General features: G+C 39.9%; 1 protein-coding gene across 1 annotated transcript; it reads right to left on the bottom strand.

The window, feature by feature from the left end:
* Positions 1-45,514: 45,514 nt before the first annotated feature.
* vstm2a (V-set and transmembrane domain containing 2A) lies at positions 45,515-135,918 on the bottom strand. Its single transcript, XM_074621923.1, has 5 exons — positions 135,566-135,918; positions 134,267-134,433; positions 69,820-69,870; positions 66,217-66,547; positions 45,515-48,571 (listed from the first exon to the last, which is right to left on the bottom strand). Exons 1-5 carry the CDS (start codon positions 135,642-135,644, stop codon positions 48,495-48,497), a joined length of 705 nt encoding a protein of 234 aa, XP_074478024.1. The 5' UTR covers positions 135,645-135,918; the 3' UTR covers positions 45,515-48,494.
* Positions 135,919-144,179: the final 8,261 nt, after the last annotated feature.

The raw sequence follows: 144,179 nt of genomic DNA, 5'->3' as shown, positions 1-144,179 counted from the left end.
CTTTGAAAATTGCCATGCCAGTTTTTCCTCGCAAAAAGTTAGCGTTATTTAGCGATCTTCCCGACAAGCTAGCATGACATGGTTGGTACCAATGGATTCTAGTTTCATATGAAACCAGTATCTTCACTCTAGCTTGAAAACCCCGCAACAACCTCTGAAAGACAAAACTCTGTTGGCCCACCGTTGGGCCCGACTGCAATTGTAAGGGGTTAACAGTGTCATGGCATCAAACAGGCTGCTGTTATTGGGTATGTAAGGAGATTTGATGTCCTTCCACATATTCTTCCTATCACTCAGTTTCCACTCACAGTGCACCTCTCACCATGAAAACCACCCGAAACACTTCATCTCTCCCTGTGTGTCTTTTACTGTACTCGCCACGGTTCACCACTGATTCATGAAAACCGAGCCCTGACGGTTTGACCCCAAAACTTGCCGTGCAGCCGACTGTTGATGCTTTAGCTCACTGAACTGGAAATAGGCACTATGTCATCGCCATTCACTTCAGAGAGGCTTTTCAGTGTGAGGTACGGCATTGTGTTTACTGTCATGACTGATCTGTGTAGACCTTCTACACTAATTCCATTTGCTTTAGTTGTGAGATGATGTTACCGGCTCACTATGTGATTCAGTAAGGCTTTCAGTGTCACTGTTGTCTCTGTTTTGTTTATGCTTGGGGCATAGGCCCACATGGGTTTTCTAGTTATTGATCGCTACAATGATTTATGGTTCGGTGGACAGCCAGACTCTTCTTCTGGTGATTTTTTTCATACTGAGTTTCACTGCATATTTTCTTGTGTTTTGGGGGGGTTTCATATGTTTATTGTTCCCACTGTTTGAGGTCCACAAAGGCTGCAGGGCTGAAACAGCATGTTAGTATGAAAAGTATGAAAGCAACAAATAAAAATACATCTAGTTGGTGAAATTGCTCATTGCTGCTGATCCCTCAGGGGAAAAACATTATTACAGTATTAAACATATTTCCTCTATGAGTCAGACTTCCTATTCATGCAGTGGATAAGGACTTTGTTATGTTCCTTGTCTTTAAACATTGTTGAAAATGCGTCACATACTGAAAAACCCAGGTACATTTAACTGGCAATAAGATGAATGTGAGGTTTTTCAGTAGAAGCACAGATAGAGTATTGGGTTCAGATGAGGACTGCATCTTAAAGGGGACATATCATGCACATTTCCATGTTTATACTTTTTTTGTGTTTCTACTAGAACATGTTTACATGCTTTAATGTAAAAAAAAAACATTATTTTTTCATACTGTCTGTCTGAATATACCTGTATTCACCCTGTCTGAAATGCTCTGTTTTAGCTCCTGTCTCTTTAAGAACCCCTCCTGAATAAAGCCCAGTCTGCTCTGATTGTCTTGCAAGAAAAATATGGTTCACCTTTGCAAAGGTAGTTCTCAAGCTGTGGGCGGTATATTCTAATGACTCTGCATGTGACATAGGAAGGGGAGCCAAAAGTGAGTTTTTCATGATATGTCCCCTTTAAAGAGGACCTATTGTGCTCATTTTCAGATAAATACATGTATTTTGGGTTTCTACTAGAACACGTTTAGATGATTTAATGTTCAAAATATGCTTTATTTTTCTCATCCTGTCTGTGCTGCAGTACCTTTTTTTCATCCAGTCTGAAACGCTCTGTTTGAGCTCCTGCACTCCCGTAGTCGTTATGCAGGCATTATGCAAATGTGTTACTTGGTGATGTCACCACGTTCTGGAAGAAAAGGCGGTTCAGGCAGTTCAGGAGCAGTGTTTTTGTGGGGGAGAGGAACTCCCTTTGGCCTGGACTTTGGGCTTTGTAACTTTGCTGATCTTTTACATTCACAAACAAAACAATATAACTCACTAAAGGAAAGGGAAAAAGCAAAAAAGCATAAAATATTCTCTTTAAATAAGTTGGTCGAGATTGGTAAACAGTTGCTCATTTACATATCAAGTAGTTACAGAGCAGCATTATCATTGATTTGATTTCATGTTTCTGGAAACCTGATGAATGTAAGTCCAATATTCACTCTCCTTTTAGTTTTGTTTTTGGTCTCCACCAACTCCTGAGGGAAATATCTGTCTCTTCAGCTGCTAAATGCTCCACCATGTTCACCAGCTAGTGTCTGTGTGCTGTTAGATGCTAAGCAGGTAGTGTACAGTGGGGTCTTTTACAGCTTTTTCACTGATGCCAACGCTCTCAGAACAAGGAGAGTGAACCAGAACAGTACAGTTGTGGGTCGGACAGCTAAACAATGAGCTGAACCTCACTATAAAGCTCTGTGAAGCCGAAGGGAGCTGCAGATTCAGGTGATCATTCTGTGTGGGTTCATCACTACGTATTTGTTAATGATTACCGAATCATTTGTAAATCTTTAAGAAATTGTTTGTAAAACATCTCTAAACATTACATAGATAGGTATTTGTAACACTTTGTCAGTGGTTAATAATTGGTTTGTAAACCATCTGTAAATTGATGTCTTATAAAACCTTGTTAAATGGTTAATAAATATTTTTAGAGCATCTACTGTATAAACATTATTTAGATAGATAGTTAATACTTTGTCAATGGTTTAAATTGTTTTTTGGTCCATCTATCTATTTAATGTTTATAGATGTTTTACAAACAATTTCTTAAACGTTTTTAATCATTTGAATCATTAACAAATACTTAAAGATAGGGTCAGCTATGTTGGAAAGCTAACATAATTTGAAAGTAGTATCGCCTCAGGAGCTCCGTCTAAACCCCCCCGTCCCCTCGGGGCTCCTTTCAAGGCAACCCCCCCCACACACGTGCACGAGCACGTAACTACTTAAGAAACAGAGTGGAGAGAGGACCTCAACTCAACAACCCTACCTCATGCCAAGTAACCGCTCAGTCTTACTTTTGGCTGAGTTTTCTCTTCCATTCTCCAGTAAACTTGCGGTGGCGATGCGCTTTGAGTTCAGGCTGGTGCACGGCAAGGGTAGAGTACGACCAGGGAGGCATCTGATTGGTTCTTTCCAAGCGGACCGCGAGGCAGTGATTGGTAGACGTTTTTACAGGATTACAGCAGCTACAGATGACAGCTCTTTTCCGCTCCTTTTTCAGAGCTCATCAGTAATGGATCACTGTCGGGGTGTGAAGACCATTTCAACCAATATAACAAATAGTGTATACTGGATAACATCGTCAACCCTGCCTTTAATATAGTATATAAAATGTGTACAACAACAAACTGTTAATAAATTATGAATTATCATTTCATTGTTAACAGTAAAATAACCATTGACTAAGTTTAATTAACTAATAACTTACCATTTAGAAATGATGGTTATTATAAAGTGTTACCCTCCATTTTTTGTAACAAGATGCAGACAGAACTTTTTCTTTGACAAAATAGTCGTACGAGCCTTTTTCCAGTGTTTTTCATGGGTTTGTTTTCAACAGAGATCCTTTAGTCAAATGACTATTTCCAAGATGAAGAATGAACTTTCATGCTTAAAGACTGCTGTGTCTTTGCCAACCTCAAAAAATTGTTCGGTCAAAGTTGAACAAAGGCCAAATTTAACCTGAGCCGGCCAGAGCTGAAACAGGAGATTCAGTTGTACACGCTTCAATATAGACGGAAGAAAGATGGAGCGAATATTAATGTAGACAAGTACAGAATAATTCTTAGATGTACACGCCAAGCAAGTCTCATAACTTCTGGTTACCAGAAATAATTCCAAAAATGTAAAAAAAAAATAGTTTCAATAATAAAAAAAAAACACGTAAGGCGTAAAAGCTGTGGAGTGGTTTCTTGAAAGCTGAAATATTTGTCCTTCAAAAATAGCAGTTGCAAGTCGGTCACTGAGTTGTACCATTGATTATTTCTTGGGGGAAAAAAAATCACAAACATTCACATTCCTTTTTTGATGCAGTAAAATGCCAGAGATGTTTTTCAAGAAACATCTATTGCTAGTTGCAGTTTTACAGAAATTGTATTTGGCTCCATTTTGACCTTTGCACACACTAATACTTGTTACTGATCACTGTCAGGGCAAAAGCTGAATACAATTAACTCCAGAGTCTGTTAAAACACCACAATGAGTTAAAAACCCTACAAAGAGGTGCAAACACCCACGTTTGTGAAGTCTTGCATAGAATCGCGAATTTTTCTAAAATAAGATGCATAAATATGAGCAAAAAGCAACTGAGTTTCTTGAGTGCGGCATTGTGTACACAGTAAAACAGAAGGTATTAAAAGTGTCTGAGATAAAGGGCGAAGTTTTGTCAGGAGGCTTAAATATCAGGAGTTGACTTTGGAGATTATCTGACAGGGTCATTTGCATACAGACACTTCTGACAGAATCGATGAAGCACGCGGCTCTCACTCTCTGCCTCGCTCTATCAAGCGCTGGTGAAATTTTCATGAAGGAGGAGACGCTCGTCTTCCACATGAGAGGGAAGTGCCACTTCGCTCCGGAGTGATACCATGTATGTGCAATGATTGCAGGCGCTGCTTCGACATCAGTAATAGTTGCATGATCAGACCAGCTCGCCACTCTTACTGCTGATGGCCTTTGATGAATAAAATAGTACGCCGACGTTTCTTAATTAACGAAACATCTTTTTAACGTAACTTTTGATCTGGTGTTTTTTTTTTTATTTCAAACTGCTCAGGGCAGCTGTTTTTGGAAGTTTAAAACCACTCCTGATCAGAGGGGTTACCCCTCAGATCATCTCTATAAACACATATCTGCAGATTAATGCAGAATCTGTAGGCGACGGGACAAGATTTTGGTATTAGAAAGTTCTATTTTTCGTTTGTAGTCCGTGTAGTATTGACCAATCGCGTTTGACTTTTTTTGAATGCAGGTAAACAGTCCATGTGGAGAGTAAAAGAGGTGGAACACATTGGATGAAATGCAGTCTCAGAACCTTACCGGTTATTATCTTACTACGATTTAGCTTTTTATTGGCTTGGCTAACTGGCTACTTGTTTAACAATCCGGTCGTAGACATAGTCGCTCACCTCCAACTCCATTCTCGCTTCTCATGTTGCTAATAGGACTATATCAGATGTAGGGATGGGTACATAAAACCCAGTACTAAATGGCGCCCCAGGGCAAATTTTTGCAAAACCGTAGTATCGATAAGCTCCGATGTTGGTATTGGAGAAATAAGAAAAATGTATTTCCTATTTATTTAGGCTACATAAGCGTCATCTTGCAACTCTATTCTCTCAAACTCCATTTCAAATTTGTAATAAGATTAAAATATGCGTCTATGATGCATTTTCCAATCCGGAGGAGAGCTCTTCTCTCAGCCTGTGGTCTGTGTGCGTCTCCGCCGGCGGAGAGAACAAAAACAAAAGGGCAACGAGTGTTTTGCTTGTAAAGGCAGAGACATGAGCAATCTGTCAAGACATCTAGCAAAAGTGCATTGGACACAGGTGTGGCGAGGTTTGGGCGAGGGGGGAGGAAACGCGCCGTGAGCGGTCCAACGGGGGCAAATTGTGCGCCCGCCGACCCCTGTGTAAAATTATTGTCGGTTCATTATGAAACTGTGGGGCGTAATTAATACGAAACACTGGAGCCTGATCCATGTCCCTCCAGCTGATTGATGAGAGACGACGTTAGGCTACCTCCAGAGGGTCGGACTCATACACGGATTCAGATGCCCCCAAATTATAAAAAAATAAAATATGATGTGTATGATAAAGTATGATTACAGTGAAGTCCTTGGAGAAATGCAACGTTTTCTTCAAAACATGACCGTTCCTTATACTATAAATAATTGTTTATTTATTTTACATTTTAATTATCATGTTATAAGAACTCATGCAGTTGCTACTTGAATGTCAATTTATATACAGTATATATATACAGTATACAGACAATAAAAACAACCTGTACTTTTAAAGAAGGACTTCCGCAGAAAATTGATACACACATGTAAAATGAACTCCATGTGACCTGTCCATTCTGCAGTAAAATATGATGAAAATAAATATGTTAAAAAAGGGCAGATGTTCAGGGTTGTCATGACTGATTGGTCATTGCCCCTGCTGAAGGACGTACTGTAATTGTTAACATTTTCATCCTTGTTCTGCTTTTCAGCTGTACTGTTTAATGAATCATGAAGTGAAACCAATTAGCATGTTAAGGTCATGTAAACTGTCATCTGTGAATGAATGTTGCAGGTATATTTTATTGTGCTTTGAATTCAGTTATATGTTGAGTTTTACCACTAGTAGCACTAAGGAGCAATGTTTTTTATGAATGGGTCCCCATTTTGTGTGTATCATGCCAACCCTGTCTCCTACAAAATTACTTTCCCGTACAACTAAACTACATTCTCAGTTACGTTTAGAGGGAAATGTACTTCCTCCTGGATTATGGACACACTTTTAAGCAACTTTAAACTTTATGTGGTTAACGTTGCAAATTGAAACAAAATAACAAAAATGCAACAAAACTCCTTGGTTAGGTTTAGTAAAAAAAAAAAGTCATGATTAGAATAAGTGAATGTTGATTTTTGGTTTCACACGGGACACGAACAACAGCACTCTCCTGGGCGAAAGTCGGGTGATTGTTTGCCACATCAATCAGCCCAACTTCCTCCCTACGCAGCTGACAATCATACAAATATATTTGTGTTACATCAAAAACAAACGTAAACCAGGAGAAAATCTGTTTCCCTTCAAAACGTAATTCACAATGCAGTTTTGTCGTATGGGATCAACAGGGCTGATGGTGCACACGCATGATTGTGCACATGCATGTAGTAAAGTAACATACTTGAATTATCTCATGTACATAGCGCAAAGTTTTGAAGTATTTCAGAATACAATGCACGTTAAAAAAGTATGCTCAATGTGTACCCAGTTGGTTAAAAAGTGACGCCTGACCAAGCGTCTGAATGTGACAAGTTGGGAGTGAGAACATGACAACGTATACTGTAACTTTTTTGTTGAAATATATACATTATGTATTGTTTATTACTACACACTAAAACTGTCTTCAGTTTCAAGAGTTCGTCAATGGAACTTCCATAATTAAGACAATATGAATAATTTTGATGTACATATATAATTTTTGTGCACTTTTTTAGTGTTTGTTTTGCGCCTGTCATTCCCTCAGATTGGACTTGTGTTGATCATCATGAAGCTCTGCTAGTTCTGAGTAACTGGAGCTACTTCCACCTGAGAAAAGAGAGTCTTCAGCTCTTTATTTTCAACCTCCATGCATGCACGTATCCTGCTTCCCTACACAGTATGATTAAACGGTAACTTTGGTATTTTTTCAACCTGGAACCTATTGTTTTCATGTTTATTTCCTGGTGACTAGAGTCTCGCTCAAGGAGAAGTCTCATTCTGACACTATTCACAACGGTGGAATAGTGGATTACATCTTCGAGCGGCAGCCAGGCAGAGTTTGTTGTGTTGGAGTATAGAAAGCGTGGCTTATTGTTATCTAAAATACTTTCAATGTCATGGCTGAATATTTAAATGATTTCCACAATGTGAATGAGGTCTTTGTATTTGATGGCCATTCATATTTGTTTGAGCCAGAGAATACGGATATTCAGATTTCCCAATAATAATTCTCCTTGAGCGGGACTTGGACACGATAACAAACAGACCGGATTAAGACAAAGGTAAGAAAAAGGTTTTATTTCTCTGTATGGTTCTTTTCATAATATTGTCAGACACTTAGAATAACAATCTGAGCCCGTCAGTGGCAAAAACAAGCACTTTTCGTGAACATAATGCTGCACAATTGCCCCTCGCTGCTCGTTTCATGGCTGCCGGTTACTTTCTCAATACTGGACCGATTTCAAAAATTGTTGTCCCCCATTAGTCACTTAGACACAAAAACATGGGGAATTAGGGTCCAGGTTGAAAAATGCCAACTTTTAAGTATTGATGCCATTTATTATTTTTTTAAACATAGAATGAACTCAGGAAGGTCATGTTGTGATATGATGATGTGCCGAGGGCGGCCCTGTTGGCGTATCCTTTGCTGCACTTTCCTGCAGGGCTTTTTCTCCTTTTAATGTTCTCCCTTTGAGCTCCACCTTTTCTCTGACTCTCGTTCTCGCTTTTATCTGCTGTCCAGTTTCTCTCCACACTGCTCGGCCACACGCGCTCCACTCGCTGATGTGTACGTTGCATGCAACCGATCCCATGTGATGGCAGGCAGACATCATATCGTCAGGTTTAAAGCAGGCGGGGTAGCAATACATTTTTACCACTGGGCCTGACACTCTGGGCCAATCAGCTGGCCAGGCCACTGGAAAATCTTTCGGTGCTCCCGATTGGTTTACATTATAGTTAATGGAACATCTGGTGCGTTTGATACTGACGCTAAAGGGTGTCGTGTGATGCGGAAAACAGACGCCGTGACAAAAGCCTCAGTATTTAATGCCCTGGGAATGAGACGAGCTGGACAAAATTGTAAACTCTTCACATTGAAATGGGCGGATTCAAACGTCTGGACGCCACTTTTAAAACCAGTAAGTTGGCATGGCTAGCATCAGTGCCGATTTAAAATATCGTTACTGATTGGTTAGGAAAAATTGTATCCCCCTAACACCAAAGAAATCAACACACTTCCAACTCGTCAAAATAAGCAGCTTGGCCCTCAGCGTCTGATACCGACTCCTGGAGATACCCTTTAATGTCTGTATGCTACGCCACGGGCTTTCAACTAACTCCAATGCAAATCCATCCACGTCATTATTAGATGTCAGAGCAACTGACGTAGTATAAAGAGCAACAAAAAAAAAGTCAGCTTAAGGCGGGTGGGAGATGGAGGTTGGATGGGTCAAACAAACATAGGACTTTCAACTGCTATTCATCAACATTGACTTATTTTGTCATGTGAGTTGCTAGTCAGTGAAGTTAACATCAACCACGATCTTTTCCTAACCCTACCTATGTGGTTTTGTCACCTAAACCTAACTTCCTGTAAAAACTTAATTTTATTTTGAAAAGACACTATGCATGTAACAAGTGTGTAATGTTCTATTCCAGCACCATATTGGTCCAGATTTGAAAAAACTTTGGTTAAACGTTGCTTGTAAAATTATAATCAGGAGGGATACGTGTCACACTTGCCTCCTCACAGTTATTTCCCCCACTGCTTCTGTGTGTTTGAATTTGACACTTCTCATATTGAAATCCCAGTCATGTATATATTTTCGGTGTTGATGTTTACCTACTGATCTCAGTGAAACGTTCATCCAAAGGAGAGAGGAAAATAAACTACTGATACACTGAAGAAAGATAACCCCCCAGGACCTTAAATCCATCAGCTGAACCCTCACAACCAACTCATTTTACCTCAGAACTGTCTGCATATGTTCTGATGATATTCACCGCACATTTTGACAGAAATAAATACATAAGCTGACATCAGTGGCAAAGTTTATACCAAAGCTACCAATTATATAAGCATGTTCTCTCTCTCTCTCTCTCTCTCTCTCTCTCTCTCTCTCTCTCTCTCTCTTCTCTCTCTCTCTCTCTCTCTCTCCCTATATATATATAGGGAGAAATACTTTTCGTCAGTTGTATCTTGTTTCTGTTTTCATCTTTCTTTTCATCTCACCATGTTTTATGTCTGTCTGGTAATTATTTGAAATTGATTAATTTGTTTATTTTTCTTCCTCTTATCCTCATGAGGAATTTCCCCGGTCATCATTAAAAATAACAAGTAATTAAGTGTTCTGCCCGGGTAAATAAAGACAGTACATAAAAATAAACTTAGATCACCTGTGAAATCAAACTGTTATCTTTCACTGCACATACAGACTAACAGCAACACTTTTGATTATTTCATTGTTATTTTATTCATGATTTTATTATTTCTTATTTGCAATACGATGTCAAAGACAGCGTGACATTTATGCAGATATTCAATTTTCCCACTCTATGGCATTTCACACTGCACAAATTAGCCTCGCAGCTAGCAGCCTTTTCCATAGCTTTTCTACTCTTACTTGGTTTAAGTCAATGCATCTACTGACAGAACACCACGGTTGATTTCAGCCTGCATACACATTGTTTTGCAGCCTGACGGCGTTTACACATCGGGGTGCGTGACAAATAAACAACACTAAAATGCAAAATTGGGCTTTTATTGTGCAAGGTAAAAACAGAAGGAGTGGATCTGGTCTGCGCTGTTTGTCCTGTTCCACACACATGATGGGTTGGAAAAGTTTAAAAACAGGATGGAAATGTAAAACTAAATCCAGTAATTTCACAACATACAGGGTAGGATAAAATTTGCTTTAGGAGGAAAAGACTTAAGTCTTTTGTTGTTAATTCAACAGACTGTTAATACACAATATGCAACGTGGCCAACCCTAGAGAAACGGGGTTTCACTATTCACAATGCGAAAGCTCAGAAAAATCCACCCCGTTCCCAAAAAGCAAAGGCCTTTACATTAATAAAACGGAGTCTGATATAATATTTCTATGAACAAAAGCCTGAATTGTATCAATGTTTTATCTGAAAACTTCCACTTCAAACAAGTCAAGCAATATTAGTCATCGTCACCCACTCCCACTGACTGCGGCATGCGATGTGACTTTTACCTATCTTTACTTCTATCACATGCATTGTGTATCAACAATGTTGTTTCAGAACCACGGACAGCGCTGTTTGTTGTGTGTAGAGGGTGTGTGTGTAGGTGCAGCCCTGTCTGTAGGACTGAGTGGACGATCAATAGACAGAACACGGTTTCTTAGTTTGGTTTCTCAGCCTTCTTGCTTTTTGTGGTTGTAAAAGAGAGAAGCTCTGTTTTTACCCTCCTTCCCCTGCTAATTTGACAGAAAATCTTTCATAAATTCAAAATATAGCGCTCTGATAGTGCTACGTTCTTATGTAAGTGCCAATAAATGTATTTGATTTTGAAACGGTAGCCTAATGGCTACTGGCCTGGGTGTCAGACTAAAAAAGTGTTCTGTAACTTCTCGATACTCATACATCAGTAACTTACTAACTTAGTTCCGTAACAAACATACTTGTTTTGGGTATGTTGTGCAACAAAAATATGTAATATGGAACCTGTGACCGTCGTCGTTACTCTTTCCAACAATCACCAAGTGTGCTTTGGTCAAACTCAACTGTAATTTCACAGAGTTTAATGTGAAAAAACACCAATTCTACAGTTGTCTCCCACCCCCATCCCCCGCTCTCTCTCTCTGTCTCTCTCTCTCTGAAGGAAAGAGGCAGGGTCATGCGTCATCAATGCTTCATCAGTTACACTGCACATGTGGTATACCCAGAGGTCTTAATGTTCTGGCTGATCATGATCCGGATCGCCACCAAAATCGAATGGCTTGTTCATTGTGCCACACCCCACCCCTTTAAAAAAATGGATTCAAATTCATCGCAGACTTTTGTAGTAATCCTGCTAACAGACAGACAAACAAACAAACAAACCAACAAACCAATGCCGGTGAAAACAAAGGCCTTGGAAGGAGGATATAAGCTGCAAAAGCAATTCTAAGATGCTGCTTGAGGAAAGACACAAGTGTCATTTTGTGGTTTAAACACAATATTACACTGGTACTCTAAAGTCTTCTTGTCCGTAGCTGGCTCTCAACCTTTGCAAGCTGTAGCACTGGATCAATGAATCATCAAGATCCTGCTAATACTGCAACAGGATGCCAAGGAAGTTATGGATCATTTCCCACAGCCTCTGTGTGTTTTGTGCCTTCAGACAGGACAGTGAAATGTAGTGAAATCACCAGTGCCCCAGATGACAAGAGGAAGAGTTAAATCAGCATTATCAGGCACCTCTGTCTAAACCTATAAATGACATCTTTAATTTACAAATGGCAGATTTATGCAGGATTACAATCACCAATGTTCTTTGTAAGTTATTAAAACTCACCAGCTGTCTGAAGGTAATATCGCTCTGTGCGAACAAGCCTTTCACTTCTCGTAATAGCACTCATTTGGAACCCGTATCTCTCCCGAGAAGCACCACACACAAACAACCGTGACACGTGCTGCAGTTCTTTTGATAAACTTTTGCCCGCTGGAATGCCGAGGCCCGGTTCCCGCTCTCTTTCGGGATTTTTTTTTTTATAAAAGAATGATGAAAAGCCCACTTCACAGCTTATCCCGGCTACAAAAAAAAGAAGACTTATCTTTTCAGCGAGATTCCAAATTGTGAAAGGCAGAACCTCGCTGGCAGATGTGCTTTGCTTTCATTAAGCTGACTCCTATTTGCTTGGGTTTATCTGCCAGCAGATATCCATGATGTGACAGAAATACATTTTACAACTGTAATGACAAGCAGACCAAATCCTGTGGCGGAGTAACATTCAGCAGTCCTTTGTAGATGGTGTGCAGACTGCAAAGTTGCATATTAGTCAGAGTGAGATAACACTGAGCCCCACTTTATTATGAAGTCAGAACAAACACCGTGCTGCTGTTAATGCTTACAGAAGGCATCGGGAATTTCAAAATCACGCTCTCCTCGGGGCGGCTGACCCATCAAGCTTTCAGTTGATCTGTTTGTACCTTTCTCTTGATGAGTATTCAAGATGAGAACGTGGCTCATCTTGCATCGGAGACCAGATGACACCCAAACTGTAACTAATGTCTCTAAGCTCACTGTGCTAGAAACTCATTCTGCTTGCCAAGCCGTACAAAATCAATGTCGGTGCAATCAGACAACCATGGATACGGCTGCGCTATACCGCTTTCTATTGCATGTTTGACTCATGCATGTTAATGGAAAATATATTTGTCTAGACCTTAAAGACCCAAGGGTGTACATTGTGATCAGCCAGTCAATCCACACATTCTATATGCTGGGATTTTGCTTTCATGGGAGACGTAAGGACTTTGGTTTAGCATTATGGATTGTTATTTTTTCTGTAAGTGTGTATGTGTGTCCTTCGTATATCTCGAGAACCGTTCATCCGAGCTACTTCACACTTGGCAGGTGTATTGCCGGGTACCCATGGATGTGCAGTTTCAAAGTTGGTGCAATTTGGACACGCAACACGTTCAGTATTAATAAACTTTGAATAACCAAGCAATAGCGGTCTGTGCAGCAGCGGGGGCGGGGCTTCAGGGCACTGCTGCAGACCGAGCCTATACAGATATAGCAGGAAAGGATCCGTCTTGTGTAAATATGATATCACGTTCTTGTTGTAATCGGAAAACAACTTGGAAGGGATCGGATGCTCTTCACGGGGGAGAGATGACTGTTTTATTAACGTTGTAAACAGACATAATCATGCAGATTCACTAAAAAGTCTTTCAGCTTGCGACAAGCCCATCGCAGACAGACCCAGATCCGGCTTCCCAGCAGTCATACTCTCGGTGGGAGGTGGAGAGCTCGGCACCAGAGCTTTACCTCGCTGCCATAACCCCATTCAGCCCAGTCGCACAGCAGTTTGTGAAATAGTCACAACATTTTATGTATTTATTCTTGTACATAGACATGAATTTCACCTTTTTTTTTTCGCGATAGTCAGCACAAAATCAATTTGTTGATTCATTTGTCACGGAACTTCTGTACATAAGTTACAGCACTTCCAGTGTTATTTTAACCCAAACCACACTCTTTTGCTAAACCTAACAAAGTATCTTGATGCTTAAGCATAACCAAGTTTATATTTTCCTAAGCCTTACTAAGTAGTTTTATTTAGAAAAGACTGCAGCGGAAATTGACACGCGCTTCACGTGTTGCAAAAACATACATTGGTTAAAGTTGTGCTGAGCGTCACAAAAAACAAAACGGAAATTTGTATCTATATATCAAATCGATCAAATCGATTAAATTTAGTGACTTCACAAACTGCCCTGAGACTGTGTTGCCCCATTACAGGCTGCAGCTCATTGACTGCAGTTCACTTTTGATGCTGGATATACCAACATTAAATTAGAAACGGATACAAAAATAAATAAAAACAGACACAATTTCTGTGTAACAGATGTTTGTATTCTTTCTTATCCTTGTACTCGACCCCCTGTGTGGTGCACATAACCCAGATAATAAGCATGGATGCAGTGCATTTTGGACCCTTTCATGGGTCAACACTAGTTACTTTATATTTTGATATTTCTTCATGAACAAGACTTCTATGATTTATACTTTTCTATGTGGAGCACTGTCACCATTTATTCCACCCCCTAGTTTCTTTTCAGCAAGTAACAACCTTAGCTTCTCTGGTCACTAAAGATCCAAGCTTACCTCTCTTGACATCATGTCCAATTCCAACCCCTCTTGCTGTCAGTATTGTGGACATGTTAAACCACACCTGCAGTGGCCTCCTCTTCCTCAGAGCAGCTTTGTGGTTGTGTAACAATTCACAGCACTGCCATGGCTGGAATGTAAAGTGGCAGGAATTACTTTAATGTGTGACAGTGTGATGGTGGATTGTTTATACATTACACCGCTTGGTCCACTGGCACTTGCATATCATCACCTTATGAAGCTGTCATAAGGAACAAGGAACAATGACATTGTTCCATAATAGTAACATTTGGGGCTGTAAAAGCAAAACAATGAATTGAAAGACACTAAAATGTTCAACAGAGCTGAGGGGAATAGTAGAGTGAATAATTTGCTGTGGGTCCATCGCTAATGCCAGGATCAGACTACATGATATTTTTGACGGTTACGATGGTCACTATTTCAGATTAGACAATTGAGAGTCATAAATCCTTGTCATGACTTGGCCGCGACACATGACAGACTACACGTCAATCCCCTGTTCCCCATTCTTCCTGGCTTACTGGCTCAAGCCCCCGGTCCCGACCATGTAAAGGGGCCCACGAGGCTCCAGGGGAAAACAATGAAAATATAATTCACAGGGAGAAGCTTAAGCGGACACACAAAGGGATGCTCCATGCGCAAAGACTCAACGGCGTTGGTGTTTTTTACTCCGACACAACCTAGATTGAATATCCTACTCTGAGGTCCGGCAGCAATTGCACTGGGAAGGTCCGATGACATCATTCTGCGTAATAAGTAGCCATGTGTTTCTGTTTACAGCTGTGTGCATCTGTGCTCAGCCGGTCAAATTCACGGCCATGACAGAACACGTCGTGGAAAGCAAAAAAAAATCAAATACGCTAGACTTTCTGTCGGGACGTCGTGAGGTGTCCCAGACGCGGCGTCGGTTGTCGTGTACTATGACACACTACACAAGATAAAACGATCGATTGTCGCACACGACGCTCATTTATCATTCCCGATCTGAGTCGACACCCTACGACGGCCGTGTCGGGCCGATATCGGTCTGTTATCGTGTAGTCTGAACCGGGCATAAGAGTGACACCTTTCACATTACACATAGTCATTTGAATATTGATTAGTGCAAGCTGCACTGAATTCCTGTAAATTGATTTTTCATTGTTTCATTTTGAAAAGGACGGTTCTCTATACGATATCCAGAGCATTAATATAGCAACAAATAACTATTGTCTATACAGGAGTAATGTCTTTTGTATTCTCTCCTCGCCTTGTCCTGACCGAAGCGTAGCACCCACCATCCGGATCCTCCCCCCCCCTCCAGGTTAACACTGTTAGATCTGCCAGCAGTGTTGCTGTTGTTTTCACTGTTAGCATCGTTAGCTGAGAGCCGCTGGCTCAGCTGTCGCCATGTTGAGAGCCACGCAGAGGCAATATATATGCTCCCAATCTCACATTTAGCACCTTTAAATATTTCAAGAATTACATGCAGATCAAATTTACAGAATAGATAAATATAAAATAATACATTTAACATACATTTATTTTTGCCATTGGAGACCCCTTGCATTTTGCACTGTATTAATGCCATCAAGTTAGATCAGTGAGAAAACTACGCCTAGATATACATACACCCACCTAGGCATAACAGCAGATTATTTATTTATTTATTTTTTTATCCCATTGTGCTTTTCTTCCTTATGGTTGACATATGAATACTGTATGTGTGTGCACATACACATGCAAATCCATATGCACACACTGACACACACAATATTACTGAGGCACTTTACATATTAAAGGTGCAGTGTGTAGGATGTATTTATTATTATTTGTTCTAGCGGTGAGGTTGCGCTTTGTATGAGGATATAAACGGCTCATTCTAAGGTAACAAAAACACAATGCTTGCTATTTTCAGATGATGATACACTAAAGAAAACATACTTATTCATATTTTATTCTGTTAATAAATCCCCCTTTCATGCTACACACTGGCCCTTTAAGAGAATATCAGGCCATCAGAACTATTCGCTCTGCCTCTTCTCTCTCTGATCTTCTCTTCAGACCTCCTGTCTCTTGATGGTTCACAAGTTCTCTCATGCCTGTCTGCTCTCCTTGTGACCTTTTCAAAGTTATACATACAAAATGAGATTCTTTCCCCTTCAGGAATGTACCATTTGAGAGCGATCCCATGACTTAGAAGACACTCTCCAGCGCTGCGAGGATTTTTCGAAATGCCCACTGAGACGTACTGTGAATGATTTCTTACCTTTTTTTCTTTTTCCCCCCTCGCCATTCTTCTGCCTCGCTGTTTTCTCATAGTCATTCCACACTTCGGCTCTAACTCTACATCTAATATTGGGCCAAGATTTCAATTTGTTGTTTGACCTTTTCTCAGCTACATTCTTTGGCAAAGTGCAAATAGCATTGTGCTCCCAGGACTTTAATTCTGGGCGCTGAAGGGAAAAGTCCATCTCAATTCTTCAGTCTAATATATCCTATCAATAGTGTCATATGTTTTGATGCCTTGGAAATATCGCTATTATTTACAGGTATTAGATACTCGCCTGCACGTCATTGCATTTTGAGCGATACAATGCATCTCCGCCGCCGCCTCGCCCCGGACCTGTTAATGGCATTCTGACTGTTTTACATGACCAATGGCATTTTCATTGTGCAAATGCAACTCGGATCATAAATAAGCTTGTTAATTTTTGCCCTGCTGTTTGTGATGACAAATCACCCGCCGTGTAAACATTGTCAACAGATGGCAAAATTACTCAAGCGAGGGGTGTGCCTGATACTTCTGGGAGGTTGTAATGGCGGGGCTGTGTCTGGCAATGCGATGCTAAGTGATGCAGGGCTCCATTCTTCTTAGCTCAGCCTCGGCAAACAGCGACATTCATCACGTCGACGCACCTCCCTCAGACAGATGTGCGCGGAGGAAAAGACGGAACACATGCTACTATTACCTCAGACGGATCTCACCAAAACAAAGCGCACAATGGATGTGCCACAGTCCCAGAGTTTGACAGGCCTCTGCAATAACAGTGCCCCCCCCCATGAGTACAATGTGAGTGAGAGGGAGTGTGCGCCTCCCGACTTTGCCTTATGTGCTCAGATTTATCAAATTCCATTCATTTCCTGTGAATAAACCGTTAGATACATAAAGTCATCATTTGCAATTACCCACTTTTGTTATGAAATGGCAGTTACACAACACAGTCCAAATTGTCGACAGGGTCATGGTTGTTTGCACCAATTTCTTCCCATCCACTCTGCACTCCCCTTCCTCCTCAGCCTGGTTGAAAGAAAGAGATAAAAAGAGACAAACGAGCTGATACTCAGACCTTGTGAATATGGCTTTCAACGTGAATGGGCTCATTGTTAGTCGCCGAGAAGCAATTACACTGCCTTTCTCTCGCGCTCATGCCTCACCTTGTTTCCCCACCAGCTGAGCAGGGATGTTGTGGTAGCTGGAGGTTAAAGGTGTGAAGGGGAAGGCTGGGGTGGCTGAATGGCAACAGTGGAATGAGTAACACTGTTGCGTCGACGATGATGAAATTTGGACATCCTCATGTGCGAATGCAGTGACAAAATCCCCAAGAGGAGCACGGCTTTGGTCATTTCTAAAGCAGTGCTCGAAGTGGGCCGGTACTCACTAGTACACAGTAACGGCAGTACTTGGCGTACCGTGACTTTTTCTTGCCCACCGGCACTTCTATCAAGCTGCTGGTACTCTTTTCTGCCTTCTCCATATCAGGTTCTCTGGGAGATTCATGACGGCGCAGCGCCATCGTATTTGTGCCGCACCTCAAAGCTGTGTGAAGAGCATCCGGATGAAGCGACGCAGGGGATGGGGGAGTGAGAACGAGGGTGCTGTAATTCATCAACACAATGTTCTCGTCCTTTTTGTAAAAATAATTAGTGAACTGTTCGTCATAACCTTTTTTTTTTATTTGTGAACAAATATGATTACTGAAAACTAAAAGTTTTCTGAATCTGCTCTTTAAGGGCAAACATTTCCAGAAGAATTAAATGTTCGGTCGAAGGCTGTGATATGTGTAAATAATAAAAATAATAATTTAATTGGTGATAATAATGGTCCAAAATGATGTACAACTGCATTGTTTTAAGTCAAAAACCTTCAGCCACAAACCCAATTCCTCCAAGTATCTTTTATTCTTCAAGATACTTGAAGAAAGCACTTCAACTGGTAACGCTAGACACACCACCTTAACCCTAGAATGTTCCAGTTGGACTAATATTATAGGCCTACTATAGAAGAGGCATAGCCCAAGTATAATAATTAGGGCTGTCAATCGATTAAAATATTTAATCGTGATTAATCGGAAATTATTCAGACATTTTTTATCTGTTCAAAATGTTCCTCAAAGGGAGATTTGTCAAGTATTTAAAGGCACTTTATGTAACGTTCAGAACATCCTTGTTATTAATGACACCAGTGGCTGTTAAGTGAACTTCAGTCAGCAACCTGTTGCTTGTGTACGTGCTCGCACTACGTAGGTGCGAGCGATCATCCTGGGCATTGCCTAAAACAATAACGTGACATTACATTACAATCATATATCACCGTTACGCTCTGTAATGTCCAATCTCCATGATACTAACTAGCTTGCCATTTGCAATGTTACGAAGCAAGTCCTTTACATAGAAATCAGTCCACAGGCTGTTATAGGCAACAGAGAAAGTCGGGGAAGATCTCAGTTTTTAACTTACATTACAATCTGTTCGCACATTGGCAATACAAAGCAATTAATACATGTAAATTGTTACATATAGTACCTTTAATACTCTTAATACCCATGGAACCCATTTTCATTCACATATCTTGAGGTCAGCGGTCAAGGGACCACTTTGAAAATGGTCATGCCAGTTTTTCCCCCTCAAAATTTAGCGTAAGTTTGGTCCCTTATTTAACCTCCTTTGCAACAAGCTATTATGACATGGTTGGTACCAATGGATTCTTTAGGTTTTATTGTTTAATTTGCCAGCATATGTACTCTAGTTTTAAAACTGAGCCCATTACAACCCCCAAAAGATTGATTGTGTTAATGTGTTAAACAAATTAGTGGCGTTAAAACAAATTTGCGTTATTATCACGGGAATTTTGACAGCCCTAATATTAATATTGCAATACAATCACAGCTGAGTATGACTGACACAGTATAACATGCTTAAAGAAATAATAAAGAAATAGGAATAAGTCGCAAGAGGTTGCTGATACCGGGCGACACACACGGTAACATGTGAATAAGAGTACTGGCACTGATTTCTTTCAAATTCAAGCATTTGTTGCATGTATCCACTATTTATACTGTGTCAAAATTACATAATTTCAGTAACCAAATGTAAATTTTTTTATTTTTTTTTACCTCAACCCCTTGCCATCTTTTCACCAGCAAATCCCCAAACTATGTTCACATTTCTTCACCCCATTTCATTGGCATTTCATTTATTTTAACATGCTAAAATTCATTTAAATATTCTGACTTCTGGTTCAGTGGAAATGAGAAACACCCCACTGCACAGCAAGTCATCCAAATTAAATGACAAATACATGTGTCCATGCCTGCCTGAGCGACACATATAAGCAATTTCTGATGTGGGCGCCACAATGAGGGGGGAGATACTTCATTCTCTGCTCAGGTAGACATTACTCCCCTATATCTTTACATAGGCAATAGTTGTTTAATGGTATATTAATGTTCAAAATATCGTATATAGAACCTTTATGGTTAGGGAAGCATTGTAGTTTTCCTTAAAATGACTACTTCGTTAAGTTCAGGGGACCTTCGTTGTCATGGTTACAATGATAAACATGTGGTAATTGTTATGGAATGATCGTGGTTATACTTCAGAGTGTCGGTTGGAAACAGGAAACAAACCTCCCGTGTTAAAGTCTGATGTTTTGTTGACCCATTAATCCATCCCGACCTCGTCCCGATGTGGACTCTGTTGCTCTATAACAACGTCACCTGACTTCCTCCTTTGCTCCAGTCATAATTAATTACTACAGCTGCTAGAGGGCTTAGCCACTTGAGAGTAAACATATGTTGTTTTACTTCTTGGGGGGAAGTGCACTAGTGTAGCTCCTCAGCTCTAGACTGTGGTTAAAATCTCATTTTCATGGCTCGTTACATTATTGACTGTCTTAATACAAACGTACAAATTACATTTATAAATTTATACTGCAGCATATTTCATTTGTGTTCTTGCTCTTGCAATACCACATTGGCTTCTAGCAACTAAAGTATTATTATAGTTTTTTTTTTTCATAGTTATGTTTAGGTACTCACGGCCAATGGCGTGAATATTAACAGCGCAACCGGTGCAGCTGCACATTGGCCCAGAAGCAGTCAGAGGCCCATGTAGAAAGATGTTTTATATTTTTGGAGTTCTATTATTGTAGCTGGGCCCTCTTGTGCATGAGCCATCTCAGAGTCGTCTGGCTTATTGACACACTGTGTACCTGTGTATCTGTCTACCTTTGTGTTGGTTTGTTAGTGTGGTCTGGCTAAAGCTATTTTGGATTTTTGATGGATGGATAAAACAGGCTGTGGTTTGAGTCCAGGGCAGTCTGTTAGATTAGATATATTTGGCACTTCGGCTGCTGTCCGTGGTGATGTTGCCTAAACCTAAACGCAGCCATTACCAAAGTCTTGTTGCCGAAACATAAAAGCAAAAGTTTCATGGCAACGATGTGGCATTAAATGACATGCAAAAAACTTGTTTCACTTGTGCCATGAGATGACACACAAAAATGTGTCATCATGACACACGGAATGTCCTAAAAATGGCGTGCTATTTATATGTCTTCCCATGAGATCAGGTTGGTTTACCATTATTACATTAACATATACCCTACTGTAGCCTATGGGAATATATGATTATGGTAGGCTGCATTGGTTCAGACTGTCCAAAGCTTTCTACCCACATGCAGTGCAGATACTTTTTGCTGTCTATTTCATGTCTACCCATTAGGGCTGTCAATGTTAACATGATAATAACGCGATAACACAAATATTTTTTACCGGCACTAATTGCTTTAATGCATTAATACAACTAAGTTTTGAAGCTAGAGTGACGATACTGGCATCATATGAAACTACAAAAAAAATAATCTATTGGTACCAACCATGTCATACTAGCTTGTCAGGAAGGAGGCTAAATAACACTCCAAACGTACGCTACATTTTGGCAAGGAAAATCTGTCATGGCCATTTTCAAAGGGGTCCCTTGACCTCTGACCTCAAGATATGTGAATGAAAATGGGTTCTATGGGTACCCACGAGTCTCCCCTTTACAGACATGCCCACTTTATGATAATCACATGCAGTTTGGGGCAAGTTATAGTCAAGTCAGCACACTGACACACTGACAGCTGTTGTTGCCGGTTGGGCTGCAGTTTTTATGATCTGGATATTTTTTTTATGCTAAATGCAGTACCTGTGAGGGTTTAAGGACAATATTTGTCATAGTTTTGTGTTGTTAATTGCTTTCCAATAATAATAATATAATAAATATATACATACATTTGCATAAAGCAGCATATTTGTCCGCGCCCATGTTGATAAGAGTATTAAACACTTGACAAATATCCCTTTAAGGCACATTTTGAACATATACAAAAATTTTTTTTATTAATTTCCCACAGAATAATCATGCGATTAATCGCGATTAAATATTTTAATCCATTGACAGCCCTACTACCCTTATAATCCCATCTGGTGATGAAGGTAAAAGCGGCAAACATCCCTCACTACTCTTCATTGAGATCAATAATATTCACCGGGCACATAAAGTCGGTTTCAATGCAGAAGAAGAAGAAGCGTAGGCGATTTTATCATCTCAGCAGAAATGCTAAACAAAGCTTTGATTAGAAATGAAGTGAAGGCAGGAGGTGGAGCACCGACACACACACACAGCCAGTGACTGAGCATCATATTAACAAACTATGCTAATCCTTTCAGCAACGCAGCTGGAGTCCAAGTTAGAAGGAGAGCGAAAGCTTAGTTCTCAGGTTCAGGTTATTTTAAGACATAGTAGACTTCATTTCAAAGGAGCTATAGGATGAGAGGGAAAAGGTCGGGTCCTGAGCAGAAAGATAATTAGGTAACAGTAATTATCCTTGTTGTTGTTGTTGACGGCAGTGGAAGTGAGGTCTCTCGCTTTGCTTCCATCTTCTCGCAGATCTCTTCTCATCTTGTTCATGCGAACATTTGATTTTTCTGTCTCTTTCCGGTAGAGCCTTGCCACATTTCATTATTTCATCATTCTGTGGAAAGTGGTAAACACCACTGCATGAATGATGATCAAATATCTGCAAGAGGAGCTGCTGCGTCCTCTCAGTCATTTGCACATCAGATTATTAGGAATCGTACACTCCGAGAGGAAAACAGTTAAAAAAAAAACCCAAAGGGTAAATAAATCTCTTTAGAATGCTTTTTAGACACCGGGTATACTGAAGATCAGTAACAATCACACAAGTTCCTCCTATAATTTAGCTCATTCGTCTCTCTGATTCGTAATGATAAAAAGGTCTAGATGAAGGATGTCAGAAGCAGAAAGCAATTTTGAAGTTAGCTCTCGAGAGAACTTCAAAATTCTAGTCTGAGCCTGCCAGAGCCACCTATCAAATCTACGAGGATGACTGTGAATTGAAGCCATGACTGAGGTGTCTGGCAGTCCCAGTTTGAATACGTAGCAGTAAATATGGACTGCGCTGACTGATGGAGCGGGTTATTCGCTGAAGAAAACAGTACAGCATATAGGAAAACAGAACATTACACAAGCAGTATATGCGGCACTTTGTGGCCTAACGTTAGCTAAGTGGTGTTCATTTGTGAAGATTATCTTGCTTACATGTTTTACCCTAAATTAGTGTTTTGTTTATAAATGACTAAAAGAGCTGGCTTTAGAATAATCATTTTAATGTGGCAGTAGGCAGTATATTTTTGGCATCATTGGGCAAAAATTCCATAATAACCTTATAGCATATTGTAATTCAAGTGTTCTGAGAGAAAACTAGACTTCTGCACCTCATCATGGCTCTGTTTTCAGGCTTTAGAAAATCTAGCCCGTGACGGGAGACTTTGACCAATCACAGGTCATTTCATTGAGAGTGCATTCCTATTGGCTGTGCTCTGGTCATGTGACCGGAACTTAGCTTTCCTTCACCAGATTTCACCATGGCAGCGGCGTCACAAACTTTCTCATTTTACAGCTAAACACGGATCGATCAATGCCAGGCTATGCTAAAAGTGTGCCGAAATAACTACATAATGATGCTGATTAGTAAAAGGTCTGATTTCATGCTTTGTCGGGTCCGTCTGCAAGATGACAAGCAAACAACTTTTAAAATGCTTGTTTTCTGAATGGAGTCCGGATCGATCAGTGCCAGGCTATGCTAACATTGTAGCTGCCCCATTAACACTCCATCTAGGAATAAACACGGCAGCAACTACGTTGATAAACTTTCGCGAAGTATGTATATATTGTAACACACCACTTATATGATGAATACTTTTGATAGACATGCTTTAATAAAAAACTGAAATACTTTTAACCTTGCACACTGAATGTCATGCTAATACCTTTTCAACTTGTAAAATGTATAATATACTGACTAGTAAATGTTACCATTTATTATTACTGAATGTCATTTGATTTATTATAAGTTGTCTTTCAATCAAACATTAAGATATAAGTGAAAAACTGTTTACAAAACATTATAGACATGACCACTGACTATTTATGTAACAATTTAGTCACAAATTATACCATATACCATATACGGTCCAGACATATACACAGCTGTGACCGGGTCTTGTTATTCAAAATTTGCTTCAATCTCACCTATAGCTTTAAGGATCATTTGTCCTTTTTTATTTGCTTTCTGTGAAATGTTAGACTTGGCTACATGCAGTGTGTGTGCGTGCGTGTGTGTGTGCGTGCGCAGAAATGAACACACACAGTGGGTTGGCAGTAGCAATGTTGATTCTTTGAGGCCTTGATATCTCTGAAATGGGAACAAACACAGCAGCTCTTAGGCAGCCATGCCTTTTTCTGTCGAGATGATATTTTGTGGTCTTGTCTGTTTGAACACCTACTACATATTCTAAGAGGAAATACAAAAAAAAATCCACAGAGTCTCCCCGGCTCTGAGTGCTTTCTTCCTTTTTATAACCGGAGCAGAGTACAGGACGCTTCCCCAGCGGCGTGGCTGCCTCCGCCCCCCTGGGATCCCTGCACAAACGGATGGAGGCCTGGCTGAGGATTTTTTAATGTGGTCCTGAGTTTGTTCATGAACCCTCTTCTTTATTTCCTCCGAGACCTCAGCCATCTTCTTTTATATAACAAAATCTATTTGGTGTAGAGAAATAAAACCAAACCAAACCATGCAGACAGAAAAAAAATTAAATGAATATAAAAAACATAACATGCAGCGCTACCTTTTGTTGATTAGAAATCAGCCCAATCCCTTTTTTGTCTTTTTGTCTATAAACTACAGAAAAGTGCTGAATTCTCCAACAACTGAAGAGAATATGAGCAGTTACAATATGTGTTGAATGTGTACCACATTTTGCACATAATAGTAGCGGCAAAGCGTCCCTGACGTCGGTGCCTCAGGCGAGCGGTATGGGGAAACGACACCGGCTTGTTTTCAGCAGTTCTCATCCCGGTTTAAGTATGTAGGACAAAATGATAGAGAGGCACATGAAGAAGAGACAATAGCCTGTTGTCTCACTCTGCCAGTGTAAACACATCTTTATTGGGCGGATTACATTGTTTTTCCTCGGCGCGGGGAGGTGATCCGTTAGTCAGGAGGCGGCTGGAGTTGGAGCTGGTTTAGGAGCCGTATCATCATCACTTCTCGCTGTGGCCCCTTATATCCGAGTATCTGAATGTGACATTGCAAATAGCTTGTAGAGTGGAGGAAAAACAAATGACAATCTCGCACACAACAGTCTGTTTTTGAAATAATTACCCCACCAGAAGGCTGTTGGTGATTTTAGGACACTTTTCTTTTTTTCCCACACCAAAACTGTGACTTCAAACTGTGCAGTCATTTGCTGCGCGTTGCTTTTCATCTCCGTTAAAGCTCTCTTTTAAAAGACCACAGGGTGAGCATGCAATTCATTTCGTTTTTCAAGTGGCAATGAAAAATGCTTTCTAATAAACTCTGGAAGGCTTTGTGAGAAACACAACTCATGACTGGTCAACACGTTCTCACTCCCAACTCGTCAAATACCGCCTCGTGGTCAGTGCCCCTTGGCATCGGAGAACAACGTTCAGGGTATATCCCCACTTGGGTAAGTTTTGGATGGACCAGAGATGGTGTGTCAATATACGCTTTCAAAATAGACTTCCGCTTTCAAAGGAAGTTAGTTCTCCTGCTCGTAGTGGATTCTCACGCTCTTTCTTACCCGATTTAGCTGAAATCATCTAGTACGGTCGCTAAAGTGTGCCTCTGTGCATCGGTATCCGATGCTGAGGGGCACTGACCAAGAGTTTTTTTTTGACGAATCAAGAATTACACACAAGTACATTTAACAGTCAGATTCAAGTTAAAATTAATTTGGATTTTATTTCATTTCAAATATGTAACTTACGGAGCCCCTAAGGGGACGGGGAAGAAAAAAAAAACTTTTATAAGAAAGAAAAGAGTGAATATGCTCTATAACGGACCTTCAGTTAACAGCTATAGCAACAGCAACATAGTTTGTGATCCCAGACTGCTCCGACTCCCTTCTAGACCAGCAAACTTTCTGTTGCTGCGGGTTAGACCTAGCGCTGCTGCTGGTCACCAGCCCCCTGTGACCCCCAGTGCTGGGGTTAGAACTGGCTGAATTTGAGTCGCTATGGCTGCTGACTGAAGGTCATAAACCTTTGCGAAATCTCGCAAAACTTTTCATTCCCTGGCCACACTGGATGCTTGAGCAGTGCATGACGGCTACCTCACTTAACTACTGCGTCTCTAACAGCTTGGCCAGACCGTCAACGCGAGGAGAGCGTGGCGGCTGCATTCCCTGTTCTTTTTTTTATTTTGGCGTCCATGTTAACAGGTTTGCGCAGCCAAACAGCCCACGTGAGACACCCATCTCTTTTGACAGTATATTGACATCATACCAGCTACATTAATACAGTTTCAATGTCTGTAAAATATGTTACGGACATGAAAAAAAGTAAAGATTTATTTTTAAATCAACACGTCCTGCTTTCATTTAAAAATAAAAGCCCTCAAGTGTTTGTTTTTTTATTTGGACAGAATTCCTTCATTTGTTAACACAAGACTTTTATTCTGAAATATTTGCAGGACAGTGTTGTCGAACATGCAGTGACTTGCAGGGCTCCATGAATGAATAACGTACTGGCTTTTGATGGTGGATTATTACTATTACTTACAAATTACCACACATTTCTTAACCTTTCTCTGTCTAAAATAAATATAAATGTAATTTATAATTAAATTAAATGGCCATTAAAGGCAAACTATGTAGAAAGAAAGGGGTGGCAGCAGCGTTAGAAACAGAAACACAGCTGGTGTGAACACCCCACGCGCTCCTGACAAAGCGTGTGTGGACAAAGCGTTAGGCATGTGGTGTCCACACCAACAGCATTGCTGCTGCAGCGCTGCTGCTGCTGCCAGCCCTTTTTTTAACATAGAGTTTGTCTTTCATAATGATCATTTTATTTCATTATAAATGTCATTTATATATATTTTTGAAGCGTGCGCTCATTTCTAATAATCCACAATTAAAAGGCAGTAGTCTAGTAATGTATGGAGCCGTGCAACTCACAGATTGTCCACAAGACTCCTGCAAATATTTCAGAACACAAAAAAATTATAAGTAATTTTATTATTTATTTTGAAACGGAAACAGGAAGTGTTGAGTTTAAAATATGAAAACATGAAAAAAGTATTTTGTGTCTGACATATTCTACAGATACAGACTAATGTTGCTGGTATAATGTCAATACACCGTTGAAAGATTATTCTGACTTTGCTGTGCCATGCAGAAAATAATTGATGCGACTGGGACAGCGCTGTCAGTGCTGCTGCTCCTGTGGATGCTGAGTCCATTTCTGTTTTTAAATCTAGACTTCAGACCCATCTTTTTAACCAAGCCTTTTTCATTAACTTACATTTGTGCTTTTTATAGGTCCTTGGGTTATGTGAAAGCCGTGTAAGCCACTTAAAATTCATTCTTCTTAATATTATTGTTGTTGAAAACAGGGCTACTTTTCTTAGCTAATGTGTTTAAAAGGATGGCAAAGAAACATAATTAGTAATCCCATTACAGTAGATCAGAAAAACAAGGGTGTTGCTCTGCATGTTCCATGTTGGTCGCTACAGTATTTACCGCTCTGGAACTCCTGCACTGATCTTATTTACTCCCTTGAATTGTTCTCCAGGTCTCTGACTGTATTTCTATTCTTCGCTCCGTGTTATCTACTGGTGCTCTCATTGCCATGAACCTGCTCTCGGCTGTGCAGCCCGGGCGAGATTGACTGACCAGCGTTTGAACCAAAGCCAAGATCAGGAATTATTCATCCTCCAGCCGCCCCCCCCATGCTCCCTCAGACCAGCACTGTGCTGCCTGACTGCCACTGCTGGGACACACGAGGGCTAATCTTTTCGACTCAAGTGTCCGGACTGACCTGGATAAACAGTGCTGGTGATGGCCAGTGACAACGTTTCCAACCGTGGCAGTGACATTTCTACCACATTCTATATTCGCAGAAATTAAATTTTTTCCACCAGTGGTGATGATGTTTCCACACATGACAGGGCTGTATTTACCCATAGGTGACGTTTCTTCCCAGCAGTGATAACATTTCTACTCATCTTTTTATTGTACTTGTTCTGTGTTTGGACACTGGCTGCTTATATTTAGCTTTTGTTCATTTAGGATTTTTTTTTTTTCATGTGATGATATTTCTGAGCAGGTGTTATAAAGTAAAAGCCAAACGTTCTTGATGAGGTTGAGCTTGATAAGTTAAATAAGATAAATTTGGAAATGCGCGACTAAGCACCTCGACAACTTGCGGAGCCTTCGCGCTCGATATATGATGACGTACTATTTAATTTTTTTTCATTTCATTTCAAAATTTATTTCGAACATGTAGAAGACAAAAAAAATAATAATAATAACAACTTGATGTCTTGATTTACATATTCGAAAAGGAGTGAAAAGAAGTATAAACGTATTGCTATCCACTATTGCTGTCCTTGCGCTGCTGCAACAACTGAATTCCCCCTCTGGTCTCCTCTATTCTTATGACCTTCACGTGTCTGTGTGGGTTTCCTCCCTCAGTATAAAGACATGCTGCTCAGGTGTATTGGAAACTGCCCGTAGGCGTATATGTGAGGGTGAATGGTTGTCTGTCTAAATGTGTTAGCCCAGTGGTGGACCGCTGACCTGTCCAGGGTCGGCCACGGGTATAAGAAGGTGTAGATGGATGGATTACCCATCCGTAACGCCGCGATGAATGATTTATAAACCATTAATGATAAAGTCATTAGCGATTATCTGCCTGCCTTTTTCGTAAAACACTACCCTGTTCTTCTAATTTTTACACAAAATGTTCATGTCGTGATTTCAGTGTATCGGGCTGAGCTCATGTCTCAAAGCCTCTGTAATCCACAGCATCGCTGTCTAGAAGGACGGATGGAGAGAAAATTAGTTTTATTGTGTTTATGGGTGAACTGGGCCTTTAATGATAATTACAGCAAATGTTAAGGATTTAAGGATTAAGCACCATATATCAAACAGTGATACATATGCTGCACAGACTCAGCTTCTCTGCTAAACGCCGCATTCCTAAAGCACATTTCTCTGCTGCAATCTGAAAGCAAATACTGAAATCAGTGCTTTTTAATGGAGGATGGAACCTGCCAAAATAAAAAAATATATATTTTTGAATAAATAAATAACCAAATATGTCATTAAATGTAGAAAAATATTATTACAAAATAAATGTAGCTATTTATTTATTCATAAATTGTGACATTAATTGTTTTAATTTGCTTATTTAATTATTTATCTTTGTATTATTTACCCGATGATAACACACGTTGAGTGACAGCCCCCTCATTTGCAAAATGAGGCAGAAATGTATATAGAAAATAATACAGAAATAAATAAGGTTGGGGGGAAAATAAGGGGTGAAATGCAAAGGGAGAATCATGCATAAATAAATAAAGATTTTTGATTTTGGCAGGTTTGGTCCACCATATGCTTCAGCTACTGAATGCATTTTTTTTTCCCTTTCTGAGGACAAAATCATGTTAGCTGTCTTGGGAGCGTGACACCCTCCTGACCTGCTGTCATTTTACGTTAATCTACATGTCAGCACGCACACACGTATACACACACCATACCAACGCATCACTTGGTTCTCTCACCCTATGGCAGAAATGTGTTAACTTGCCTGTACGCACTGTTCTTGTCGTCCTCTTGTTGTTCTGTTAATGTATTGTCTTTTGTCTTGCAATAAAAGAAAAAACAAATCTACATGTCAGCCTGTTAAACATATGAATCATATGAACGCTCGTATTCTGGATGACTGCGCTTGACAGTCCCATGTAGTTTATGTGTTCACTGTACGTGACTTAAATATATATGAATATATATTTTTTAAATAAAAATCCAACCTGTTTGATTATGGAAAAAAAAAAGTCTCTTGACTGTAACTGCCCAATATATTTCAGTTTAAAGCAGCAACAAATTTAATCATCATCACAATCTGTTCGTTCTTCTGGAGGATGACATTTGCGCAGGTAGCACGTCGGAGGGGAGCGGCAGAGAGGCTAACGCCGAATGTAATGAGTCTGTCCCAGACATGGCTCTGAGGATGGCCTCAAGTTTACAATATTTTGTCTTAATTAAAATGTTAATTAGACCATCCCCGTGGCCATAGCGGAGTTTTTTTTCAGGTCACTCCGTCTAACCTCCTTTGGACACTACAAATGTCATGAAGTAGGCAGTTGAACAGAAACAGTAAATGTACCATCCCTCCACATAATATGATGGAGGGGTGGAGCTATGTTTTCATGAAAAGAAATGTACATTTTGTCCGTTGTATTGTAAAACTGCTGCACCCACAGCTTTATTGAACAGCCTGTGGTAGGTCATGGTTGCACCAGAAGAGGGTCTCTGCAATATAACAGAATTACAAATGCATAGAGCAATGTTCTGACCGTGTGTCCTTGGAATCATGTTCATACAGTATGCAACAAATATGAATAAGCATGTAGCATCATTGCGGGAAGTGGAGTGACATTCATAGCACAGGGACATGTCAGGGTGTGCGACATTGAATACACGTCATGAATATAGGCCTTTTCAGACTTGACAACATAAACATTCTAAATGGGCCACTTTGTATTTACCTATTGCAATGGTTGTTAATGCGGTAGCTGACAGGAAGTAAACTTGGACCAAAGCTGTTGCCCCAGCAACAGAAGTTTCCAGAACAGTGCTCGCCATCCAATCGCAGAAAAAAATTAAATTCTTGCAGAAATCTCCAAATGTCAAACGTTTTTGATACCAAATCACAGCACGGCTTTTACTATGGCGTTTCTCAAGGTCTTTGTGTCTTAATGTGGAATTTGTGGAGGGATTATTGATACATTTTATCAATTCTCGAGTGGTAAACAAAATAGTTAAATTTAGCACCAGATCTGTGTAACAAATGGTATCAATCCAAAGATTGCTGCAACAACTTATGAGACATAATAGAGCATCTATCATAATGTTCTAAACCCCTTATACACTCTCACAGTTTATTTTAATTAATTAAAACCTGTTTTATTGTTCAAAAGGGCATCAGACTGTTTTTTTAAGACATAATTGAAAAATTGTGAACCTATCCTTTAAGACCATTTATAGATGCGCTCGTCATTTCTAAAACTAAATGACTGTGAAAAGAGGACACTCTACCATCACAATTTAACATATTTTGTACTGTTTATAGTAGAATTGGTTAGTGAATACATAAGAAGAAAAAAAAAAAACAGCCAAACATGGTGTGTTTAATTATGACACACGCGGGAAACTGAATGGATGTCAAATAATCATAAAAAAAAAACATTCAAAAACTCAAATCACGCTGGCATTATCCTCAATTATGTTTCCATGGTATCAAGCCTTCTGTTTTGCTAAATTGCCAGCCTGCCTCATGTCCCTGGCAATATCAACACGCTACATCAACACAGTAAATCACAGTTAGACACACACCCACTCACACAGATATGAATGCAAATACTCCTTAATCTGCTGGATGTGATGAAACAGTTACTTTTATCATTGAAACCGCTCCGTCGCAGTCATGTGTTCGGAGTGCTAATACGTGTCGCAGAAGATGTTACGTGCAGTATTTCAACGTCAGGGCTAATGGCTTCGTAATACACACTGCGGCTCAGCCCTCTTGCCACAGCTACAGAAACATATTACCGTTCCTTTTCAGCCAGAGCCATTCAGCCCCGTTCTCCATCCTGCCACATGACATCTATTACAATACTAGTCAATGAGATTCACAGAATGGCAATGGAAAGTTCTCCCAATGTCAGCTCTCCTGTCTTTGAAATGAAGTCAACGATTAAAAGGAGTAAAGACGGGGGAGCAATAGGCCGCATTCGAGGTGATAGACAGCCAAAGAGAGAGGAGTTCTTCAAGTGGCCATTTGCTGCGTGGCCACAAAATGACGGCCCCAATTATTTCTTCGCAGCGCGTGCAAATGTGTGTGTGTGTGTGTGTGTGTATGTGTGTGTGTGCAGAGGCAGCTGAGGAGAAAAATGAGCCCTACTCGCACTGTTGTAATGAAGTATTACAAACAAAGTAAGAGATCTTGAATGGCTCTCACATGCATTACCAGATCCATCTGCAACGGCTGCTTCACATCTGTGATCACTTTATAATAATGACACAGCCCTCATTTCCACTTGAAAATCTTCCACTTTTTTTGTCTTTTCGAATCCACTCTATTCACAGCGGAGTCATCTTGTAAATGCTTAAAGAGGCAGGATTGTAGTTTGGAAATGTGAAGTCATCAGTATGCTTCAAATGAAGCGTGTGTTGATGGGTTTTTTTTCCAACCATTTCTTAAAGGGTAATTTTGGTATTTTTCAACCCTATTTCCCATGTTTTTGTGTCTAACTGACTAATGGGGACAACAGTCTCTGAAATGGTCCAGGGTGGGGAGACGAGGGTTCTGTAATTCATCAATACAACGTTCACGTCTTTTTTGTAAAAAAAAGTAGTGAGCTGATCATCATTACTTTTTTTTTGTTGTTGTTGTGAACAAATATCATTCATGAAACATTATTTAAACAGTGTCTGAATCTGCTCTTTTAGGGCAAACATTTTCAGAATAATTAAATGTTCAGATGAAGGCTGTGATGTGTGTAAATAATAAAATAATTATTCAACTATTGTAGGATTTGTCTTTAAACTTTTTGGGAGTTATCTATAGTAATAGCCTAATAATAATGGTCCAAAATGATGTGGAATTGCATAAGTCAAAAACCTTAAAATTCCTTTTAGGACGATCCCCAAACCCAATATCACTTAGTATGTTTTATTCACTATGGAAATTGAATTGTGTCTCTTCATCCTGCTGCATAATATGTAGGAGCATCCTGACTGGGACACTGCTCTAAAACCTGAATGATACCCGACTAAAGGCTACAAATAACACAATCCCTATTAATACTAAACACACCATCGTAACCAGGTAGTGTTCCAGTTGGATTATTATTGGAGTATTATAGGCCTATTATAAAAGAGGCATAGCCCAAGTATAATAATAATGAACTAGAATGGCACTCGGAGAGCGCACACCTCCACCAAGCTGCCCGAGCACGTGGCCCCCCCCCCCCCCCCCCTTTTGTTTATGTTGAGATCAGCTGTACATAGCGGAGCATCGTAAAACACTTCAGTCAAACTGGACAGAAACAAAGTATACTCACCCAAACCATCATCTTTACTCTTTCCAACAATCAAGTGTGCTTTGGTCGAACTCAACTTTAAGTTCATCAAGTTAATGTGAAAAAACGCAGAATCTACAGTTGTCCCCACACCCCGCTCTCTCTCTCTGTCCCTCTCTCTGAAGGAAAGAGGTCATGCGTCATCAATGCGTCATCAGTTAGTATGTGTTAAACCCAGAGGTCTTAATGTTCTGGCTGATCGTAAGCCTTAAAAAAAATTCTGAATCCGTATGGCCACCAAAAACGAATGTATTGTTCATTGTGCCACACCCCACCCCTCCAATAAATTTCAATCAAATACATTGCAGACTTTTGGAGTAATCCTACAAACGGACAAACAAACAAACCAACAAACCAACGCCGGTGAAAACATAACCTCCTTCCTAGGCCTTCGACCTTGGCGGAGGTAATAAATGAATAAATAAGAGCAAGACATTGCTGATACCGCCGATACACATGCCAACATGTGAGTAAGAGAGTACTGGCACTATTTTTTTTCTTCAAGCACTGGCAATCGGGACAAACTGGCACCGTCATCTACGTCCACTAACAGTGCTTGTTTTTGCCATGACAGGCTCTGTTTGATATTATAAGTGTCTGACATAATGTAAAGAGTTTCGCTCAAGGAGAAGTCTCATGAAATCTGGCGAGGTGATGTTTTGCCGGAAGACAACGGTGGAATAGTGGAATACATCCATCCATGGTGGAAATGCAGAGTTTACAGAGTCTATAGATATTCAGATTTCACAACCAGACTTCTCCTTGAGTGGGACTTGGACACAATAACAAACAGAACGGATCAAGTGAAAGGTAAGAAAAAGGTTTTATTTCTCAGTAGGGTCATTTCCATAATGTTGTCAACAACTTAAAAAAACAATCTGAGCCTGTCAGTGGCAAAAACAAACACTTTTAGTGGACGTAGCGTTACACTGACGCTGCTCACTTGCCCTCCTAGCTCGTTACAGCGTTATCCCTCAATAATGGAGCAATTTCCGAGGGTTGAAAAATACCGAAGTTACCCTTAAAGGCAAAAGTGTTTCCACCTGTTCTGACTGGCCGGGGTAAAAAGCCTGCCATCATATTCTCATTCTTTTTGCATCCTTTGTAGCCTTCCCAAGAATCCTGGGTCTGATTTACTATAAGAAATCAGCACTGTGGGAGTACTTAGCTCCTGATTTACCAGGCATCACACAGTCAAGCTCCTGGACTGCAACGTCAGTGAGTGGGCAGGTCCAGCAGCTCAGAAGGAAGCAGGTAGAGGTAGAGATGGAGATGGTACAGCGGATGTTTCACTATAACACTGGTGCACATGCATTCAAATGCATTAAATAGTATAAATGCCTTATGCCTTTTGCAATACAACCGCCAAGTTCAAATTCAAGTGTTATAGCTACAACTCTCCATATCCTGTCTGTTTGGTACAAAAGGAAATATCTTTATTCATGAGTATTGCTCTATTTTTCTTTCTATGTGATACTGATATGGTGCAGGCTTTTCTCACCACAACCTTCCTTGTGGTTCCTGTAAATCCCGTCTGTGCTACAGAATTATCTGACCTTCACAAATTGTTTTATTTACATCCGGCGGAGTATATAATTGACCTATGTTAAAAATGTCCCCATGTATTAGTTGCAATGTCCTCCCTTAAATGCTATATGCAATGATGAGAGAGGTGCACCTTGCAATTGCAGCCTGGAGTGAGAAAAAGATGCCGAAATGCACATTCTGGGCCAGAATGCATCAAACCAGGTGTGTCTTTGAAGTCTTGATGCAATGTATCTTATACAAATGAGGGATTTAGGGTGGAATTTACTAAATGATGAGCTACCTGTGTAATCTACTGTATACTAGCTAGTGATGTTGTGAATTATTTACCTACAGACAGCCAACCCAACTCGTCTAATACCGCCGTTTGGTAGGTACCCCTCGGAAACCGATGCATGGAGGCACCCTTTAGCAACAGTATGTGACGAACCGGGCTTTCAACTAACTCTCATGTAAACCCATCCGCAGTGTTATTCGACAGTCGGAGCAAGTGACGTAGTATTAATAGCGTGAGAGTCCGTTTAGGGTGTGAGGGGTGGTGGATGGGTCAAACAAACACAAGACTTTCGACCAGAAGACTGCTGCTCTTGTTCCCGTGTGAAACTAAAAGTAACGTTGACTTCTTTTGTCACTTTAATCTTTAGTCACGTGACTCGTTGGTATCGCCAGCCCTGTGACACACGTGAGTCACTAGTCAGTGATGTTAACGTCAACCACGACCGTTTCCTAACTGTAACTAAGTGGTTGTGTTACCTAAACCTAACTAACTGTGGAAACGGAAGTTTATTTTGAAAGAATACTATGCATGTAACGAGTGTTCATTGACGCACCGTCCCCGGTCTGTCCAAAAGTAAGGCAGGAGGGGTACGTGCATCGGTCTCTGATGCCGACGGGCCCTGACCAAGCAGCGGTATTTGATGAGTCGGGAGTGAGAATGTGTTGCGACAGAAGGAAAGAGCCCACAACTTCAATTAGGCTCATTCTTTTTAAACTGTCTTATTAGAGATGTCCATTTCAGGTGACCAGAGGTGCCAACATTTCTTTAAGATTATACATTACGTACAAGTGCCCTACATAACCACCCTTAGCAACAACAACTGGTTTGCATATTTATGATAGCAGCAATATTGTTATATGTATATTTGTTTATTTTGTTTTTGTTTGTTATGATATGTTTTGTCTGTCTCATTTTCCTATTTCTGTCTATTCCCATGGATTGTGTCCATTTTGTATATCATACAAAATACATAAGTATGGAAGTTATAACAGATTATTATATAACAGTATTATATATTTGGGTCAACCAACTATTGGTAACCTGTGACCTTAAATAAGTATAACAACACGGTGGTTCAGTCAAATACCTGCCTGGATAGACAGACAACAGCACCAACTCAGGTGTAACCATTCCAATTTTTTTTTTACGATGTTATTTGTTGTATTCTTCAACTAATTAAAATTATTGTATCTGTGCTAAATGCAGCTCTGAGTTATGGAACCATAAAACCTCTTTTCACACTCTTCTAATGTTTCTTCAGTAAAAAGGCTTCTTTTCATTCTCTTATCTCTTATTTCCCCCCTTCATCATGCGTCTTGGCTCACAGTCAGGTGCAGGAGCGGAATCTGTGATAAATTACTTTTAGCCCTGGGCGGAAGTTTAATTTCTATTTTAGGCTATATCTGTTTTGGCTGTTTATCATAATAGAAGCTCACCTGTATAAAAAAAAAATAGCCTGCAGACTATATTTAGAATATTATCTGTTCTCGTTGTTCAGTCATGTCTAGCCCTTTAGCAATAACCACGTTTGATTTTCTCTGTCATTTATATAGTCAGATGTGAACCAATTCATCACAGTGTGTACGGGGCTGTAACAGCTGGGATGTAGTCTATAATTGCCACTTTTTTTGAAAATGGTCATTAAATGTTTTCTGCACATCAGGGCATCATGCTTTTGATTGGAAATTATAGATTTACAAGCTAGAGAAATAAATGTAGACCAAATAACTGCAAGGGAAATTACCTATAACATGTAATTCTTCAAATATACAACCCATATTTTATAGTTCCATATATTTCTAAGAGAGCAATGATTTCTTTTTTTTTTTTTCTTTTTCGACAACAAATCTATTAGGCCCTATCATCTAAAAGGAAAAGTCAATAACAATTTAATGTGCTCAAATTGGAAGTATGGAGGTATGTTGATGAATGGCTGGCGTCTGAACTGACACATCATAGATTAAACGTGCTGAATTTGATATCCAGAGCATTAACAATATAGCAGCAATCAACTATTGTCTATGTAAAGATATAGAGGAGTAATGTCTACCTGAGCAGAGCATGAAGTCTGTATCTCTCTCTCTCTGTGTATTGCAATCAGAGCTTCTCTTTTGTTTTTTATGTATAACGAATATGTTCCTAATGACAGACTGTGGAAATCCACGTTTGGAGAAAATTCAAGTTGTTAGATGGGTCAAACAGACACAAATCAACATTCACTTATTTTAATTTACGTCCGTAGCATAATAACCAGGGCTGTCAATCGATTAAGATATTTAACCTTGATTAATTGCAGGATTTTCCATAGTTAATCATGATGAATCGCAAATTAATCACAGATTTTCTGTTCAAAATGTACCTTAAAGGAGATTTGTCAAGTATTTAATACTCTTATCAACATGGGAGTGGACAAATATGTTGCTTTAGGCAAATATATGTATCTACAGGTATGTATTATTGGAAATCAATGAACAACACAAAACAATGACAGCCCTAATAATAATATTACAAACATAGTAATTTTGAGCAAAACCATGATGTTTGTTCTACTAAACCCAACCAAGTAGTTTTGTTGTATTTTTTCTTTAATTTTGTTTCAATTTACAACGTTAACTATGTCTTTAAAACTGGTTAAAACTGCTACCGTAATCCGGGAGAAAACACAATCGCCATGTTGAGAGCCGTTTGGAGGCAATCCTGGCAAGTCATGGTTTAATTTTTTTTTAAATTGTCTAATGCTATGTGTGTTCATGTGAACCTCTAGGAAACTGCTCATCAAACAGGAACAATATGCAGAGACTAAACTTTAACGTTCTGTCGCCCTAACCGTCCGGGCTGTATATCACGTTATCTGTGCCGATACAGACTGAGAGGCAATAAGCTGCTTCAGAGCATTAAGGCCCATTGGCAGGTGATCCAGCTGTGCTGTCGTCATTAGTAACTAACGTTGCTTCAGATGACACTTGAGAGGGATTTATGTACCAAGAGACGAGGCTTACTGGCAGACGAAAGGGCAAACGTGGTGCTAATGGCTGAGAAATGTTTAGGTCTTGAGTAATAAATAGGCTGTGTGGTTCTCTTTAGCTTGTTAGATAATCCACTCTCCATCAGCGAGTGAGCTGCAGATTGGGTTGTTGATTGTCAGTGGGATCGGCACTACTGGCAATCCTTTCCCATTTCAGGGAGGTACTTGAACAGCAGTTGTTATTGCTTGATATTGAAACAAAGGAAGTGTAGTATTATGTGGTAACACAGGCAGGGATCAGGTTCTAGACTAGTGAAATGGCCTTTAAACCTGATTCATTCTGTCATTCCCCATACAATATTTGGTATTTAATCCTTACTATTACTATTATAATTACTATTATAACTATTATATATACAGTATTTTAGAGGTTTTAGACCTCTGCTAAGCGCCAAAATAAGGAGGTGTAAAGTGTTTAATCACACGGCAACACACCAACCTCCCTCTCTGCTGTTCCGGTAAGACTGATCTGTTTTTGTGTGGAAAATAAACAGATTGAAAGGATTAAAGGTTGTGACTCTTTGACTCTTTGCTCGGGCGCGTCATACTCTAGCTCTTTTACCAATAAAAAAAATCCTGACTGTTCTAGATGAATCTCTCTGCTTTATGTGATATAGCAGCCCGCAAATACTTTATTTTCCAAAGTGTCAGAGTGTATCTTTAATTGGGACATCTAGAGGGAAGATGTATGTTTGCATTCATCATAAAATCTCAAAGCCCTGGTGGTCGTTTAAGTGTAACTTAAAAGTGTATTAAGGCTCGCTAGGCAACCGCACGGCGCAAAGGTAAGGGACCTGTCTGTCACTGATTTATTGTCACTACCTGAGATGCCCCAAAACAACCTTGAATCGACTTGACAGCAGGGTGTCACTCTCACGTCCTCCTGTGTGTGCAGTTCACTCCCTTCTTTCGTGCCCCCATGGCAACCCGTGATGATTTGAAGGAGAAAGGAGGATTTTGCTGGAGGGTTGTTTCCATATTGGATGGCAGTTAGATTTGGAGCTGCGGCGGCAAGGCATCGCTTTTTTGCACGCTGGATATAAAGACCTAATAATGTACCGTGGACCCTGACGAGCACACGCACATCTTTCAACATCTATAATTAATAGTGATTGGAACTAATTTGTTTGTTTACATGTAAGGAAAGTGCTCAGGAGAACAGTACATGCACTGTCCCCGGCTCTATAGTTTAATGAGGCAGGCTTCACATTCTGTCAACGCACATTCAACACTCAATTCTCTTGGGCTCTCTTTTTTAATCAACACACCCACTCACAGTGCAGCAACATTTCCATAACTGCAGTCATACTCTCATGTTGGGTTAAACTCAGAGCTTTGTATTCACACACTTTAAAGGTGACATGGTCGTTATTCAGTCAGTAACAGACATCCTAAGCCCGCCTAGCGGTATACTTTTAGCTGATATGCCAATATGATTTTGTTCCAAGCCTTCGGTGTTCGTAAATCCTACAGCGGTGAGAGATGCTTAGCATTGATGGGTCCGCGCTAACACATTTCCATTCCTCTGGGTGTTTTGTGGAACAAAACAATCAAGCAGGGTTAGAAAGTCACACGGTACATTACAGTGACGGATTCCTGAAAGCCCAATAAAGACCCTTACATCAATGCCAGTTTCAATTGATTACTTTTAATGAGCGCAAATAAATAATGCAGGACTGTTCGTTCTCTCACACACACACACACACACTGGCAAGCAACAGAAACTTTAGTAAAGTTGAATGCCCTTCGATTGCTTTGCCTTTGTTAAAATGTCTCTGAGCAGAATTGCTTGTTAGCACTTTGCCAGCCACCAGATCCCAATCGCAACAATAAGACGGTGTCAGAGGACCCTTCATCCTGTTAAGTCTGAGGCACCGGTCAGCATTTGTGAAAGCATGTGGGACATTTGTATTCATTTCAAGGCAGCCCCGTCTCCTAAGAAATACGTTCCCATACAACAAAACTGCATTGTTAGTTATCTTTCGTAGGAAACGTATTTTGTCGTTTGTTTTTGACGTTTCACAAATACGTTTGCAATGACAGTCCACGTTAGCAGGAGTTCGGGGTGAAACAAGTTATCAAGCATTGGTTTTTATCTCATCTGGATTATTGCTCAGCAGTTTGGTCCAGTACTTCATTAGGTAATATAAGAAAATTGCAACTTAATAAAGCGGCACATCTTGTGGGTGGAGAACAAATGTTACCAAAATGCATGAATGATGATCTCTCTTGGTTTGAAGTGAAACATAGATTGCTCTATTCATTGATGGTTTTCATTAAGAATGTCACAACAACAAAGACTCCATTGATTTTTTACAAAAAACTATCCTTTAGTTCCACAATTATTCCACAAGGTATGCTGCTGCAGGTTGTTTTACTTTACCAAGATCCAAAACCAAATCAAGTCAATGTACAGCAAAATACAGAGCAATGCAAAAATGGAATTCACTCCCAAATCATATTATACAACAAAATTATAAATATAGTTTAAAAAAAAAACACTAAACGAGCATTACTTAAGAAAAAACTTTAGTAATTATTAAGTATTCTTTGGTGTGTAAAGGTATTATGGGATTATTATTAACATTTCATGTTAAATGATGATATTTATCTGTTAGATCATGATAGATTCAGTTGGATGCTTTCTGTTTTCTCTGTTTGTGTTATTTAAACTGTGTCAATTGTTATTGTTTTATTTACAGTAGACATGCATTATGATGTGTTATGTTAGTGTATTATGAGTAGTGTGGATGTGTATTTTTGTATTGTCACCATGTAAACTGTGTGGACCCCAGGACGAATAGCTGCTCATATGCAAAAGCTAATAGAGATCTAAATAAACAAACAAACAAACAAACAAACATGGGACTTTTACCCAGGAAACAGCTGTTCATGTCCCGTGTGAAACTAAAAGTCAACATTCATTATTTTAATTAATGTCTAAATGACGTAGCAAACATAGTAATTTTAAGCCAAACCTTGCCAAACTGCGACCGTAATCCGAGAGAAAATCCTTTTCCCTCGAAATGTAATTAAGAATATGCCAGGTTTTGTTTTATGGGAATTTTGACAGAGTTGTTCTGGGAAACCCAATTTAGCCGGAGCAGTACAACTTTTTCTGGCATCGCTAAGGGCAGGTCATAGATTTTGTTTAACCCGTTTGTTCCGGGTAGGGTTTGCAGAGTAGGTTTGTTCTTGCTCTTGATTCTTCAGGAAAAAGTGCTACACAGTCATGAAGAAAGACACATTCACATCCAAACTGTTCTCATTCCCAACTCATTGGTTAGGACACCATGGCGCCACCATGGAGGCAAAAATGTGTTCTCATAGCACACAGAATGTCCTTATAATGTCGTGCTATTTATACGCCTTCCCATGAGGGTTGGTTTGAAAGCTTCGTGAATAACAAGTGAGTTGGACCTCTTTTTCTGGATTTCCTGGAGATTTCCTGGTTTGGAAGGCAATGTTTGTCCTTGCGGTTGGTAGACTCTTTGGCCGAATTTTTGTATCCAATAGTCCTTCCACCACTTATCGCTTGCAGTGAGGACATTTTAAATTGTAGCAGAATGATGCCTTGGCATTTTCCGATTACAATTATCGAGAACCCGTATGAATTCAGGAATTCCATTAACTGTTATAAAGTACCTCCCCTGAAAAGCCCAAATGGCATGATAAGCCCCTAGAGACTACTTGTGAGACTTTCAGGCAGATTTCTATTTTTCTTGCCAAGATAATTCATATCCACTTCTCTCACCTTTAGGCCGCTGCGTCCCCACGGTGTTGTTACGATTAGATCTTCGTCATTTTATCTGATGTACAATGTCATCCTCGAGGTGTGGGGGAAGCGGTTGAGAACACATTGCCTGCACCGTGCGGTGCTACCAGTGGGGTGCTTTGCATTAAGGCTCGAATCACAGCGGCTCTCCTGCTCAGCATGGTTTCTGTCTACAATGTACGCATGTATATTTCATGAGCATATGAAAAATGTAAACTTCACTTATCTCACTGTATTGTTTTATTCCTCGACGGAAGAGTATAGAAAGACGGAACAGATCTTCCATCTGTATTTCATGGACATTGCCACAACATGACGTATTTCAATAGGCCAAATTTAGACTCGCAAAGTCGTACAATAATCTCCACCTTTCCTCTTTCTTTGTGCTGCAATCGGACCAGTGGGCTGATTAGAGAGCTAGAGGCAGGCTGGTGGTTTGCCCTCTCTTTGCCTCCACATAAATAACTGTGTCATTGCTTGCTGAATTAACAAACACGGGCAGGGGTTTAATTTCGCATTGTTCCTCGTCTATCTCTCTCGCCTTCGCTCTCTTTTGCTACTTTGCCTGCTTTGCATTCTGAATTCACTGATAAGTAAACCTGATTAGCTGAGCTGCCGCCGCTGCCAACTTCACTCCTCAATTCCAAAGAGGATCTTATTTTTCCCTCCCTCTCTTCATTTTCCATTCCTCTATCTTGTCTTTCAAACAGATGAATGGGTGATGAGATTTGACAGGCCCATTTTTACCAACAGAGGGGTAGTTTCCTTTTTCCAAGGTTTCCACTGATGAAGGCTGACTGCCAAAACCAAGAGACCTGCAGTAAAACCAATTTGCAGTATCACCTGCAAAACGCTACTCTTTTTCCACCTCAAACATCACAGGGATCATTTAAGAGGCTGGTTTGTGCTTTGGAAATTATCTAAGTCAAAATGGTTTGCTCAGAAATGTGCAGTAGTTATTTTGTCTTGCTTACTTCTATAACTGTTTTTATTTATTTTACTTTTTTTTGGTCATATGTTTAGCTCAAAAAATGTTTATTCTACATATATTGCTCACACATTTTTTATATGTTGAAAATGTTCCTCACAGGGAGATTTGTCAAGTATTTAATACTCTTATCAACAGGTGAGTGGGGACATATGCTGCTTTATGCAAATGTATAAACTGTATATATATATATATATATATATCTATATTAGGGGTGTGATGAAATATCCTGCAACGAAATATCGCAATATAAAAACGTGACGATATGCATCGCCGAGACAAAAAACTGTATCGCAATATCAAGGCATAATAGGTACTACGTACCTATGGGCTCCGGAGCTAAAGCAAAGCTGCAGCCTCTTCCTGCTGCTGATCAAAGCCTATGGAAGGAGACTGAGTACAAGTCATATCTTTGGGGTACAACACTTGTGCAGTAAAATCTGGTCTGCCCTTGCCGAAATTGAACCAATCGCAAAACACAGCCGCAGCTTCAGTTACACTGGATGTGTCATACCCCAAGAGCCATGTCCGCCCGTGACCCAGCCTCCTTTCATAGGCCCACACACACACACATATTATTGGAAATCAATTAACAACACAAAACAATGACAAATATTGTCCAGAAACCCTCACAGGTACTGCATTTAGCATAAAAAATATGCTCAGATTATAACATGGCAAACTGCAGCCCAACAGGAACAACAGCTGTCAGTGTGTCAGTGTGCTGACTTGACTATGACTTGCCCCAAACTGCATGTGATTATCATAAAGTGGGCATGTCTGTAAAGAGGAGACTGGTGGGTACCCATAGAAACCATTTTCATTCACATATCTTGAGGTCAGAGGTCAATGGCCATTCAGTCTAATTGTATAACGCAGTTCTATTGCGCTCACATTATTGCACAATCATTACCTGTACATCATTTCATTATGATGACATCTACAGTTTATCAATTATTATGTTACGTATTGTATCAAAGGCTATGGCGGCCCATTCAGCCCCACTGTATTATAACAAGAGATTGCATTCAAATTTTAATTAGTAAATTCTTGCACACTGTCACCATGGATTCCACCAACTCTTAGTTTGTTTTCATCTGGTTTGGCTTCATCGCTGACTCTCCTGTTGTTTCAAATCACACTATGCAATCAACTCATTCCCCTAACCTGATCCTGATCTTCCCTGCCCATTTCATCACCTGCAGCTCGTTCTCTCATTAGTCCCTCAGTATTTATACCCCTCCACTTTCACCTGGTCCCTGCCAGAGTGTCTTGTGTGTTCCTGCTAAATTCTCCAGTATTTCCTTGTCTGTGTTTACCTGACTGATCTGCCTGTTTCTGACCTTGCTGGCCTGTTTTGTTTTTTGGACCTTGGGTATTCTGCCTGCCCGTTTTAACTTTGTTAGCCTGAGTTATCGATTTCCCGGTTTTGACCTTGCCTGAATATTTGATAAGTGAATTTCCCTTGTAACTCTGACTGTCTCATTGTTGTGCTTTTGAGTTCATGTATGCCAGTACCAGTGGATGTTACAAACACTGACAACTGTCAGTAATAACCGAGTTTTCTTTCTTCAGGAAATGCTTTTCTAGTTTTATAAAGAGTCCTACAAGAATGAGTCCTAAAACCCCGAAATGAGTTAGCATTTTAGCACTTCGGTTCCCTCGTCTGGAAGTCAATGGGTTTTTAGTTAGATGCCTGACATAAGGTCTGTGGTTAACACAAGCTGAGGAGATTTTAACGTTTTGTTCTACGAAACAAAATACATCAGTTAATATCTCACTCATGAATCTTTAAGCCTTTTTGTGTCTTAAAAAATGTGGTTGCTAACAAGCAGCTAAATTATACTACTAAACGTCATCATGCCGACTCGTCTGCCTTTACAGCCTCGCTGTGTCTGGTGGTGTAGTTTGTTTATAAACCTAATGTTATTATCTTGTTGAACAAAATGTGTAAGTATCATAAACGTTTGTTTGCCACAGAGATTATGTTCTGCAATAATCCAAAACCCAATGGAACACTCCCATTGGTTTGTCATCCCTGGAGCACTCTACTAGGCCTACTGTCATCCCATTCTGTTTTTATGCCTCCCCGCAGTGACAGTCGTGGCCTGAGGCATTATGTTTTCGGATTGTCCGTCCATCGATGCATCCGTCCATTCATCCGTCCATGCGTCTGTCCGTCCGTCCCATTCTTGGGAATGTGATATCTCAGGAACGCCCAGAGGGAATTTCTTCAAATTTGGCAAAAATCTTCCACTGAACCGATTAGATTTTGGTAGTCAAGGTCACTGTGACCTCACAAAACACATTTTTGGCCATAACTCAGGAATGAATATGCTAATTATGCAAATTTTACACAAATGTCTAATAAGATAAAATGAAGTGATGACATTTTGGACAGACATGGATGTAAACTGGAACTTGACTGGTCGGCAGAGGCGTACAACCGCAAGGCGGTAATTCTCATATTTTGTCCATTTCTCTATCAGCTGCGTAAATGAAGGGCGGACTGATTGTGAGTAGCATTTAGCCGTACTATCAAATGAAAAAATTATTAAGCTCACACAAAAGAGAAAACTCTCCTCCGAGTTGGAAACTGGGCCAATTTTTGCCGTAGTCAGCACTCTCCCCCGTTCGCTCGCTATATGAAGCTCAGTGTGTTACCAACCAGACAGATGGAATCCCTCAGTGTTTGAATTTCATCTGTGAAAATGGTTTATTTAAATATTATTCTGATATCGTCATTATAATACAAACTGTTGCAATGTTCCAGTACAGAAGCCTCACACAATACCAAAGAAAAGAGAACTATAATTCATCAGAATTTTTGACAGCTCAACAAACAGACAGGACCGCATTGAAATGAAATACATTAGAAGAAACAAATACATCTAGAGTGGATGAGTGGCGTGGCATATAAAACAGAACAGAAGGATGGCTGTGGTTCTGAAATAGCGTCCCGGATGAAGGAACTGCTGCTCTTGCCGTCATTGTGAACTGTTCTCCTCTTTGGTAATAGAGACCCTGTTTTGCTTGTAAGCAATTCAGCCTCCATCACGACCCAAACTCATGGTAATTTTTTCATCAATCCAATCACAATATCAAATCAATCTTTGTTCCAATCTCTTCTTCTTTGTTATTCAGTATGTTGCAAGGACCCCACAGTGGAGCGAGTCCCCTAGATTAGGATGAAAGCTTTATAAAGGAGATGCTTCTAATATATAGATATATATTTTTTTTTACATATACATTTTATCCAAGTTCATTTTGAAGAGATGAAAACCCACGTTGGACTTGTTAACACTTGAATATGAGTACATGACACCATTGTCACAAGTACAGAACATCACTGGCCTCTGCCTTTTTAAATGGATTAAAAAAACAACAAAAAAAAACATGTTAACATGCTGATTATTTCATTTACAAGTTGTACAGATCTGTAACTTTTTACATGGGGGTTGGACAAACTGTCCACTCAAACTGTGCACACTTTCCGAAGTGCTCCAAAGAACACATTTCCAATAGAATCAGCATCCAAATCCCATTCTACCATTTAAAATAAACTGTATTTTTTTCCTGCAAACTAAACGTTCTGAATCATATTACATAACGTTTAAAAAAATCGATTTCCAGTCACAGCAGAGTGGCATATACTATATGACAGTGATGCTAGATTAACTGTCCAAATGCACCCTGGAGCTATTTGGAACTTGAGGGATTGGACAGGGTTGCCCTCTATCGCCCACACATCTCGTGCCCAGGCTGGAAGCTGCTGATCAGTAGATGTCTCGGGTCTGATCCCGAAGCATGACAAAGCACCGCCAGCCTTTCAGCCTCGGTGCTGAATCAACAAGTTTCCCTCCACAGTTCTTTGGGAATGCAGTACTATAACTATACAGGGAAGGGGAGGATTTTTTGCTTTGTCTGCAAAGCGGAATAAAAGCGTGAAGGGGAGGTGAGTTTTGCTTTTTGGAAACACATAGCACAGTAAACGTTGGCAATTACATGTGTATGTTGTGTATGAATGTTAGCTTATACCATACACCACATGAGAAACTACATAATCATGCGTCATGTTAGTGTAAAAAATAGCATGTGCTTTGGGATCAGTGTCTACCAAAACAAAATCTCATTGCAGGGATACTCATGGTGGATAACATTCACTTACAGTATGATCCTTGAGACACAAATCACTATTATTCATAAATATTTCAGATTGAATTGGAACATGTGCATTTCTGATGGACAGTGCTCAAGTTCCTTTTCAGCTCAAAAGTTAACAACAAAAGAATCCCATTTATTTTACTGTATCTGTTGTTGCACTATGAAACCAAAATACACCTTTGTTCGTGTCAGATTGTCAAAGCGTTTTGCTTATAAATGCTCCGCGTGGATAAAAATCTTTATGATATATCGTCTGAAAATAAAGCTAAAAATATATTACTGTAAGATATAAGAGAGAAGATTCCAACAAAACTATTTCTTCCGAACATGGGTCATATACAATGCTGATGATGCGCTACTCTCTGTGTTGCACCATCTCATCTCATCCAGCCACTCAAATGTCTATCTGAAAATGTGTGTGTTTGTTTGCCGCCATCAAAATAATAAAAAGAAGCAATACTCGTGATCCAAAGTGGCAAAATGCTCATCCGTCCTCTGTAATAATGAGACATACCAGGGGGGTGCACAGCGACTGAAGCATGCCATTTTGAAAATGGTGCAGGTCAATTAAAATTAATCATCCAATGGTCACATATCAGGATTTTCAATGACGCATAAATTGTGACATCCTTTTTTATTCCTACTGAGGATGCAATACAAATTAAAATGACAAGGGACAATTATTATTTTTTTTCAACACCAAAGCTAGCACATTAAAATAAAGCTAAATTCAACATACTGTAACACTGAACTCCAATTGTTGAATTATGTAGCTCAAATAACTTATGTTCCCCTCTTTTAAGCCGTCAGACCGATAAGCATGCACACCTGTATATGTACCACTAACAAGATGTAAAATTATGCACATTAGATCATTTAGATGGCCAATACAGCTGAAGAAAAATGAGAAATTGAACCCATTTAACCCTATGGTTCATGTTAACAGTCTAAATTAGCATGTACTTGAATTCCTTTTATTTCTTTGAGAGGGCCTATTCACAATGAAGTTCCATGGCCAATATGGTGAGTTTCAGCTATCTATACAGCACATACAGTAAGTCTAGGTGTTTCAAATAAAACAGATATATATCAAGAATCATATATATATATTACACAAATATAGATTCTCCTTTTTTCTTGTTCACTTTTGAGCAATAAACACATGAACTGGAACAGCGAAACCATAGGAAAGTCATTCCTCCATGAGAGTTATCCAACAAGATACAGAGTCCGTTTTTTCACAGCGGAGCGTTGCACCTCGGATGGTGTCGAGTTGACGTCTGTACAAAAGGTAATCCAACCGCTTTTAAAGGTGACTGGTGTTTACAGTGGCTAATAACAATGTGCTGGGTGCAAGAGCAGTAGTGGCGGGGAAATGAGGGCCAACTGTGCTGTCCGCATGGTGTGGGAAGGGGGTTGGGGGTGGGGGGTGGGGGGGATTTTCTCGTTCACTTTGAGAGCAAACGAAGATAGAGAGCGAGATCAGGGCGCAAACCATGTCAGTTCTTCAAATTATAACAAGGCATCCCTCACCAAACCACACGCCAGGAGGAGGACCGCCAGTCCACAGTTGGATGATATTCTTGTACCTGAGAAGAGAAGAGAAGAGAAGAGAAGAAACAAAGGATTAAAGTATGTACAATTAACATTGCATTTTATGACATCTATTTGGTGAATAAATACACCAATGCAACTCTGTAAGAGAGAAATATATTTTTTAAATGAAATTATATATAGGGGGGTAGGCGATGTGTCCATGTAGTCAGATGTTAGCACACACCATTAATTATTAACCTTTTTCAAGAGATACCTGAGAATGGCAGGCAGCCCCACAACTAACACGCTGGAAACAATGCATACAGTATAAAACCAATGTAAACCCATTCAGGTCATTATTTGATGTCAGAGCAACTGACGTAGAATAAAGAGCAAGAAGGTCCGTTGGGGTAGATGGATGGATTAAACAAACACTTTCACCCAGGAGTGAAACCATGTCAACATTTAATAATTTCACATTATTTTTGTTACGTAACTTACATACTTAAGTAACGCCAGTTATGTGACAAATGTAACATACGTACATATTTTAACCCACAATCTTTTCCTAAACCTAACCAAGTAGTTTTGTTGCGTAAGAAAACCTAAAAAACTAAACACACTGTCCCTGACACGTCCAAAATTTAGCGTAGGGCCTTTCACATGCTGTACGTATCCCCCACCTTAACCCTCTGCACAAACGAGGGCATCAGTTCTTTAAGCAAAACATCAAACTTTTAATCATGACCACGGAAGACCAAGTCATTTTTCTGATTAAACTTAACCAATCTGATTTGTAACAGTTTTGAGAAAATGACAAAGACAAATGACACTTAAAGATACCGATACCCAGCCCTAGCCATGCAATCATTCACATGCTGCAAACCCATCCACTACCCAACCTTTTGTCTGACTGTCCTCTCAAGATAAATGAGGACATCAGTTCTTTCACAACAAAACTACTCGGGTTAGGTTTAGTAAAAGATCAGGGTTTGGGTTAAAATAAGTATATTACTTTTGGCCTCATACGGGACACGAACACCAGTATCCTGTTTGACCCATCCACCCACCCCAGCTTCCTCCCTACGCAGACTTTGACTTTATTTATGATGTACGTCAAAAACAAACGTAACCTGGAAGAAAATTGACAATGCAGTTTTGTTCAATGGGAACATAATTCGTAGGAGACCAGGCTGTTCCACCTCACATTATAAAATCCTCATTATATCAGGCATTAGTACAAAATGTGTCCCACGTTTTTTTTTTTGTGTTATCTAACATGTGGTTGCCTGCTTGAGTTTCACCCTCTTCTGCATTCCAAATGTTCCACCATATGGTTTCATTAAGTTCGGTCCACGAGGCTGCAGTCACCTGTAAAAGCCTGAGAACACTGCTCGGCTGTAGAGCGAGGATTCACACACGTTCGTAGCAAAAATACATCTTAATTCTTGGTGTGAGTCACCACATTGTTTTTCTGCCAACATTATTGGACCATTACATTTTCATCCCGATGACTTCTTTTTTTACTGTCACAACATGAGTTTTTCTTTTATTTGTAACAAAAGTGGTGCAAGAGCTTGAATCTCACTGTGGAGATGGTCATGCCTTGATTTACATATCCGTCTTCTCAAACACGTACCGATGCTACTCAATGTAATAGAGTGCTCCAGGGATGACGTATTTTTGTAGGCCAACCAGGGAGTTAGCATCACCTTGGGTTCCTTTGACAGAAAGCCAATGGGATTGTTCCATTGGGTTTTGGATTATTGCAGAAAATAAGCTCTCTGGCAAACAAACGTTTATGATACTTACACGTTTCGTTCAGCAAGATAATCTCCACAAATGAACAACACTATATTTTAAACTTGAATACAATCGCCAGAAGCAAAAAGCTAACGTTAGGCTGTAAGCAAACTACACCATGGTCGCATGAGCGCAGTAACGATGCTGTAAAGGAGGACGAGTTGGCGTAATGATGTTTAGTAGTCTCATTCAGCCACTTGTTAGCAATCGCCTTTTTTAAGACACATAAAAGCTTCAAAATTCACAAGTGGGATATTTACTGACATATTTTGTTTTGTAGAACCAAACGTTAAAATCTCTTCAGCTTGTGTTAACCACAGACCTCATTTCAGGCATCTAATTAAAAACCTGTTCAAATAACCCACTGATTCCCAGACAAGGGAACAGGAGGTAAAACTAATTTCAGGGTTTTAGGACTCATTCCTATAGCACTCTATTGCAGAAATGGAATTAAAAGAACCTGTCACATCAACCATACAAACCTGTCAAGGTTTGAAACCGGCTTGTGATGTGTGGACTTCAACTTAGTGCTCTTACATAAATTCCACTACCTTTACCAAACAATCACAGACAACTACAAATGTAACACCACCCCCGCCCTCACTGTAAACAGCCTTTGAAGTGTTTTCTGAAAAGGATTTCCATGGGCAGCTACTGTTGCCTTGGCCCTGACAAACTGCTATCACCACTGCAGGCAGCTCTGACTGTTTACCGAGCATCTGACATGACTAACAACTGCAAACTAGAACACAGCCTCCTCAGCCTCCTCTTTGATCCGCCTGCATCTCGGGGACATCGAACCTGAACTGATGAGAGCAAAGTAAACCCGATGACAAGTATACAATGCTGCAGAATTCTGTGGACAAAAAAAAAAAAAGTTCATTTCCATCTGCATAAAAACAGAGAAAGAAAGAGAAGCTTGACAGGAGGTGGAAACAAGAGATGTGTGAGGTTGTAATCCTGTGAAACAAGGCAGGGCTTGGGAAAATAGGAAATGAAATATTCACTAAATCATATTGACATTGACTAGACTCCTGTGTCAGACCGGGCGATGGTTCTAAGAAGGAAATCGTCCAGGGGGACACTTTGTACCTTGCGGCCCAGCTCTGGATTGTCTGGGCTGCTGGGGATTGGGGGATGAAGGGAGGATTGGCAGGGGGGGGCAGAGATGGAGGGCTTTGACCCTTTCTTCCAACCCCCCCACATCTCATTTGGCTTGAGGTGATCTAGAGAACAGGCGCGCCACAGAGGAGCAGCAATCACTCTGGGCCAAAACATCCTTCACACAGAGAATAATTAATCAGCCTCAAGCTACGAGACAGAGCAAGACACAGACGCAGAGAGGCTGTACATGGAAAAACATGCACCGATTCACTAATACACACGCATTTTACAATCATCTACTCAGTAACCATGTTAAGGATGTATAATTCACTTTAAAAAAACTGAATCTCTTAATTATCTCGGGATGGATGTGTCCAATTCCTTCTTTTTTTGGATACACCAGGCAGGTTTTTTTCATGGGGGCCATTAGGGAAGTGTGAGACCGGGGTTGGAAATTAGCACCAGCCACCAGCCAAACGCTGGTAAAATACGCCGCTACATTTGCTTCACTCACCAGCCAAAAAAGAAATCTATCGAGTGGCTGGTAGATTCTAGAACCCATCAGCCACAGTGGCAGCTGGACAAAAACGTTAATGTCCAACCCCATGTGAGACCCTAAGCAGTTGCCAAGCTGACCTGAACATCTTGTACCATTTTGAGGCACACACATGAGGTCACAAATCTCCATGTAGTCGGGTAGAAATGCAAAAATAAACTAGGGATGTGAAAAGAAATGCACTTATGTATTGCAATTTTTATTTTTTTTTATTTTTAAATAGATTTTTTAATGCCAGAATCAATATATTTGCTTCATTTGAGTCTATGTGGAGGTAGAAGGAAGTTACCGCTTTTATTGTTGTACTCTGAGTAACGTGACGTCATATCCGTTCCATATCCGTCAACCAAAACAAACCGCAGCCGGCCTCAGCGGGCAAAAATGAAAAAGTAGAAGACGGCGGAGGGTCGGCGTGGATATGACCTGCACCCTCACATTTTAAATCCAAAGTGGTAAACACTACAAATAGAGTAAAGTATGGAAACACAGCAGAGTTAGACAAAATGGCTAAAGCTGCATGCTAACTCTGTCATAGACAGGGAACGTTGCCGTACTGCGGTAACGTGCGGTGAAGCCTCTAGAGCAGCCATATACTGACATTTGTTAAATGAATTGAAACGGCCCCGATGGAGCTGACCATGAATGTATAAAGAGAACGGAGCTGATGGGAGAGATAGAGACGGACTTAGCGAAGTTAGCTGAAGTAAACATGTGTGACTACGTCCATTTTTCAAAATAAGGTGTTATCAAAGACAACTGTACAAAATAAATATATGGAAATAAGATAGATTGGGTTATATACACCAGACGTATAAAATATTATATATCCCTTATGAAGTAAAAAAGTAAATACCACTAATTTGTGAGGGAAATGTCTTTATTCTTTGATTTTTGGGTTGCTGGTAAAATAAGCTGTTAGATTTGCTTCACTCACCAGCCAAAAATACAAGGGAAATCTATTGAGTGGCTGGTAGATTTTAGAATCCATTAGCCACAGTGGCAGGTGGACAACATTTTTTAATTTCCAACCCTGTTTGAGACCCGAAGCGGTTGCCAAGCTAACCTGAACATCTTGTACTATTTCAAGGCACAAGCACGAGGTCACATATCTCCATGTAGCAGGGTAGAAATGCTGTCTTTCATAGGAAATATCTACCAATTATACATCAGAATTTATAGGAAATCATCCAGACATGTTTATGTTGTTTTCCACTGCCATTACTACTCCTGTATATGTATAGGTTTATCTCGCAGTCATGTACAGTACCTGAATCACATAATAACGATGAACTGACAAGACCCACAAGCTTTTCAAAGCGCCAGGCTTCAATATCGGATTATGAGGTAAAAATAACACCTGTGCAACATCAGTCAAGCTTTACCCCGCACTGCATGACTAATCTGCTGAAGATGATGAAAAGTTTCTGAGGATGAACCTTGCTGAATGTCTGAGTCTTGAACTTACAAGTGTCTACACCTCCATGCTTTGAGCCTATTTCTTCATATTTTATCAAATCTTGGCAAACATGATGAAAAGTCCCGCTGCTTTGGTTACTCACAGCTCCTGTTGGCACTGTAGAGACAATAATCACCTGGCATACTTACTGAAAAAGATATCTGAAGATAAAAGGATTTTTTTTTTTTATATATATTTCTTAAAGAGTGTGATGCCTGTTGATGTCTGAATATGAACAAATAATGAACAGAAATTTGCATCTAGTTCCAAACTGTACAATAATTCAACTGTGCAATACTGCATTTATACTGCACATTTCAAGAAATGCTCTTATTAAATTATTATTTATACTATTCTTGCATTTATATTAGGGCTGTCAAAGTTAATGCAACAATAACATGTTGACACAAATTGGTTTTAACTTCACTATTAATGCAACTTGTGATTTTTAGGTCGTAGTGGGCTCAGTTTTAAAGCTAGAGTGGCGATACTGGTATCCTTTGAAACTAGAAAAAACCTAATGAATCCATTGGTACCAATTTAACACTACATTTTGGTGGGGAAAAACTGTCATGGCCATTTTCAAAGGTTTCTCTTGACCTCTGACCTCAAGATATGTGAATGTAAATGGGTTCTATGGGTACCTACGAGTCTCCCCTTTACAGACATGCCCACTTTATGATAATCGCATGCAGTTTGGGGCAAGACATAGTCAAGTCAGCACACTGACACACTGACAGCTGTTGTTGCCTGTTGGGCTGCAGTTTGCCATGTTATGATTTGAGCATATATTTTATGCTAAATGCAGTACCTGTGAGGGTTTCTGGACAATATTTGTCATTGTTTTGTGTTGTTAATTCATTTCCATTAATCAATATATACATACATTTGAATAAAACAGCATATTTCCCCACTCCCATTTTGATAAGAGTATTAAATACCTGACAAATCTCCCTTTAAGGTACATTTTGAACAGCTAAAAAAAATCTGTGATTAACTATTGATAATCGTGCGAATAATCGTGATTAAATATTTTGGGAGTTCGACGGGAATCACGGTGTCCGCTATTATGATCTCTCCTCCCTTCCTGTCCCCTGAAGCTCTGGCTGGTTAAACACATTACTTCTGGTGCGCCAACGCGGGAAAGTCGCCATACACGCCATAACTCCGATATACTGTGAAATACAGCGAGCTTTCACTGGCAGGCTGAATCAGCATTGTGTGAACTTGTTTGGCAAGGGCTTGAATGTATTTATAAATAAAAGTCCATTGTTAAAATTGATTTAGAATTCATATCTTTTTTTTTTCCATGCAGCCAGGAGGACCAGCTGGACTGACACCTGCTGAAGCAGCGGAGCTTTGAATAGTGTGGGCTGCATGGACCTGGATATAAAGTCATAATTTCCTGAAACAAAAACAAATCTATTTCTTCTCAAGAAACAACTACATACAGTAGCGATCCGGTGCCGGGTCATAATTACATCCTTCTGGGTATAACATGACGGGTCGCCCCACGCTGCACAGCTGTGCTGGGTCATTTCTTTGGTGTCAGTCCTGACATCCTCCAGATGTATTTTTAACTCCAAACAGCGCTACACCCACACTTGAATCTGGTGATGAAGCCACACTTGTACAGAACAGTCGGGGGGATTGTTATTCATACATTATTGATTTGCTGTTGTAGTGGTTTCTATTGCTTTAGTTGCTATTTGCAACGTATTTTTTTTCAGTTTGGTTGTCTGAGAAAACACAAAGAGTAAAAGAAGGTGCATGTAGATATGATTTAATCAGGCAAGGATAAACTGGAGGAAGTGTGGCTGCAGCTGAGGCATCAAGTCAAAATGAGCATCAACACACTGCCTTCATTAATATGCAAATTAATATGGTGAGATGCTTCAAAATCCAGTCAGACACCCCACATCTATTCAGGGTGTCTCTGGCGTTCTTATCTTCATCATGCTCCTCAGTTTCAGAAGAATGTGTCAACATGCAGACAGCATGATGACAGCATTAATGTCATGTGACTTATAATAATTGCAGGTTGTTGGAGGAGAATTAAGGTCTTATTCCATAGTCTGATCATCATTCCTATCAGTTATGATAGCATTGTAATAGTTAATTTTGGGCCACATTTTCCCAATTATTTCACAAAGCTTGAAGAAGCCATAATACCAGAGCCAGTACAGCAAAGTGTACTCTTTTCTGTGTGCTGGTGCAATGGAATGCAATAACCTGCCTTATTTAACTTAATCTTCAAAGCAAAGGTTAAATGCTACTAGTTTTCAATATTTTCGATCTTTCGAGCATGCTGCTGTAAAAACACCAGTAATAATGATGAAAAAGTATATTAGGTATTATCATCAGTAATGGTTTTCTTAAACACTATATAAGGGCAGGTATTAGCATGAGTAACTCCCCTAAATACTATATAAGGACATGAGTTAGCATAGGTAACGCCCTTCAAACAATATATAAGGGCATGTATTAGAAAGGGTAACGCCCCCTAAACACTTTATAAAGACAGGTGTTTAGCATAGATAACACCCCTCAAACACTATATAAGGGGAGGTGTTGTGCTGTGTGCAAATACTTGGGTACATACCCACGAATTGGAGAGATGCCACCAAAAAATGCTGTAAGAAGAAGAACTTAACTCAAGTTAAATAAACTTAAACTTGTCCAGAGCGCCAGTACTGGCGTTACAGGAAAATCAAAAAGCAGCAAAGAGCAGTATGTAAGATATTCACACGCAATATCATCCAAGGGGTTTTATTATAGTGATCAATGGACCAATAGTATTCCTTTAATAATCCATTCAATCTAAATTTGATAATATGATACTCATGCGTTGTTCCTCAAACTTAAAACTTTTGTTGGACAATTGGTGGACTGTGAAAACAATATGTTTTTTTCCTATCTTGGTAAGAGTGCTCTTGGCCACTCGTGAGATGTTCTCTTACCAAAGAGAAGAGCAAAAAAACATTGGTGAAACCCAGAAATGAATGGGTACCAACAAAATAAAAACTGTGGAAATTAGTTTGTATATTGCTTCATGCCTGAGGCCCATATTGTATTGTAATTCTAATAGATGTAATACATTATAATCATATTATAATGTCACATAATTATGTATACAGTATAGTTATATAATGCATTATATGCATGCATTATTGCAAAAAAAATGTTTGTACTATCCTCTGAACTGAAAATGCACGTAAGCCATCCACAAACTGAAAAAGCAGCACTATGTCTAAAGCCATTATTCTCATCTAAATCACACATTATGCTGTTTTCCACTTCAAAACTAACCTTGCCAGTGAGCATACTAAAGGTAAAACATACCTTCTGTGTTCCTGTGCTATTATTAGAAAACAACAAAGGAGGAACATTTGTGAATTCTTGTTGTTTTTTTGTACACTATCATGCATTTTAATAGCTGAGTAAAGAAAAATAAATAAAAGAAAGAGTCTAGCAATACAGCTGAATATACAAAAAAAAACAACTACCTTTTAATGTGGGCACTAGTTGTATTGTTTCACTTATCCGTCGCTGCGGCTAAAAGCCTCTGCACCCACTTCCTGTCATAGTTTGGTTGACAAGGTCACCGTGTCTTTACAAGTCATTTCGGATTAATTTACAGCTGAATTCTTACATGGTTATTCAGCAGAAGAAGGGAAAAAGTGAATGCTGAAGGGGGAAAAAGGTTTTGATAGACGTGTGACTTTTTCCACGATGTCTGAGGGTTCTTTGTGCTTTCCTCCACATTCTGAGGGCCTGTGAACTGACTTTCCTGTAGGCGTAATGAGTGAGAGTATATGTCTGAGCTGGTGTAGAAACCCCTGTCAGGCTTTCTCGGTGCATGCTGGGATAGAATAGACCCGCACCAAACACTCTTCATTTTGTCCTACTTAACCTAACACAACACTCTACATTTTGCCAAAATGTTTTTGGCTCGGTGAGATGGTGATGTGGAATATCAATTCCGGGCCAGCGAGGCAGTCAGGTTCAGCGAGGCAGGGAGGTGAATCACCACGGCACCTCCACAGGGAGCTCAAACTGGCTTAGTGCCAGTCCCATCTATTCCTGCTGATCCCTGGACCGGCTGGCTGGCTGGCTAGCTGACTGTCTCTTTGACTCGCTTCCTTACTTGCCCGGTGGCTCTGTTATAAAAGCCTCCGTCTGATTGGCTTGTTGACTGATACACTCTCTCTCTCTCTCTCTCTCTATATATATATATATATCTGACTGTCTGAAGCCCTGACTGGATTTTTGGCTGACTGGCTGGTTAAATACAACTTGATGTCATTACCTTGCAGCTTGACTGTTCAACTGTGGGTGAGGGTAAATGTGATAACACAGTCTGGTGGGTAATGCAAAAAGCTCCAAAATGGCCATCCGCTATGTTATGAAAGGATCACAGCGGCAGTTCTGTGTGTTTTAGCTGACATTACTGCAGCCATTTTCCAAACCATCTAACCATAACTGATATGAGGAACAAGCAGCTGATTAGAGTTTAATGTGGAGCTCCACCAAGGGCCAGTTTCACTATCCGTCACTCCGTTTCAGCATCACCGTCTCTTTCCTAAAACCAAAACACGGATTCTATGAATGATTGAGCTTTTGTCAACATCCGGTTTGTACCTGTTGCTATATATACTTAGTTACATTACTATGGTCAAATAAGTACATTTACTCAAGTACTGTACAGGTGCATTGAGTCAGATCTGACCACATGCTCCAAACAAAAACAAGCAACTAAAACACAGCTCATGACTTATTTTTATGATCATGCTTTTAATTATTTTGTTTTACCTTTTCTAACATCATTGTCTTTATGTATTTTAATGTTTTATAAATCTTATTTATTGGTACATTTTGCTCCTGATGACCTCTGTTTTTAACACCTGTGTTATTGTTTCTATTCATGTATCTTATTTTTATTGTAAGGCAGTTTGAGCTGCATTTTATGTATGAAAGGTGCTGTATAAATAAAGTTTTTTATAGTATTATTGCAAATAGGGGTCAGCATTTACAGTCATCAGTTATTAAAAAGCCAACTACTAACTAACAGCAGGGCAAGAATACGCAACATTCAACCAAACTGCTGAAACTCTGAGAGACAGTCAAAATAGCACTGTTTTCAGCCTGTAGTTTACCATTTTCACTATTTTGTGCCACTAACCTGGGCTGTACGGTCCGTGTACATTTGTTTATTGGATTAAATCCAAAGTGGCAGAAATGAGAAACAACTCATATTCACATTTCGTCCTTCAGTTAATGGTTATCTGTAGCAACTTGCATTCAGCCAGCACCAACCCCAGCACCGGGGGTCACCACAGCAGCTGGTGGAGCGCTGGGTCTGACCTGTGTAACGGCTGCAACAGGAAGTTCGCTGATCCGGCGAGGTGTTGGGGGTTTGTGCTGGCTGAATGCGGCAAGTTGCTAATTTTTAACTGAAGGTCTGTCTCCCGGAGCCACTGCCCGCCAGCCCTCCTCCCGGCAAAGTAGTCTCCTGGCGGCGCGGAGGACGAAACGAAAATACGAGTCGTTTTCTTGTTTCTGCCACTTTGGATTTAATCCAATAAACAAACCATCGAAGCGTACACGGATCATGGATGTATCATTGACGAGCCCCTCGGGGCATCTCTACTTCTTGGTCCTCTCATGTTGGACTGAGGGCAGACTGGACATTACAGTGACTCACTATCGCCTCTCGAGATACAAGTGGTAATACGAGACCGGGGCTAAAAGGTTAGCATGCTCATTTCACTAGACATCTCTGCAACATAATACACAGACATAACGTCAGCACTGTGACCTCTTCACACTCTGTTGATAACAAATTTGTCATCCATCAGAAACAGCTCTGCATTTACACGGATAAATATGCATTTACATCTCACGCCTGTCCTTCCCCCCTATATGCAAAGATAACACAAACAAAGTATGTTGTAAAACAGAACAATCTGTCTAACGTAAATGACTCCGCTGCAGTGGCTGCTTTTTAATACAAGTTATTTCAGGTCCTCATGGTAAATCGTCCAACAAGGGAGGCCACATCCTAGTGAAGGACCTCTCAATTCCTTTACGAATGGCACTAATTCACTCATGACGGAGAACCGTGAAGGCTTATAGGTGTGTCTGTTGGACACAAACTGCCACCGTTGCAGACATTTAGCCACATCTATTGTGAGGCTTCAGTGGATCTCAAAACCCGACTTTTTCCCCCACATCGTTTCTCCCCAAAAGACAAATGTGTGAGTTGAAGGAAGGACTCATAAAAGCACCCACGTGTACACATGACACATTGACGTTGCGTGCGACTGCTTGAGTGATATGAATGCAGCCATGAGCAGCAGTCCGGCGGTTCCTAACCACCTACTGGAGGGATGACTCATTGGTGTTCTTTCCTTAGACATATGCAGTCGAGGCAGCATGAAGAAAAAAATATGGTGCTTCTTAAAAACAAGGTCAGTGATTTCTTTTTTTTTGTTTGGATGAATGCTTATGCAATAAGCTGAGTCCATATTAGTTTTTCTTTCATGCAGGAACCAGGCTGGCCTCAGGGTTGGGGGGGGGGACAAGTCTGGCTTAGGGGACATTTTTCCCTCCTTTTTTTTCCTTCTCCGCATTCAGCTGTGGTCACCTCTGAGCTTTGAAAGAACAACACTGCCAGGACCGATGGAGGCCTGAGCTGTGATCTAACAACATGTGACACACTGGTGGGGAGTAGCTGTGAACAAACCACTCCGCTGCTGCTGCTCCTCCTGATGCTGCTGCAGCCGCTCCACCAGCCACAGCCACAGTCCCTCCATCTGGAAAGTGCCTCATTGTTTACAGATGCAGCAATGCGGAAAAGGAAAAATATCTGCACTCTCCCAGGTTTAATTTCATCTCAGCCCCATTTACCTATTGTTGCTCATCTGCCTCAAAACCTGAGCGCGGGCAGCAATAGAACTCCGTCGCCCTCGGTAACACCTCAGAGAAGGTGGCTGAGGCTGCCTGAGCAGCCACGGAGAGGCATTTATCAGTGTCAGACACGCCGCGCACAGGACTCACCGCAACACAGTTGTCAGCATAATTTGGCTGCCTTCATAATCTCTGACTCTGCAGCCCCGGGGATTATTCAACTTTTTTTACCTCTATTCAGTGGCAAGTAATATCTTTCTATGTTTTGCTTCAGGGTGCGGAGGGCTATCTGAGCCCAGAGCGGGGCCCACTTTGTGTCTGAACCGGTAGGTAGGAAATGATTAGCATATACAGATGAGGAGGAGCGGTGACGTAGTTTGATAGTCAGAAATTAAATAATGCAACGAGTTTATGAGAGAAAATTCACACTGAGCCACCTAATGGGGAAGAGTAGGCTGCTAGATAGGGACCTGATACTGTTAAAAGTTGAACACCATGAACATACAAGACTGGTTTTCCTCTCTCAACTGGAGGATGCTGATGCTGACCATGCAAGACGTCCTTACAGCTATTAATTCAACTCCATGCATATACAAAAACACAACATCACATACATGTAAATTATGTATTATAAGTGATGGGTAAATTATGGCTCATTGCTACAACACATCTCAGTTCAGTTATTTTGTCTCAGGTTAGTCCAAACTATTTTGGTTGAGATTAAGGTTTTTACTGATGGTTTGAGAACGTCCTCCTCAGAAAAAAATACTCACTCCCTACTCGTAAAATACCGCCACTTGGTCAGTGCATCTGATATCGACACACCGAGGCTTTCAACTAACTCCAATGTAAACCCATCCACATCATTATTAGATGCTCAGAGCAACTGACATAGTATTATATAGCAAGAAAGTCTGTGTAGGGTGGATGTGGAGTCAGGCTGGGTGATATGGAGAGAATCCAATATCACAATATTTTTCACCAGATACCTTAATATCGATATTGCAACGATATTGTAGGGTTGACTATTGGTGCTTTCTTAAAATATTTACACGAGTAATGTGGATATAATGACTAAGTTGGTAAAATCAAATAATAGAATAGCTAGAACAGTCTGGTAAATTCAGAAAATTACATCTCTTTACTTTAATGCAGCCTGGAAATGGCGTATTATTATTATTTCTGAATAACAGTTGGCTGTTCACCATCAATTAGTGTTCTAATCATTTACTCTAGCAACAACTTGTACCAAAACAAACTCCATTTTTGGTTGCTGCTGTTTTAATTAAAAAAATAGACATATTTAAGATTGCTTTCATATTATCTTATCCTTAGATAGTATAGCTAATCAGCAGTCTCATTTCATTCGCACACGTTTCTTTTCTTACAGACGTGTTAATTACTTCAGCTTACAAAAATAATTTGACGTTAAATTGTTGATGAGCGATAGCTTTGCCGGATAAATATTACAGTGTTTTACAAACTGGTTGCTGCGTATTATTATTATCCCTGATTTGAAAAGGAAGGGATTCTTTGAATCGTTGAAATGTGTTCATGCTTGTCAAAGAAATCCACCGGGAACACGGCTGACCTCCACAATAATGAAAGGGTTAAACTATCCTCCACTAACTCGTTGTGCACGTTTTCCATTTCTTGCAAAGGCTGATGATGTTTGCACTCCCCAAGACGACTCAATAGGTATTCCACCGCACACATCTTTGAAAGGTTTTCAGCCTCACTGGGCTCGATGAAAGACAAAGGTAACATTGGCATTCTTTGCAATTCCGCTGAATGTAATTACAGACTTGGTATTAGATTCCCATGATGGAGATGTACTGTGGTTAATCTCATGAATTCCATTTGTTCAAGTTCAATGAAAACAATGATAACTTAAAGTCAGCAGCTTTTTTACGAGATTTCAATTGTTCTAAATTGACAAATTGTGTTGCTTTCAAACCCTTATTTTCAGTATACCATGTTCAAATTCTACCCACATCAAAGCAAAGGAGGATGATAATTAAGGTACAGTGAAACTCAAACCACATAAATGCGGGGAAATAACACAGAAATATGCTACTGATGTGGGCCAGCCGGCTCAGGCGGGGAGTCCCAGAGCTGAGGAGCCTGCAGCAAGAATCCCCTCAGTAATAAGGTGAGTATTAAGAAGCACCGGAGGAGGACTGCCTGAGGGATGTCACACGCTGCTCACGGGGGGGATGAACGGTTCTGAAATATAGCTGGGAGCCTGGCCATGTAGTGCCTTAACATTAACAGTAAAGTCTGAAAATCAATTTCAAAACTTTGCGGCCTGCAAAGAGGCGCATGAAAGGGTGGAATGTGTTCTCATCTTCTAGAATTAGTTAAGAGCCGAAATAACTGCAACACTCCAAACAAGACCTCTTCAATATCTCTGGTGACTGTAAAAAGACTTTCTTCTATAATCCTCATCTGAGGGAAACAAGACTGCATCACTCTCACTTGGTTATCAATGGCTATTATTATTATTATTATGGAGGATATTCCTCTAAACAGAGTGTACATGTAAGTTAGTGAGAGGAACAAGCAGAGCTTAATAACAGGGTCTCCGATTTTGATTCATTGTTGGTGACACAGTGACGAGGCCTGCATGCATGCTTCTCAGACTGGGCTCCGCAAACATGCATGGCCATTATAACCTCTGCAATTACGTAATTGCAGCTATGAGACGGGACTCGAGACCTCGATTGTTTCCATGGAGATGAACTGGGACTCAGAGAAAAAAAGTTGCGATTACGAATCCGTCTACTGCTTCAGCACCACCGCAGAGAGGGCCATGGATTTAGCAATGCAACAGCATAGTGAGAGAGCCGCGATCGGCTTCAGCGGCCACGTTACAGCCGGAAACCCGCTTGAGGCTACTAATATTTCAGAGCAATGGTCGGGGGCCACAGATTACAGACCGCAGGCAGATAAAGGATCAATGAGTCAGGCAGACTAGACTAACATATCAGGCTGTTGTCATGCACTGTTCAAATCTATACCTATGAAAAATAATGCACTATGTATTGCATATATCCCATGTAATCAATTCATATAAGATATAATTAAATAAGAACTAGGACAGGCGACATAGTATATAGAGTGATAAAGTTCCTACGCAGACTTTATCGCTTCTTTATACTACTGTATGTGGCCTGGAGGTCGGAGTGGATGGGTGGGTCTCAAACTAGCACGACATTACATTGACATTCTGCGTGTCATGAGGACGCATTTTAGGCTTTTCGTTAGGTTCAACAGCAGTTAGGTTCAGGAAACAAAACCACTTAGTTAGGGTTAGGAAAAACGGGATGGTTGGGCTTAAAAATAAGTATATAAACTAAGTAAAATACGTACGTAAACAAAGTAACATTAGTACAGAAAACACGTACAAACATCACTAAAACACACGTGACAAACGTGACGTAACTTAACTAAAATCATGTGAAATCAGAAACTCAACGTTGACTTTTTGTCAAGTAACTTCCGTATTTAAAGCTGAAGTAGGCGAGATTGGAGCAAATATGATTAAAAAAAGTTATTTTTATAAAACGGTCGCTATATCATGAAAGTAGTAAATGAAACAGGTAACCTAAAAAAAATCATGTTCCTCTGTGTCCTCAGGTGCTCCTAACGGCATCTTCAAGTTTTCACAGACCGTAGGATAACAAGCAGTAAGAGCTGACCTGAGGTCTGCTGTTCAGCTGCTGTCTATGAGAGCCGGCTGTCAATCACTCACGAACTCCGACCAATCGGTCAAACTAGGCAGCGCTGATCAAATATGAATCAATATTATGTTACGTTAATGCCTATTTCTCTCCTCAAATGTTTTCAGAATCATCTTGTAGTGCACGGTTTAGCTGTCAAATTAAAAAGTTTGTGACACCGCCACCATTGTGAAATCTGGTGAAGGAACACCAAGTTATGGTCACATAACCGTAGCACAACCAATAGGAACGCTCTCTCAATGAAATGATAGATTTTTTAAAGCCTGAAAACAGAGCCATGATGAGGTGCAGAAGTCTAGTTATCTCTCAGAAGACTTGAATTACAATATGCTGAAAGTTTTTTTGCCCAATGATGATGATGCCAAAAATATACTGCCTACTGCCACTTTAAGTTACGCCACTTCTGTAGTTATTTTAACCCAAACCATGATCTTTCCCTAAACCTAACCAAGTAGTTTTGTTGCCCAAACACTGTGATGTGTTGCTCGTGTTGTTGGACATTCGTAGGAAAAAGCACAAAAAATAACAAACTTTTCTTAAGCTACTATATGAGCCATTTAGGATATATTTAATATACTCTGTGACGGCCCCTGCCTCACTACTGAGATGCCAGTGTGGATTTGGCCATTCATTCTTTCCCTGTGTCCTTGAAGGTATCACGGGAGAGGATGCCTGATGCAGAGCACCTGATGCTGGCGCGTCCTGAGTATAAAAGCCCCAATCAAGTGCTGCTCTGCCCTCTTTTCCTTCACCTGGACTCATCCCTGTCAGAACCTGCCGGGCTGCCTTTGTTTGGCTTTTCTTTAGTTTTCACTCACAACACATCACACTTCATCATGCTCACACATCCACATCTACATTACTGATGTTACTGACTGACACACTCCACATTTGTAGTTTTTTGTATATCCTTAATTTATTTGTAATAAATATCTTTAATTTACTATCATTCACTGCGTCCTTTCCCGTATTTGTCATGGCCTAGGAGCCGGGCTATGACAACTCAACTAAACAATCCCTCTCCCCCTGCACTCTCTCTGCTACTAAGGGATGGAGAGAGGGGATGCAGGTTAACAAGCGGCATGCATTTTGGTAATTTTGCTAACTAGTGGGATGGCATCCTCCCTCCCCCTCATATCGCCTACTGATTATATTCATATTTATCCTGAGGATCCTCACATCATAGATGGACTAGCTTTGGATTAGCTTTGCAGAATATAACAAATCAATATTATTCAGCCTATGAATATTTTGTATGTATAATGTCTTCAAAAAACTTGGCACATACTATTTTTATTATTATTTACATTGTCAAGTGGATGGAATCAAACAGAGAGTCGGCCCGAGGCCCCTTGCAGACTGCAGCTGAACTCAAAGTTGAATCTGATTCAACTTTGACCTTTGATGTTTGTCATGACCTTTTTTAATGTGCAACCAGTCAGATGACAGCTTAATGTGAAGTTGCCCGGAAGCCATGTGTGACAGAGGACAAGCAGACAGCATTCTATGTTGCCGGAACACTATACGCAGTCAGACGGGGCTACCGGCTTTGTGGAAAAAAATGCAAGTTGTGACCAAAAATTTCTGCTAGACTTTGCCCCTCAGGGAGGCTGATAGGGATTTAAATCAATGCAAAATACTCATCAAGTACTTGGCCAGCTAATCTGAATTCTGGCTCTCAAATCACACATCCCTGCTGCTACTCTTGTTCTGCAACACCTGCACTATGTCTTAAAGGGTCAGTGAGACCGGATACTCTCGAAAAAAGTCTGTTTAGCTGTTCAGAGCCACCGGATACTGGAGATTTCCCTCTCACTTCATCCACAGGGTCAATCATAAGTGAATGACGCAGGTCTCTATCAGTCTGCCTTGAAAACACTTGTGAGGGAGGTCTGTTTTCGGAAATGGGCCATTTTGTACTTGACTGCTGTATAAACACATGCTGAAGTGTTGTTCTGTGTCTCAACCAAAATAACCTTTTTAGGTAGGTGACTCACAAATGCATCACGTCAGAAAGGTTGCAGACCAGACTATATATGCTGCTGTTAGTAAAAGCTCTGACTACACGAGTCTTTTTCTGTGTTCCACTGTGACCTGATTACGCAACCCTCTCCCCCGGGGCCTTACCTGAGCCGGGGTTGTGTTTAGCTGTGTTGGAGGATGTGTGAGAGGTGGAGGTGGAATCCACCCTCTGGTCTGAACTCATGCTGTCCTGAGGTGAGGTGGACTTTCTCGGCTTCTTGTCCGTCAGGTGGAGCGGGGAGCTTTTCTTGGGAGGCAGCAGTGGCCGTCGTGGCCTGGCCGTGGCGTTGACCCTCAGCCAGGCTTGGGCTTTGTACTCCACAATCTCTCCGTAGTTGGCTCGTGTCACCCGGCACTCGTAGAGTCCTTCGTCGCTCTTGCCGACTCTGGAGATCTGCAGCTTGTGTGAGATGTCGTTGCCCTGGACCTTCACTGTCTGTTAGAGTGATTAAAAGAGACCGCAGAGTCATAACAGTGATGGAACACCACGAGGTCTCGACACATCACGCCACGTTGTTCTACGACATGTTACATGACTGTTACACTGTGACATTTGGATGCAGAAACATTCAGAAGAAGTGGACTCATGCATATAAGCATATACAGAATGATAATTATAGGTTGAAATATATTGCTAGGTGCACAGGCTTCAAATAATGGTGTGTGCCAAGAGCATATGCAGATTTTCTTTCACAGTCTCACGGCAGTTTTCCTGAAATAGTCATGAGATTTAATTTATTTGACTTGTATAGACACAAATATCCCTTTTTTTTGTGATTCTCAGCATGTCGTTCGTATTTTTTGTGCGTTTTCTTACGAATGTCCAGCAATTGTGTGGCACGTGTCAATTTCCACTCCAGTCTTTTCAAAATAAAACTACTTATTTAGGTTTAGGAATAGGGTTTTCAAAATGTCCATTGCCAGAGGACCCAAAGTAATATTAAGGATATTATATTATTAAGTAATATTGAGTATAACACTCACTAATACCACTGCTGCATGGAACGCTACATGATGCCAACCAAGAAGGATTGTTAGGTTAAATATCCGACTGCGAGGTCCGACAGCGGTTGCACCGGGAAGCTCCGATGACTTCATTCTGCATAGTAAGTAGCCACATGCTTCCAACAGAGGTGAAACTCAGACATTTGTCTTCGACTGTAAAATTGCTTGTTATGCCATTTATTTACCCTGTGATTTTAATTTTATTTTTTTTCGCCCCGGAGCAACGTGGGCCCTTTTACCTGGTCGAGCCCGAGAGCTTGAGCCCTGGTAAACTCGTGTATTAAGACGGCGGTGCAGAGAGAGTGTGTATTTTCGGAACAACAGGACTTTGGGACAATGGGTGTTTGTTTTCGGAATAACGGGCTTTCTGTCTATTGGCTTTTTTTGTCCAGTGGTGCATTTGTTGGACTATTGGGTTGTTGAAATAATGGGCAGTCCCCTCCACCTCGCAGCTATTTATACTTCTTGGTTCGAAAAAATGTGAATTACATTAGAAATGAATTACCTGTTGACCATCATTACAGAAATGTGAAATTTGTGTCAATATACACAAATCAATATATCAAATGTCACTATTTCACAAACTGCTGTGCAACTGGGCTGTTTCTTTCCATCTTGTGGTGAACTTTTGAGGGTTTCGGACCACCTTTTTATACCCGGTGGCCTTTAAGCCAACATCTTTTGTTTACTGTCTTGTGCATAAAATCTAGTGGTATTTTAAGATGAGCTATCTAAATAAAATCCGCTATTGCAGTACATCTACGTAATTGAGTAAACTTTCTGGAAAGTCGGCTGAGAAACTGGTTTCAGATAAAATAGCTAAATGGTAATGTATGTTTTTGGCAGACATTAAGGTATTTAATCAAAGAGATGCAGCAGTCTTGTAAAGCCAGTGTTACCATTAAGCAGTCCTGCTCATTGATTTGCAATGCTGCCTGCAATGGCTTTATACAACCCAAAGTATTTAAAAGGATGTTAAATCTTGGCCTTTTTAGTGGTAAGTTTATATTTGGCTAGTAAATTGGTACAGACCATGAAAACCTGGCTTCACATTTTCAGTATGTCTCCATAATATTACATATTAATGACTAAAGGAATGATGGAAGTTAAAGTTCATGAAGGAAATTCCTTAGGTATTATATTAAATGTGTCAAAAACTCATAAGACCCTAATCGCTAAATTCTGATCTGTGCGTTTATTAATAAGAGGTAAGGAAGTGACCCATGGTGGGGTGTACAGCTCTGAGAGCAGTGCAGAATACTCATTTGCACATGTATGTTAATCAGAACATGCTCAACTGGTCGAGTTGTTTATACACAACTATTTCTTTTGTTTTTTTTAACCATATACATTCGAAGGAAATATAGTATGTATTTATGAATTATGGCTGCTGTTCATGTCCCATGTGAAATCAAAAGTCAACATTGACTTCTTTGAAATTCACGTAAGGTACACGCATGGTTCGGCATAAAATAGGTAAGTTTGTTAAACAAATATACTTTTTTTTAAGCCAGAACCATGATGTTTTACTAAACCTAACCAAGGAGTTTTGTTGCCTAAACACAATTTTGTACAGTTTTTTGAACATTTTATAACGTTAATTACGTTCCTATAACCGCGACCGCAATTGAAAATGCAGTTTTTGTCAGGTTAACAAAGCACAGCACTATGACACTGGAGACTAGGGTTTACATCCCGAGTCCTGCATGTGGTTAGATAAAGACAACAACAAAAATGTAGGTTTACGGAAAGGTAGTGGTTTTGGGTCGATACTGAAATAGTGAACATGTCCTGTTTTGTGCTTTTTTATGTTCCTAGACATATGCCATTACTTTACAATGTTATCATAACTCATGACTAACACAATTTGTAATGAACCATAATTCACCTTTAAAGGCATTGACACACCAAAGTGATGATACGAAAATGCAAAATACTCGAATGCAAATATTAGATGTCTTGGGCTTTTATTGTGAAAGGTAAGAACAGAGGGAGTGGATCTGGTAGGCGCTGCCATTGTCAAGTTTGAAAGGAGGAATACAGTTTGCCGTCTTGGTTCAGACTACGGAGCCTCTGCTGTTGTTTCATAAATATAGGCACAACTCAAACTGTTTAGCACGTGATTGGTTGAGGCCTTTATTCCTGGTGCGGAAGCTCAGAAAAATCGCCCCCGTTCCAAAAAAAACAACAATTAAGTTCCTTTTTTTGCAGCGTTATATTTGCGTTCTGTGTGAAAGTATTCATGACAAAAAACAACTGTTTGAAAAAATGTATTAAAAAATGTCCCTGGGGTGTAAAGGCCTTAAACGTCATCTATAGGTCAGCTTGACGTTAGACCTGGCACTTTACATTGCATGAGCCTTTTTGACTCTCTGAGGACTCCAGTTAGGTCACGGGGAGGAAGTGTAGGGTGTGTTGCACTGGGGCTCAGAATGCACATACAGAGTGACAGAAAAAAAAAAAAAAAAAAAGGGGGCAGAACAGTTGGCGGGGCATGAGCGCAGGAAGGGAACCACTCTGACAGTAATAACACACTGCCACTGATTTCACTGATTAGCTCCTTTCTCCGGTTGAAGGTGTATTATTCGGGGCAAATCAGCTGCTGTTGTGTTTGCTCGGAATGAAACGCTGCCAACTTGCGTCACGGCGGCACACATTAGAGAGGGTCGCAACCGGCGACACAGGACGTGCGACTCAACTTACACTTATTTTCGTCCCCTCGTCATCGGGATCGGGCTCCGGTATCATCTCCATCTGGGGAACACAGAAAGAAAGGGAATCATTAGCAGGGTGTAAGTAGCCTGCTGCTGCAGTGGAGCTCTCCAAGTGAGGACACATTCAAATATGTATGTCATGCAAGTCTAGTGTCAGACTCCCTTAAACCCAGCTACGAGATTACTACGACAACATTAAAAAAAAAAGGGGGCACCATCTATCCGCTGACGGTTATGAATCTTTCATTCCAACATCAACACACAGTTTACAGACTGAGGGGTTGCATTGCTACTGCTCTGCTTTTTAAAAATAAATGCACAAAGATGTTGCCACTGATTTTTTTATTTATTTTTAGATTCTTTTGAGTGGTTGTGTCGAGAAATTAGACTGCAAGGGAATCAAGGGACCAGGATGCTGTGTGAACAAGCTTCTCTGAGACAAATGATGCCTCAAAAACCCTCCATCAGTCTCCGCAGTTAAAGTTATAATATCCATGAAAACTTATGAGGAATAATAAAATGTCAGACGGACTGGAATAGCTTTTTTCAGTGAAAGAAAATCAAAAAAGTAGTGGGGCTCAAGAAATGCCCCCGTTTGAGCCCCGGCGGCATAATTCTAGCACGGTGGCAAGCACTAAGCCCACAGCCTACATCATGGACTGGGCATTGATTTTAGAGGCTATAATTTATTTATCTCACATCGGATGCCAAATGGATGTGTGCCCGGAAAAAAAAGAGCTGAAGAGGAGCAAGAGCAGTGCAGCAGAAAAAGGCTCGAGAGGAGGAGGAGGAAGTTTCTCCAGAGGATGTGGAAGCTCCATGGCTGAGACGGGGGAAAAAAAAAAAAAAAAGGCAGGGTAGGAGAGGGATAAGATGGCTACTTATGAGCATTCGCAGCACAGAGCGTTCCTTCAAGTGCTGTAATTACCTCGGAGGAACCGGGCGCTTTTCTCTGGAGGATGTTCGGCAGACAGGTGATTAATGAGCGGAATTAGGAGCCATAGCTTTCCCTGTCTGCATGTATGCATGACTCTTACATCTTGACTCCACAGATGGACCCAGCATCCTCTATTGTATCAAGGAGAGACGACTCTAACGGGCGAGGCAGGATTAATTGTCCTCAAGTCTTTGGCGTCGGACAGTTTCAAGTCATCAATTTCGGCCTCCTCTTTTTTTACAAACTTCACAGTGGTTATATGGGCTGGGTGTGCAGTCTATATCTGTCACCTGAGGAGGATAAAGTTCCACTCGAGGACAGATGCTCTACACACAGTGGCTGCCGCGTTCAGGAAAACATGGCGACTATTAAAGAAGATGGTGAATGAAACGGTTTAATTGCTTCTCAGACATTTCATTATGGAAAGTCCTATGGGGCTAATAAAATTGCTTTTTCAACACAACACAGCTGAACTCTATTCTTTTTCCAGTGTCCGGCGTTTAATCGATTGTAATATAAAATGAATAATTAAAATCCTTTTCTGGCATTTGTCCCAAGCGGTAATGAGCAACATGTCGTCATTGCTTCATTGATTATTAGAACATTCTGTTCTGACTGATCGAAGAATACATTCTTTAACTATTGGGTAACACTTTATAATAACTATCATTTATAAATGGCCAATCGATAGGTAATTCAACTTAGTTATTTTACTCTAAAGAAATTGTATCATTGTTTGTGTAATATGAAATAATTACTTTATAAATTATAAATTCTGTCATAGCTGATAAGAGACAATAATAATTGCATTTTGATTAATTTAGTACATTTCTTTTGTAGTCTAGTGTATTTAACAGTTTATTGTTGCACACATTACAACATTTGATATACTATATTAATTATTTATTAACAATTACCAAATAAAAGAAAATTGTTTTTCAAAGCATCTACAAACAATACATACTGTAGATATATACAAATTATTAACCATTGACAGTATTAACTATCTATTTAAATATTGTTTATAGATGCTTTATAAAGTATTTATTAACCATTTAACAATGAATGACAATCATCAGTTGCAACTAAATAAAGTATTTATTCAAGGTTTACAAATAATATCTTAATCATAAACAGATACTTATATATATAGTATATCAAATGTTATAATGTATGCAACAATAAGCTGTTATAATAAATGATAGCATTACTAATAATTAGGAAATTGTATTAATAATCATTTAGTTGTTTTTTTTAACAGTAAAATAACTATTACATAGTTTAATTAACTATCAATTTACCATTTATAAATCATGGTGATTATAAAGTGTTACCAACTAACTAACCGATCAAGTACTGGTTACCGATTCCGTCATTATCTTTATCATTGAAAACCATTTTGATGATAACTACGGAAGAGATAAGCTTGAAAGGTTATAATCCAAAGTAGCCTTTTTGTGTTTTCCATGACATTATTTGTGCACATCTTCTCTCACTTACAGCTCCTCTCACTCTTTCTCTGTGTCATTGTAAAGTATGTTTGTATAGGTCCTTCTGTTGACTGCAGAACTGCCTGAAACTCACCCGTTGATATTACTGCTTCATTTGCATGGCCTACGGGCAATTAGCTACACTATCACTGCTCAGGGTGTCGCAAACCGACTCAGTCACACTCTCTGGGCTCTATTCTGGTGTCGGCGCACAACGCAGCGCCGCATCGGTGAGCTTGTATTTTTCCTGCAGCGTACTGAGGTTTTTATCTCTCCGGCTGCACCGGTTTGGTGATTCGCCATGCACCCCAGTAGAAGGAGAGGAGCATGTAGAGGTTGGCGATGAATCCAGCGGTGCTCTGCAGGACGATAGCTCGGCTCACTTTTGTTCAATAATAGTTTGGTCCCTTTATTTAGTGAAGGCACAACCATATAAACCTCCCTTTAATCACACAAACATTATTCATTATTCTCACCAGCTCTGACTGTTAGTAGCCGGTACTGAAGGCCTTTCCTTCACTCTGCTGACTCTTTGCAGACATCAGAAGGCAGCATATATGTTCTATCTGCAGTCTCTAACTGGAGTGATGATGTGCAATGTCAAGGTACAATTACACACTGCATGTTAAGTTTTTGTTGCAAAATACCAACCTTGTCATATTGATGAATTATTCTACAGGTTCTACTCAAGATCAACAGGCGTGTTGAAGACGGATGCGTTCACAGCCTCATTAAAAAATCGTAGATCAATTAAAATGTTTCTCTGCAAATTCTGTGCTAATAACTCCCTCAGGGTTGTCCGTTCCTGCCAGTCCTCTGTGTATCTCCATCCATATGTTGCAGTGAAAAGTTCGGTTTGAGATGGATGATGATGGATGGGTAAAAAAATCTGCTTCAATTCATGTCCTGTCTCTTTATTATTTAATAATAACATAGTTTCCTGAGGATAATTAAGTGGTTTAAGTTGTTAACTTTAACCACACTGTTGTTGCCATGTGCAGCTGTTATAGAAGTGACAAAGGTGAAGAGCTGAAACCTACTGGACAAATCACACAAAAAGATTGTTTCCACCTACTTGCACATATTTTTTTAGTCTTTTTTAGACAGTCAGGAAGGAGCATAAACCTTACGAATAAATACACCAGACAATACACTGAACCACTGGTCAGTAACCACTGGAGTTCTGGAGGTAGACAACCGTGAACATCCCTTGAGAACGCCAACTGTCATGTGTTCTCGTACCAAAACAAACACAACGGTAACTCAGCAGCTTGCACTGTTTATATTCAGTGGCTGAAAAAGGAGGAAAATGGAGGGAGAGGCTATTGGGGAAAGTGGACTTGTACAGATGGAATTGGCAATCTTTTCTCACTTCCCAACTCGTCAAATGCCGTCGCTTAGTCATTGCCCCTCGGTGTCTGATACCGATGTGTGTATGAGACACACCGGGCTTTCAACTAACTCCAAAGTAAACCCATCCGCGTCATTATTAGACGCCCAGAGCAGCTGACGTTGTATAATGTGCAAGAAAGTCCACTTGGGGATGAGGTCGGGGTGGACAGTCGGGTCAAACAAACACATACTTTCACCATGGAGACCACTGTGTCCTGTGTGAAACAAGTCTACATTGACTTATTTTACCTTTCTTCTTTTATGTAATTTAAGTACTTAACTAAAGGTGTGTGCATACATAAATAATAATCTTACTTATTTCAACCCAAACTAAAGTAAACCAACATTGGAAGTTTATTTTGAAAAGACACTATATGCATGAAACAAGCGGTCCAAAACTGACGCAAGAGGGGTGCATAGCATGTCATAGTTCGAAGTGTAGGGCCACTGACCAAGCGTCGGTATTTGAATAGAATAGAATAGAAAGCTTTATTGTCATTGTATTAAATACAACTAGATTCACATTTCACGAGCTGGGAGTGAGAATGTGTTGCAACTGGAGGAATCGCCATTCCTCTTCTTCTATTATTTACCGCTATGTCTCCCGCAGCGACACACAAGTGACGCCAACGGTCGCAGATGTCGGTCACAGATATCAAACATGTTTAAAATAATCTTTTTTATATGCCTACTGCCAACACCAACTGTCCCAGACTGGAACCGACCCCGTCTGGAACAGACCCGGTCCACCTTGGTCCCATCTGTCACAGCGCCCCGAATCATATTCAGAATCGGCTCAACAGTCCTGATATTGCGCCTTCAAGAGGGCATTGCTAAAGGAAGAGTTAGTTATATTATTAGAAACTAGCGTTTCCACCACTGTGGCTGTGAGCATGTAAACAGGAAGTTGATCAAACATTTGATGTTTATTTTTATTTGTTGAGAGCTAAATTACCAATTTTAGAAATATGTAAACTGCAACATGCACCCACTCGCCCAGACCTATTTTTAATGATGTATTTCTTTATCTTTGTCAACAACTCAAAAAAGAACTATGCCTCAAGGTTCATGAGAACATTTTCATGTTAGAGAACCGCATGCATGGTTGACATCATAAACACTGCGTAACATCCAGCAGCATCAAGACACAGACTAATCACACAAAGCAGTATTTTAAGGAACCCACAGCTAGTATGTGTGTGGGAACAGCGGAGGAGGATAAAAGCAATGACTATCAATTATTTTTGTTGTTTCTGGACAATATCTCCCTGCTTGAATTCACATATGGAGAATAAATCCACGTCTGTTTTTTTTTTTTTATATATTTCATCTAAATTGACTATTTGAATTTGCAGGCACTAAAAAAATAAATTCATTAAAAAAATTAGGCAGTATTTTATGAGTGTGAACCCATTAGTCACCCAACACTGTGCAAATGCAATTAAGGTAATTGTGACTTAATGAATGTCCAATATCAATTCAGAATCCTGGCATTTATCATCCACTGTAAAAAGACATTTATCTGCCACTAAGATGTTGTTGCTGTGTGTCATTAAAAAGAACAGATTAAAAACACAACAGCGCTAAATCTTTTACAGAGGACAATCACTCTGTTGCATTTAACCGTTTCGACTCGTCTTTATCCAAATGTGTACCTGACAAATGTTCCCCACAAGTTAAGTTTGGAGCACGCGACAGCAATGCGAAAGTTTTCAATGACACTGTCGGAAGAAACCTCCATTATTTTCCCATTTATATTTCATTTCTATCGCATGAGTGCCTTCTGAGCCAAAGCCGCGGCCGCTCGCAAGTATCTCAATTTCAATCGCTTGTCTCTTTATTGCAAAACCCTTTCCACCATGACACGCTGCCATTCTTCATGCAAATCTCAAATTGACTTCTTGTAAAATGTGCTCCGCAATTATTGGGCATCAAAAAGGCTCCATTGAGTTGCTGCGACTAAATTAACGTCACATGAAGAAAAATTTTTATCATTTAAACTGAAATATAGATGAGACCACCCTGCGTTGCTGTGATTGTATTACGGCTCTTACTGTGACGGGACGGGCCCTGACCCCGGATGATAGACGTGCGCGACCAATGAAAAACACATTAAACGGACCAAATATTTAAATGACTTTATCGCTTTTTTACAAACACAAACACTCAGAGGAGGTTAAAGTCAGGTCATGGACTTCATATGACACATTAAACCCTGTAATCTTAAGCTATGGTGGGAGAGGAAATGTGTCATTATATACTGCAGTGAAAGGCTTATCATCACCAGTTTCCATCATGTGATGCCAGCTTAGTGTGGTATTGAAATACACATTAAAAAAGACCTCTAAATTGTCCTTTAAATATGATAAGAAGCAATAATATTTCACTTAAATGCCTCTGTGATGTGCTACCCTTCAAAATCCATCTCAAGATGTGGATTTAAGGGTGCTTTCACACCTGTGATTGGGTTAATTTGGTCGGGACCAAGGGAACTAAAATGATACAGTGTTGCATTGTAGTTCTGGTCCGGTTTCTGTTCACACTGACTTTTTACAAATGTACCAAGAGGAGTAAACAGGAAGTTATACACACCGACAGGTAACTCATTGATTGTCATCTTGCATCATAAGGACCCTCGTGGGGAAATCAAATTCTGACGACTGGGAAAAAGGAGGCGTCTTGTACAGTAAAGATTCAGAACTTGTTACTGTGGGATCAGCGCGTTCCCACCAACAGGTGTATGAATACCATGATAATGCACAAGGCCTTTAGCGTGCAATAGATACGCCTTTTCTTGATTTCCTTTACCGTGAGACTGGGTTGTCGCTGTCACAGACTTCTTAATGGACTTATGAACTGACAAAGTACAGAGTCAGATACAAGCACAGCAGTTTTAACAGCTTTTGACCTGTTAATCAGGGAAAATCCCCGCGCTGATGTGCATACATGTTGATTTGCATAAAAAGGTTATATACATGGGGCACGGTGGTGCAGTTAGCACTGTTGCCTCACAGCAAGAAGGTTCAAACCCGGTTTGGCGCCCTTCTGTGTGGAAAGGCGCCAAGCCAAATGGTTGTCTGTCTCAATGTGTCAGCCCTGTGATAGGCTGACGACCTGTCCAGGGTGTATCCTGTCTTCGCCCAATGTCAGCTGGTATGGACTCAGCTTCTAAATAGTTTTTAATAATAGTGTTAATAGTCTTGCCATCAGCTCTTAGAAATGCCACAAATTGATGTACATGCTATTATTTAAACTTAATTTGAATCATGAATATGATGACTTCAGATTTGAGAAAATAAAAAAGGACTTCATCCAGTTTGACTTTAAACATTATGCATTATTAGCCTCATTTTTCTGGAATTAGTTTGAATCAATTTGACAGCAGCCGATCACATTGTGCAACCAAGAGGGAAAGGTGCAGAACAAACTTTGTCCCACCTCTTCAAGCATGGCACACAGCGTACAGTAAAGGCTACAGCGGAATCACTCAGCCTGGATCTATGTTTGAGCCAAATGGGCCCCTTCACGACCTGAAATCAAAATCTACAGATCAGTTTCACCATGTTTGTTTCAAGGCTGATAGATATACAATAGGCTGTATCTGAGGGCTGGGATCGGGCTTACAGATTAATGTCATGTACTGCAAAACTCCAACAACAAAGAGAGAGCAGAAGGTGCAAGTCGTGTGGCTCATTGGTCGCCATAGGAATGTAGATTTTTGTTGTTCTTTGTGGCTTTTAAATCGAATGTGTTGATTGTTTTAAGCATATTTTTTATGTTTTTATGTAACGTTTAATGCTCTGCACATGACATCACATGCATTCAATATTTTAATAGGGAAAACAAATCCTGTACCTAAATACTTAAACAGCTCTTGGCTGTGTTCCTTGCACATCTGGATCCATTTTGTTATTAGCTGGCGTCTCTCTTGTCGTATAATTGGCCAAATATGCACCCTGCGACACAATGTCGGGATATCTCCAGTGCAGCATCAACGGGGGTTTAATAGCACAAAATGTCTCAAAGATCTGAAACACCATGTCGTGGTGTCAGTCTCTCAGAATCAAAGAGCGAGGCTTTCTTTGTAGCGCCGCCATTTGCACTGATGCTCAATAATGATAAAAGGAGAAATCCATCATGGAAGAAGAGGTAGAGATAACAGTGTCTCCGCCCACAGCAGCAGAAAATAGACCAGCAAACTGATGTAGCAATATGATGGTGCGTTTTTCATAAGACAAATGTAACCCACGACTGAGTGTTCTCACTTGTGAGCTAATTATATGCCCGTACACCCACTTTGATTGAAAGCAATGAGTTCACGGCCCGTTGATGAGGAATGTAGGACATCACGAGCTGAAGTCGAGGTAGATGAGGCAACCTGTGACACATCGACCATCACAAATTGATGATGTTTAACAATGTAAGAGTATCTGCCCGGATTTTTGTTTTTTTTGAAAGAATATATCTGCAAAAGGCAGCACGGAAGCTAGAGTCAGAATAAAAGAGATAGTTTGAATTGATTTGATGAATATCATAAAAAGACAGCTGGCATGATAAAAACACAGAGCAATCTTCTAAAGAGGTGGTGACTGACAGAAGACGAGCAGACTGACTTACTAAGCCAACAAGAGACACAAGTATTGACATGGATACTTGCATCAAATATACAATCTCCAACTTGAAATACAAGACATGCCATCATCAAGAGACTACCTGTCTGAAAGAACGATTGATCAACAGCATAGTGAATGCACTGTGCAATACATCCGATGCTTACTCAAACAGGTTTCTTTGCCCACTGCCTTGAAGATGAGTTGATGTCCGAGAGGTCCGTGGCACTCTGCCAGGGGGTCAGTGAAACGTTTTCAGATTCATTCATTTAAATTATCATGATCTACTGTATAATAGTTCATAGATTACTTTTTTAAAAGGCTGTCAATCAATTTGAATAATTAATTTTGATTATTCGCATATTTTTTATCTGTTCAAAATGTACCTTAAAGAGAGATTTGTCAAGTATTTAATACTCTTATTAACATGGGAGTGGACAAATATGCTTGCTTTATGCAAATGTATGTATATATTTATTATTTCAAATCAATTAACAACACAAAACAACGACAAATATTGTCCAGAAACCCTCACAGGTACTGCATTTAGCATAAAACATATGCTCAAATCATAACATGGCAAACTGCAGCCCAACAGGCAACAACAGCTGTCAGTGTGTCAGTGTGCTGACTTGACTATGACTTGCCCCAAACTGCATGTGATTATCATAAAGTTGACATGTCTATAAAGGGGAGACTCGTCGGTAACCAAAGAACCCATTTTCATTCATACTGTATATCTTGAGGTTAAAGGTCAAGGGACCCCTTTGAAAAAGGTTTAGGAAAAACCTTATGATTGGGCTTGACATAAGTACGCAAACAAAGTAAAATATGTACATAAACAATGGAAGCGGAAAACAAACGTAACTTCAAAATAACTCAGCTACACTTTGGGACATGAACAGCGGTCTCCTGGTTGAAAGTCCTGTGTTTGTTGGACCCATCCATCGTAAGCAGTGTCTCTCAATTTTATTCTACGTCATTAGCTGTGAACTTAGCATATCCAAGCTCCCATGAGGGAGTTCCAGGGGGTCCCAAGAAAAATGGGTAATAGTGTATCTGCACTATTTAATTCACTATAGAAGTGAGTCCAATGTGAATAAGAATCATAAGAGTGACACTTCTGATCACAGGTTTCACTTCATCCACGGTTATCTCCTAAGCTGTAGTTGACAACTACATAATTCTGGTCTTAATCATATCTAACAATCAATCAGTCTTTTCAGATGGAGGTCCCTAAAGCGTAAAAAATCTTATCAAATGGGGGTCCGTGACCTAATGTGTATTAATTTATGTGTCCATGACACGATAAAGGTTGAGAACCACTGGACTACATGGTGTACACATGACAATAAAGGTGTTGTTATTACATGAAAAATGACTTGCAAAATACTGTGTCATTCATACGCAATTTTGTGAGGCAGGGCTGGAGTTTGACGAGGCTGTCAGCCTTAATACAGTGCGTACTGTTTAATGTAATACTGTATTGGTTACTGTAATCCTGTCCATACTGGCCATGAAACAATTCCTTCCTAACGTGACTCCAATATCAGAATTAAGGAACAAATTCCCACTTGTCTTGTGGTCAATAAACCCCGCCGTCAAGAACATCCATATTGGACAATTATGCCAAACCTTGGATTATGTTCAAGATACCCACTTGATTGCTGAAGCTTCGTATTAACTTCCACTGAAGTTTAGAATACATTTTTGCACAGAATGAGGACTGTGGATTTTGTTCCTCCTTTTCTACAGTGTAGTCAAAGGGATCATTTTACAGGCAGTACAGACAAGAGGAATAATTACAGCCACCAATAACTCTTGCATGAAGATAGCCTTGAGCAATTCCAGACCCGTCCATGCAACAGGCTACTTCTTCCACGTCGTATAGCACCAGTGTACCTAAGAGAACCATACCAGTTCTGCTCCTAAATCTGTAAAGGTTTAGGTGTGCTCCACTTGTTCCGCCATTGTGAGACTGAACTTCTCTTACCTTCTCAAAATAAGTGGTAAATCTTCCATGTAAAATCCTGTGAACTGTATAACGTTGGATTCGGTGTGCTCTTTCCTCAATTCAAACCCAGAGTATAGCTCTCTTTAAAAACTCTGCGATCCAGCACAAGCACAACTCTCACTATAGTTTGTTTACTTGGTTCAATGTGAGAGCATTCATCTTATGAATACATATCAACAAAACCCCAGGGCAATGCGATAGAGGAGTAAAACGCCGCATGTGTAAGGCACCTACAAATTGACAGTGTATTGATACCCGGTGACACATCTCCAATTATGATGGATGTGTTTGGCGCCATCGACATTCATTACAGCCAGGACAACTTAATCACATCCGATAATGAGCTATGAATGCTGCGTGAATTTCAAATTCAATCTGTCGGGCTCTCGGTGGCGGTGTGCCCCCTCTCTTCAAGAACAAAAGGTGAGGCCATAGTGGGTGGAAAGTTAGAGTACATAAAGCACAGTAGTGTGCACTGCAAAGTGCTTCCTAATTACAATGCTCACTGACTCCCGCTTGAAGATGTTTTGGGTCTAAGCTTAGTTGTTAACCCTAATTACATCCCACAGCTGACAGGGGTCCCATTCACATGCAAACACTAATCCCCTTCACAGCCCATTGGTTTATGACAAGAGCTATGTTAATTACATGTAAAGCCTGCAATTGTGCGTGTAGAAAACATGAAAGTGCTTGAATTGTGTACAATTACTCCATTACTTTATTCAGTGAAGGGGAAATGATCCTTTGACAAGCCAATGTTACAGGAATTAAAGACCAAAGGAACGCTTGTATTGAACTGTGAGATGGTCTCAAAGCACAACTGAAACAGGGCGTACAAGACGGCGACACTAAAAATGCCATAACGCCACATGCACCGCATCACATCTCAGCTCTGTTCATGACACCCATGCACGCTTTGGCAGCGTTGGAAGGAGGACATATCAGGCCCAGTGTGCAACGCTCAGGTCAATATCAGAGGTTTGTCCTCTTTTCAGCCACTGCTCTCGCAAGTAGCCGTGCAGACATCTTCAGACATGCACTTGACTCTCTTTGTGTCGCAGCATCAGGATCCTACAGCGCTCGCTTCCACGAATTACAATTAGTCGCCAGGCCCCCCTAAAGAGCCGCTAGAGTGCTTTCAAATCTTCCATCATCTCTTCAAGTTTCATCAAAATTGCTGCACTTGGACACTCTGTGTCTCATACATGTATCATTCCAGCTTATAACATGCAACAATGTCTGTAGACGCTTCTCTAAAAAGGAATCTTTTTTTTAGGTAATTTTGTTAAAATTAATTTGTGCAGTAGAAATTTTGCTACATTTGCTAGATGACTAAAACAAATCTTGTAGTTTCAAATAATATAAAATGGCGGTGCTTTATCAGCCATCTTAATTTGTTAAACTCAAACACAAAAGAAGTTGATCTTACATGCTACAGCATTGCAAGATGCTGATCTCATGGAAACCACATTCGTAGTGCTGGTACGATATGTATTGCAATTTTTAAGTATTGCGATTCGATATTACTTTTTTTGTGATTTTTGTTAACATTTTTTAACACTACACCATGGGAAAAAGTTGAATCATACACTTCTTGGGACTTTTACTTTGGAAAATATATAAATTGATACAGTAAAAATGTTTGATTTTCAGCATGTATGTAGTCAGAGATGTCCTAAAGTCCAATATATCAATAAATGCTTGACAATGAGTCAAGAAAAATAGTTTTTAGGCAACAAAACTAAGGTAATGGCCGTACTTAGATTTAGGCAACAAAAGCAATAACGGTGTTATTATTGCATGCAAAATAACTTCACAAATTGCTGTATAAACCACTTGGTGAGAGCAGTCTGTTCAGATACATACACTCACAAGAAAGCCAACAAAAGATGTACTGTTTAACCTTTAACTCCACACTGTTGTTCTTTAAGAACAAACGTGCTGAGCATGAGAATCCGCTCATTAAAACACCACTTAGTTTCTTTCTTCTGAAATATCTCGACCGGGGCCTGGTCACTCTATTGTTGCCTGCAGCTGTAATTACTCATTACTGTAATTAAGCAGCGAGTTTTGTGCATGTGTCTTTTGTCTTTGGTTTGAAATTTTAATCAGTATGCTGTGATAAGAGTTGCAATTTGCTTGAGCTTAATTTGCATTCTTCCAACATCCTTGAGTGACAGTGGTCAGATTCTGAGGACGTATCACGTGTTTAAACGGTGGTGGAATCAGCCTTCAAGCATGTGTGTGAGATATATCAACTACAATGTGTTCATACTTTAAGTAGTTTTGTATTGCAAAATATTCCTAACTATAACAAATTAATCAGAAGACGACAATGTTGTTTTAGAGAAGGTGCAGGGAAGTTGCATCGTCTTGGTGGTTTACGACACATTACAATATAACCACATGTAATTACAACGTCTAGATCCAGACACAGACCTTTGTTACATGTCATCCACCTCTCTTCTATCCCCCCACATGTTTCCCTTCACTGTCAAATACAAATAAATAATTCAATAATGCAGGGAAGCACAATAGTTTGGATCCAAAAAGAGAGAAGCCAAGTTGACAGCCCATAATAGTGTACAGTCGTAAAAGTGTCACGACTGGAAAAGTAATAAGTCTGACAGGAACACAGAACAATATTCCGAAGTCCTCCAAAACTAAATGACAAAATATGTCACTTGTCATCGCACATCACATCACATTAATGAATATCATTGAGTGTGCCAGCAGAGGGCACACTCTCAGCAATAGTGGATAACGACAGGTCTCTTTAAGTCAGTGATGAAGCTAGTTAAATGTAAAACAGTCCAAACATGAAACTGTGCAAGAGAATGAGGAGCCCGGCTTGTCTGCTAACCCAAATCCCCCAATGCTATATTGCATCTGAGGAAGGATCCAGTTCAGGTTATAACTCTATAAGCAAGCACCTGCTGCTTAATGCGCTGGCCTGAAATAAGGTCATTCCATACACACTGATAAAGGCTATGGGAATGTTTCTGATTCAAATAGAAAGGTACATTTCCATGCAGTAACTTTACAGAAGCCCAGCGCACAATGTGTGGTTACAGGAGAAGAGACCCTGGACTGACTGTTTTTGTGTAGCAAGTGGAAGGAGGAGAATGGTAAATGGACTTGCACTTATATAGCTCCTTTCTAGTCTTCCAACCACTCGGAGTGCTTTACACGACATGTCACCATTCACCCATTCACACAACCATTCATACACTGATGGGCAGAGGCTGACATACAAGGTGCCAACCTGCCCATCAGGATCTAATCTAAATGTTCATTCACACACTGACGGCACAGCCTTCAGGAGACATTCGGGGTTAAGTACACTTTGACATGTGACTGGAGGAGCCGGGGATCAAACCTCTGACCTTCCGATTGGCCGGCAACACGCACAACAGGGCATCTATGCTGACAAGTTGTCAGTTGTCAGCTGCTGACAAGAGGGATACAGAGATATAATACAACAATAACAATGTTAACATATAGATGCTAAGCAGGTGCAATGATCACGATCTTAGTTTAGTGTGTCAGCATGCTAATATTAGCACTAAACACAAAGAAGCCTAGATGTTAGGCTGATGGAAAAGCATGAATAACTGTAGCAAATTTCAATCCATCCAATAGTTCAAGACATTTCACTAAAAAGTGAAAACTGTCAACCTGCTGCTGGCGCTAGTGAAAAACTCAGAGGATTACCAAAGTCAGCAGACTTCATCCTCAGGGGATTTCATGTTGAGATATTTCAGTCGGGATCAAACTGGTGGACCGACCGACAGACAGACCAGCACTGCCATCCCTAGAGCCGTGCCGCTAGCATGCCTACGATTTCTACGGATTGTAACTTTGGTGAAGTTTAGGCACTAAAACTTGGTCTAGATTAGGGAAAGACTGTTGAAAAGGTCAAAAGAAACCAAAGTTAACTGTTGAAATGAGGAAATGAACAGCTATGTGTTTTATGTAAAAGAGGGCGTGGCTTAAGTAAAGGGGGGCAGGGATAACCCACACCAATGAAAAAGGAACTCTCTGCTGAGATCAACGATGCCTCCGAACAATGGTCTACGAGAAATGGTTCATGAGTTATGAAAGGTGCGGGGCTGGGTGTAGGGTGAGGGACTAACAGTCTTTAATGAAAAGGATCTCTGCTGAGTCAGCCCGGTCTCACCAAATGGCATATGAATGACACAGTAATTTATAATTAGTCATTTTGTGTGCAATAACAACGCCGTTGTTGCTCTTGCCGTGTTGTTTCATGCCATGTAGTCTGTACTGATTGGAATGCAAAGGCATATGCGTGAATATGCTACACTCAGAGCTTGTGACATAGAAAAAAAGTGAGAAAGACTCTTTACGGCGGATGGGTCCAACAAACACAGGACTTTCAACCAGGAGACCGGTGTTCATGTGTCAAAGTGTTGTTATTTAGGTTAGTGACGCTTGTGATGTACTTAGTTAAACACACACCTTCACACGCACACACTTGACATCTATGCACATTTCGGCATCCTATAGGATGGAAATTGTGCCGCCAAAGGTTGGGAAAATTTCTTAGGGACAGACTGAACAACAGAGTGAGATACTGTATAGAGCTGCTGGTCGCAGCAACAAAAATATGTGAAACAATTTCTTCTTTTTACTGAATAAAAAAAAGAAAAGAGATTGTAAATTAGCTGCTTTATCTTGTCCTAAATCAAAGTGTACTGCGCCTTGAAAGCTGCTCTTTCTAAACCCTGCATGATCACTCTCTCCTTTTAAATGTCTACCTTTGTAGGTTGGCACCCAGCAAAAAGTGCATCCAATAATCCAAGGATGGGAACAGACAAGCGTAGAAAAGGGCGTGATGAACAAGCGTGAAAATAAATCTGCACCTTCTGAGAAGCCCTAATTGATTTGGCAGTTTAATTTTTGTCCTGGCTGGCTAATCCATTTCCAGGGAGACAAAAAGGTGAAATGGCCTGGCTGGAAATGAGGGGACAGAGGCAAAGGCGGTCTCCGAAGAATACTGAATGGAATGAGAGACACTGAGTGAAATGTCAATTCAAGTTGACGGCGGCTAGCAGAATGACAAAGTACTTACTACTCGCAACGGGAATGCCTAATGAGCGCCGAGAGGTGACATTTGAGGAGAACGCTGAATTGTGACAGCTTTAGTCCAGTTTTTAAAGCTCAACTAGGCTATTTTGTACATTGGCAGCTCAGACTGACGGCTGCATGAAAAAACCTGAACTGATATGCCCAGATATCCTCAAAGGGCGTCATCTGCCGGTCTGTCCAGTTTTATCTGGAACGTGCATTGCTCACTGTTACATAGGAGAAACCTTTACTTAGATTTCTCTCTTCCTTTGGACAGACTTTCCATCAGTGACAACAAAGAGAATACCATTTAATTTGGACAAAGGGGGAAAAACTACAGCAGTTCAATTAACGCAAAGTCCTTTTTCTCTTCCAGCTCTACTTTGTGGTTTCGGTGGGTCACTTACATCAATGTTTTGCCTATTACAGCTTCTCATCGAGCCTTCCAACTTCCAAATGAACTCTCTGCTCTTTATGTGAGGAATCCAATCAGCTATTCTCTCCTCTTCCCCTTAGATACATTAGAATATGTCAGCCATCTTGGTTGGACAAAGAACTAATAATGAGATCACTTATATTTCAGACCCACTTACCAATGATCTTAGCACAGTATGGTCCAAACACACTGAGGTGTACGGGACAGATTCCTAATGAGTTCACGGAAAAACTTTCAAAGATTTGACTCGTACCCCACAGGAGAAGAAAAGTCTCTGTTCAAAGCGCTGGAGATGGCTGTAGTCTGCTTACAGTAATGGTGTGAGACTGTTAAAAAAGAGCCACAGGGGTGGTACAATAATAGGAGCAGCACATGAAAAAAAAGGTCTTTGAATTAACTAGATCACAATTACAAACGCAGCCACACAAGCGAGTCATATCAAGTTGAATGACAATTAGCAGTATATGTGTCAGCAGTGAAGAAGTGTAGAAGAAGTTTGGCAGACACTAAAGAAAACGTTTTTACAGCCACATGAAGAACGTTGTAGTTACCTAGATTGCAAATTGCCCTGACTTGCAAGACAACTGGGCATACAAAGCGCAAATATATTTAACCCTTCAAACCCTTTTGGTTGTTTTTAATATGGATTAATGGATGTTAGGCTTAAATTTGGAGAAATGGCTCACTGTAAAGTTACACTGATTCCACCAAAATGCACATGACATGATGTATGCACATCCTGATTTGACTGATTTCTAAAACTATGTTGTTTGCCTCAATTGGACACTTGAGGTCTATTGTTTGTTGAAGACAAATTCTGGAAAACAATAAGCCAAACAATGACACGGATGAACAGCGATGGCGAACAGAAGTTCAAAACAGATTAACCTGTGACCTCACAAATTACGAGAGAAACACCTTGTGTAACAGTCTCAACCAAAAGCATCTTAATCTAGTGTAAGGAGGCTCATAGGCCATCTTCAGTGAGAAGAAAAGTAATCTACCCATCTATGATTTCAGTTATTTCGCCTTCCAGTCAGTTTAGGAAAACTCAATGAATTCTTCAACCCACAAACAGCTTCCAAACATGGTGGTGGATCTCTGTGTTCAGGCAGTATGAGGCCAGAAGCACAATGTGGTACATATGCTGCTCTTGACAAGTTCTCCATATTTCATCATTATGCTCAACGGCTCAATAATTAAAGACTTGTATCATCAACACTAAGACGAAGCCGATCCTCTTTAATCGCCTCTCAAACCAGCAGATCTAAACAAGGAAGGCCCAACACCCTTGCAGGCTTTTCTCATTCAGAGTTCATACTGAGAGCTATGAAAAGTAATGCTGTACTGTAATTTGTATTTAACCCATGTAATTGGTTAAGTTTCAGGTTACTGAACACCTTGGCTATGTAGCTTGATACAGATACCATTTGCACCGTGTGGTTTGCATGTTCCCCACTGGCACTTCTTTAATGTCTTTTGTTGTCGTGGGTAACATTACGTCCAGCATTGTCCACATGCAGAACCCTTTGAGAGGTATGGCATTCTGAGTGTCTACAGTATGTACAATATTGTTACACATCTTTTATCAGAACACCTACCTACTTCTACCAAGGTCATCACCATGGTGATGTAGAATCTGCCAGATGTGCCCATTGATTTATCTTGTGTAATGCTAAGAGGTGAATATACTGAGTTATTTCAGTAAGAAAACTACAGCATCTAACTATTAACAGAACAACATATTATAATGTTTGGGTCTCAATAAAGGCGGCAAAAGAGATGGAAAAGATGAAATAAATAAGAAAATATAAAGATTTAAAGTTTCTTTGTTGGTTAGGTGTGGTTAATTTCACTATCAGATGTAGATCACAGCTGATTTAGTTCCATATCTAAACTGAAGTTGTTTTTAACTTCTATAAAATCTGCTTTGACACATCACTAATTAGACAATTAAAGTTCAGTGAGGCTTTTCTGTTGTCTTCAAACTTAATATCCTGTTTTCTCTGTTACTTTTGAAAGGTATAACCAAACAATTTTGTTTCAGAAAACCAACGCCTCCAACACCCCCCTTCAAAGCGACAATTCATAAAGCAGTGTGCCTCCAGGGTTCTGTCGCATTACCTATAGCAACAGCCCTCATAAATGCTGTCTGGCGGTCACTGGAGAGGAGGAAGGATGAAACGCTTGGCACATTCGTATCTTAATATTTTTATCTCTTTAAAAAAGCAAACTGAACCAAGCTAACACGCTTTATTACCTTGCAGCTTTACAACTTAAGCTGCAAAATCTCCACACCCGAAAAGGGTAAATATGATTCATATCAAAAATATACCAACGGTAAAACACAAACATTTGGAAATATCTGCCTCTGAGGTAGCTTTGTACGTCCATACATTTTTTTCTGTTCTGCTCGTAAAATGTGTTTGTTCAATACTTCCTGTTCTCTGAGGAGGTTTCCAGGCAGTTGTCATTTCCAACAAGGTGAGTTTGTACGGACAAAATGAGGTATATCTCTGCAGCTCAATACATAGACGTCTAACGTCAACACTGAAACCTCTTCACATTCTGTTAATGTCTGTTTATTTTTTGAATCATTAAAACTAAAATTCTGACCACATCTTACACATTGTCCTTTTAATGATGGAAACCATCCACTCAAGAGCTGATTCAGACAGTTTTGTGTTAGAACAGTCAGTGAACTGTAGTGTGCTGATGCATCCCAATTCTCCTGATTAAGCAACTGCATGACCTATTTCTAGCCTCAAATTCATTTCGACACAGAAGAATTGACATTTTTAGCACAGCTGCTGTGTTTTTCCAATTTCAAAATCAGATGCAAACACCAGTGACGGCTCAGTGAGAGATGCATGCATACAATCAGATACGGGAAGGGCTGGTGCACAATCAACCGTTCATTACAGATAAGCCACGCTGCAGAGCTCTGCAATTCCTTTAAAGTCACTGTTACAAAATAGATCCACAGGCAGCCTTAGATCAAGAGTAAAACCTGGTGGGCTGTGTAGACTCTTGTCGACAGGCGATGTCCATCATTGATAATGTACTGCTGATGCACAATACATGACAAAACTGATAAAAAATAACTAGGTGGCACTACTGCAGCAAAACAAATCCAATTACATTTTGGCATAATTTGTTTCATCATTAGAATTGCAAAGAGGCAAAGGATCATAGTGCACATTAAAATGAGTCAAATTAGGAATTAGAAATGTTCTCCGTCCAATTTTAAACAAATATTCCAACCACTTAATGTGTGAATTGATTTAAGGTTATGACAAACTTGGATCTCCATCTTACATTAACTACTGTACTTCAGTAATGTATGACAGGAACCTGACCTTGGATCTGCCATAAATTATACCATCTCACTAGGGAAACCACTGTCACCACTCATCAATCTCTTTGTGACTGTGTTTCACAACTGTCATTTGGTTTAAGTGTCATGGCACAGAAAAGTGAAACCTATTAACATGCTAGGGTGGACCCTGGTTGTCATCAGAGCATGATTGCTTTCATCTTGGTGGACTGGTCATTTCTGGCTGTGGCACAGTGTGGATTTGAATGACACAGTAGTTTGGACTCAAATATGATAATTCGGGAAACCTGAACCTTTGATTTTTGACATCTGGCAACACTAAAGTCACACCTGTGTGGGCTTTCCAGGTCACGCCAGGGAAGGCGTATAAATACTACAATATTTTAAGGACATTCCGCGTGGCATGATCACTGAGATGATCATTTTACGCTTTTTGCGTGTCATTTCATGCCACGGGGTTAAGATTGTGAAACGGTCGCGGTTATGTTTAGGCAACAAAACCAAAACATCATGGTTAGTCTTAAAATAACTACGTAAATTAAGTTAAATATGTACTGTATGTAAACAATTTAACATGAGTACGGAAAACAAACATCACTAACCTCAATAACGTGACTTCAAAATAACTCAACACTTTGGTACAGGAACACCGGTCTCCAGGTTGAAAGTCCTGTGTTTGTTGGACCCATCCACTCCCCCCCATATATTACTTTTTAATCTAAGAAATCTATATATCTTCAAATATGTTCACATATTTAATATCTTTCTAATACAATTCTCTTGTGTTGTTCTTTCACATAACTAAGGCTACAGAAGTGTAAAAAATAGACTAAATTAAATTATTCCGAGGGACATACTGTACATGAGGCAGTCCCCAGTATATTCTTTATCTTGTAAGGGATCCTTGACTGAAAAACAACTGAGATGATAACGCATTTACGTACATAAACAATGTAGCATAAATACAAAAAACAAATCATAAATGTCACCTAACTTCAAAATAACTCAACAACACTTTGAGACACAAACACCGGTCTCTTGGTTGAAAGTCCTGTGTTTGTTGGACCTATCTTCCACACCATAAACAGTCTTTCTCAGTTTTTATTCTATGTCAATAGCTCTGAGCATAGCATATTCATGTAGGTGCATTTACACTGCAGTCAGTGCAGACTACATGGCGTACACATGACTCCCCAAAAGCAAGAACGCTGTTGTTATTGCATGCACAATGATTTTCCTGTTCCATTCATAGACCGGGCTGAATATATATGAATGCATTTAAACATTTAAAAGGTACTACTTCATTTAGGTGGTCTTCTTCAGTTCTGTAAAACAAATCTATGATGTTTGCATCATTTGGGGGTCTTGTGGCCATTAACACGTTTTGTCACATCCATGTTGAATAATTGCTATAATTATGCGGCAGCTATTACTTATGCAGAGTATAATAACAGTGTAAGATATTATCTTATTCCGATGGAAAGTAATTGGCACATCAATCACACATTCAGGAGTTCCATTTATGTCGTTTTCATGTCAGTGAGTATTAATGGATACTATATTCAATCGCAGGTTTAATCACGATTCAAAACAGAGTGAGTTTTATCACAAGATTAACAGGTGGTGACAGGGGGTGTCACATAGTAACGTCTTGAAAAGCTTGGAGTTATGGAGGTATGGATGTTGTGTCAGTGGTGCGGAAAAACAGAGCTGTTTTTGTCCATCGCAGTGAAAATGAATGCAATAATATGACAGGCGCTTCAAATCAATGTTATTTAACAATTGCTCTGGGGTTTGAAGTAGAACCTTTTCACTTTTCCTGCAGTGAACCATAGCCAGGGAAGGTAGGTGTGCTGCATTATTGAAGGGGTGTGCTCCAGCGGTGCTTTGATTCTATAAGCAATAGACCTCTTTAAGCAGATAAAAAGTTTGCAGGAGAGAGAGAGAGAGTCTCTTCAGAATACTTTGCCATGAATCCATATCAGCTTTGAAGTTCAGATGCCTGACTTCAGAAGGTAATGAAATAGTTATCACAAAATTTCCCGAACTTAAAAGGGAGGAATGAAAGCATAGGAGGTGAGAAATTGCACTTAGAAGTCATATTCCTTTAAAAGAAAATGATGCCGCTAAAACTGAGCATGATTTATCATGGAAGAATTAACTCCCTGGATAAAGTATATCAGGCTTATATTACACCATTAAAACATTATTTGTTAAACATTTTCATAAATCAGAGCATGTTCTCTTATACTGCCTGTATTAAAGCATTCATTCCAGATATTACAAGGGATGAGCCTCTCCGGTCCAGACCCACAAATCCTGTGCCCATCAACCTGACAGCCATCTATCTGTAAGATTTAATTGCATGTTGCTGGTGGGTAATGGATAGCGTTTCAATCTGAGGAGCAGCCTTGGACAACTTCTCCAACTCTCTCACAGGCAGGCATTAGTGTCTTAATCAATTTTATGAGGTAAACGATCGCGGCTGTCAGCGGAGACGTTGGAGGTGTGGGCGTTGGGAAGCAGATGGAGGGGAATAAATTGTGATAAAAATGAACTGTATTTCAGATGTTTGCAACTACAACAAAAAAGGTTTGAGTTGATGGTGGGAATATTGATTAATTGTAGTCACGGAGCAGTGGTGCTGCCAGAATGCTTCTCTTTGAATCTTAAATAAAGAAAGGTTTATATGACAAAACTCAGCTTGCCCAAAACTTTGGTGCAGAGCAACAACCACTGGCCAGATCACCATTAGTTTTTGTAACCAAAGGGTGATTCGTAATGACTTTGGTCATTTCCTTTCCTGGGGTAAATCCTCCTCTTGAAAACTCTTTGGTCAATGACAAGGTAACTAAAAAATCACACCCGATTCGGCTGTTCAGGCCATAAAATAGGCTTTATCAGTCTCTATGAACACCATAGATGCTACATTGTAAAAGTGAAAGTTAAAGTTAAAAGCAACACGTTCTAACACGTTGTTAAACTGAATGAAAAGTTTAGTTTTGAACACAAACAAAAAGGCTTCTTAAGGTTTAAGCAAAAAAAATACAACTTATTTAGGTTTAGGCATAAAAAAAACTAGTTTAAAAATAAGTTTAGGGAAAAACATTGTGTTTTGCGTTAAATTAACTACAATCACAAAGACAACTACACATTGTTGGTTTCACACGGGATGCAAACTCCAGTCTCCTGGGTGAATAAACTACAGCACCTGACTTCGACTTCTGCTCCTGTCATAATTACTACGGTCGCCAGAGGTCGCTGTTCTGTTCTTTTATACCCTCTGTTGGTGATCTGCCATTTCAATAGATGATAAAACCTACTAGTGGGTGTAGTAGGCCCCTACTGACCCACATCTTTGGGGCTTTTCGCGACTGATAACACCTATTGAATAGTCTGACAACAGTCTAATCGGCTGAAAATCGAATGACTGATTTTCCACGTAATTTGCTGTGGATGTTCATGGCCCCCAGGGGATCAATCTTAATGTTTCCTCTATAGTGCCATCACCAGGACAACACCTCCTCCTGTACACAAACAAAAATTAAATGGGAAGAATGCCATAAAAGTTATTGGAACATTTATGCCCCCTTGAGGATGAACCCCACTCCAATATTTTACCTCAAGCAGAACCCTCGGGCCAAAGCATCAACTTTGAACACATGCTATAAACATTCAGGCCCTCAATGGTATAATCGTGTTTAATTGTAATGCCCCCCATGCCTTTCTTAACGCACCACAATCAGCACAAATTAAAAATTTGTAGCCCCACTCAAATGAACATCTTATTCACACATACCGACTCAAACACAGAAGGCATGATATACCACCATCCACTATGACTCAAGACTAAAATTGGCCAGCCACTCAGCCTGTTGAAAAGTTGAGAAAGATTTAACTTAAAGCAAATGTTCTTTAGACATGCCACCTAGGAAAATGAACTACCACGCTGTACTGCACTGTGGTAACAGGAGAATTTAATTGGAGCTGAGTGTGTCAATTATGTGCTCAATGCAGACACACACACACACAAGCTTCCGGCTCATGAGAGGCGAGGACGAGCCTGAGTCCATACAGTATGTGTGAACAGGGAGTGAGGAGCCCATTTTAATGGCCCAGAAACCAGTGCAAAGTGGTCGATCATGGCTACACGGACTGTGTGGCCATCCAAGCACGACTGCTTGGTTAATCCGTGCTGTGTGCAAAAGGTGGATAAGGAATATAAATCATAGGTAGTAGTGACAGCCAGTCGGATGCGTCTCAAAGTGCTAAAACAACAACACATCACGGCAGTATGTGAAATAGTCACGTAATTGAATCTAGTTGATTCGTGTACATACACACAAATTTCCCTTTTCTTTCATGACGCTTAGCGCAACTTTCAACAACACATTTTTTGTGCGTTTTCCTACAGATGTCCAACAACACGTGATGAACATGTCAATTTCCACTCCAGTCTTTTCAAAATAAAACTACTTACTTAGGTTTAGGAAAAGATCACAGTTTGGGTTAAAATAACACCGGAAGTGCTGTAACTTAAAACAAACATTTTTTTCGTTGATTTCCCAGCAACACATGTCAATCTCCGCTCGTTACATGCATACAGTCTTTTCAAAATAAACATCTGTCTTCACAGGAAACAACTTTGTTAGGTTTAGGCAATAAAACCATTTAGTTAGGTTTAGGAAAAGATCGTGGTTTGGCTTAAAAAAACTCCAGAAGTGGCGTATTAAAAAACAGAAGTTATGGGACAAACTTTGACTCTAATTTCACCAAATCCCAACATCTTTCTTTGCTCTGCCTAATTTGAATGAAACTCCGACTGGTTTCAACCTCTCCTCCCATGGGCAAGGCTAGTTTCAATTACAGAAAAATATCAAACTGTCAGAGTGCTGCTTGCAGTGGTTGTAAGAAACTAATTCCCCCTTTGGGGATAATAAAATCCATCTATCTATCTTGTAGTGCCACCATGCCTTTCACTCTTTCCATACTACTAAATTAACTAAGGTTAACATGGCAACAGAAGGGACTGTGTGTTAGAAAAAGGTGTTGCAATTCTGTTGTCGGAGGCAATAACGACAAAGCTCTGTTGAAATGTATTGTGGTTTTTGTTGCTGTTTTTGTCGGGCCTCCCGCACATTGTCCTGGGTGACAGCACAGTGATTTTGTCAGCAGCCATCAGATGCTCTGCTCTTATTTTAACAAAACTGAACCTTAATCTTCCAACTGTCCATCAACAGCAAACAGCCTGATTATCTAACACTCACTTCAATAGAATAAAAAAAAACTTTGCTGCAGTTTTGTATCCTTCAACTCTCCCTGCTTGTTTACTTTTTTTCAGAATACAAGTTTAAAACTTAGAATTTTTTTTATTTGAGTTTACCCTGCTGTACACCTTTCTTGCTGTGTCATATTTTGACGGTCTTCTGTCTTTTGGCTGTTCTTAGAAAATCTTATTCCTGAGTTTGAAAGGTATAAATAGAACTTGTCAATTAAAAATAGTTTTTAGTCTGAAAATAGAACCTTTGATGGGAACTTTTTTTTAATATAGAGCAATGTCTACTTTGTGCTGCAATATTAACATCTGGTTTGTAAAGGATTGCAACCAAATGTTACTGGCTAAGATGTTCTACATTGATTCCTTGGATATCATAAAATCCAACTTTCCATATAAATGGGAAACCATTACCATTTCATTGGACCATTGAAGAGCATGCACACATAATTACACACCTAATTGCAAGATTTTTACCCATACTTAAAGGCAGCGTCTGTTTGTTTATTTCATGATTATTGGTGTGGTGTAGAACAAATGTAGGAAATAATGAGGTACATTTTGGGCTTTTGGAGCCATAGTGCTGGTTGAACTCTATACATGCTAGATTCCTAAATTTAAGCCTTAATAAACAGTTATTCAGTCATGAACAGAGAAATTAGCTATAGAGACCATTTGTTGTACCAGGCTGTAAACATGTTTATTTCGCCTGTAAAGTTGGGCATTTTAACATGGGGGTTTATGGGGACTGACACACTTTTGGAGCCAGCCTCAAGTGACCATTCGCTAAATTGCAGTTTTTGGCACTTCAGCGTTGGCTTTATTTTTCAACATTGGAGTTTGCCGCTTGGCTGAAATCAGTAAAGGCATCAAAACATGAGTCTTGAGGTAAAACATGCAGGCTTTAATGGTGTTGAGCCGTTGCAGGTGTACTAGACTGTAGTGTTATTGGGTAGAGGCAATAAATAACAGAATATTTTTTCATATTTCTAGGTAAAGTGTTTTGATGAGAATGCATGTTGAATATTTTGAAGGCTGAAAAATGATAGATACTAAGAAGCAGGGAACCACCTAACTAAATCAAATAAAGAGGCTGACTGCAGGTGGACTGATTCTCAATTCCAGCGTGAACGGAGAGTGATTCCCAGTAACCAGTCCTCAGTTTGGGTCTAATGTCACTGCTTTACCAGTATAAACCCCGCTGCACTCTGGGTGATTGATACCTCCATCTTCGAGTAGATGTCAGCGATTCTCTTTGATTGACAGCTTGAAATGGCTTTCTTTACTCACCTAAAGTGCTTTCTGTCTGCTCCCCCACCTGAGGATATTGAATCAGTCATTCCTGTTGCTGCCCCCCCTCCCTCCACACACACACACACACACACACACACACACACACACACACACAAGCACAATCTTAGTGATGTAAATACCTTATTCCTTTCTTCATTCAACATTTATGCTGGCCTTCACGCAGTCATTGACCTGAGCCTGACAGAACCCTGTCAATAGAATGTCTGCTGTGTGTCAGTATTCAATTTCTATAAGCCAGTCTCGACTCATTCTCTGCAATTGTGGAATTTGAATAAACAATGTCTGGAGGACATGGCTGTATTATCTTATCTTTTTGTATTGAATTATTCCTCCAATTTTCTCTCCGCAGACACAGAAAGCTAAGGCATGTGGTTTGTGTAATTCGCAGCCACATTTTCCGCCGCAGTATACAGCACAAATGTCAGTGTTGTCTCATCTGGAGTTATGCGAGTGGAGACCACAGATGATACTTAAATAAAGCATCGCTGGGAGTGTAATTTCAGGAACCTGTATGCGAAAGCGCTGCGGCTTCATCATCTCAAGCATGCTGTGGGAAATTGCCTAAATGTTAATCCAACTGTTGTACAAGCTTGTGACGACTCCTCTACCCCCCCACACCAAACAGCAATCCTCTTATTTTTGTCCTTTCCCTCTGTTTTCCTAGACAGTAACTCCGTTTGCCATGGTAACGTTCACGGTTCGTGGTTCCAGACAAAGAGGTTAGAAAGAAAGAAAGACGCTGAAAGTAATTCAAACAAAAAACCCATAGGATGAGTCAAGATGGCCATTTAAATTAGGTGTGAGGAGTTGGAGTGGAGACTCCAGGTGATGAGGCGGTGTCACAGGATGAGGTCGGTTTTAAATGAGCTCATCCCGGCTCTCCGGAATGGAAAAGCAAACATAATGACTAAAAAAACACAGAGAGCTCAGGCTGTGTTTGAGGTGACCTTGACCCATTGACTCGAGGTTCATTCCGTTTATATTAAAACTCCATTAAGGGCCATTTTTGATATTAACATTAAATCAAATGACTCCATAATATAAAAGGGGGGGCTGCTACTACTGCTGCTAACCCACTGGGAAATAACAGCCATCAGTGCAGCTCTATGCAGCTTTCAGCCAATTTAGGCTTATTGTTTTGGGTTTCTTGCCCACACACAGTGTTTGAAGGCTCAGGCAGAGACGTTTTGAGGGGAAGTGAGTCAGTTCTGGAAACAAAGAATTGCAAAAATACGTCAGGCAAATAATGGCTAAAGTTTGTTTCAAATGAAGGCCAAGGTCTCATTTAAGTTGGTGCTCATCCCTCACAAACACTATGTGCTTTAGTATACAATCACTTAAAGGCATAGTTTGGGTCTTTTGAAGTGAGGTCCTTCTCCATAGTCAGTGTATTACCTACAGTAGATGGAGGTTTGGAGAAACATCCCAGCACGGGAGCAGAGCAATGTACTTCTATGAACGGGGGAAGCAGCAAAAAGGCGTATAAATGCCACGATAATGTGCAAGGTGTTTAGCGTGCAATAAGTATGTCTTTCAGGATTTCCGCATGTCATTTGTACGCCATGTATTCTGTCCTGAATGCAATGTAAATGTATCTGCGTATAAATGCTATGGTAAGAATTAGTGACGTAGTCTAAAAGCGAGAAAGACCACTTATGGTGGGCGGGTCCAACAAACATAGGGACTTTTAACTAGGAGACTTAATAATAATAATAATAGCTTGGATTTATATAGCGCCTTTCATGAAACCCAAGGACGCTTAACAAAGACATAAATAAACACAACAACTGTAACAGAAGCTAGGGGCCATAGGCCTTGGTGAAGAGGTGGGTTTTGAGGAGTCTTTTGAAGGTGTCCAGAGATGGTGCGTTGCGGAGCTCTATGGGGAGAGAGTTCCAGAGGGTGGGGGCTGTCACACTGAAGGCTCTGTCCCCAAAAGTTCGCATTCTTGTGTGAGGGATGGAGAGCTGACCCGTGCCTGAGGATCTAAGGTTCCGGGGCTGTGTGTATGGGTGGAGGAGGACTTGTGTTCCAGACCGTCGTTTAGTAAGTTACGTTAGTGACATTTGTGATGTGTTTTCTGTTCTTGTGTTACGTTGTTTCCGTACATGTTTTAATCAATTTACGTACTTATTCTAAGTCCAATCATGACGTTTTCCCTTACCCTAACTAAGTGGTTTTCTTTCCTAAACCTAACTGAGGACATTTGCGTTGCTAAAACACGTACTCATGACACGCGGAATGTCCATGTAATGTCGTGGTATTAATACGCCTTCCTGTAAGACCAGGTTGTTTAGCCACCTAAAATAACGGCCCACCTAAAAAAATCTATATGTGTTCAAATGTATGCTATATTTAGAATATGTTCACTGCTTTATCTTGCCGTCAGACTGTCCTTTCCTTCTCCTTTCCGACAGGGAACTGAACTGAAAGTGAAACGTATCTATGCTCTCTTCAAAGCCACGAGACTCCGTTGACAAAAACAGTATAGATAAGTTTCACTTTCAGTTCAGTTCCCCATCGAAAAGTATTCTAAATATAGCGTACACTTAAACTGATATTGATTTTTTTAAGTGAGCCTTTCTTTTCTTTTGATTGTCTAAAATATGTTTTGCTGCTGCCCCCGTCCACAGCAGTACATCGCTTTGCTCCCATGCTGGGATGTTTCTCTAAACTGTGATCGTGCCGACCCTCATCTACTGTAGGTAATACACTGACTTTGGACAAGTACCTCATACAACCCCACTTTAAAACATCGAACCATCCCTTTGACAACAATGTCAATATGCAGCCCGTCAACAAGCTGATTGGTTAATCTGATTTCCTGTCTGGCGTCTGGCCTGTCTGTATCTGTCTGGGTTTTACCCACAGTTGGATACCAAGGAAACACCTTCAAATGACGCAATCTCTTACTTACTAAAAGTATGTTCCACTCTCCAAGCTCATCCACAACTTGGTTTAATTTCTTACAGCTGTTTGTAGCTTCCTGATTTCTGTTGTGCATGGATGTCACGAGAACCGATACATCGCTACCAAGTCAATGCCAAAATTCTGAAAACATAACAGTACGTGAACATAACAGTACGTGTTTCTTTCTACAATACTGCAGGAACTGTTGGTACCTGGGGACTCGACGCTAACTGCGTCTAAAATCTGAGAGGACGCAATACACTCACTATCGACACGTCCAGGAGACGCACACTATTTTCACCCTGATAATGCTACATTGTGAACAACAAAAATTGGCAGGATTAAAGCTAGTTAACATTAGCTGCTAGCAGCCAGTGGGCAGCACAGTCCTGCTCGGCTAAATAATGCAGCTAACGGCTAACGTTAACCGAGGTTGCATTGACTTTCGTTATGGTGCGTTTCTCTATCCAGTAAAAATGGGTTTTAGGCGAAGGTAAATTATAACGTTATCATGACGTGTTCAAATCTAATCTTTGTCGAGAAACCTGAATGAATACAGGTTTTGATGGAGATATATTTTCACAGCAATATAAAATGGATTATATGAAGTTGAACAGGTCATAATTCCCTCTCTAGCACAAGCTCAAAATGTTTCGTTTTGTTTTGGTTTCAAATTGGGTATCGAGAATCACTGAATTTCGCTAGTATTGGTATCGACTACTAAATGTCTTGTATGGCGACAGCCCTAGTTGTGCATTATGTATCAACACCAGCCTCAAAAATCAAGTATTTCTTAGTTTACTCAATCGTGTCTGTTTTCCAGTGTAAATACATACAACCAGGTCACAATTAGAGTATTGTGAAATGTTTAATAGGCACAACTCAGTTTTGCAGTCAGTCTGTCTTCCCTGCCTCCTCTCTTTAAAAGGCGCCATCACTATAAACAATGTGCAACAACCAATATGCAGCTTCATTTAGAAAGCTACATTAACCCAAGCTAACTACAGTCAACAATTAGCCTAAAACAGTGTAGAGCAATTATGAGCTCCAGATCCAATCCAGCATGATGAAAACAGTACTAAACAGTTTAGTATCGGAACGAGCAATTATAGATACATCATTAAAGCTTTTTAAGTTGTTTTATTTATATACTGTAAATGGTTGCAGGTGATTCAGAGGAGTTAGCTGTTTTACCACCATGTTGGATTTTTGTAAGAGAGCTTTATTTTTTCTATTTCTTTGCCAAGCCCCTGTATCCTGCAAAAAAGTCAAGTTGGCCTGGCAGATTTCCATCCTAGTAGACATCATGAGGGGTTCAAGGCTAGGAGTTTCCACATATAATGAAACACAATTAAGCCACTAAGCAGAACACACCAGTCATACAGCCTAACCTTGGATCAGGCAAACAGCCATAATAGCTGACTGAATCAATACCATGATAAAGAACCGCTTACATCATGTTCATTCAAAGAAAGAAAGTGTGTGAGACAGAGTGCATAGGTCAACTAGGACTATTATCTCATCGCTCATTGAAGCTTGGTTTAAGTTGAAGTGAAGTCTTTACAATAATAAAGGTGAGACACTACAGGCAAAATATCGTCTTTCATGCACTGGTCAAATTTGATATGTTGGTCTATTTTGCTTCAATAACATGTCTTCTTTTCAGATCATGGGTTGGCTATGGTACCCACGAGGTTCCCCTCTACAGACATGCCCACTATATGACAATCACATGCAGTTTAGGGCAAGTCATAGTCAAGTCAGCACACTGACACACTGACAGCTGTTGTTGCCTGTTGGGTTGCAGTTTGCCATGTTATCATATGAGCATATTTTTTATGCTAAATGCAGTACCTATATTTGTCCACTCCCATGTTGATAAGAGTATTGCGATTAACCGTGATTAAATATTTGAATCGATTAACAGCCCTGATTCAAAAATAACATTTCAGAAAACCTGTCATAATAAAAAAATAATGGTCTTGATGTAAGTAATCAACTCATGGTGAAACCTATTAGTTATTGTTTTTTAACCTGATTAACCTGTAGTATCTTGCAAAATGTTACAATACATGTCTTTGATATGAATACTTTTTCTCAGACTCTGAGCCAGAAATCTCCACCTCAGTACATCCACCAAACTACTCAGATTCATTCTTATCTATTTTCTGAGGGTTCATCCAGAGAGGTTTGTTCATATATCATTCATAGCCTGATTTATACAACATGTTATATCTAAAAATGGAGTGATACTAAGAGAAATTCAAAAACCCCTCTGTAAAAAACCTTTGACTCTAATATGTCAACAAAATAAAAGAATAATTTTGAACCTGCTTTATTAAATATTCAGATTTCTGTTCTGGAAATGTATGCAAATTAGCACATATATACAATCTTGACTCATTTACATATTTAAACATCAAATTTCAGAAAATAATTGTCTTAATGCAAGTAATCAATGGGGGAAGGTTCTTGGTGTTATCTATTAGTTGACATGTTTACCCTATTCTCCTGGGATGTTAAGAATAGCAGCACAATCAACAAAAACAAAGGCATTCATAATTATAAGAATAACCTGTATCTATTTGATTTAGTCATTTAGGGCACCACAGCAAGAGAGAGCAAAGAACCAATGGCTTTAAAGCCTTAAGAATCTAATTGCAGCTCTTTGCTCTGGGTATTGGCTCTGGACACAATGTGAGAGGAGGACATGTCGGCTAATAATCTCACTCTTCTGGGTAATAAAATCAATCAAAAATTATAAAAGACCAGCTGCTATCTCCTGCTGCCATTTAGGGCTGCTAAAGTGAGACATAGCCCAGTGCAACTTCAAATTAAACAGTCTGACATTTTGCGAAATCCACATTGATTTCCATCTTACCCAGAGTCATATGAGAGGATCAATATGATTTCATCTCACATCTCACTACGCAGATGTTTAACTTAGCTTAGCACAAGGCCTGGAAGCATAGCTGCATCAGAAAGGGGGGAGAATATGCCCCCAAAACAACACCAAAGCTGTCCTTTTTTGCACCGTACATCTTTATTGATATGTGTAGAAACATAAATGTTAAATCGATACGTTGTATTTCTAGCAGCTGAGTTGAGTAAAAGTGGAGCAGTAAAGGAGCTATTTATTGGCAATATCTCAAAAATCCTGTTCTCATTTTGAGGTTGCCAGGTTGAACTCAGATGACTGTTGGATACACATCTATCTCAACAGTTTGTTTTAATAAAATATTCATAGTTCGTATAGTGACTTTTCCTAAAAGTGTGTTAGTAGCCCCTATTGTTAAAAACTGTCATGATAAAGCCAGATTTCGTCTTATTTTTTTTTTTTTAAATGCTATTTATACCTACAGTATAAGCACCAGCGGGTTAAATTGACCCCTACAGAGAATGCACTCATTTCACGCAATTCATTTTACATGTTCAGATAAATATTCTATGTTGCTATGGCAATGCCTTTTGTCTACTACTGTGGGTAATAGAGTGCTCCAGGGATGACATGTTTTTGTAGGCCAACCAGGAAGTTAGCATCGCCCTGGGTTCCCTCGTTTAGTAGTTTCATTTAGCCACTTGTTAGCAACTGCCTTTTTTAAGACACATAAATCCTTCAAAATTCACAAGTGGGATATGTATTGATGTATTTTATGTCATAGAACAAAACATTAACATCTCTTAAACTTGTGTTAACCACAGACCTTATTTCAGGCATCTAACTAAAAACTAATTCAAAAAAGCCCATTGACTTCCAGACGCATTCCTGTAATACTCTATTGAGCTGCATCATTGTTATACAACCGTGTGTTGTAGAATCACGAATACATTAACCTTGTACCTTGAAAAACAATGGTGGGTAAATTTTAACCGTTGGCGTTATTAGGTATCCAGTGACCCCTGATGGTTTTAGTGTTGAATAAAAAAAAATGACATGGCTAAATAAGCTAATGCTACTTTCGCCTTTGCTCTTAACAAAAAACAGATTTATAATTCACAAGGCAGCTGTGCTATCTAGGTAGCATGCCAGCTAGTTGTTGAACTACAAATCCCAAAGAGTCCCAAAGACCACTGTCATAACATGGAGTGAGAATTGGAGTTTTATAGAAAATGATGAATGCAATTTTACATACTATACTTTTTAATTAAATTTGGATCAATTCAGCATTCATAATTTGCTAAAACTCTGATTTCACTGCTCTGGCTAATATCTTCAATGACCACTGAGATAACCCAGTTGGCAGAATTTTTTTTTGGCATTTCTGCAAACCACGTGATATGTCGACGTTTCTTAACCAAAAATACGTTTCATAAATATGTTTCATATCAGCCTCATATCACGCTCGCAGAAATGCACAATGCCACGTGGTTAACATTATGAAATGATTGGTTAGGCTTAGGCAACAAAATTACTTTGTTAAGGTTAGAAAAAAGATCATGGTTTGTGTTCAAATAATAATGTAGCAGCATAAGGTAACAACCGTAACAACCGTAACAACGCAACAAAACCACTATAGTTAGGTTTAGGGAAGAACTACATGGTTGGGCTTGCAACTGCTACGCTTGTACAATGAAAATTACAATGAACGTTGTGAACACAGGACACAAACGAACAGCTGATTGTAACATGATGCACGGGACACGAACAGCAGTCTCCTGGATGAAAGCCTTGTGTTTTTTGGACCCATCCACCTCCCCTCCCGCCCGGCGGCCTGGTCTGTCTCTTTTCGCTGGGTAAACTACATCACTTGCTCTAATCGAATGCAAAAACGGGGACTGGGGAATAGTCTTTTGGTCAAATGGGAAGGGTTCATCCACCACTAGAATTTGAGCCTGATTGTGAGATAAATGTTAGTCCTTTGGAAATCATTGTGGACAAAGCATCGTATTGAAAATAGAGGAGGGCATGGATGCAGGAAGTCATTAGTTTGACTCGATAAAATATCCATGTTGGATGGAAACGGAGCGCTGCTCCGTCTGAGTTATGCCCTAAACAATCGCCGTAATTGTTTGGAGGCGGCCCCAATCGATAAAAGGATTGTTGGCACTGACAACACATGAGTACATATCAGTGCGTGATCAGTGTCATAACTGTTCTAGTGCAACAATACATTACATTTAATATCCTCGGACTGCTATCCAGCAAGCGGAGGCCTAAAGCAATTAAAGGCAGAATCAATGCCCTGAGTCAAAACAGTGTGACAGCTCTATTATCCCTGGATATAGGAGGCCTAGCGGAGTCTAATTTCTCTGCTTCGCTCTCTTCCTGTTGTCTGCTGCACACACACACACAGTGTCCCTCATCCGTCTTTAACTATCTGCAGTGGAGTAGATACACCGCAGCACTATCACACACATAATACACCGACCTTTCACATTTTCAGCCATTTTCCTTCCCCCCTTTTTTTTTTTCCAAGAACATTCTCACAATCTTTGAGCCTGAAATAATCCCTTCTGGTATTTTCTTACTTTTTCCCTTCATTACCTGTCTCTCCTCGTTCTGTCTTCCCGTCTGTCAGCATCAGTCTTTCACCGTTGAAATCCACCCCATCAACGTCAGCCTCACATCAGCACTGACGGCGCTTTCATCAAATCACACTCTTTAATGTGCTCAGGCTCTTTTAGTCCTCTAAGGTACCACAGGTGAAAATGATTTTCGCCTGCATTTGTTCATTCTGACACATAATATTTTGCTTCATTGACCACTGTAGCTACAGTAGGCTTAACATTATCCGAAATAAATCTTTCCAAATTATACTCCCCCTACTCTTTTGCAGCTTAACACAGCGCAGACCGAGCTGACCAACCGAAGAAGTGAGGCTGTCATTTTGGGGCATTTAGCGACCTGGATGGAGTTTACATTCTTCTGTTTGAAACTGGCTGTGTCCAGTATTTTTAGAACCAGTATTTTTCCACCAGGATTCAGTATTTCTTCACCTGAATTGTGAAACAGCATTTTAACCTTCATCCTGGGAAATAAAATAGCAACGCTTTCTTTTAGAGGTCAATAATTCCCTACGTATTTATAAATATTTAATATGGTGCTAATTATTATTGTACTAAGTTCAGATAAATTCAGAGGAATAACAAACATAAACAAGACTTGCATAAACATGTCTTTTATTAAAAATATATTTCTATGATGTCTATAATGTGTTATAAACATACTCGTAATGCATTGAAATCTGCTGATAGCACTGCATAATTATAGTTAAGCATACATATTCACAATGCTGTATAACAATAATCATAAAAAATTATAAAGCATTTTATTATTCCTCTATTATATGACTTGTAAGGTCAAGTATCATAATACTTCATCATTGCTGGTCACTCACTGACCTTTATTTTTTTGCAAAGATAATGTTATAAATAATTTTGAATATTTATGAGTGTTTATAATTATACAGTGATTATAAACATATTACAAGGTATTATAAGTATGTTTATAATACACGGGTGGGTGTCATAGAAAGTGTTATCGAAAGTTGCAACTGGCACTGTAAAGTTCTTAGATTGAAGGCCCTTTTCCATGGAGTGCATAGAGGGAGATTAATTTGCATGTCATTTAAAATACAAATATAAAAATGTTTAAAGCCCATAAAGAACACTCTGGTACGTTGGGCCGACTGCCAGAGAACACACGTTCTAAATAAATAGCGCACGTAGCCTACATGCAGTGATAGCAAATAGTCGTAGTCCTCAAACTGGTGCAGCATCACAGTCCCTTGCAAAACGTTATGGATTTATTATTTCATACACATCGATTCCCTTTGTCCTCTATAGAGCCATCTGTATTCTTTGTTTCCGCTCTTATTTGTTAAGATTCCTCCTTCAATTTCTCACCGTCTGAGCAGCCAGTCAGACAGCTGTCTCTCACAGGCTGCCTTTGCAGTTGATTCAACACGATGGGATGCCTAAATAACCACTGATAAGAGCCGACTAACAGCCAAGTGACAATGCCAAACACACTGCCAAAGCTGAAAGAGGCAATCAGCCACAGATGCTCAATGGTGGCCCAATAGTGCCTGGTTATCTTGTAGAAATGGCCAGATTTGACATGTCTTCACATTTGTTCTATGCTGAGTCTTTGGTATCTTTTGTCACATCTATTTTACGAGGTATTGTACATGAATGGTGAAAGGAAATTCTTCGCCGTGTATCCATTCAAATGACAGGAAGATCCACTGCTAAGGATACAATTAAATTCATGTCTCTCAATGAAAAACTAGCTGTTTCAAATACATACATGAGTCAAAATGAACAAGTCTATTTAATATGAAATGTCAAGTCTAAAAGAATAACCGGCTCGTCCTGTTCACCTGCGCTGCTTTGTCTAAACAGTCCGTCAGCATCATGGTGGTTCGTGAGCTTAATGCCAGCAGACAGACAGGGCTGAATGATGAGGCCGCTGCCTCAGGAAGTCACACTTCCTGTAGAGTCCTTCCATGTTTTTTGTCACTTCGCTGTGAGTAGGTTGCCTTAATGAGGTGTAGCAGCTCCTGCCGCCCTGCCGGCGTCATCACACATATGGGCATTGTTACAAGACAAGCATCTGATGTATGTATCTAATGATGGTGCTTCTTTTATCCTGGGAATGTAAAGTATGCTCAGTGCGGTTCGCCAGTCACGTCCTGCTGGACATTGGTAGCATTCCATACAGTTGCATGATGATATGACGGCCGATGGTGTTGCTGCAAGACTACGACCCGATCCCAATGTCTCCCTTAAGGCCTGAAGGCAATCTTCTGCATGTGCCCTGAACCCTCAGGAACTAAACTGACGTCACCTGGTAAAGTGTGAGAGGCTGCAAGGGCTTTAAATGTTATAAATATGAATGGGACAGCATGCAGTGACATATCACGTTACCATGACAATGCCAAAAATATGTTATGCACAATTCTGGGTTTTTATTTGATGTTTTTCACTGCGTGATTTGAACATCTTCCAGGCTCTTGCGTTCCGAGACGAGGAAATTACCAAATAATCAATTTACTTGGTTTTAGTCAAAACAGCATCATTAAGCAAAGTGAAAAGAAATGGGTGATGAATAAACCAGGTGCGTAATAGACTATACTTGCATTCCTCTGATTTCACATGTTTTTTTATGTACCATCTTAAATCCTTAAAGGTATAATATGCAAGAATTAACTAAAAAAACAATATATAGACTGATACAAAAATAATCCCCCTCAATCATCACTTCTGCCCCACTGGAAGTGTCTGTTTCTGCAGAGACCCTGAAGCCCTCTGCTTGGATTTTCTCTTATTATTTTGCTGGCCTTCTGTTAACCCTCTTTGGGCCCCACGTTGGGGTGTAACAGCATGCAAGGTGTGCAGCCCGTTCAGTTGGTCAAATGCCGCCACTTTGTCACGCCCCCTCGGCTTCTGATACCGAAACACAAGCCCCCCTTTAGCTCTGTTAGATACAAAGCGGCCGCATTTCATGGATGAGAACGGTTTGTGTTATGTGCATGTGCTCCAGTGATCCTCCTGCTCCTGTCTGCGCTGTGAGTGCAGCTATGATCGCTGTGTGTCTGGCGTTTGACGAGAGCAGCGCTGAGAGACACAGCCAGCAGACAGGAAGCCTGCAGTCAATCAAAATCCGACGACCCGGCACGTTCCCGCAGGGTTGTGCATACGTAGTTAGTTGTGTGTTTAAGAACATAACCGCCGGGAAACACTTAGAAAATTGTGTTTAGTTTCTCTGATTTGCTGCTTTGTTCTCACTAACACCGCTCCCTCTCTTCAGTCACTCTATAGCTCGCTCCAGCATCGCTGCTCTCTCTCCCTCTCAGCTCGTTAAACTGAAGAGGTGTGGCCAACTTTAAATGCCGTGTGTTTACAACCAACAACCGACAACAGTTACACATTATGCCTTTAATGTTAATGTTTCTGTGTACATTTAATATTCCTGGCTGAATACCCATGTGCCATCCTTTTCTTTTACCTTTTTTTGTATGCCTCCAGGCTCCCAAAGGTAACTTTGTGTATAACATCACAAAGGTATGTATTGTGGGTAATTCCCTCAGGCATAAGTCTGCAGAAACGCGGACTTACTGAAAGTGTTCATAAAGGGCTCATCATGTCTGCGAGAGAGCCCTCAAGGACTTGACGATTTAACAGTGGGACAGACCTAAACCCTCAAAGACTTTGCGGGAACACGCCAAACCCGAACATGTGAGTGTGGACATTGGGATACTAATTCTAGTATTTCTAACCTTACTCTTTGATGAAAGGTCCTGTAGAATGGGTCAGTTTATTCTCACTGAGCTGTTTTTAAAGGCATTTTTATTCTGACCTCTAGGCTACTGCTGTGGTCTACGATAATTAGCCAGTAAACTGCATCCACCACTAAAGCCCACTATCAACTGAAATAGGGGCCTAAAGGCAATACCTGCTTTAATACCTAATCTTGTGGACCCATCATATAGAGAGGTCCTGGGTTTACATCTAGTTTTAAGGCCTTTTTTTCATTGCACTCTACATTGTGCACACATGGCGCAATTCCTGAATACATGTGTGCTCATTCTAGGGGCGGAACTTGGTTGAAATAATAATGGAAATCGAATGGATGGTTCTAACCATGGATGAATAAGTCCAACAGATCATTGGACCTAATGATTTGGTGGCTGTACTGGGAGGAAAGTATGTGATATAATATAAGAAAGCTTTCGAAAGGAATATTTTAGTGAGTCATATTGCATATTCTAACAAATGGAGGTTGTGCATGAAAAGAAATGTGAAAGCTTACTAACAAAAATGTAAAAAGCTCTCTTGGCCATTTGGCCTTAAAGATTGGCCCTAAATTCAGCATGTCAGGCCACTAGGCTTCAATATGGATCATGGGGTGAAAATAATACAACAGTCAAGTTGTATCCTCCACTGCACAACGAACCTGGTGAAAATGGGTGCAATGTTGTCAACATTGCATCCATTTTAAAGCAGCATATTTGCCCACTCCAATGTTGATAAGAGTATCAAATCCTTGACAAATCTCTACTCCCTTTAAGGAACATTTTGAACAGATGCAAAATGATACAAAATGTACATTTTGAATAGATATAAAATGTGTGATTAAATTGCGATTAAGCATGATTAAATATTTGAATCCATCAACAGCCCTATAAATAACGTAACAAATGTGGTAATTTTAAGCCAAACCATGATGTTTTTACAAACCCTACCATGCATTGATATAAAGGCGCTGTGGACTACTGTCCAAGCGTTGGTATTTGTCATCTTGGGAGTGAGACTATAGGAAGTCTCATGCCAAATAATAAAACAGTACTGCATACATTGATGCCCTTCAGAGTGTATTATCTCTCCATATCTGAATAATGTATTTGTTTTTAGTTACGCCCCTAGAATGCACAGAGAGGAAGACACTGTATAGTCAATAGGGGCTGACAGCTCATGTTTTTCGCCCCTGCTTCCCTGGTGGGTTAATTCAGCCCTGCTACTGTTAATTATTTGTAATCACTTCATCTTGTCACATTGGGTTATACACTGTTGTTGTTGTTGTTGTTTTTTTGTACCTCTTAAGGTTCCATTCAGTCACCCAGACATATTTGTGGGGGAAAAAAAAGAGAACTTACTGGTACTTTCTACAAATTTGAGTCAGTCTTTGTTGATATTTTGTCTGTGGCTCCACTGTGTCTCCAGACGAAGCCAAAGATAATGATGTAGACTTTTGTTTGGGTTAAAGAAACCTTTAACAGTGAGCTTCCTGCTGAGGCGTACACATCTACTCACTGTGATTCAGCAGCCACAGCCATTTTTATTTTAGGTATACCTTTATAAAATATGGATGGAAATAGTTAAAAGTAATTATTTCTACTAAATAAGAAACAATGCAGTGCATATTTAAAAACTGGAATCGGGCATGTAATTATCTATATCTCAGTGAGGATAGGTGAACAAGGGGACTGGAAGCAATTAGAGAAATGAATCATGTTGGCCAATAAAAGTCCTCTACATTAGATCTAAGCTCCTCGGGGAAAGGCATTATGGGCCATGAGTCCTGTGAGCTGAAACAAATCATCCTCCGCCCTTCCTCAGGCAATGGCCTGCTACCATTATGATCTAGACTAAAAACTAAAAGCAATGCCGTCTTCCTAATATATAGTAAGGTCATTCTGCCCTCCAACTTCCACCTGGAGTTTCACAACCTCAAGAGCAAACAATCTTTGAAGTTTCACACTCATCAAGTTATTCTTTTCATTTGCACATCATTCTCAGACAATTTGACTTTACACCGGTTTGTTTATTATTCATCTTTCATCATCGCAAAACAAAAGAGAGCCAACAAATATGGAACATATAGAACAGTGGCGGCTGGCGACAGGACGGAAACCAACCCACATGGCGTCATGTAATTTTATTAAGTTATTTCTCTTATTTTGCAATTGCACCTCCATTTTATGTATGGGCTCAGCGCTACTTGATACAGTATACTTTATGTGCTCTCATGTTCCTAATTGTTGTATATATTACATGGGATTCAGATTTGTCTTTATTTTTATTCTCTAAATCTTTTAAAATGGGAAGCACTTTGGGATTAAGTTTTACAAGTGCTATATAAATAAAATTATTAAAATTAAAAAACTAGTTGGCTGCTTATCTCTATACTTTTTAAGTACAACGGAAAACTAATCATTAAAACAATGGCTTGACAGCTAAACAGGTGGCCCAACATGCTGCTGCACTATGGTTACAACAAGGTAACTGGCTAATAGAATATTATGATATCATTGTATAAATGATACTGAGATTTGGTAATGGTTTATTTGCACCAATTACTCTATTTTATATTGTGATCTCCCTCTCTGCCTCTCAAACATAGCCTCTGTGGACCGGCCTCCACTGATATAAAACTCTTTTCCTTCATGTTGTTTATTCATGTAGTTCACTGACGTATGGGAATGGAGAGTTAAAAATTGATGGCATGCAGCCATGGACATGGAGTGGTTATAAGATGCTATGAAGGCATTTTGAAATGCCATTTTATTTTTTTTATTTTTTTTACAATACAAGGTTGAAATAGTTTAATGTGCAAATTATGTTAACATATAATATTTTGCATTATATGATTAGCATTTATAAGCTCTATATAAAGATTTAATGTATGGTTTATAACACAACTATTTCTCCACATGTCAAGTGTCCATAACTGGATGAACTGATAATAAATGACAATATAGTACGTTATAATTGTTGTCAAAAACTGCACATTAATATACACTTTAAATGTCCTTATATAGTACTTAAAGAAACAAGACAGAGTCCTGTTTGTTTGGCCCATCCATCGGCTCCGACCGCCACCCATTTGTCGCTCTCCATAGTACGTGAACGGACTCTCCCGTCATAAATACCATGGCCGCTAGAGGTCGGCGTCATATTCTTGTATGTGTACCGTTGGTCTACCATCTGAATAAATGATAAAGGCCTTCTGAACCTACTAATAGGTGTGGCAGGCCGCTTCTAACTCATATCTATGAGGCTGATAACCACCAATGATGCCCATTCAATCGGCTGATAACATCCAAAGCGGGTGGTTGCATAGTTTCATGCTTCTGAATGAAAACTTCACCAGATACCTTTGACTAAAACAATCATGTATACTTAACATTTTACCGACCATTTTCTAATGGATGCTATATAGTGTTATGTTTTGGATTTTTTTTTTTCCTTCACCTAAAGACAGCCATTGATATCCATTAATTTAGGATCATTATAAAACTCAATTAGCAGACTGTTGAAATGTACTTAAGCTGTGTAATTTATCACCATGAACATCAAGTCTGCATTATTTTTGTCAATCTTGTATCGTCATTATGTTTGAAACACAGATTGTCAAGTGGAATCTGCTAATTGATCTTCACACCATAACAAAATAAATATCCATTTAACTCACTCAGTCACTATTTTTCTCCAAACTAACAAATTGAGACATTTCTTGTTTGTGCTGCGTTTCCATCATAAAGACAAAACAGCTCAAGACAAGCAATCAGAATGAGTATAAATTATCGTCAGAAGAGCAAGTATTTATTACAAATATCAATATACTTAATTAAGAGCATCGCCGCTCCAACGTGTACAGCTAAGATTAATGGTGCTCTTAATGAGTTCTCTGAAATTATTCAGGGAGACCAGAGTATCAAGCTGCAAGATCTGTTGGAAATGGTTCCATGAAGATGGAGCAGCACATCTGAAAGAAGACTTTCAGAGCTCAGAATGAATGAATGGAAACTAATGGATCCTTGAAACAATTTACAAAAATATCCTCAACTAAAGGACCTTCAATACTGTGTGATTTGGGGCTATTTCTTTTTCTGAATTCCAACATGGCACCGACACAGATGGATGCTGGGATGTGATGACGTCTTTCTGCTTGCATTGTAGCGCTATGATTCATCAGGCATTCGTACAATCTGCTGTGCCTCAGAGTTGACCTTATTAGTTGCTTAAACACATGTAAATTGCAAATATTAGTTATGATGGTTAGTTACAATATAAAGCGCAGTGAAGTGAAGTGAATTGAAGTGCAAATTGCTTCAGAGATTTAACATGCAGGGACAATTGCAGCAGCATCCCCGACCCTATGTGATTCATTATTGATGCATCCTTTACCAAATAAGGTAACACTTACAACACTATAATAACACTATTCTGACCACCAATTTATAAAATATTATTGATAATTAATTTAAATTAGTATAGTTATAGTAAGTTATTTTACTGTTAACAAACAATGACATACTAATGTTTTGTTATTTGTTTATGATTACAAAAGTATTTGTAAACCTTTAAGATCTTGAAAAACATCTATAAACCTTACATGGAAAGATGGGCCAGATATTTCGTTGTTAATGGTTAATACTTGGTTTGTAAACCATCTATAATCATTATTTGCTATAGCTATTATAAAGTTGCAACTGATGATTATGATACATTGTTAAATGGTTAATAAATACTTTTAAAAGAGTAAAGTGTAAAGATTATTTAGAAATATTGTTATTACTTGTCAATGGTTAATAATTGGTTTCTGCTCTACCTACGTATGTAATGTTTGTAGATGTTTTACAAACAATGTTTTTAAGTGTTACAAATCATTTGGCAATCATTAAGAAATACTTAATATAGTATATGCATTGTTATAAAGTGTGCAACAATAAACTGATAAGGAATACTTTACTAATGTAATCAGAATGTAATTGTTATCAGCTATTATCACATAATACAATATATAATTTATAAATGAATTATGTTATGTTACACAAACTAATGCAAAATAACAGAAATTAAACAATTAGTATTAATAATTAGTAAATATTATTATTATCCTTCCATTGTTTGTTAACAGTAAAACAACTATTTAAGTTTAATTAACAATCAATTTACCATTATAAATGATGGTTATTATAAAGTGAAATACAATACCAAATGTGTGTGAATTTATATTTACTGCAGACAAAGCAGAAGATTCAGTCTCATGCTGATATGTTTTAACATAAGATCAAATGAAGCTGGGGGGTTTGGGGCAAAACATAATCAAGCATCGGTACATCACCGCATCAGATAGCACAACGCCGAGTAACAGAACAAGCAAAGGGCTGCAACTTGGCAAACGTGGCCAACAATGGAGGAGCACTCCAACAGAGCTGGCATCAAAGGCATCATCTGTAGGCATTTGGAGAAGCCTCTGATTCAATTTGAGAAGTACTTCTCCGAGTCTGACAACTGCTGTTGTGACACCAAATGCATTCAGTTTCCTTTCAGTGGCAGTGTAACAGAGGGGTCAAGAAGAAGAACAGTGACAGCAAAGGATCCGTTGATTGAATTATCTGCAGTGGCTGTTAGAAGAAGGCTGATATGAGATCCAGCGCCCCCCCCCCCCCCCATTCTTGTCTGGCGCTGGATCGGCTGCACGCCGGTTTCTTGGGCTGACATCAAAAGCAATAAAGTGACTTTGCGGTTTACGACCACGCATCTGTGACAGTGGATTCTCCACCCTTGTGTACACAGAGAACTATAATGCCACGCTTTGGCAAGAAAATAACAAGTCTGTGTCCAACAGAAGAAGAATAGGAGTGTGTGTACAGCTTCTCACTAGCAGGATAGAAAAAAGCATTTTCAAACTTTTTTTTCTATTAGTGAAAACGATGTAGGTTAATGGATTGCTTTGGAGTCAAGGTGGAGGTTGATAAACCATCACGACTGTAAAAGTGAGGCGCTCATATTTTGAATGAACACAAGCATCACATCAGGCAGCAGCAGGTCCTATTTTTAAACATAATCCTCACTGCAATATCAGCAATAAAAGATATAAAATAGAGGTTGTGCATTCAGATAGACATGAGGGAAATAGTCAGTGTATATAAGCTGATTTCCATGGTGTTAAAGTCACAGCCAACCTTAACACCTCCATCATTACGCTTGTATTATAATCTGCCTCTGCGATCAAACAGCAAGGATAAACCATCTCCCTAATCCATGTTTAATTTCCTGTCCCACTGTGGTGTCTATAAGCTCTTTTCCTGCCATCACTGGTCATTATCTGCTGCTGATTGAAGCACCAAAAGGAATATGGTGGATTATGGAAAAGCTGTTGGTAAATATATTGGTTGCAGAGAAAGTGCAGACACGTGAGAGCAGCGGTGATTGATGCATATTCTGTAGACTTTTGTATGATTTTTTTCAGAATCAGTAATGCATGTGGTAACCAATTCTTGTAAAGTGGGGTTGAGAGGTTGAGCTTTTGTGCGTTTAAAGTTCTTGACATTTTCGGCCCACATGAATGTTGGTTCATTTTGGCACATTTCCACATGTACTCATGAAAGATTTTTTACATTTGATGTGCTAAACTGGTGTCTGCAGGTCATTTCCAGGACGAAAAATAAAGAATAAAAAGCCCAGTTGCACAGCAGTTTGTGAAATAGTCACAGAATTGAATGTATCGATTTGTGTACATATACACATACACTTTGTACATAGTGATTTTCAGTTTTTTTTCATGATGGTCAAAATGAAATCAGTTCATATGTAATACACATAACTGTGAACCGGGAAGTATAAAGAGCGGCGAACGCCGCGTAGGGAGGAGGTTGGGGTTGATGGGTGGGTCAAATATACAGGACTTTTGCCCAGGAGACCGGTGTTGCTGTCCCATGTAAAACCAGAGTTGAGTCAGAGTTGATTTATTTGTCACATAACTTCCGTACTTAAGTTACGGCACTTCTGGTGTTATAAAAAAACTCAAGCCGTGATCTTTTCCTAAAGCTAACTGAGTAGTTTTGTTGCCTAAGCCTAACCAAGTCGATCTATTCCTAAACCTAACTGAGTAGTTATATATTGAAAAGACTGGAGCGGAAATTGACACATGCATGACGTGTTGCTGGACATTCGTAGGAAAATGCACTAAAAATATGTTGTTGAGCATCACGAAATAAAGGGGAAATTTGTGTCTATGCACACAAATCAAATATATTTAATTTTGTGACTATTTCACGAACTTGTGTTGAAAATAAACATAAGAAGAACAGGGTTTAGTTAGTGCTTATAAGTAGATATGGAGAAATCAATAATAAACTTAGAGATATTACGATCTCAGACTCAAATTCAAAGGGTTCATAGTAATTTTCATGTTATCTTTTCTGATGATATTTAAAGCTGCACTAATTCATACTTTTATATTGACGATGGGTCAAATAGACTATGTGTAATGTGATGAACCGACACCATCACCAGCTCTATGGCTCCTCTCAGCTCTGACTGGCTTAAATTAGGCTTCTTTTCATTCTTAGCTTCTTGTCAGGCTCAAATCAATTGTTGTGCTCCTTCTTTTTTTTTAGAACATTGCTAGTTTAATGAATCCACTTGAATGCATCTCCTTGGTTTCATAATGATCAGTCAGCCGTCTGTCTCCTACTTTGCAAGTCCAATGGGAGGAACTGCAGGTAGCACACCAAGTTGTGCAAGTCAATCCCATCTGGTCCTGTTTAAAAGACTTTGAAGAAACAGCACATGTCACAACACCTTACTAGATTTTACCCGATGCTTCAGTGCCATTTTATAAACTGCCATGGTACAAATGTCTTATAACTTCCTGCAGTTAAATCACAACAAATCTCCTTTGCACCAGATCAGATCTTTGGCATTTTTCAACAGCACTGAGGTTATTTGGCTTCTAACTCATAGTTGGTTTCCAGTAAGCTAGGGGTTATTGTAGACTTCCAGTTGAACTTCCTGATATTTACACTTAAGAAACACTGCCAAACTGTGTCTCTTATCTTTCCAACAGCTCCCACAATGCACCATTCATTCTCTTTGTGTCTTGACTATTGCAATGCACTATCTGTTTATTATCTGCTGCTTATAAGGGGCCGGGTCGCAGGGGTAGCAGGCTAAGAAGACGTCCCTCTCCCCAGCAATGTTTTCCAGCTCTTCATGGTGGACCCCGAGGCGTTCCCAGGCCAGACGAGATATATAATATGTCCAGTGTGCTCTGGGTCTAACCCGGGGCCTCTTACCAGTTGGACATGTCCTGAAAACCTCTCAAGGGAAACGTCCAGGAGGCATCCTGATAAGATGCCCGAACCACCTCAACTGGCCCGTATCTACGCAAAGGAGCAGCGGCTCTACTCCGGATGTCCGAGTGCCTCACCTTATCTCTAACGCTGAGCCCAGCCGCCCTACGAAGGTATCGCCCGATCTCATTAATTCGGTCGCTACCCAAAGCGATAGGTGAGGGTCGGACAGGTAAATTGAGAGCTTTGTCTTCTGGCTCAGCTCACAACGGTCCGGTACAACACCCGCATCACTCCTGACGTGGCAACGTACCGTCTGTCCATCTCACGCTCCATTTTACCCTCACTTGTGAACAAGACCCCGAGATACTTGACCTCCCTCGCTTGGGGCCGTGAGTCACACCCAACCCGGAGGGCTCAATCCACCGTTTTGCGCCATGGCCTCAGACTGTAATGCAATGTATTCTTCTTCAAGCCAAGAAGCCATAGCATGTGTACAGTCCTTGGAAATACTTGTAAGACACTACACACTTGACACTTATATCAGTGAGGTCTACTAGGCCTCTCAGCTCATCAGAACAAGGGCTCCTGGTTGTGTCCTGTTCTCAGTTCAAGACTCATGGTGAGCATTTTCTGTCATGACTGCTAGACTACAGAACCCCTCTGGGAGTCTCATCGGCAAACTCTGTTAAACGCACATAACGCAATTTTCTTCCACTAGGATTCTCTCAAGCAAAACCATAACAAAGGACGGAGTTTGGAGACGTCTTGAAGTAGCGTGGGATCATTGGGTCTTCATTGCAGTCAGCTTCTCCCGGTTAGGATTAAGATCCAGACATCAGATTACTACAATCCTACATCGGGTTAAAATATATAGTTCAAAACCACCAAGATCTCAAAGGTCGTATTGATTTTTATGTAGACTAATCTTCCTGACTGACTGATGCTTCCTTGCCCTGATTTGTTCATATCTCTATTTATGCTCCGGTTTGTTGTATTTATCATCTCTCTGTAACTGTGATTCACCTTTTAACCCCGGTTTTGAGAAGTGCTATATAAATAAAGTTGAACTCACTTACTCACTAAGTGAGAATGTACTCCTGTGTATGAAGTCAACCTATCCACAAACAGTGAATATATGAGACAAGAATCTGAAAGCTGCTGGATCATGACCTGTTCTGAACACTTGGAGACCAAAGGACCAATAATTGCCATCTCCATTCGAGGCATAACAACCTTAGAGTATAGTGCCTGTAAACCTACTCGTGTACATTCATGTGGGCTCCAAATACTTCTGGAACGAGTCACTAAGCTAACTAGCTACCGTAAGCTCTCTTCCCCTCATCATGGACAACAAGCACGGATAGCTTGCATCACTGAAACAGCAAGTCCCTGCTCGGTGAGTCTGCTGTTCATGTCTTGCACTCGTGCCAATTTACAGTACAGAGCTGTGTGTTACACGTGGGACAGTAAACGAGGATTTGTTCTGCATGCATGTATGAATCTCTTCCAGATATTTCCCCAAAGGCATTCTGTATCCTTATTGCATCACACCTCCCATATGTTTTTTCCATCTGCTCGTCCCTTCATCCCTCCCTCCGCCATCTCGTTCCTGTGCAGCACATGAATGGGCTCAACATGGCTGAAACTGCCCTGTATCCGACAGCAGACAGGTTTTTTTCTGGCATGTTAGAAAGTATAATTCAGAGGAAAAGAGAGGTATGGTTTGCAGAAATAGAAAGAAAAACAAAACAATTGCAACAATAGCATCCTTATCTATTAACATTTTCACTGATTTGAATGTGTGCACATGCTTTTCTAAACATGTTTTACTTATTTAACCTATTTAACAACACTGAAAATCATATATTTATGCAGGCTTCGAATTATCGGGGGATTGCGGGGTCTGACCCCTCTAATTAAGACTTGGAAAAGAGATAAAAACAACAGTTCAGGGGGTCAAAACATGTATATATCCTTCTTACCTGTAATCGTAATTAAATGTTCTATATACGGAATTCAGAGCACTTCTATTGCCTCCAACGGCTCTCAACATGGCCTAACGCCTAATGGTGCTAACAGTGCAAACAATGGCAACAGCACTAACAATGTTAACCTGAGGGGGAACCGGAGGCTGGGTACTACCACTAACTACTCACGAACGTTTCCTAAACCTAACTTCCTGTGAAAACAGAAGTTTATTTTGAAAGGACACTAAGCATGTAACGAGCGTATACTGACACGCTGTCCCTGGTCCGTCCAAAAGTAACGAAAGAGGGGTACCCTGTGCGTCGGTCTCCAAAGCCAATGGGCATTGACGAGTTGAGAGAGAAAGTGTTGGTACTACGCTTCTGCTACGACACCATCGGTCGGGACGGCGTTATCAGCTGTAACCGCCATATGAGTGCAGTGGAGAGCGGCAGCCGTGAGCAAGCCAGTTTGGCACTCTCACATGCACCAAAAGCTTGTGGGCCGGCCCGTCTATGTCAACAAAGCATGGAGAAACTGAAATTACAGATTACGACACACACAGAGGGAGAGAGGCTTCATTCTCTGCTCAGGTGGACATTACTCTATATCTTTACATAGACAATAGTTGTTTGCTGCTATATTATTGCTCTGGATATTGTATAGAGCACCTTTGAATATTACAATATTTGTCCCATATTGCCTGAAAGAATCTTGTAATAGTCAACCCTAAAAGTGGACCGTACCATTTCTTAACCGTCCTTCCCCATGAGCTGGTGTAATGGATTTGATTTATCATCATCTTCAGACTGCAGACATTACGTCAGATATTGTAAGGATTGTAAGACTTTGGTTCACTGAAGCACGTGACTGTGCTTTACTGGGTTCCCTTAACGCCCTTTTCCTGGAGAAAAAGTTGACCCCCCCAGTTGTCATTGTGTAGCAGTCCCTCATTGTTGTACTTGCTGTCATTTCTCTTTTCCCTATTCATTTCAGCTGAATGTCACATCTCCCCAGAGTGGATTGAAGGGTTATTCAGATCACATGTTATGCAGGGTGTGGGGACTGATGGCTCCTAATTAACAATGGAGAGCAGCTTGGTGCATTTCCCCTGTTGGCCAATCAGGGTGTGACGACGCCCTTCCTCTAGGGCTTAAAAGAGGCATTTTTTTCATTGCGAAGGCATTTTGTTTCTCCCAGTAAATATCTCTGTATCATGTGGTTGGGAACTGGTTCTCAGGCTTCTTCCAAATCAGCCGAAATCTGTGGAATCCGTCCTGCCATAATTGTATAATTAACAGGCTGTCTTCATGTGAGATCAGACCATGATGCAGCCCAAAAAGCATACAAATTAAAGAGTTGGAGGAGTGTCATAATAGCATAAAAGGCGGACCAAATTAAAATAGTGCAAATCCAAACAGAAATGAAATCCTTGAAAGAGTGCAAATCGTCTCTGTGACCTTTACATTTCAAAATGCATTATGTTGGTATGGCGTGACAGTCCAGTGAGTCATCCTGGCGCTTTGATTTTTCAAAGAAGAGAAAAGCAGACAGGCATCTGAATCAGATTTATCAATATGGAGAGTCTAGCTGTGGCTTTTTTCCCTGAGATATTGCAGAGTCGGCCCACAGAGCTACGACTGTCATTCTCTCTGACACCGGAGCAGTCAATCATATTCCGTAACGCTCCATTGTCATCATGAAGCTAGAAAACCTTGATATTTTTCATTTTATACATATAGTTTTATGCTTTCTTTTTGTCACTTATTGACCATGGAAAGACCCTAACCAACAATAAATGTATCCTATTAACAAGTATACAAAGTGTGTGTATCAAAGCCTGATAATATTCTTCCACTGTGCCATAGAGCTCCATCCAAAAACTATTAAAACACACCAATGAGCCTCACTGTTGCACTGGCTGACATGTTCCTTCATTACCATGAACACACACTCTGTAGGTTATTCTAGAGCAGCGTCCTGCTGCCCCAAATACTCACTAGAGCATCAAATATAGATTGATCCGCTGCTGAAAATAGTTCCGAACAAATGCACTATAGTTTGTTAAAAACCACAGTGGCCAGCTGTTTCAGTAAATTAGAGCTTTTTATAAAGTCAATATTTAAAGACATATTTAAAGTCCAACTGATTATTTATTTTTTCTGTTATTTGTTTATTTTCTTTGCTACAAAATACAGATGTGCTCTGAAAATTACATTTCCTGTGCTCACTACCCAAAAGGGATATGTGTATTTTATTTAATTATGTTTGTTTAGTTTTCATAACAACACCATCTCTGTACATTACACAGGGTGTTGCTGGGTCCTTATCTTCATACATAGCTTCTTTTCACGTAGCCAAGATTAAGTATTTAGTATTTGCATTAAACAGTAATGTCACCATTCTATTTTGGTCATGCTTGCAGCCAGACATCAGCTTGCTACTCGACACGAGCCACAGAGTTCAAACAAAAACTCATTCAATTCTCAACAAGTTTTTAGCTAATAATGCAAATTAGCATTAACATGTGCACCAGCCCTTCCACTCAGAGGCTGAAGGAGCAGTATGAAAGGTCCCCAGCTGGAATTGAACTGAGAACGGCGTGTATATGTATTTGCGGTCTGTGCCTTAACCATTAAGCCCCGTTTCCACCAGAGGAACTTTCCCCCGTAACTAAGAACCTTTTGAGGAACTCATTGCGTTTCGACTGCTGGGGCAAGAGTCTAAATTAAGTTCATTTTATGGGGCCTTTTTAACCCCAAAAGGCCCTGATTGGTGGGTAGTACTTTCTGAAAGTACAATAATTTGTAGGGTAGAGTTTGCAGGGATGACCATCGCTGATTGATGAAACGTTTTTCTTTTGGTCAGCATGTTTTTTAAGACAAAACAGGCGGCCATACTGACCAGCAGGCTGCAGAGTATGTTTACTGCTGTGACCACCAGCATCCCTCATCTCACGTCGTGTTGCTTTTTCATACGTCAGTGGACTAATTTGCCTAATCTTCACAGGTCTTTAGACCACGATGGAAACGCAGACAACAGTGGGCTAGTTCCAGGGACTAAAAGTACCAGGAACCTTTGGTGGAAACTCTGCATTAGGCTACTAGGGAATCCCTCAACCATCTCGTTCTTATCTGCCTTACAAACCGCTGCGTGCTGAATTGGAGCTATTAAAAAAATCGAAATTGTACTTCTAACCTCAGTTTACAGGCTAGATAGCTAATTAGGTAATCAGTTGCAACACTTTGAACAGCTCAAAAACAAATATCAGTCAGTCTGTTTAGGTGAGTTTTTGAAAAGTGTTTGAGCCGTATATCCTTCAGAACCACTGTTATTAAATACCGTCTGTCCTTGGTTTGTAGCTACAGTTCCCAGCAGCAGCAGTTTGTCTTCATTGTATCATCATGTCCTTGTCAGCTGTCAGTAAAACACCAGCCTGCCGATGCCAGAATCGGAGGATAAAGGAATGTTCCTGTTTTTGTGATCTTTTTTTTTTTTTTTTTTTTTCGTACTCAGACAGTAATTATACATTAGCTTTGCAAAGAGTTACATTGTAATTGTGATTCCATTATACAGTCAATGTCATGTCATCATACATTACATGGTCAGCTTACACAACTGTTCACATTCATTCGTAATTTTCTTTACCCCCCCAGCCCCATATAGTCCAGTGATCTCTGCCCAGATAGTCACTGTTTAAAAAAGATTTAACATTCATAAGATAATGATAAGTTCTATGAATGAAGTTAAATTGTGTTTGCAGATGATTTGAGTTCTTGGCTAAAGGAACATTTCTGATGAATCTCCCATGTCAGACCTTTTTTTATTTCCTTTCAACAATAACAAAAAAATGGTGAATACTTAGAAAATCATTTTGACATTGTTTTTGACTGTGAGAAGGGAAGACTTATTGTGATAATTAGTTGGATGTTACAGTTTTGTTTTGACCCAATGAGTCTGAAACCAACCATTTGTAATGTTGCTCTTTTCATGCAATGTGGTAATCATATCAATCCTGATTTTACAATGTCAAACTATTTATTTATCATTAATTAGTTTTCTGAGAAATGCTTTCAACTAATTGGCTGGTCTGGTGGTGCTCTTCATACATAGCTTTTTTTTCATGTAGCCAAGAAAAATCATTTAATTTTAAACAGTATTTTCATAAAACAGTAATGTCACCATGCTATTCTGGTCATGCTTGCAGCGAGACATCAGCTTGCTACACAACACGAGCCACAGAGTTCTAAGAAAAAACGTATCCGATTCTTAACTAATTGTTATCTAATTATGCACATTAGCAAACATGTACGCTGGATGATACATTTGGATGTTACAGTTTTGTTTTGACCCAATGAGTCTGAAACCAACCATTTGTAATGATGGTCTTTTCATGCAATGTGGTAATCATATGCTTTCATCAATCCCGATTTTACTGTCAAACTGTTTATTTATCATTAATTAGTTTTCTGAGAAATGCTTTCAACTAATTGGCTGGTCTGGTGGTGTAGTCACTTGCTCGTATTTTAAGCCCTGTCCACACGTGTACAGATATTTTTAAAAACAGATATTTTCTTCTACATGTTGCCCCCTCTACCACACGCAAACTGAGATTTGTGTCACAAAAAACGATATTTTTGAAAACACCTTCTAAGATGCAGATTTATTACATTACTTCTACTTTAAATTAGAAAAATGTTCCAGTCACCGGAGGCCAAAGAAGGAACACATTAAACATGTCAAAGCCGAATGGTGATTGAATGTGCTTTTTGGGCGATTGGAGGCGAGGTTTGGAGCACTCAGAAGGGCTGTGGACATAAACCTGAATGACCTCATTTGTGCAGGTAAAGAGACAGTTGATGACAGCAGAGTAATGACAGGAATCCCGCCCCCCTGCACCAACAATAACTATTATCACACTGACTGTAATGAAGGTCAGGGAGTGAGAAGGGTGGTAACAAAATTCCTTGACCGTTAAATTGTGATCTCACTTGTGGTGACATGTAATTATTACGGCGAGCGTTTGGAGTCTTTTTTGCGTTCGAGTGTTGACAGAGATATTTTGTAAAATGAAGATTTTTTTTAAACGTAGTGGAAAATATCCGCTTTTAAAAATATCTCTGTAGACAGGGCCTTTATAGAGTATGAGCATTACAGTTGACTTGGGAGTGATATGGTGAGAAAGTGACTCTGGTGCATTGCAACAGGAGGCCAGCGCTCCAGCAGCCCAATGCAGTATATGCAGCAGCTTCCGGTGATTTCAAGCAAGCCTTCCTTCCATGACTGATGACTGTAGTGGAGCCTGGCAGCGAGCGGTCCGCAGTCCACCGGTCTAAAAATGAAAGCGGCGCTCTCGTTCGTGTGTCGGCGCGCGCTCGCACACAAACGGCAAGCCTCCTGTGGAGAACTCATGTTCAACGGAAACCATTTGGAAAACCATTACAATCATTACAGACGCATGTGTGCTCATACGGGGGTGGTGGTGGAGGGGGGGGTTGACGGGGGCTGATGAGAGCAGTTACCGGGACGACGCCTGGTGCATCGTATTGACTCCCGATGCAGTTATCTCAGCGAGAGTGTCGGAGGAGGCTGCAGTCAGGCCGTGATGGAGGGGCGGAGAGGCAGACAGTAAGGTCACTCAGAGAGCACGGCAGCCAATGGATTTTATGCTTCCTCGCTGTTACACCCTCTGGATTTATAAACTCACTTGTTAAGGGAGGTAAAGCTTGCAGTGGCTTGAGTGGATTTTTGGTCAAAGTGCGCCAGTGGGTGTTTTATGCAACGGTCATTTGTATTCTGACCGCAGGCCTCGGCTGATCCCTATTTTCGCTGCCGGGCTCGATCCGAGGGCAGCCTGCGCATCATGTCCGCTAACCTTTTTCTTAATTCATCTCACTTCTACAGACGCATCATGCCGTCTTTTAACATATCCCTGGTCAGGTAAATCCAGGTCTGAATCCGGCAGCCGAGCCCATTTATGCACTCCGGGCGGTATTTTTTGAGGAATAAAATGCAGTATGAATCTTTAAACAGCACACACACACGAGTCTCCAGCAGCATCTCTTGATTCTTTGTGCCATTTTTTTTTTTTTTTTTGCTTCCAAATTCATACTGTCAAGGTGTAGCTTTTTCTGATATCCCAGATATGCAAAGATTTTTCCTCCACTCACAGAAAGCATTAAATTGATTCAAAGCTGTTTTTTTTTATACTTTGTATGTATTTATTCTCGACCTAGGCAGGAATATAAATACTGCAAACTCGCCGAGCACTGGCTGAGAGGATCAGAACAGTTACCTCCACAGATCTAGCCCGGCTTTTCTCCGTTGTTTCCTTATATCCAAACCTAATCCCACACCAAATAGAATTACCAGTGGACAGGGTTGTAAAGATTTACTCAATACATTGATCTTATGGCAAACAATAGTGGACGGATTAGCCGGGAGATCAAACCCCGGCAAGAATTGAATCCACCTCTTCAGAATGAGAGGGATTTGGGGTTTGAAACCAAAAGGGGAACTGGCTAATGTATTTTTCAAATTGAAAAACATGGAAATGAGGCTCTTTGTCCACCGTGTGTGACATAGCCTTCAGCTGTTATAATTACCTAGCAGGCTGGGTTGTGTTCTTTCTATGCTTTCTGATTCTGTGATGGAGGTCAAAGCAGCAAGGCAGAAACCCACAGCCGGGGGGTATGTTTATTAGTGTTGCTGCATGCTTCCACCAGTTATGTTTTCACCTCTGACTTGTACATACAAGAGTAACTACATATTGGATTGATATGTGGTTAGATCAGGAGGTCAGCATTAGTCATTTACATCATCAGAGCTATTCACTTCATCGTCGCAGGCTTCAAGTCAGCTGTTAAGCTGTATAACACTCGCATGGTAGTTTGACAGAAAATCAAACACAGAAGACAAACTAGAGTGCAGATTTCCTCCGGGTGTGTTTCACTCAGTTGTCGCTCCCGGCTCCCTTACAGACAAGATGGCGGTGGAGACAACAAAAACGTGGATTTACTCATCTCGTTTCGTGCCTAACTTCAGTTGATCATAACAATATCAGGTATGGAATTAATCTGCAGATGCTCCGGTTCAAAATTAGACCGATCTTTTCTATGGATGTCAGTTTTTTGAGCCACAACAAAGGCCAAAATTTGGCCTGCAACAGAAAAGGTACTGTAAGGTTTGCAGCCCAATACTGGTCGGTTAAAGCTTCAGTAGGCAAAACGTTCTTGGCATCATTGGACAAAAATCCCATAATAACCTTTCAGCATATTGTAATGCAAGTGTTCTGAGAGAAAGCTAGACTTCTGCACCTCCTCATGGCTCTGTTTTCAGGCTTTAGAAAATATAGCCGGTGACTGGAGACTTAGGCCAATCACAGGTCATTTCAGAGAGAGACCGTGTTCCTATTGGCTGTGCTCCGGCTGGTGGGCGGTGCTTGGTATTTCTTCAACTGATCTCAACATGGCTGCTCGGTCACAAATGTGTTACGGCGTAAGTGTTTGTTGTTGAGTCGTTTTTGCGTTCGAGATATTTTGTAAAACGAAGGTTGTGTGGACGGAATATATATTTTTTCAAACAGAGGGGAGAATATACATTTTTAAAAGTATCTGTATACGTGTAGACATGGTCTAAAACAGTCAGTATAATATTTTTTACTTAAAAAAAAAAAGAGGTACTTTAGCATAGTTATAAATAAGCACAAAAATATTAGACGGGTCCAATAGCGTGCGAGATTAGCTGCGGACAGACAGACAGATGCACACACATGACTGAACACATGATATCCCCCAGGCTTACGCTTGGCAGAGAGATAATGATAACCAATATAATACCAATTTGTTTGTGCCTTCAAGTCAGTCAGTTATAGATTTAAATTTATATTGATTTTGCATCTCAGAAATGGATTTTGCCTTTTTTACATCACAATGAATAAAATGCATAAATGAAATGAAGCCTGCGAGCTAGTTCAGGCAGCTGCAACTTTTCACTCACATAGCACATTGTTCTTACAGCATATAATGGCGGTGTACCTGTCATTTTTATGACTTTGGCTTTACTTCCTCATTTTTTGACCTGACCCTAGTGCTCTACATTCTACATGTCTTGTTTTGTTTTTTTCTTCTTCTGACCTTATTAAAACTCAAACCCAACTGTAGACAAAATATGTAAATCATCATGAAGCATTATTCTACCAAATGAGGGAACATTTTGTGTTTTATATGTGCTATGAATGAACAACTGTAGGTATATTCCTTTAGAATCTGTCATTACAGCTAATTCTGCTGCTGATCTCTGTCTGTAGTCACCACTCTATTGCCTTGCTCAATGTCCCTTCTACATCACAATCCGATTGGTATTGCTATACGTGACGAGTAACAGCCTATCAACACTCAAGTCTGCCTTGCCTCTATCGTCAAAGCTGCATGTGTTAAACGTAAGACAGCTGATATTGGTGAAGTTGCAATAAACATCACAGAATGTCACAGAAATATACACAGGAACAGTAATACAAACACCTAGTGTTTCCGCTAGTACTATTTTGCCATCACAGCAACAAAAAAAATCAACAAAAAAATAAATAGAAAGCTAGTTACTCGATGTTGAGTTCTATGAGTAGGCCTACGAGAACTGCAAGAAGAGGAAGAGAGAATGAGACGGAGCATGGACGCGGCCGAGAGATTAGACCCATGACCAGATTATCGTATTACCTCCGCCAAGGCCAAAGGCCGGCGTTGGTTTGTCTGTCTGTCTGTCTGTTACTCCAAAAGTTCGAGATGGATCTGAATGACATATTTTGGAGGGGTGGAGTGTGGCACAATAAACAATCCATCATATTTTAGTGGCAATCTGGATCATGATCCGGATTCAGGAATTTTTTTAAGGATTCCGATCAACCTGAGCATTAAGACCACAGGGTAAAACACATGTGCAGTGTAACTGATGACGCGTTGATGACGCATGGCCCTGCCTTCTTCCTTCTTCGAGCAGAGAGATACGTGTGTGTGTGGATGTGTGGCGAGACATCGAGGTGCGGCGGGAGCTGCTGGCCATCCGTGGTGAGAAAGAAAAAAGCGGTAGATGACGGGATGACAGACAACAAAGTGTAACATTATACAGACATAACAAGGCTGCTGAATGAGAGAGGCATCCGCCGATACGTTACACGGAAACACACCGTGTTAATAATAACCCGACCACCTCACCGTACCGCCAGCTGTGAGCTGTGAGCTGTTTTTAAAGTCAGGCACCTTGGCGGAGGTCTGCGCTCTCCGAGTGCCATTCCAGTGTTTCTAATGCAGCGCAGTGAGGATACATACATTTCATAAATCAGATGTATTGAACATGAACCCGACTTGCCGATGCGCATTCAACCTGCGTTGGACCCGTTCAGAGACTCCAGTCTGCAGTGTTGTTCATACGCTGCCCTGATAAACCAGATAATTGTACATTGACATTGGGCTTCATAATCAAAGAAAGTTTTGTATCATGTCTATACTTCAGTACTCGCACTCTCCCACACTCTCCCTGTCCTCTCTCTCTCTCTCTCTCTCTCTCTCTCTCTTTCTCTCACTCACCCCCCCGGCCGTTAATATACCCGGGCATCTGTGTGGGAACCAGTGATAATGCATACGGTCAACATCACCGCTATGGCCATTCAACGTATAAATACTCATAAATATATATTTTTTTTAACAAAAATAAGAATGTAAAAATAAAATATAGACAAATTTAGGAAAAGTCAAGGTCCTATAGTTGTAGTTGTAGTGCTAGAACATCCAAAAGAAGTGGACTGAATACTGGATGCGCAGAGACAGGACTCTAGTGGATCAGTATGGCACACTGCACCTCTAATTGTAGACCTCATCCAACTCATTACTGTCATATTGGATAGTTTATTTAAAAAATGTGGCTTGCATTTAAAATGAAAGAAGAATGGCTTTGCTGGGACAATTTAATGAAACAAGCTTCAAAGATGCTTTTTAAATGACACAATCGCTACAGCACATAAACCCTGCAATAAACTACTGCCCCTGCTCACAACTTTCAACCTCACCCCCAAAATGATCTTCTTCTGTCTCTTTTGAGAGCTACTTTTTTGAGCCTTTTGTGGATTATAATTCAAAAACAGAGCGAGGACATGTAATAGAATATGAGATAACACTACATAATGATGTGTAATCACGCCCCACGCTGCCTCATTCTGCACTTCCACCATAACGGCGTATAGAGTGATGAGCCGTCGCTTCCGCAGCAATCTGCTCATGTTCTGTAACAGTAAATGTTTAGCTCACGCTCCCCCTCTCTGCGCCAGCCCTTTACTCTACGACTCGAATCAACAACATCGACATCAAGTGTAGCAAATCCCGTCGGCGACATGAATCCTCTTTGTCATGGAGAGGTGTGAATATTTAGTTTCTCTCTCTGTGTGTTTGTGCATAATTATGAGCTGGCAGCGTGTCATTTATAATCTGAGAGGAGAATCGTTCACCACTTGTTGTGGACGACGGAGCCAAACAGCAGCTTCCTCTATTGACTGGGTTTGTTTGTTTGTTTGTTTTCCTTCTTTGTCTAATCCAGACGTCACAACATGAAAATGATTTTCCTTCCGATACTAATTAGATTTTGTGAAAACATCACAAATTGATGGTGCAATTTGTATCTTCTTCAGCATGTAAATATTTGCAAGTAGCTAACTGTACATTACTGTCAACTAAGAATTATCATTCATCCCTTGAATTCTTTATTATACATGCAATACTGTTTGGGCTGCTACACATCCATCATATCTTATTAAGCGCCTTGTGATTCAGAAGAGGTTTTACAGAACTATTTCACATTCTAAGAGACGAGATCTGTCTCTACCTCTGGTTAGAACAAATATATTGTTGTCTGTAGATAAAGTAAACGTTTTTCAAGCGTGTTTGTTTGTGCCAACGAAATCTAATGGATTTATCAGTGTGCCACACCCCACCCCATCAAAAAATGTCATCCAAATCCATCTCGGACTTTTGGAGTAATCCTGCTAACGGACAAACAAACAAACCAACAAACCAACGCCGGTGAAAACATAACCTCCTTCCTAGGCCCAGTGTGTATGATTTGGCAGCAACTAGTGGTGTGGTTGCAGATTGCAACCAACTGAGTACCCCTCACTCCTCCCTTTCCAAGACTGCTGTAACGTGAGCCGCTGAGTGCAAGACCGCGGTAACGCCGGCCATCCATACTATAATAAGACTACTTTAGCAACAACGGAAGTGACCGGTGGTTTCACAATCACATCGGAGAACTACGGTGGCCTTCATGTAACGTAAAAACGCGTAAATCTCTCTCTAGAGCCAGTGTTTGGTTTGTCCATTCTGGGCTACTTTAGAAACATGGCGGAGCAACATGGAGGACTCCGTGAAGAGGACCCGCTCCCTATGTACTGTAGAAATGAAGGGCTCATTCTAAGCTAACAAAAACACAACCATTCTTAGTTTCAGGTGATTATGTTTGCTAATTTATCCCATTAAATGCTACGCACCTTCCATAAAGAAATTTCTCATTTAATCTTGAGCATATGGCCAGATGCTTCTCTTGGTTGTACATATCAATTTATTCTAAGTTTGTTTTTCTGTTTTCTTTCTTTATTTTCTACTGCTGTTTATGCTTGCTTGGGTTTTGTGTGTATAGATATTATTTGTGCTGCGTGGTCTTTGTTGGTTTGTTTGTTGTTTGTTTGTTTTGTGTCGTGTTGATGAGTAATAAAATATTTTCTTTTTTTAAATCTATTGTATGTATTTAGTATCTTCATAATAAAAAAATACAGCGCCTTTCAGAAACACAGTGACAAGATGATTCACCAAAAAAAAAAATAAGAAGAAGAAGAAAAGAACATCATACACAGAAAATTCAGTCAAAACGGGTTTAGATTATTGTGCAAATAAACTAAACTTGAACCCCAATCCGTCACCCCAGATCCAACAAACAAAGGACATCCAACCGGAAGACCCATGTTCGGGACCGTTGTTGACAGGAGACGTTTGTTACATGTTTTTTATTGACATTTGTGACGGGTTACTGTGATGTGTTACCCTAACTAAGTGGTTTTCTTGCTTAAACCTAACTATGGACGTTTACATGGCGAATGGCAAATGACACACGAAAATGCCAAAATGCGTACTCATGACGCGTGGAATGTCCGTGTAATGTCATGGGGTTGGTTTCTACTCCATGGAACACTGTAGGGATACCCATGGATTATACTTGAAATGAAACAGTGAGATGTAATTTGGTAACTTATAACTAACTTCTCTTTGTGTATTGCATATTTCTGTTCCAGGTGTGGATGTAGCGAGCTATATAGGTAGATGCTTTTGTTATGTTTTTGATATTTCTCTTTGTGCTACGACTGAAAAGCCTTGAATAAAAATATTCCATAAACAAAAGTAGAATAAGAAGGATTTTAAGTACAAAAATAGCACTATTTCACAGCCTATTCATTTGTGAAGTCGAGAACTGATCCTGGGTCGTCGAGAGTTGAAGACAAAGTATCCACCCACTCATCCGCCCGGCTGTTACGTTCCCTCTGCTGCGCCGTTTCAATGTGAAACCAACCGCTGTCTGTTTCTCGACGTTCCTCTTTCCATGTCATCCTTTTTTTCAAACATCCAACAACTCTTAACTTTTTTACAGCTTATATTTGCATTCGAAGACTCATTTCCTTCTTAAATTTCCAGGAGACCAGCTGCTTCCCGAGCAGCATCTCTGACACAGCCTTGACTCTGTTCCCATTCAGACTGCAACACTGCAGGACAAACACACACACACAGCGGCTTTCATTTCAATCAGCCTCCCATGATAAGAAATGTGGGTAACAATGAGACGTCTGCATCAATAGCCCCACTTCAGCCCCAACATCCAAGAGTCACATGGGATCAAACCCACATCAAAGGCTGGCCGGCGCCACGATGAGAGCCACGGCAACAATGGCACAATAATTAAAGCCACATGGATATCGAACCACCACCCCCCCTCTAGTCACACACATACACACATCTCTCCTCCTCATTGTCACAGCAGCATTTGATGTCTGTCACGACAATACACCAGCCCTTCCAAATCCTGACATGCAGCTACCTGCCGCACAATGTGTAAGCAAAGTCATTTCCATCCATTTCAATGGGGTAAACACATTTAGGCGCTCTCATCCGCCGAGCACAGCCCGTCATTATTTGGGGTGCGAGGGGGAAGCTGTCAGTGATGCAGCAGCAATACATAACAGAATGCCAAAGAGCTTCCAATGCACTGTTTAATGAGGCAATATACAAGAATATGCTTTGGCTGTATTGATTCAGCCACGTTTTAAAAAAAAAAAATGTATATCCATTCATGAATAGTCGGGCTCATTTACTTCATTTATCATGTAATTAATATCCAGAACGAGCTCGTTTCTTTTTCCACAGTAGTCCTTGATTAATGTTCTTATTTTTTTTCTCTCTCTCTTGATGGGACTGCTCCCTGCTCTGTGTGTGGAGGGATTATTTTAACCGTTTGAGGGAAAGAAGCCAAAAATATCAAATAAAATATGAGAAGTTGCACATCCATATTTTAGGGAGAGTTGATGGGATATTTAAAAGCCTTAATGGTGATGTCTTATGTAACAGTGGTTTCCCAAACGTAAGAGGGGATTTTAACATTTAAAATAAAGAAGTTTAAAGCAACTATATAATGAAGAAGCCTTAACATATTTATAGGCAGACACTACAGGCAATTTTGAGATTTTGGTCTATTTTGCTTCCATTACATGTCTTCTTTCATACTAGAGGAAGGAAAACGTCCAAAATACACATTTAAGCGTTTATTTTACTACACTTTGTTTATTTATGTCTGTAGATTTCTCCTAAATTCACCAAGAATAGCATTAGATAATGCCTCATTTATGTATTTAAACTAGGGCTGTCAAAGTTAACGCTAAAATAACGCGTTAACGCAAATTTGTTTGAATGCCACCAATTTCTTTATTGCAAAATTTGCAATTTTTTAAGGTTGTGGCGGCTCAGTTATACATTTAGAGTGAAGATACTGGTATCATATGAAACAAGAAAACCTAATGGATCCATTGGTACCAACCATGTCATACTAGCTTGTTGTGAAGGGGGTTAAATAACACTCCAAACAAAGGGGTCCTTTGACCTCTGACCTCCAGATATGTGAATGAAAATGGGTTCTATGGGTACCCACGAGTCTCCCCTTTACAGACATGTCCACTTTATGATAATCACATGAAGTTTGGGGCAAGTCATAGTCAAGTCAACACACTGACACACTGACAGCTGTTGTTGCCTGTTGGACTGCAGTTTGCCATGTTATGATTTGAGCATATTTTCTATGCTAAATGCAGTACCTGTGAGGGTTTCTGGACAATATTTGTCATTGTTTTGTGTTGTGAATTAATTTCCAATAATAAATATTGAATACATTTGCATAAAGTAGCATATTTGTCCACTCCATGTTGATAAGAGTATTAAATACTTGACAAATCTCCCTTTAAGGTACAATTTGAACAGATAAAAAATGTGTAATTAATTTGCGATTGATTGTGATTGACAGCCCTAATCTAAACATAACATTTCAGAAAACGTGTCATTTAAAAAATATTGTCTTTCTAATATGTCAATAAAATTAAATAAGAATTTTGAACCTGGCTTTATCCAATGTTCAGATATCTGTTTTGGAAATGTATGAAAATTAGCAGACATTTCTTGGTGATATCTATTAGTTATTTTGTTTACCCTGTTCACCTGTAGTGTCTTAACGTATGGAATTTTACAATCAACATCTTTAAAGGCCATTTTCTCTCAAATTCTGAGCCAGCACTAACTGTACATCCACCAAACTTTACAGTTCCATTCCTATCTATATCCTGAAGGTTTTTACAGAGGGATTTTTTCATATATCATTCATAGCCTGATTTATAGAAGTTATATTCTGAAAAACTTGACAAAAGTGGATTTTTTTTTTATTGTTGTTGACAGTATTTTCTGATTTATGGAGTGATACAAAGACTTATCCAAAATCCCCTCTGTAAAAACCATTGACTCTAATATGTCAACAAAATGAAAAAAAAAGAATTGAACCTGGCTTAATCCAATGTTGACCTTTCTGTTCTGGAAATGTATGCAAATTAGCACATATTTGATAAGATAATGCCTCATTTGTATATTTAAACATAATATTTCATAAAACTTGTAATACAAAAACAATAATAGTCCTAAGTAAGTAATGAACTGGGGAAGTTTCACGTGATATCTATTAGTTAAATTTTTACCCCATTCACCTGTAGTGTCTTCAAAATGTATGAAATGTTATTTTACATATCTTTGAAGGCCGTTTTCTCTAAATCATTTTTTTCTCAGACTATGAGCCACAAATCTCCACTTCAGCAGCACTTACTGTACATCCACCAAACCTCCCAGTAACATTCCTATCTATATTCTGAAGGTTTTTACAGAGAAAGGTTGTTCATATATCATTCATAGCTTGATTTATACAACATTTTTATCCTAAAAACATGCTGGAAATGGAGTTTTTTATGGATGTTGACAGTATTTTTCTGATTTAAAGAAGGATAAAAAAGAGATCTAAAAATGTAACGGTATTTTCTTTTCTTTCTTGACTCTAATATGTCAACAAAATAATCTTGAATCTGGCTTCATCCAATGTCCAGATTTATGTTCTGGAAATGTATGCAAATTAGCACACATTTGATAAGATAACTCATAATTTGCATATTTAAACATAAAATTTCAGAAAACTTGTCATACAAAAAAAGAGTAGTCTTAATATAAGTACGTTTTATGGTGATATTTATATTCACCTGGGGTGTCTCAGTACACGTTGTGCCCTTGTAAGAAAAACAGCTAAATAAAAAGTTCCACCATGACTTCCTGACATGGTCTTCAGGGCTGCTACACGCGCGCCACGCTGATGACATATAAGGCGCGTAATAGCGCGCGGATACTTGTTGGATGCCCTTATTCCCTTTTAAGAGTGGGTGTGCTTAGAGAACACAACTCGCACAGCTCATGATGGGTGAACGGAGGAGGGGGGTTGGTGGTTAAGAGAGGAATAAAAGAAGAGCCCTTGTACCTCTTCAGCATCGACCTCCTCCTCGCTGTCGGTGGGTTCCGGCGTCCTCACGAACCACCACTGGATCTCCAAATACACCGACGTGGTTCCGCTCTGGAAAGCACACGCCATTTCTATGTTTTGTCCCTCTTTAACCGTCATGTTGGAGGGCATATCCGTGAAGCGACCTGCACATGAGAAGAGGAAGGATGGGAGGAAGGGGGGTGATATGATGGGGAGACAGTTGTGTGATTTCTGCCCATGAATTAATCACTTAAATGCTTTCTGCTTGTGGATTGACAGCAGCTGTGGTGTTGATAAAGGTTCTTGTTTTAAATGAAGGAGATGTCCCCCCAACCACCACCACCACCCACCACATCCTCCCATCCTCACAGATACCAAAGCGTCTCCAACGTGAATTTACATAACGCACAGTCGCACCATGCATGGCTACATTATTCACACACTTAATTCCGAGCAGGTGGACACATTTTTAAGGCAGATTTTTTTTTTTATGTCATTCTGTAGCCCTTTATCGAGCTCCAATGTGATTAAACACGACAAAAACTTGACTGTAACATAATTAGGGCAAACACAAGAAAGCATAAAGGGAAAATAACAAAGGATTTTGGTTTGAAGGAGGCTATGAAAAGGTTGGATATAGCCTAAAGGCGACAGGGGAAGAAAAAAAAGGAGTGCGTGCAAACTTCCATACCAAACCATCATTCAGACTATCTGTAGGTTTGTGCGCACTTATGAGAGATGCAGCTATAAGGAGAAGGAAGAAGAAGAGGCAGTTTGAAAGTGGTCATCTCAGTCGGATTTCAGCACCATGGACAGCTCCTGCAGCATGCAGCAGCAGCAGAAGCTGTCCGCGGTGCTGAAATCACCGGCTGATCGCTCACTTTCCATGCCATGGAGCCTCTTAGAATAAGTTCTAATTATGGGACAGTAAATCAATTTTGTGGCGTGCATGAAATGTGGGTAAAAAAAAAACTCCGCAGCTCTCCGGAACACCGTGTGAAATGACTTGATTTCAAACAATCACCAGTTGCATTTTTTTTTCTCCATCATCACGAGCTAAAAAAAAACCGCAACCATCTTCATCTCTCATCGTCAGCTCGCTTTTTTCATCTTTTAGGTTTATTATAATCATAATATAATCAGTCTGACTTCAAATATGTCCCCTCCAAACAGCCTAGTCTAGAAAGACTGCGCACTTTTAACACTTTCTACCTCCTCCGAGCAGCCTCCACCACCATGGCATGGGCAGCAAAGCCTCGACACGATGATGACACTGAAAAAATATGCACTGCTTACCTTCAAAGGAGAATCCGAATTGCACGCAAAATCCGGCTAAGAAAACAAATCCAACAGTATCATGAGAGGTCCACATCATTCCAGTGTAGAAGGGGGTTGCTTTTTTTTACATCAGCCGAAAAGGGAAGCGAAAAAAAGGCGAATGTTTCCTTCCCACCAGATGATAAAAAAACGTCCAACACGCCAGAGAAAAAATCAAACTGGGCGAATGTGTTTAAACGGAGATTGCCAAAGGTGGAACATGCTGCAAAAACTACAGCTTTGTCGTTGATGAAGTTCTCTCTTTTCTGTGTGTGTGTGTGTGTCTCTCTGCAGGAGAGACTGGCGACTGCGCGGCTGTGCTGAAGTCTGGTGAATAACCAGGGCTGCGGTCTTCGTCTGCGCTGCCGTGAGAGACGTCAGTCTAGTGGATCACTGTGGCATCCACACAACGCTCCGCGCACCTTCTGCGAATCTAGTCCTCATCCGGCTCCTCGCTGTCACCTTGACCGCCTGATTCTTTTTTTTGCAAAACTGCTGCTGCGTCAAAACAAACCAAATAATCGCATCTTTATGGGGGGATCTTTTTATTTTGAATTATGATGTGGGAAGTTTGTTTGTACTGTACTTTTGTGAATGCCAGATGTTTTAAAAGGCCCTCTACTTATTAACAAAACGGTGCAGAATGGAACACTACCCCTCTCAAAGCCATAATATTGCATATCATAATAAAAAAAAAAAAGTGTGCGTATTTAGTGTGGGTGTGTCCAACTCTTTATGCAGGCAGGAGACAGCCCGTCTAAAGAGGCTATAAAACACTATTGTAGCATTAGGAGCAAACTGGGAGGGGTGTGGTGGTGGTGGTGGTGGTGGGGTTTGTGTTGGTGGGGTTGGTGGTGGTGGTGGTGTTGGTATTGGTGGTGTTGGTGGGGTTTGTGTTGGTGTTGCTGGTGGTGGTGTTGGTGGGGTTTGTGGTGGTGGTGTTGGTGGGGTTGTTGGTGTTGGTGGTGTTGGTTGGGTTAGTTTTGGGGTTGGTGGTGGTGTTGGTGGGGTTGGTTGTGGTGGTGTTGGTGGGGTTGGGGGGTGGAGCAGCGACCCGCCAAGTGCAGGGTCTAGTATAGCATTCATGTCCCGAGTCATTAAGATGGAGAAGAGACCCTGCATGGATGATATTAGTCCTCTGGGCAGACTGGGAGGGAACACGTCGCCATTTGTTGCAATGGGCACAACATGTCCTATAATATCTGCTCTTAATTGATTCAGAGACCAATCGGGGGATCATCCTTTCGGGACGAGCACTTTTCTCTTCCATCAACACGAGCGTCTGTGGGCAGAGCTATTAAAAGTGACTGCATGGTCTACAATCAGCTGGATAATCGCTGGTCCCTGCTGTCATCTGCTTCGCAGCACATTTACTGCTAACTGTACTTTAAAGTTAAACACAGTTAAAGCTAGGGTTGGTAATATTCTTCAAAAACACTAAGCAAATAGAAGTTTATCCAAGTGTGCTATTAGTTTACTTATTTTTAAACTTGAAATAAATGAGTATACTTTCAGTTTACTTTGTATGTACTTATCAGAGATATACTTAAGTATACTGAAAAGTCTAATAATACTTTGCTTATACTTTTATATACGTATATTTTGATCTAGATACGTATGATTAAGTATTCTTGCCTTAAATGCTTTCAAACACGTATACTTGGCTTATAGTTGTGCTTACCTTTTGATAGAGTAGCCTATTAAAGTGTGTGAGAGTTTGTAAAGGTATGTTTTGATATTAATTTACTTCAATTCACCAAGAATTGTCTGCTTTTGAATTTTCCGTTAACCATGGAGGCATTTGATAAAAATATTTTTTTTTTATCATCACAACACATCAAGTCAAATAGCAAAAAGAGCAAATCTCTTTATGTAATACGCAAATCATTGGCTTAGTACTTTAAGTTAAAGTATAACTTTCATAAACTAAAAAGTGGGCTACAAATATATACAAGTATACTTGCAGTATATAATCTATACTATTAAACAGAGTACTTTAAAGTGTACTTTCATGAACTAAATTAGTGGGCTACAAGTATATAACTATTAAACTCACAGTATACCTGTTCAGTTGTAGTATAGTTCATAGTATAGTTGCAGTACAAAATACAACTTAGATGTAAAAGTAGTTGTGTACTCAAAGTTTACTGTTCTTACACTTAAAGTACACTGAAAAGTATACCTTTCCAAAGTGGGTCAACTTAGTCCCAAAAAGTATTTAATTAGTACATTTACAAGTATACTACTAGTACATTGATATTAGTATACTTACTACATAAAGTATACTTTGGGGAAATATACTTGAACTCTACTTAGGTATACTTCATAAAACAAAACTTGAAGTATACTACTTTTTTGTAAAGGTACCCCAACCTTCATCCCTTCATCCTCCTGCACCCCTCTTCATCATCCCTGAACACACAATTCAACACCTGTATGGTGTAGAAAGAAATTAGAAACACTTTACATCATGTATAACAAATTATGTATTTAAATGGTGAAGGTAAATGTTGACAAAAACCTTTCAAGTGTTGAGGTGTTGTTCCGACTTAAGTAAATAATACATACAATAAATACTGCCAAATCCTACACACTGCACCTTTAAGTATTTTTAGGGAGGGTATTTATTTTGACAGGGGACAGTTGAGAAGTGACAGGAAATGAGTAATGAGGCATGCAAGAAAGATTCCCAGTTCGACTCCAACCCAGGGCGTGAAGACAACATGATCAGCGTATTAAAGAAAAGGTTTACATTCTTTCAAGTCTATCTTAAAGTACATCCCCGTATATGCATTGAAAAAGTTTTTGTTCACTAAAATGTGTTCCTTCTGTTCATACTGGCTGCAAATAAATCCCTTTCTGAAGAGATTTTATGTAAGTGACAAAATCCACAGTCCTGTGGATTTAAATGTCAATTAATTATACATTTATGAAAAATGTGTTATTACGGAATTAAGCCGAATAGCATAAGCAACCTCTGAATTGTCACCATAAGTGAAAAATTAAAGCCCTTTAAAGGTATGAATTATTTGTATTAGGTCAGTTTTAAGGGGTTTTAAGTCGTGAAACCCCCTTAAACTTTACAGATAATTAATTAAATCAATTTAATTGGGGGTGGGGAGGGCTGGAGCCGATCCCAGCTGACATTGGGCGAAGGCGGGGTCCTGGACAGGTCGCCAGACTATCACAGGGCTGACACATAGAGACAGACAACCATTCACACTCACATTCACACCTACGGGCAATTTAGAGTCTCAATTAAAACTACCTTAATATAGTTACAACCCATCAATTGTCCCCTATAAATCTTTGTCAGGTTGTGAGTTGTGTGTGTGTGTGTGTGTGTGTGTGTGTGCGTGTGTGTGTGTGTGTGTGAGAGGAGCCTGTGGTCTGCTTCTGCTTCTTGTCATGTCAAAGTCATCTGAGCAGAGAAGTCAGACGTTGACATGTGATAGCCGGTGGTTCCTGGTGCTCAGAGACCCGACACGACACAATGGAGCAAGGGGCACCTTAAGAGTCACCTTGGACCTCCTCAACATATAGGCAGAACGTACACAGATACTGACATTTTGAAGAAGAGGTCCACGATATTAATCTAAAATTGGGCTGTGGATTTGGATTGTACAACTATTTAATATGGTGGTATGACTGCATGGTGTGAGTCAAACCTTTAATTACAAACCTAAACAAACCAAAATGTACACAAAAGAAAATCAAGCATCCATGTGATCACACTCCTGAAGACGAAATATGTAACAACAAAGCATAAAAGAAGTATTTGCGATCTAGACTGCAATCATCCGACTCATCAATAGTGTAGCTGATTTTGTTTTTCACATTTTTTTTTTTTTATTATAAGATATAGAATCCTCAGACTATTTGTTTTTTTTCCTGGAGAAATATAATTAATATCAGTTCTATACAAGTCTCTCTGTGCAAAGAATAATAATAAAGGAGAGAGAATAATAATAGGCATTCTAATTGAAGATGTATTATATCTCTGCTTTTCTTGTTAATAAACATCATTGATTTGTAGTCGTTTCCAGTTTCAACACAAAACATTCTATAAAGTTAAAAACGCAGTCTCACGGCAGTTTGTGAAATAGTCACAAATTTAATCTATTTTATTCGTGTACATAGACATGAATTTAACCTTTTTTTTCGTGACGCTCAGCATGACTTTCAACAATGTATTTTTTGTGTGTTTTCCTACAAAATGTCCAGCAACACATGATGCATGTGTCATTTTCCGATCCAGTCTTTTCAAAATAAAACTACTCAGTTAGGTTTAGGAAAAGATCAACTTGTTTAGACTTAGGCAACAAACTACTTTTCAATCACGACGTTCTGCAGTCTGTAATTTTTGTATAACCGACCGTTGCTATGTATAACAGACTGTTACTATGGGCACATTTCAGATGTCGGACTCTGGCGGACCGTTTTAGTGTCAAAACATCGATTTCTTAAGTAAGTAGCCGTGTAATAAGTGGGATAATGTACAGCTAGCGGGTCATTGTTGTGAAACAAATCCCCTTCAGGGCGATGAGAGACCCCTTCGCTTCATCGCCCTGTCGGGATTCTTTCACAACACTTGCTGTACATTATCCCTTACATAACACCAGATGTGCCGTAACTTAAATACGGAAATTAGTTGACATAAAAATCAACTTTGACTTCTGGTTTCACATGGGACACAAACAGCTATCTCCTGGGTGGAAGTCCTGTGTTTTTTGACGCACCCGTTGATCCCAAGCTACTCCCCACGTGGCCCTCGCCGCTCTTTATACATCCCGGTTCACAATTACGTGGATTATAAAGAAATTGATTTTGTGCTGACCATCACAGAAATTTTTTTTTAATTTGTGTCTATGTACACAAATCAATACATTCAATTTTGTGACAATTTCACAAACTGCTGTGCGATTGGTACAACTCCTGCATATCGCCGAAAACAAATCTTCTCCTGAAAGTGCCCAAATGTTGTATAAAATGAAAGGAAACCAACATCTCACAGTATTCATCAGTAAATGGAGTTTGAACAGCATGGCTGTACAGATATCTGAGGATTATCTGTTATTACTTACAGACCAAAATAAATTCCAATAAAAAATAATCTTTTTTTAACCAGTCGTTGCAGGTCTCATTAGCAGTAACTCTCCTCTCAGAGAATCATTAACTATCATGCCAAATAAAAATATCTCATGATCTAAAACAGATCTAACTAACTTCTTCACAGATCTGGGAGCCCTGCTGTGAAACCAAGAGAGCCTCTCCTGGACATAACATGTTAATCTGATTTAGTATCTCGGTACTCTGATACAGCGTGTCGTACTTGTTTGATTAAAGCGTTGACTCAGTGTTGGGTTATGAGCAAACAACCCATTACACCCGGAGTAGAGCCACCGTGTGTCAGACAGCGGCTCAGAGGCATGATGTTGTTACTGTTCCCTGTTTGAACCCTTCTGTTTCACTTCACTCTGTCTGTTTTTCTAACTAAAGAAGAAAAATAACGGCATCTGTTGTTTGTTTAAATGCCTAAATATGACATATATTGATGTTTAGCTGTCAAGGACCTCTAGCAGCTGGTGTGAATTATACCTCGTTTTTCACGAGCAAAGGCGCAAGTAGCAACACGTAATGCAGCCACAAAACCCAGGGCTCATGTTTATTATGTTATTTATATTTAACCTAGTTTATTGGATATTTATTTATAGTCAAACCTCACCTATATCATTTTATTTCATTATTATTTGTATTTTTTTATTTATATCATTCATTCATTTATTATTTTATTTTCATTTGTCTTTCTTCTGTCTAGCTTGATGTTTAGGGGTTGTGTTGTTGGTTTCTTTATGATGGTTTTGTGTTGTTGAAAACTTGAAATTCAATTAACTTTAAGTCATAAAAAAAACATTTAAATATTTTTTTTATGAAAAACATCCTGATTGGGCTTAATATGGGTACGTAAACAAAGTAAAATAAGTAGCATGAAGAGAAATACTAAGGCCGGATACATACCCCTGAATTTTCTTGCCTCTTCTTCATTAATTTTTATTCCAGATTCAATTATATTCCTAATTAGTTCATCCGTGGGCAAGCAATAATAATAAATATTATGACAACCATAGTATGATCCTGCAATGTTATTTTTTAAACTTTTCAATTATTATTTGCATAATAACAACGTGATGTAAACACTAAACAATAAAACAATCACTAAAATGCACACCCAGAAATCAATGAAACTCATAAAATTATCCCTACACAACTTAACAACACAAAACAATGAGGTCAAAGGACCCCTTTGAAAATGGCCATGCCAGTTCTTCCTCACCAAAATTTAGTACAAGTTTGGAGCGTTATTTAGCCTCCTTCGCGACAAGCTAGTTTGACATGGTTGATACCAATGGATTCATTAGGTTTTCTAGTTTCATATGATGCCAGTATCTTCACTTTAAAACTAAAAAATGCAAGATTCAGCGTCTCCGTGGTTTGCAGAAACGTACAATGCCAACATTTAATTCTGGCGACTGGGTTGTTGTAACAGTGTCATGTTTAAAGGGAATAAAGACTGACATACTTTGTGATTTAGTTTGGAAGAATAAAGGATATAGGAATTCAGCATTTCCCCACCAGATGTTGTTTTCCCGTCAGTGTCAGCTTCTCGTCGACCTCCACGGCGCAAAATAAAATTCACAGACAATATAACCAATTACCAGAATAAATAAAGCACTTTAACACAATTTCTGTGCCTTCCTGGAAGTAGAGGGAACTTGGACATACAGTGTCTGTAAAATCCTGGCTACTGTCTTGTTTAGAGGACTTCTTGTTTTGGATCAGCTTTTAATCTGAACATCCATATCTGCAGTGTTATTTGCCCTGTTCAGCTGCTGCAGACATTGATCATTAGGGGAGAAAAAAAACAACAACCTTAAAACGAAGCAGTGTCACCTCTGCTGCAGCAGATCTCAGTGCATCTCCACTGTCAAGAAATACCATCTGCCCTGCCAGTACAATAGCCATTAGGCAGTGAAACCACAGTTTAGCTGGTTCCCTGCCAGCATCCATTTTGTCAGCCTGAGCACACTCCACGAGGCTCGCTGAGTGCAACCGAGTGCATCAAAAAATAATTAAACACTTTTTCCAGGGTGATGATGCAAGCAGTAATTAATTGCCTGTGCATTCAGTAATGTTCATTAATGTGACTGCCACAATAATAATGCTTTCTACCAAACTGTTTCATCTCTCGTTATCTTGCTTCCCAAGGTTTCATGGTTATAGGATCTGGTTGTGGGGGGGAAAGCTAGCATACCAATAAGCCACCAATACAGTGAGCGATATCTCCAACACTAGTGTGTATGGTGCATGCGAGGAAAGTATTAACATACAATTAAAGTTTAAAAAATGCAAACGTAGTTTGTATGAATTTACCTGAACTGCTAAATTTGTGCTTCACTGCTCCAATCTTTTTTTTTTTTATTAAGTGGACGGCTCTGAGTTGTTCTTACAGTATCATCATCAACGTCCGAGCGAAGTGTCACATCCTTCCTGAGGCAGCCCGATGTCGGAACGATGAAGCTCTGGTGTTTGAGACGTGTGAGAGGTCTGTTAGACAAGCCTGTAGTGTCTTTTTACCTTTGATGCAGGAAGAATGTCATCTAGTAAATCACTAGTTGAGCTGAGTCAGTGTGTTTAGTATCTGATACAAGCCAATGAACTCTTAATGGAATGTTTTACTTTATTGGTCCCTGAGGGGAAATCATCGACTGCATACAAGAAGTGGACGTAGTCACTGTGACCTCATCCATTGGTTTGTGGACTGCCATTTTGAGGCCTCGAGTTCGTCTGTCGCCAACTTGGTTTTTGGCCATCGCCATCTTGGTATTAAGCCGTCGCCATCTTGGTTTTTGTCCGTCGCCATCTTGTTTTTTTGCAACCAGAAATGACAAGAAGATGGAGCTACGCACAACCGAACGATGAATAAGACATTTTTAGGCGTGCAAAATGTTACAATTAACTTTAATCAACTCAAAAAACACTGTGAAAGGGTTAAAGTTCTAAGACGAAAACACGGACATCTCCCAGACCGGACAACGCCGTGGTAACCATAAACTAACCATAAAATCATGTTTAAAATGTGTACTGAGGTAATAAATCAAGTGAGAAGTAGGCTCATTTTCGCATAGACTTCTATACAATCAGACTTATGTTTGCAACCAGAGGAGACACCCCCTGCTGGCTGTTAGAAAGGATGCAAGTTTAAGGCACTTCAGCATTGGCTTCACTTTACAGAACCGGAGGTAGCCCTCTGGGGGAAATACTCTTTTTTTTTTATCTTGAACTGTTTTACAGGCAGTTCAAAAGTCAGGGTCAGCTACAAAACACCACCACTGAGGCACAAGGGATATGACTTGTGGTTAGACATGCCTATGTTTCCACAGGATGTCACCCACAGGTTTGTCGAGCGAGGAAGCCTGGGTGGGATGAACTACCGTCAGGGCTGACAGCAACAGGCTGACACCTGTCAATCAAACAACAAAGGAGACTTTAAACCATGCAAAAGATGTAAATATTTAAAAACACAAGTCACAAA

Source organism: Sebastes fasciatus, chromosome 21, assembly GCF_043250625.1.
Source record: "Sebastes fasciatus isolate fSebFas1 chromosome 21, fSebFas1.pri, whole genome shotgun sequence".
Lineage (NCBI taxonomy): Eukaryota > Metazoa > Chordata > Actinopteri > Perciformes > Sebastidae > Sebastes > Sebastes fasciatus.
The sequence above is the reverse complement of the archived record's forward strand: the minus strand, read 5'-3'. Positions and strand labels throughout refer to the sequence as shown.

What these genes read in the sequence shown, in the direction of transcription:
- vstm2a (XM_074621923.1), bottom strand. Translation starts at nt 135,644, where the DNA reads ATGATGTGGACCTCTCATGATACTGTTGGATTTGTTTTCTTAGCCGGA. An exon ending in ATTCGGATTCTCCTTTGAAG is followed by an intron (nt 134,434 to 135,565) that starts GTAAGCAGTGCA and finishes TCTCATGTGCAG; the next exon opens with GTCGCTTCACGGATATGCCC. An exon ending in AGGAGGTCGATGCTGAAGAG is followed by an intron (nt 69,871 to 134,266) that starts GTACAAGGGCTC and finishes TGTGTTCCCCAG; the next exon opens with ATGGAGATGATACCGGAGCC.